Source organism: Macrotis lagotis, chromosome 8 (assembly GCF_037893015.1).
Source record: "Macrotis lagotis isolate mMagLag1 chromosome 8, bilby.v1.9.chrom.fasta, whole genome shotgun sequence".
In the NCBI taxonomy this organism is placed as follows: Eukaryota; Metazoa; Chordata; class Mammalia; order Peramelemorphia; family Peramelidae; genus Macrotis; species Macrotis lagotis.
In genome coordinates, this window is record NC_133665.1 from 4,218,358 (window position 1) to 4,362,536 (window position 144,179).

The 144,179-nt window shown below is 37.9% G+C and overlaps 2 protein-coding genes across 7 annotated transcripts; one reads left to right on the plus strand and one right to left on the minus strand.

The window, feature by feature from the left end:
• Window positions 1-2,020: 2,020 nt before the first annotated feature.
• On the plus strand, window positions 2,021-96,617 carry SEC14L5 (SEC14 like lipid binding 5). Of its 6 annotated transcripts, none has more exons than XM_074196324.1 (17): window positions 2,021-2,157; window positions 2,718-2,783; window positions 3,379-3,454; window positions 52,389-52,538; window positions 52,645-52,776; window positions 54,443-54,571; window positions 54,945-55,056; window positions 63,768-63,880; window positions 76,687-76,876; window positions 77,510-77,598; window positions 78,168-78,238; window positions 78,548-78,719; window positions 80,021-80,155; window positions 80,618-80,755; window positions 81,273-81,500; window positions 83,964-84,142; window positions 87,740-95,853. In XM_074196324.1, the coding sequence occupies exons 3-17, from the start codon at window positions 3,392-3,394 to the stop codon at window positions 87,843-87,845; spliced, it is 2,007 nt and encodes a 668-aa protein (XP_074052425.1). In that variant the 5' UTR covers window positions 2,021-2,157; window positions 2,718-2,783; window positions 3,379-3,391; the 3' UTR covers window positions 87,846-95,853. The 6 variants fall into 6 exon arrangements, 5 of the variants coding, with proteins under 5 accessions (XP_074052425.1, XP_074052426.1, XP_074052424.1 ...); XR_012470688.1 differs by lacking the exons at window positions 2,021-2,157; window positions 2,718-2,783 and adding an exon at window positions 32,269-32,503 and having other exon boundaries at window positions 87,740-89,131; window positions 89,499-95,855; XM_074196325.1 differs by lacking the exon at window positions 2,718-2,783 and having other exon boundaries at window positions 2,021-2,164.
• Window positions 96,618-130,258: 33,641 nt separating this feature from the next.
• On the minus strand, window positions 130,259-139,051 carry LOC141495220 (UPF0764 protein C16orf89 homolog). The gene is made up of 8 exons (XM_074196329.1): window positions 138,758-139,051; window positions 136,775-136,924; window positions 135,690-135,840; window positions 134,995-135,112; window positions 133,893-134,028; window positions 133,292-133,396; window positions 132,540-132,626; window positions 130,259-131,451 (listed from the first exon to the last, which is right to left on the minus strand). Exons 1-8 carry the CDS (start codon window positions 138,951-138,953, stop codon window positions 131,351-131,353), a joined length of 1,044 nt encoding a protein of 347 aa, XP_074052430.1. The 5' UTR covers window positions 138,954-139,051; the 3' UTR covers window positions 130,259-131,350.
• Between the last annotated feature and the right edge of the window lie 5,128 nt (window positions 139,052-144,179).

A 144,179-nucleotide genomic window follows, 5' to 3' on the forward strand; every position in this document is an offset into this window, starting at 1 on the left:
GTCCATGACACACAAAATATTAAGAAGCTCTAATTTAAAATACTTTGTACTAACAGCAACTTGGGGGTGATGATCAACCTTGATGCACTTGCTCATTCCATCAGTGCAACAATCAGGGACAATTTTGGGCTGTCTGCAATGGAGAATACCATCTGTATCCAGAGAAAGAACCGTGGAGTTTGAACAAAGTTCAAGGACTATTCCCTTTAATTAATTAATTATTTTTGGGGGATTTTGCAAGGCAAATGGGGTTAAGTGGCTTGCCCAAGGCCACACCGCTAGGTAATTATTAAATGTCTGAGGTCGGATTTGAACTTAGGTACTCCTGATTCCAGGGCCGGTGCTCTATCCACTGCGCCACCTAGCCTCCCCTATTTAATTTAGAAAAAAACCCCTGATATCTTATTGTCTGATCCTATTATTTCTTATACTTTATGTTTCTTCCTTAAGGATATGATTTCTCTCTTATCACACTCAATTTGGATCAATGTATACCATGGAAACAATGTAAAGACTGGCAAATTGTTTTCTGTGGGGGGTGGGGGGAGGGAAGTAAGATGGGGGAAAATTGTAAAACTCAAAAATAAATAAAATCTTTAGTTGAAAATTGAAAAAAATTTTAAAAATACTTTGTAAAAATATTTTATAATTAATAATAGGCATCAAAGTGGGTAGAATGTTTTACTTGGAGTCAGAAAGTCTTGAGTTCAATTTCTGTCTCATACACTTCCTAGCTGTGTCAAACTTGTCAAACTGGTTAAGTCATTTGATTTTTGTCTCACTTTCTTTATCTGGAAAATGGAGATATTTGAACTTTTCTCCCAGGTTGAAGTGAGGATAAAATGAGATGCTCATAAACGTTTGTAAATCTTAAAGCGCTATTTAAATGACAGATAATAATTCGAATAATACATCTATTACTCTTCCTCCTGGTACTAGTCCTACTTCAAACACATATTCCTATTTCTCTACTTTAAAAACTCCTCTTTCTACTGCTATTATTCTTCTTTCTGTTACCAATCGTCCTACTACCTGTCCTGACAACGGTAAGAAATTGCACAGCGCTAACGATCTGGAAGACGATTCAGCGCACCTGAATTGTAGGTGATGTGGACAGGTGAGGAGGGCAGGCGATAGTTGCAGGTGCGGTGCGGGGCAGGGCAGGCAGGACACAAGCCGCTTTGGAGTGCGGCTGGCTTCAATCCCTCCCCACCGGCTCTTCAGTGACCTCTGGCGGCTGCGGTGCAGGGTAGAGAGAGGAAAAACCTGGTTGAATTGAGAGATTCTGAACTAAGAGAGGTGGAGGGATGAAGGAGGTTCTTTAAGGGCGGAGGCCACTGAGCTTCCAGGTTTAGGGCGGAGAGCAGAGCAAAGAACCAAGCTCTCTAGGTAGATGGAAACGCCAGCCTTGGAGGGGGGCGTGGATTTGTTGGGGGTGGGTACCACAGAGGAGTGGGATGGGTACCACAGAGTGGGATGGGTACCACAGCTCTGGGGGCGAGACTAGATTGGGGGCGTGGCTAATAGTGAGGGTCTGTAGAGGCGGGACTCTAGTTTGGAGCTCCGTTGCTGCTGACTCGGGGGGCTGATCCCTTCACCCTCCGGTCCTCGATACCCCCTTGCTGTCTCTAAGAGTTTGTTTTAGGGCTCAAGGGTTCCTCTCCTCCAAAATGGGCGGACAGCTCTGGGCGGGGACGGGGGCGGAGGTAGGGTGGGGGTGGGGGGCGGGGGCGGGCACTGGGGGGCTGGGGCGGGGCGGGGTAGGGCGGTCCCAGCTGCAGCCGGAGCGCAGCCGGGAGCGCAGCCTGGCTCGGCGCCTCCTGCCTCTCTGGGGCCGGGCCAGGCACTGCTAGAAATAGCAGGAGCCGGGGGCCGAGCCGCGGATTTTCTCCGCGTGCAACTGGGCTCGGTGCCCGGCCGCGGGACCCGGGAGGAGGGACGGGGAGTTTGGGGGGGGGGTCGGAGGTTGGGAGGGTCAGGGGCGCAGGGGCGCGCCTCACCTGCGATCTGGGTCCCTCCTGGAGAAGTTTGCTTCGTCGAGAGCCTTGCCCTGCCCCCGGGAGCAGCCGTTGTCCAGTGTCGTGGCGAGGGAAGCCTCCAGCCCGGGCTCGGGTCTCTCGAGGGAGGACGGCGGCCCGGGTAGATCCGCGAGCACAGGTGGAGGGTGTGTGCGTGTGCGAGGGTGTGTGAGTGTGTGTGAGTGTGTGTCCGGGCACGCGCACGATCCCTCAGGGATGTGTGTGTGGGGGGCATCTTGTGTGCAGGAACACGTGAGGGTTTCAGTGAGGGGTGTAGTGAATGCATACAGGCTCCTGTGAGAGATGAATATGCATGCAGTGGAGTGTGTGTGTGTGTGTGTGTGTGTGTGTGTATTTGAGAGTTTGAGGAAGGCTGTAAATGTCTGCAGGCTTAGCGTGAAGGTGTGGGCAAATAAGGGGAGGGGTAGTTCCTGTTTGGATATGTAATGGAGAGAGGGTTATTCTTTGATTTTTTTTTTTGAGGTAGGGTGCAGACCTGTAATTTCATCTTTGTAGGAAGCTCCCAGGAAACTCTTTCTACCAGTGTAGATAGGCAACTGTCCTGCAACTTACAGTCTTAAGAGAGTGACCTGGGGCACCTAACAGTCAAGCAATCGCAGAGCCACTATGTCACAGACGCCCTTTTCTTACTGATTCTGAAGCCAGCTTTCTATTTACTATACCTCATCTGTCTTTTAGGATCATAGATTTAAAGCTGGAAATGAAGTGACTCTCCCAAAGTTACAAAAGTAATAATTGGAAGAGGTAGGATTTGAACTCCTGTTCCTTGACTCCTGAACCCTTATTCTTTTCACCATACCTTGCTGTCTTCCTATAGATGTAAAAGAATTTGAATACCTGTATTATGTGTGTACTCATCAGTCAGAGTGAATATCCCTCTTGAGGCAGTATCAAGATTGATAGGGCCAAGGAACAGTTATTTAGGGGCTCCAGACCCCCATAAATACTTCAGTATTTCAAAAAGCTTAGGAGAAGTTAAGTTAGTGTCTACCCTCTAAGATTATCTCCAGTTTATTCTGTCCTTATCATGCTTGTACATCATTGTTTTCCTGTTGTCTTCCCCATGAGACTGAGGTGCTTTGAGAAATGGATTGTTTTTCCTTTTTTTTTTTTGTATCCCCAGGATTTAGCTCCTAGCCAGACTTAGTGTGTCTGGCACATGATATATCCTTAATGAATGTTTGCTGACTTGACTTGAGTGACTAGAGTCCTGTATCTATCGATCCCATTTCACTAAACAGAAGTTGGAGTGTAAAATATCCTATTTGGGGAGTTAGAAATATACAACTTAACTGAATTAAAAAAAATAATAATACAATTTGTTTGGTTTGGATTCCAGGTTCCAGGTGAAAATGGTCCAGAAATATCAGTCGCCAGTTAGAGTCTACAAGTATCCCTTTGAACTGGTCATGGCGGTGAGTACAGGCATGGTTGTGTATGTGAATATGTGTCTAATGAAGAAAGGTGACTATCTCAGACTCTCTCTCTGGGAAGAGAAATCCTAGAAATTAGCTTTGAGCATGCAATCTATTATTTATATATTTATTAAATCCTTGTCAGCTAAACCAGGAAGCTTAGCTGCCCTGGAGACTTTTTGTTCTCCTTGAGCATCCTAATGGAACTTGAGCTAGTCTGTGGTGAGGGCAAGGTGGTCAGGTGATTTGGGCATTGGTATTCAGTTTCCAAGTCTTAGTTACCATTTGGGGATCTTGAATAAATTGAATGCTCTTTCTTCAATTTTCCTGTCTAAAGTGGTGACAACAGAGTTAAAACAAGCAAATATCTGGTAATTTTCCAAGGGGTACACTAAGAATTGTTGCTTGAATGAGAGTTATAAGCATTTACCCAGTACTTCATAGTATTACAAGAGTATTTGGTTTAGTTTTTGACTCTTTTATAGAGATACTCTTTGTGTGTGTGTTTATGTGTGTGTTTGTGTGAAGGGGAGGGGGGAAGGGAAGAGGAGACAGAGGAGAGAGAGAGAGACAGAGAGACAGAGAGACAGAGGGAGAGAGAGAGAGAGAGAGAGAGAGAGAGAGAGAGAGAGAGAGAGAGAGAGAGAGAGAGAGAGGAAAAGAGGTGGAAGGAGGCAGAGGGCATAGAGATGGAGGGAAGGAGGGAGAGGGAGAGAAAGTGGGGGAAAAGGAGAGCAAAAAGAGGTGAAAGGAAGGTGAAAGAGAGGGAAAAGAAGGGAGATGGAGAAAAGGAATGAAAGAGGAGATGGGAGGAAGGAGAGAAATCATTAGAAAGAAGAGGAAAAAGATGGGGAAGGAAGGAGAGAGTGTGGGGGGGGAAGGAAGAGAACATTTCTTTGAGTAAATATCAAGACATTCTACTTCCACCTACTTATCACCTTTCTCTTCCCCACCATGCACTAATCCAGTACCAGAATCTTGATGTATGTGTTTATGTGGTTTTGAGGAAGGGTGTTGCTCTTAAAATTTGAAAGACATGTTAACTTGCCATTCTAAGAGTTTTAGATCTAGAAGGGTCTTCTGGTCCAATCCTTTCACAGAATCATATAATCTCAGGGTTGGAAGGCACTTTAGAAGTACCAATTCATACCAGAACTAGAAATGTTCTTCATAACACATTCACCAAATAATCATAGTCTTTATTTGAAGACCTCCAAAAAAAGGAAACTCACTGTCTTGAGGCAGAACATTACTATTTTTGAACAGATATAACTGTTAGAAAGTCCTACCTTATGTCTGACTAAAATTTACCTCAATCTTAGTTTTGACCTTTAGTTTTTTCTCTATAGATTAAATATCTCATTTCCTTTCTCATATCCTTGCATGATATGGTTTCAAGGCTTCTCACCATACTAGTCATTTGTTTCAGAATACTTTCCAACTTCTGTATCCTTTCTAAAATATGGGACCCCAAAACTGAACATAATTGTCCCAATGTGGGCTTATCAAGTTAGCTAACAGTGAGATTCTTATTTCCTTTACTCTGGACACTGTAGCTCTTATAATGAAGACAAATATTGCATTGGGTTTTGGGGCCTGATATGTCACTTGGACTTATATTGGGGAAAGAAAGAAGGAAAAATCATTTATTAATTTCCTCCTATGTATCTGGTGCTGGATATTAATAATAACTAGTTTAATATTGCATATTAGAATTTGCAAAGCATTTTACAGATATTATCTCATTTGATTCTCATTATGACCCTGGGAAGTAGATATTATTATGATTTGTATTTTATAGTTGAGGAAACTAAGGCAAACAGAGATGAACTGCCTTACCCAGATTCATGGCTGGTAAGCATTGAAGGCAAGATTTGAAATTATGTTTTTCTGACTCCAGGTTCAGCCTTCTATTTACTGTACCACCTAATCACCCCTAAATTGAGCTTGTGATCTGCTTAAAAAAAAAACCTCACATCCTTTTCACATGAATGGTTCTCTAATAACCTTTATCTGTACTTGTGCAGCTAATTTTTTGAACCCAAGAACTCCTCTGGTGTATTTTCATTTTAGTCAGACAGAGAAGGTGAAAAGTGAGCTGAGTCTAAGCTCTGTCTAGTCCTACCAAGCTGGAAAGGTTTGTGTTATGGATTCAGAGGCAGACTCCATATCTGTCTTTTGAGGACTAGCTCAGCTACGTTACTATCAAAGGGTTGGCCAATTGGTGATGAATTTTTTTTGACCATAGCAATTCATTAGACTGTCTCCCAAGTCACTGATGGGTTGTTATTTGCATTGGTGCAGGAATAACTACACAAATGAAATCATAGATTCTTGAAGTATATTTCATCTTATTCAATTTGGCTTATTGTGCCAACCTTTTCAGATAATTTTGGATCCCAGTTCTTTCATTTAATTTAGTAGCTACCCCTTTTGGCTTTTAGTCATTTGAGAATTAGATAAGTATATCATCTGCCTTCATTCCAGATCATTGATAAAAGTGTTGAACAGGATTTTTTTAAACTGTCCCTTTGATTTCATTGGCATAAAAAGATCTAGGTGAGAAAACTCCCTCTCCCAAATACATAACTATAAATACTCTGTAATTTATAATCTTATAACCTTCCAAAGCCTCTGTGAGATTAAGTGATTGCCCAGGGTCACACAGTCAGAAACAGGACTTGAATCTAGGTCTTCCTGATACTAAGGTTAGTTAGCTCTCTAGTCCCTGTGCCATGCTGCTTCTCTTTTCAGGTTGATATTGATCACTATTCTTTTTTTTAATTTAATTAATTAATTAATTTTGAATTTTACATTTTTTTTCCTAATCTCGCTTCCCTCCCCCCACGTCCCTTAGAAGGCAGTATGTTGTTTCCATAGTATACATTGATCTAAGTTGAATGGGTCACTATTCTTTAGATCAAGTCATTCAATTAGTTTGAATCTACCTAATGATGGGAGTATTATACTATATTTGTTGTCTTTTCTACAAGAATAATGAAAAAGGCATAGTCGTAGATCTTTCTAACATCAAAACATACTCTGCCTTTGCCAGATTTCCCAGTCTAGAAGCCAGATAGAAATGAGGAAAGATGATTGTATCTGGAGTCAGAATACTTAGATTTGTATATTATTTAGTCTATTTATGATCTGTGTTACCTTGGGAGAGGCACAATTCAAAGATCTCAGTTTCTTCATAGAATGAAAGGTTTGAAATCAGTGAATTGAATAAGATGAAATATACTTCAAGAATCTATGATTTCATTTGTGTAGTTATTCCTGCACCAATGCAAATAACAACCCATCAGTGACTTGGGAGACAGTCTAATGAATTGCTATGGTCAAAAAAAATTCATCACCAATTGGCCAACCCTTTGAAACACCCTTTCAAAGGCTCATGAACTATGCCTTTAATAATACATTCTAGCATTATTGTCAGGAACTAAGGTTAAACTCATTTGACACATGAGGTTTTTTTTTTTTGGTTGTTATTTGTTTGTTTGTTTTGGTGGGGCAATGGAATTAAGAGACTTGCCCAAGGTCTCATAGCTATCAAGGGTCTTCGGCTGCATTTGATCTCAGGTCTTCTTGATTCCAGGGTCAGTGCTTTATCTACTGTCCCACCCAGTTTCCCTGAAACATATTTTTAAGAACACAATTTACCATTATCAAAAATGGCTACAACACCACCAGACTTATGATGTCTCTTCCATCTTCTTTCTTCCCTCATTTTTTCTTAAAAATTACTGAAAGCAGTCAACTATTCAGTCCTTGCTTATCTTTTCTACAAAGACAATAAGGAAGAAATTGTCATATGCCTTTCTGCAATCCATACTTTGTCTATATCACATCCCCTGGTTGTTTTGGTATTTTGAATTGTACTTTATCTCTACCCAATGACTCAAATTTTTTCAGGATGGCAAGGTTCTAGGATGTAAACTTCCTGTTAAATATTTGTTTCATCTTCCTGAGTCTGAAACTCATTCTTCTTGGTAAAGAAAAGAGAAGCAAGGGGCGGCTAGGTGGTGTAGTGGATAAAGCACTGGCCCTAGAGTCAGGAGTACCTGGGTTTAAATCGGGTCTCAGACACTTATTAATTACCTAGTTGTGTGGCCTTGGGCAAGCTACTTAACTCCATTTGCCTTGCAAAAAAAAAAAGCCTAAAAAAAAAAAAGAAAAGAGAAGCAAAGCAGTTGTTGTTGTAGTTGTACTACCTTCTTTTTGTCATCTATTTTCATTGTCTTATCCACTTAAATAATGCCACTATCTTTTCTTTTAGTATTTTTTATCTTTTTTTTGATTTTAGTATCCTATATGAAATATAGCTTCTTCTCTGCTTTAGTTTTTCTGTCATATTCTTAGGATCATGTTACTCTTCTGTCTGTATACATTTTTAGTTATCCAGTGCTCTCCCTCTCTTCCTCTTCCCCATTCTTTCCCTCTTTTGTTTTCATTTTCTGTTTGTATTTAAAAAAATAAAATTGAGTTGACCAATGAGTTCCCTATGTAGCCACATCAACCCTTTTATACAGTTCTCCTTTTTTTTTCCTCATTGGGATTATTTGCATTTGTGTCTTTCTCTTTCGTGCTGAAACTGTATCTTAAAGTGAGTGTGTGGGATTGGGATATCCCATGATTATTAAACTATCTAGGGATACTTCCTAGACCAAGACCAAGAAGCCTCATTTTTTTTCTTCCCTCATAGGCCTTTAAGATCTGGCCCTCCTACTGGCCCTATACTGCCAGTAACTAATACAGAAAAGGTTACCCCCTTCCATGTAGTCTTGGACTGATAGGGGTCTTTGGTAATAACTTACTACCTTCCCTGTGAAGAATAAGAACTGCAAATATCATGAACTTCAAAGTGCTACTCAATAATATTCCATAGACTGGAATTACTTCTATGATGGACAAAAATCTGAGTCTGAAAATGAATGGACCTTGTAATCGTTTGTAGTCAATGGGGAAAAACTTTTGATATAAAAATGGATAACACTGTGTACTCATAGGTGCATTATTCTATTTGATTTCTTAAGACAATATATGTATCACATTCAACTTAGATCAATGCAGATTATGGGAATGATGTAAAGACTAACAAACTACCTTCTGTGGGGCTGTGGGGAGGGAAGCAAGATTGGGGGAAATTGTAAAACTCAAAATAAATAAAACCTTTCTAAAATTAAAAAAAACAACATATGAGGCAAGTAGACTGGATATTATTGTCTTTATTTATATATGAAGATACGGAGGCTTGAAGACATTCAGTGACTAATCCACGACCTTTGAACAAATCAGTGGTAGAGCTAGCACTGGAATACATGGCTCCCACTCCAGGTACAGTGATTTTTCTACTATAACATACTTCTTTTGCATAACATCATATTAAAAATGGTTAAAGATATTAGATTTTAGTTGTGTTTCAAGGAATAATTATGAACCAGTGTCCTATTGAGAATGGTCTAGGAACCATTTTTCATTTGAAAATGTATAGAAAATATATATTTTTTTCATCAAGGGTATGTATATGTTTCTAAGATGGCTGACTAGAAATATAATTTGTGATTGTGGAATTAGGCTTTATGAGTATTATAGATACTAGAAACAGTTGGTGGTTCAATGGATAGCATTCTGTGCCTAGTCTCAGAATATGAAAATGGAGTTCAAATCTGACCTCAGATACTTATTAGTTCTTGGGCAAGTTACTTAGTTTCTGCCTCAGTTTCACCAACTGTAAAGTGAGATAACTTGCAGGTTGTTGTGAGGATCTGATAAGATAATACTTGTTAAAAAATGCTTTTACTGTAGTGATTGGTACATAATAAGCTAGATAAATGCTTTTTTCCCCCTCACCATTTTCCTCTTAAAACTTGAGCTTTAGATTTCAAAATATAAAATTAATGAGATACAGATGTCTGTATTTTGTTTTCTAAATTTAAAATTCTAATGGTTTTCAATATCATCTTCATTTCTAAATCTATCCCATTTTTTAGCTATTCCTTTTAACACTGAATAAAAAAGAAAGGGAAAAAAGCAATTTAGTCAAACTAATAGATATATACACAAATACACACACACACACACACACACACACACACACACACACACACACACATCCACACATATCAATTGAGTTTTAGTGATATTCCGTACCTGTAGTCCTCTACCTTTGCTAAGTAGGGAAGGGAGTATATTTTCTTATCTTTTCTTTAGGCCCAAGTCTAGTTGTAACTATACAGCTCAGTTACTTTCTTCTTCTTCTTTCTGTTTATATGGAGTGGTCTTATGCAAATATATATGTATATTTTATATATATATATATGTATATATATATATATATTTGATTCATATAAGTATTACATTTCCATACTTTTCTGAATTCCTCATAATTCCACTACATTAGTGTACCACAATTTGTTTAACCATTCTTCAATAAGTGCAGCTCCAGCTTTTAATGCTAGAAGAGGATTGTTCAACTTTGGGGAGGTAATGACTTCACCTTTCTAGTTCTTAGTTTCCTCATTAGTAAAGTGGAAGAGGGTTAGGGTTGACTTTTGTAATGTTATAATTCTTTAGCTTTCTGTAATACAGTAGAAAAATATATATATAGCTCTAGAATCTCTATATAATACCTAAATAAATTATTACACTTACAATTTTGCTTGTCTCTTAACTTCTTTCTCTACTTTTCCATCTGTACCATGATGATAATAAAACCTGCCCTACTTCACTCAGAGGTTGGTTATGATAAATCAAATAGGATAATGTATGTGAATTAAATTATAAATATGTGAGTTAAATGTAAACTTAATTAGCATTGGCAAGGCACTCAAAATAATTTATATAAAATATCAAAAAATGTGTGTCCTCAAAATAAAAAATGCCTCCTAGTGCAGAATATATTAGAACATAATAATTGGAATGCTAATATATCATATTGCCTATGGTAACATTGAAAACAAGTTTTATTTATGCCTTAAAAAAAAATCAAAGTCATTGTCCAGCGTAGTATTCCCTTTAGTTTCCTTCCTTTCTCTTTTAATAGAGAAAAAACAGTTAAGTAAAACCAAATGACTAAATTATGGTATCTGACAGAATGTGTACCATTATACACCTGTAGTCCCCTATAAGGAGGGAGCATGTGTCACTATCTGTTTATCAGGAATAAGAATGAACATTTCAATTAATCCAAATTGTGTTGCCTCTTAAGTGTTGCTCTCATTTGTTATTATGGTTTCTGTTGACTTAATCTTTCATAGTTGTTTGTTTTTTTGACTGAGACAGTTGGAGTTCAGTGATTTGCCCGGAGCCATATGGCTAGTAAGATTCAAGTACCTGAGGCCGAATTTGAGTTCAGGTCCTCCTGACTCCAGGGCCAGTGCTCTATCTACTGCAGTGTTAAAAAATCTTCCTATTAGGGGCGGCTAGGTGGCACAGTGGATAGAGCACTGGACTTGGAGTCAGGAGGACCTGGGTTCAAATCTGACCTCAGACACTTAATAATTACCTAGCCATGTGGCCTTGGGCAAATCACTTAACCCCAATGCCTTGAAAAAACTAAAAAAAAAAAAAATCTTCCTATTAGTAACTTAGGATCAGAAGATCATAGAAGCAAAGCTGAAAAGGACCTAGAAGTTACCTATTCCAATTGCCTTATTTTCCAGAAAAGGAAATGGAGGCTTTGGGAAGTGAAGAGACCTTTCCAAGGTTATACTGGGATAGTATTCAGAGTAGAAACTTCTTACTCCAAAGTATCAAGTTTATTTCTAAAGAGCCTTATGTTCAGTATACATAAAATGTGAGGTGTTGACTTGACAACTTACAATTTATTTCTTGGTGTTTGTGAATTGAAGCTTGAATACTTAGTAAGGAATATAAACTATAAAAAGTATCCAAATGATTGTTGCCCTAACAATGACTGTTTTTTGAGCATCTGCTGTTCTCAAGGCATTGTGCTAGTTCAAGGGATCTTACTTAATGTTAATGCTTTTCTAAAGAGGAAGGAAAATAAAATGCACTCAAGTATTCTAATATAGTATTGCTTTGTCCACTAATTCCCTTCAGGAAAATAGTCCTGAGTCATATCAGCTTAACCATCAAACTAGTCTCCTGGCTGTTTACCCAGCACCATTGTCACCAAAATAATTCTTCACCTCCCCTAACTAACATTAAATTGCATCCTGCCTATGCAGTGTGTTGTCACTTAAGGTCTTTTAGGGGTTCCTAAATTAAATACTTTTCTTCAGATAGTGTTAGATGTTCAAGAGTATCAAGCTAACTATTGATTTTTTTTTAGCATTGAGGATCCAAAGGAAGATTTTAAAATTGTATTTATCATGGGAAAAATATCCTTCATCTTTCCAAAGTTTCCCCAACCCTTGTTCATAGCACAATTCATTGATATTTTATGGAATATACATTGGAATGGATACAATTGGAACAGTGAATTGATCTAAACTCCACCCCCCAAAGTGATTCCATATACTCCAAAGAAATCAATGAAAGAGGGAAATGACCTATATGTATAAAAATATTTACAGTAAGTTGTGGCAACAACAAATGAAAACTAAAGGAGTACCATCATTTGAGATATAGCAGAACAAATTATGATATGTGAATAGAATGGGAAAATATTGAGCTATAAGAAATGGTGAAAGAGACATAGAGAAACCTGAAAGATCTATATAAATTGATGCAGGGTAAAGTGAAAAGACCAAGGAGAATAGTTTATATACTGACTCCAATACTGTAAAGTCATGTCAAGAAATATTTGTTAATGATGCAGGCACTGGCTAAAAGTCTGAGGATATAAAAAAAAAGCCAAAAACAGTTCCTGCCCTCAAGGACCTTATAATCTAATGGGAGAGACAATTTGAAAACAACTATAATCAAGTGAAATCACATAAAGAAGGTTTAGAGAAGAAGATCCAGGACAGAGCCTTGGAGGATACTCACAGTGAGTGGGTTTGACCAGGATGCATATCCAACAAGGGAGATTGAGGGGACAGCTAGGTGGTGCAGTGGATAGAGCACCGGCCCTGGAGTCAGGAGTACCTGAGTTCAAATCCACCCTCAGACACTTAATAATTACCTAGCTGTGTGGCCTTGGGCAAGCCACTTAACCCCATTGCCTTGCAAAAAAAAAGATAGGAAGGGAACCTGGCTAGAGAAGTACCTTGAAAATCTATAGAGAGGTGTAAAAGGAAAAGAAGGTGATCAATAGCATCAGAAGCTTATAAGAAGTCAAGAAAGTCATCAGCAATTTCCAAGAAAGCAGTTTAAGTTGAATGATGAAGTTGGATGCTAGACTGTAAAAATTTAAGAAGAAAGTAGGAGGAAAGAAAATGGATGGGCTTCTCAAAAGAATTTAGTCATGAAAAGGAGAGACATGGGAGGATAGCCAGTGGATCAAACAAGGTTTTTGTTTTTTCTTTTAGATTTGGGCAATGTGTAAAATTATTTTGCTTGACTAAAATTAGTTGTTATGAAGGAGGGCTCTTATTTATTTTTGTTTGGTGTGAGTGTGGGAGAATTATGGGGATCCACGGTAGTTATAATAATAATTTGATAAGGAAGAAATTAGCAGAGAAACATTTAAAAAAATAAAAGTTCAGAAGTGAACATAGCAGGTTGAGCAGTGTTGGAATTACCATGTTAATTTTAAAGTATTCTTTAAGAAACCAATAAAGTATGAACTGATGCTGAGTGAAGTAAGCAGAATCAGGAGAACATTGTTCACAGTAACAGCAACTTGTGTGATGATCAACTATGCAAGATTTAGCTTTTCCCAGCAATACAATGATCAAAGGCAATTTTAAAAGCCTTGTGATGGAAAATGCCATCCACATCCAGAGAAAGAACTATGGAATCTGAATGCAGATCAAAGCATACATATTGTTTTCACTTTTAAAAATTTGTTTAACCTATATCAGATTGCTTCCTGTTTTTTGGGGGGGGAGGGAGAGAGAAAAATTTGGAACTCAAAATTTTACAAAAATTAATATTGAAAAACTATCTTTGCATGTAACTGGAAAAAATAAAATCCTATTAATATAAATAAAAATAAACCAAATAAGTAATAGAGAGTCGGAATGCCATGCACAATACAGATTTTTCTATTCTTTTTTTAAATAAGAAAATGTTCATTATAATAAAAAAAAGAAAAAATACAATAAACACAGTGAAATATATACCCTTATTTAGTTCAGGAATACCTCCCTTTATCCCCACAAAATCTCATCACTTTTCCTTCAAAATAGAGCCTTTTATGGTTTACAAAGCCACTTACAAATATCTCATTCTATCCTCACAGTAACCCTTTGTGGTAATTGCTATTATGACACCCATTTCACAGATAAGAAACTTGAGGGCATACAGAGGTTATGTGACTTCCTCAAGAATTAAATAGCTAATGTGTGAGTTCTGATTTGAGTTTATATCTGGATAGAGTGTTGAACCTGGAGACAGGAGGACCTGATTTCAAATCTAACCTCTAACACTTAGTAGCTGTGTGAGCCTAGGCAAGTCACTTAACCCTACTTGCCTCATCTGTAAATTGAGCTGGAGAGCAAAATTGAGCAAACCACTCTTTGCCAAGAAAACCTCCAAAAACAACTTCCTGATTTCAGATCTGACTCCACTGTACCACCTAGAGCTGTCTCTCTCTCTCTCTCTCTCTATATGTGTGTGTGTGTGTGTGTGTGTGTGTGTATGTGTATTCTTATCTAATATAAGTTTTCCTATTATCTATTAAAAAAGTTGTTGAAGGGAAGCACTCTGCTCAAGATTAAAGTGGTAAAATTAAATAATTAAATCTGCATTGTGTACTTTGCTGGTGATAAGAGACTGAAAACAAAACTTTCCCTCCCCTTGCTGGGAGAAGTAGAATTTCCTTCATTCCACTCAACCTGTTTTTATTTAGGCTCCTATTTATCCTACTTAAGCATCCACTTATATTTGCTAAGTACAAGGTGTTTTGTTTTTAATATTCCCATGTGAAGAAAAAGGGTGCCTGTTAATTTTAGGGCTCTAGCGTCAGAAACGTAAAAGTAGTGAGTTCCTTTACTGACTCAGTTCTGCTCATCTAAGATTTAGGTTCTGAGTATAAATACTGTGTTGTTTAAGTCTGGGAAAATGGTACTTGTAAACTCTCAAGTGATAACCAGTAGTACTCTTGATACTAACTTCTCCAAGGAATTTTCTTTCTCCCTCAAGTATCTCCCTAATACAACTTTCTTTCAAGTATTCAGAAGAACAAACTTTCATCTTAAAAGTCTGTGTGAAACAATTGAAATGCTACTAGATCAATTGAAGGGCAGAGCATCTTTCTTGGACAAATACTGCAAGGACTTGTTTTTACAGTTGGAGTACAAGCTACCACCCAAGCTTCAGCCTTCTGTAAGGGAGACTGAATAGATTGACAGAAGCAGCTTGTAAGAAAAGCTGCTGCCCACACATCCCTTGGGGACCAGAGAGTGCTGTGATTTTCAGATGATCTCTGGTTCAGCAAACTGAAAGAGTTTGTTGAAAAAGAAAATGGGGAACAGATTTTTCTAAGGAGTAGTCTTTTCATGAGGGTAAGGGAAGTTATTCTTAAATGCAAAAACTGTGTAAGGAGATATCACTTTGCTCCTCTCAGAGGTTTACTGAAGTCAGGTCCTGTTCTACCTCCCCCCCCTTCCCTGCAGCCAGCCTCCTGTCCCACATACCCCCCTCCCCACCTTTAGTCAATTATTAAATTTTTGTTGAGAACTGAAAATAAGTTGCTGAAAATCAGCAAAGGTACAGATCAAGATTTGATTTTTTGTTTTGTTGATTATTTAAACTTTAAAAAGTGATGGAGGAAAGACTTGCATGAATTGATGCTGAGTGAGATGAGCAGAACCAGAAGAACACTGTACACCCTAAGAGCAACGTGGGAGTGATGATCAACCTTAATGGACTTGTTCACTCCATCAGTGCAATAATCAAGTACAATTTTAGGGTATCTGTGATAAGATAATACCTTCTGTATCCAGAGAAGGAACTGTGGAATTTTAAACAAAGATCAAAGATTATTACCTTCAATTTTTTTTAAAAAAAAGTTGTTTTGTGGACTACATAATTTTCCTATCTCTAATATTTTATTTCTTCCTCAAGATTATGTTTTTGCCTCTCAACACATTGAATTCTGATCAAAGCATAGCATGGATACAATGTAAAGATGATTTAGATTATCTTCTATGGGGGAAAGGAGAGAGGTAATGGAGGGTAGGGGAAAAATTATAAAATTCAAAACATTACAAAAAATGATAGAAACTGCAAAACAAATAAACTATTATAAAAATGATAGAGAAAATTTTAACAATTCAGATTAAACTCATAGGTGTGTCACATATATATTTTTTATTTTCTGGAAAGCTGATGTTAAATATTTACTAGCATATCTCTTGTTCCACAGACAGACATTTTTTTTGACCCAAGTGCATTAACTACAAAGTATAGCATGTGAATAGGTAGGGGATAGTAGACAAAAGACATAAAAAAATGAGTATTACATTTTAAAAATGGATATCTTTGGTTTCTACCCCATCTTTATTTCTCACATATCCCTAAGTAATCCCAGGATAAAGAGCATCCCTTATAACAAAGGATGAAAAAGGAAAAAAAAAAAGTAGTATATTCAGCAAAATTAATCAACACATCAATTAAGTCCACCATTATATGCAGTGATCATCACTCTAGTCCTCATTTCTACAAAGAGTGAACTCTCAGATCTCTTCTTTGGAGACAAATTTGGTTATGACTCTATGTTTACTTTCCATATTTATTGCTGTTGTGCATTGTTTTTTTTTTTTTTTTGATTTACATTGTTGTAGGGCAGATAAGTAGTTTAATGGACAGAACTCAGGACCTAGATTCAGGAAGATTCATTTTCTGAACTCACATCTGATCTCTAACACTTATTAGCTGTGAGACCCTGGGCAAGTCACTTAACTGTGTTTGCCTCAGTTCCTCATATGTCAAATGGATTGAGGGAAGAAATGACAAAATACTCAAGTATCTTTGCCAAGAAAACTCCAAAAGGATCATGAGGAATCAGACCCAATTGAAATGACTGAACAAAAGTCACTATATTTCTACTTGCTTTATTGTGTCAGTTTATTTACATCTTTGCATGCTTATTGAATTCTTCATATTCATCCTTTCTTTTAGCAAAGTAGCAAGGCATCACATTTGTGTACTCGACAACTTGGTCATCCATTCCCTGAATAATGGACATTTTCTCTATTTGCAATTCTATGCTACTTCAAAAAATATTGCTATAAAATTTTTGTTCTATATAAATCCCCCCCCCCATTTTTGATTTCCTTGGAGGGATATGTCTAGGAGTGAGATCTTTGGATAAAAAGAGTAGAGACATAGATAATGTAAATTATTTTGTACTTTTAGTAAAGAGGTAGATTTGGTGACTTGTTGGATTAGTTCTCTAATTTCACCATATTAGCTCAATGGTTCATGAAATTCAGTCACCATCAGATTAAGGGAAGCAATATTTTGCAGCCTAAGCCTGTTTTTATGTTCTGGATTTTTCTTGATTTGGATTAAAAAGTCTGTGGTCAGGTGCTGAACTCAGAAAGAGGCTCAGTGGCACAATTGAGAAAGTGGACTTGAAGGCAATCTGAGCCTGTATAGGCTTTGCCACTTATGTGACTATGTGAATATGAACTTCTGAGCCTCAGTTTTCTCATCTGAAAACTGAGGATAATTATATCCATAGTACTTTATGGGACTGTTCTAGGAGATAATGTGTGTGCAAAGCTTTGTAAACAATAGCAACCTATGTAGATGTCACTTATGACTGTATTTTAGTGCAGTCAAGATAAATTTTTGCTGTTATGAAATATTATACTGAAAAACATTAGGAAATCAAACAGCAAGGTCAATTCTCTTTGATCATGCTGGTCACATGCCATGTAAATGTCACAAGGTCCTGGTTTGGTCCCCTGCCCAACTCATCCTGGACTCTGAGACCACCAGGGAATGACAGCTGATCATTTTGGTTCTCTGGTACTACTTTTACTCTTTGTATTTGGAGAAGAGAGAAATTCCTCCCCCTACTCCATGAGAGTGGGTGAGAATTAACAGCAGAGTTTCTGTATTCAGACACATGGAGACTAGGCAGCACTTTGGTTGACACATTCTGCTAATGCCAGGGCTGCCAGACAATTCTATTGGAATGTCCTAAAGAGGAGAGGACAGAGTACATAGGCTTCTTGATAACAAGAGGATATGTGATTTAATGTGAGGAGGCTGCTATGGTGGGGATTTAGAACATGAATGAATAATAGGTGAACCATGGCTAACCTCTCTACCCTACTTTCAGTGTGGGAAGTGAAGTCAGTTAAAAATAGGGAAGCTGTTTTCTTAGCATTTTGTTCCATGATAATTAGTAAATTTTGTGAATTTAAATTTCATTTTCCCAAGCACTTTGATCTTTACTGCTTGTAATATACCACCTGTGGTTTCCATTTGTGGTTGTGGTGTATGGGAAAGATTGATAGATTTGGAGTCAGATGACCAAGGTTCAAATCCTTTCTCTTTCATTTATCTGAGTGATCTTGGGCAAGTCACTTAACATTGATAGGCTTGAGTTTCCTCATCTATAAAACAAGAAAGTGGGACTAGATAGTCTTTGAGATCAATCTTATGTTTTAGTTCTTTAAATATAGCAATCTCTGTATCATCAGCTTCAATCATGGACCAATTACAGGCAGAAAGTTTCCTGTGAATATTAGTTAACTTTGAGTTCTGATCTTACTTGGAAATAATCTTATGACATCACTGGACTGTGATAGATCTAGAGATATTTATTATTGGCTTGATTGGACTCAGAATTGCTCTGGGTTCTCTCACTTCCTGTCACCTCTTAGATTGTAGTTCAGATTTCACTTCTCTGTAACCTGACTAGTAACTACTATATTACTGACTGAGAGTGTAGGTATAGTGTAGATTTATCTGTGTAGGTATACTGAAAAGAAAACTGGATTTGGAGTCAGAGGATGTGGGTTCAAATTCCAGTACTTCAGTAGAACCAAGAGAACATTGTACACATTAACAACACTGTGAGTTGACCAACTGTGATGGCTATAGCTCCTCTTAGCAGTTTAGAGTTCTAGGACAACAGTCCTGGGAGACCTGTTATGGGCAATACCATCCACATCCAGAGGAAAACAAAATGAAACAAACAAAAAACAACCCACAGAATCTGAATGGATACTATGTTCGCTTTTCTAAAGTTTCTCTGATGATTTTCCTTTCTTTTTTTATCCTTAGTCCTAATTCCTCATTCACAGAATAACTAATATGTGAACATGTTAAACATAAATGAACATGTACAACTTTTATTAATCTGTTTGATGTTGAAAGGAGGGGGTGGGAAGAGAGGTTCGCAGAAAAATGTGCAATTTATAAATATACAAATGGATGAATGGTGAAAAATTTCATAATATGTTATGGAAAAATAAAATATCAATCAAAGGTGATGAGGACTGAAAGTTCTACTACTTCTTGTGTAATGATGGACAAGTCATCTTCCCCTCTTGTTTCTTCATCTATAAAACTGGGGTGGGGAGGAGAAGTATTAGACTAGATTGTTGCTATAATCCCAGTCCTAAATCTGTAATTCTTCATCCAAACAGCTTGTATTTGGACTTCTATCCTTTCTGCAGCAGTCTGGGTAAACTTGGTTGCCATGATAATTCTGATTTTGTCTCTTGTGTATCTGTGCAATCTGGCTTCTACCTGAGTATCAGAAGCCTCTTCAACCATTTGGGAATTAAGGTGCCTGTTAAACCAGGCCTTATTTGAGAGAGGAAAGCATGAGGGATTGAATTTAAAGTGAAGTGAATTGTCAATCCTTCTTGGAGGAATTGAGAAATTGACCTAGTATGCTCTTTACTGACAAATGTGGGGTGATTTTTTTAAAAATCAAGATCTCTTCATTATATTTGTGTGGGAAATTTTCTTTCTTTCTTCTACAAAAATAAATTTAAATCTCCTGTCTTTTGCCTCTTTTTTTGTATCCTTTGCTCTTAGCACAGTGTCTGGGATAGTAGGTCCTTAATAAAGGTTTACTGATTGATTATGAATTCATTTCAATTCATCAAGCATTTAGTAAGCATTAATATGTGACAGGCACCTTGCTAGGGACTAGAGGTATGAAAGGAGAGGGAGGGAGGGTGGGGGGAAAGAGAGAGAGAGAGAGAGAGAGAGAGAGAGAGAGAGAGAGAGAGAGAGAGAGAGAGAGAGAAACAGAGAAACAGAGAAACAGAGAAACAGAGAAACAGAGAAACAGAGAAACAGAGAAACAGAGAAACAGAGAGACAGAAACAGAAGGGAGGGACAGAGATACAGACACACAACACACACATACATATAGAAAGAGAGAGACAGGGAGAGAAAGAGACAGAAAGAGAAAGACAATGACAGAGAAAGAGACTCAGAGAGATAGAGACAGAAAGATAGAAGACAGGGAGAGAGAGAGAGAGACAAAGAGAAAAAGAGACATTCAGAGAGGAGAGAGACAGACAGGAGAGAGAGATACAGAGAGACACATACATACATACACACACTGACAGAGAGAAATGAGACAGAGAGGAGAGAGACAAAGACAGACACACACAGAGACAGAAAGAAAAAACAGACAGAGAAACAGAAAGAGAAAGAAACTCAGAGAGACAGATAGAGAGAGAAGACAGGCAGAAAGAGAGACAGAGAGAGAGAAAAGGAGACATACAGAGACAGAGACGAGAAAGAGACAGAGATAGAGGAAAGAGACTGAGAAAAACAGAAACACACACACACACACACACACACACACACTCTCTCTCTCTCTCTCTCTCTCTCTCTCTCTCTCTCTCTCTCTCTCACAGAAACAACCTTTGCTTTAAGGACCTTACATCATACCAAAGGTAAAAAACATGAATACCAAATACCAACAAAGCCATTTTGGAGAGGGACAAAAGGAGGGGGAGATCAGGAGAGTCACCTTGAAAAACCTGGAACTTTAGCTTGGGCTTCCCAGAGGCAGAAATGAGGAGAGAGTGCATTCCAGGCATAAGAATCAGCCTGAGAAAATTCCCAGAGACTAGAGTTGGCATGCTCAGCCCAGGAAGCAGCAAAGGAGATCACTTCTAACACATAATTGCATGAGGGGAAATAATATGAAATTAGTCTGGAAAGATAGATTGGAGCCAGGTCAGGGAAAGGCCTTTAATGCCAAACTGGAGTTTGTATTTTATTGTGAAAGTAATTGGGAGATGCTGAATCGTCATGAGCTGACCTCTGATCTAAAAATATCACTTTGGCAGCTGTATGGAAGATGAATTGAAAAGAGGAGAGACTGGAGAGTGGAAAACCAGTTAGGAGACTAATTGCAGTATTTCAGATGATGTGGACTGAAAGAACCACTGGTCTTAGCCTTCTTCTTTAGAACTTTCTCTTAGCTTAAGGTTTCATGTTTTACCACAGTCTGATGGAAGTTCTTAGCATTAAATTGGGAGGATGATAAGTGTGTGGGATATAAATGTTAGGTGACTGGTTGCCATTAAGCTTTGGAGTTCATTGGAAAGACTATACTTGTAATAATGACTGAATACATATGTATGTATGTTTGAATGTATGCATATGCACACATACATAGACAAATAAGTACATATATATGTATGTGTGTCTGTCTTCTATAGTTATCTGACACACATGGGAACTGAGATTTGGATCCTCTTTCTGAGGGATCTCAAGAATATTTTTTGAGTAGAGCTTCTCTTGCATCTAAGCCATCTCATAAAGCTTTCTGTAGTATGAGACACCCTAATTCTGATTCGACCTTAGACTCAAACCTGATATCAGTAACACATTTTTGAACTAGAGAGGACCAGAATCAGCATTTTTTTGGTGGTATTCCTTAACTGTTTACTCTTGGAGTGTTGTGTAGATTTGAAGTAAGTCTTGCTTTAATTCAGACAAAAATCTTCCAGAATCAAGGAGAGATCAATAGTGTGATGTTTTGAAGCCAGAAAGTGAAAGAATTTTTTTTCTTTTTGTAAATAAATCTTATTTGTACTTTGTAGACCTATAAAAAGTTAGCTTTTATCCAAGAATTACAGTTTCTTCTTGTCTATGGACTTTTGGTAAAGAGAAACAAAGAATGTGGAGTTTTTTGGGGGGGTTTATATTTGGATCTTTGAACAATATGTGAGTAGGAAGCAACACAACATTATCTTTATGTGTGTAATCTTGAACAAATCATTTAACCTTTCTGGATCTCAATTTTCCCTGACTGTAAACTGGGTTTGCTTGGAAGTGAACTAGCTATGCACTGAGGTCTTTTTTAGCCCTGCCCTTATCCTATGATGACCCAGGTAACAATAGAAAAAAAACCCTCATATATATCACTGCAGAGGAATTTATTATGAAGGTAAGTTAGGAGAAACACAGAGAATGAGAGAGAGAGAGAGAGAGAGAGAGAGAGAGAGAGAGAGAGAGAGAGAGAGAGAGCTTGAGGGAGGAGGAGCATGAGGAGGTGGTGAAGAAGGAGAAGGAGGGGAAGGGAGGGAGGGATTAATCTTTTGATGACCTGTGAAACCCCTCCCCCCATATATCACTGCAGAGGATGGTCTCTTGTGGAAGCCTGCCTGTATTGTTGCCCTCACACCAGCTTTTCCAACCCTGTTGTGACTTGTTCTGGTGTGTGTGCCAGATCCCTTTCCGGAGTGAAGGGAAAGGCTCATGTATCCCTCTCAGATTTTATAGCAGGAGGGGCTGTAACCAAATACCCAGAGCTGCCCTCTAGCCCTGCAGGCAGCTCCTGACTGAGCGGTTGCTCTCCTGTATTTAGACAGCATGAATAGGTTTGTGTCTTATTTGTTTTTAAAGCTTGGGTAAGCCAACCAGTCACTCACCACCATGTGCATTCTATGAGCCAGGCACTATGCATTCCTTCCTCATCCAGTTCTTTTCTCTGATCTTTGATTTGGACCCTGACACAATACCAGTGCCTCTGTGAAGCTTGCTGATATCTTCTTGGCCTCTCAGTTGAAAGTACACTATCCCTCCTCAAATTTTCATAGGGCATTTTGTCCTTCTTTCCACATTGCAGAATCACAGGATGATCTCTGGTTTCTTGTTGAAGGGTATGTTCTTTGGGATGATCCAGTAACTCCTTAATAATTTTTGTGACTGAATAAAGGGCCGAGAGCCTGGAAGACCTGAATGTTTGGTAGAGGCTATAAGAAAAAGGACAAACAGTTCACTTTCTCCCATCTTTTGAGTGCTTTTGCAACTCAAGTTGTTCAAACTTCTAGTGAAATGGGAAGAAGGACTTTTTCCTTCCTTCCCCTCCTCTCATTTTTCTTTCTTTCCTTTTTTTTTTTTTTTGGCAAGGCAATGGGGTTAAGTGACTTGTTCAAGGTCACATAGCTAGGTAATTACTAAGTGTCTGATGTTGGATTTGAATTCAGGTCTCATGACTCCAGGGCCAGTGTTCTATCACTGCGTCACCTGGTTCCACCCCCCACCCCCCATTTTTGACCCTTTAGTAACAATGAGAGCTTCTAACACCTGGCAGCAAGAACTTGTGCTTGTCTAGGTGAACTGGATGCCTTGTCTGTATTGTTTTTCTGAATTCAGTTCACAAAACTGTGAGCTTCTATTATATGTAGTTTGTTTTTTTAAAGGCTTTAGCAATATATTACATTCTATAAAGTTGTAGCAAAATTTCTGTTTATTTGTATCCTTGTCTGAACATTTTTGGTTTTGTGTATTTTTAAATGTTTCCTCTTTGCTCTCTTCTTCCCTTGTTTTCTTTTTTTCCTTCCTTTTCTCCTCCTCCTCCTCCTCCTTCTTGTTCTTATTCTTGTTCTCTCTCTGTCATTGTCTTTCTTTATCTCTGTCTGTTTCTCCTCTCCTCTCCCTCTCTCCCTCTCCCTCTCCTTCCTTACCTTCATAACAAATAAATGTAATCAAGGAAAGAAACTCAACACATTCACTATTTCTGAAGCGGAATGTCTCTAATTGTGAGTTGTCATTCATTGCCCAGCATGACATGTTGCTGGTGGGCACTTTATAATTGTATTTGGAATAATTGAATGGTTTAGTGAATGTGCAAAAGCAGTTGAGGAACACATACAATTAAAAAGAAATCAAACCATTTTTGAGGGGGAAAAATCATCCTACTAGTTCTTTTGAAATGAAGTAGCAAATCTATTCAACATATATAAGAAACAATCTTTATTAAAACCTTCAGTAGTTCCACATTTGGAAAGAAAAGGGAGGGAGGCAAACAGTGGTGGCATGGAGAAAATAAAAGAGAAAGCAGGAGTGAGGAACATACATGAAGTGGGAAAAGAGGCAAATAGATGGAAAGAAAGGGCTGGAGCCCTCCTTGGGTTTTAGAATGGAGTGTGTGGGTTGGAAGGGAAAGTGTTCTTGTCAGCCAACCTACTGTTCTCTTGAGCTGAGGACACCAGGCTAAGCTATTACTTTCCTTTAAATTCTGATGAGTTTTCTGGAAGTTTAGAATAGTTCTCTCTGTCTTTTTTCTTTGATTTTTTTTAATTTCAAAGTTTTATTTTTGCCATAAGAATTTCTTTTCTTATGGTATTCTTAAGATTTTATATATGCAGGAAGGAATGAAATAAATATCATTATGGAATGATCACTATGGACTCTTGGAAATACTAAATTCACTTACTGTCTGAATCACAGGCTATCTTAATTATCTTCTCTTTGTAATTTGAGAGAGGCTGGTTGCCTGATTCCACAATGCCTGAAGGTTACCTTAGAAAACAATCTCTTTTGTTAGTGCTGGCCTGAGGCTAACAGGTCAGATGAATTTAAATTGAGGGCCAGATCTGGCTTAAATTGAAGATTCCCTCTCATTTATAGAGAAAAAAAAATCTAGTGGGGTAAGAGGGTCAACAGGCTGAGAGTTGTTGAAAGATCTGGGATTCTAGGAAAGAAATAATTGTCTTAGAATACTTTGCTTTTATAAAAGTAACTCTTGGGTGGTTTAGTATATTTTTCTTCCCAACTCATGTGGGTCCCCAGATGGTCCAACAGGTTGGGATCTAGAATTGCCAAATTTACTGTCAGAAGTTCTAATCTATGATGTAGAGTCTAGTTCAGCTTGAACAAAAAAGTAACCAAATAATGGCTTTTATATCTTCATTTGTAAAATGGGTCTGGAATATATGAATTTTAAGACCCCTTATGATTCTAAATCCTATCATCACTTTAGGGTAACTCAGATGTCTTTGATCAGTAGACTCCAACCAAAATTTCATGCTCGTTTTAAGTTTCCAGTATTTATCATTTGGCACTACCACTACCCATATGTTTTTATTTTCACAGAGGCATTTATTTGATGACATATCACTCTGAATCAAGGGACTAATGGGGGCATATTACCTTGGGAGGCAAGAGAGAGGATGAGAGCATCAAGCAACTGGATGAAATTTGACTATGTATGAATGAAACTTTAGCCCAGGTCTCTTCTCAAGTCCATGATGCTTCCAGTTTAAAGTATTCATTGCCAACTATCATATCCTTGGATTTTAGATTACCCTAAATTTCTATACCATCAATAGTTGTGTTGGAAAACTGAGTCATCCATCATTAAATTATAAGAAGTGAAATACTCTAAGACAAGATGATGCAGTATAACCAGTTCTGCATATAGAGTTAGAACATTTAGGTCTGAATGAAAGCTCTGTCACTCACTTCCTCTGAGTCCTTGGGCCAGTGCTGTTTGGAAAATGTAATATTTTCTGAAAATATACTTAGGATATACTTCTAAGTTTACTTTGCATTATTAACCTATTCTTCCTCATTTTAAACCTTTTCTTTTAGGTTTTTTGCAAGGCAAAGGGGTTAAGTGGCTTGCCCAAGGCCACACAGCTAGGTAATTATTAAGTGTGTGAGAGTGGATTTGAACTCCTGACTCCAGGGCCAGTGCTCTATCCACTGCACCGCCTAGCTGCCCTTTAACATTCATTTTTTAAAAAATTTTAATGTTTTAAATTCTCTCCCCCAATCATGCAAAACATACATCACTTTCTTAAATCTAGGAACCAACAAAAGAATAAATTAAGCCCTAATTTGTAATGTCTGCCAGTTTCTTTTTAAATTTTTTAAATAATATTTTCCCAATTACATGTAAAAATAAATTTTAACATTCATTTAAGAGAACATTTCCGAGTTCCAAATTTTCTCCCTCCCTCTCTCCCTGACATCCCTCCCCCAAAATGGTAAGTAATTTGATATCATTCATATATGTGGAACCATACAAAACATACTTATTAGTCATGTTGTCAAAGAAGAAACAGACCAAAAGTAAAAACACACACACACAAAATGAAAATATTATGCATCAGTCTGCATTTAGACTCCATCAATTCTTCTTTTGGAAGAATTTTTTTTTATTATGAGTCCTTTGAAATTGTCTTGCATCATTATACTCCTGAGAATAGTTAAATCATTCATACTTGATCATGGTACAATGTTGCTGTTAATTTATACAGTGTTCTCCTGGTTCTGCTTACTTCACTTTGCATCAGTTCATGTAAGACTTTCCAGGTTTTCTGAAATCTACAAAGACCACTTAAATAAATTTCGGAGATCTCTCAAGGTATGAAGAGAAGGCTTTATTCGTTTCTCCAGAAACCTGCCACAATCAATTAGAGAAATTGAGGAAAAAGTGCAAGGTTCAAGAATCACATATCCTAACTAGATCCCCCCCAGCTGACCTACCCTCGTTAATGAGGAATGTGGTTTTACAATCTAAACAGGAAAACTACCCTAGGGAAAGGAGCATAGAATTCAAACAAAGCAAACTAATCTAGGGAAAGGAGCATAAAATTCAAACCAAAACCAGATTATCTCTTTAGTCCCAGGAATCGAATGATTCTCCAGACATTAACAGATAAAATGAAGTAAGTTGACTCTTCAACAATATCCCAGAAGTTTACTTTGTCAAGGGAGGAGGGGCACATAGCTAACCAGATTCAATCTATAATTTTTTACTGAAGAAATCTCAAAACTTTATCCCACACAATCCCTCCTCTTTTATTTTGATGAGATTTCTTCACATTTCTGAGTTGGCCCTTAAGTCTAAATAACAACTTCCTGATCACCCCCTTAACTTCCCAGGGACCCTTTTAGATAAGCCCTGTAATCACCATGATAATAGGTACATTTCCAAGGCTGCTGTACCTCCTTTCACTTTAAGTTTTATACCAAAGTCTTTAGAAAGGTCTTCCTGGCTCCAAAATTGATCAAACTAAATCCCTGATTTTGTGTCATTGGATTAACCCCAAGAATAGCTAATATACCTAGTGATGTTCCTTAAATTATTTCTCTTGCAAATGGCCATTTCCGCACTTTCCTTGCAAGTCCACTAACTCAATCAATTTCCCTTAAAAAATGCCCCAGTTTGCACATCTTTACAAAGGATCCAGGTACCATCATTAATCTCACATGAGTCTGAGGCCATCCATCTCTAAGTTGTACAATCCAGAATATATGCACCCTGCTTCTGGACATATTCAGGCATATTCTACTCCCCAGGTAAATATCCTGGCCAGTCAGTTATAAACAATAATCACTCTGAACTGACTCAGTCACATACCACTGGTGTTTCTCCTCTGGATCAGAATCCTCTGCCACAGTGCACCTCTGATCAGGGACTGAGAATCTAGGTCAGACCCAGGGGTACTGCCACCCACTAATCTCTCTTTCTCTTTCAGTGGAGAACATTTTCACCCTGCCTCCCCTCTTCCTTTCCATAAGGAGAAGGGCATAAGTAGGGGTGTCATCCTTACAGGGTCAAGGAGAAGTTACAGATAAACAATGTACACATAGGTGAGAGATGGTAGAGATGGAACTGGTTCAATGTCTCTCCTCTCTTTTCTCCTCTCCTCTCCTCTTCCTCTTCCTCTTCCTCTTCCCCTCCCCTCCCCTCCCCTCCCCTCCCCTCCCCTGGAGGCATCCAATGTCCTTCAGCATCCTCTGATTCTGTTCCAAAAAGTCCTCTCCAGCTCTGGTGACTACTTGTCTTCTGGTAAAGAAACTGCTTAACATCTTAATTCAGTTCAAAACGTATGCCTTCCATCACAAAACAATGAGATTCTGGAGCTTATTACAATTTACATTTTGCCTTACTGCCATATTGACACACATACTTCACTTTTAACACTTTTAACTTCCATTAGTATTTTACTACATGAGCAAACTCACAAGCTTGTAACATATACATTCAACAGTCATCTTTGTTCTAAGAGTACCCAACATCTGGTTTAAAATAAAACAATTTTACCCTTTGTTCCCATTACAATGACTCTAACATCCTCAACCAAAATGATTTTTTTTCCAAATATTCCCATATTTTCCCTTTCCTGGTGTACTTATCTAACTCACATTCCTTTCCTTAAACTAGAATTTGAAACTGTAATTATCCTAAGAATTTCCCATTCTTCCTTGCGGGGGCCCTGGCTCCCAACACTTCTCCTTGCCTAAATATCCCCTCTAACACAAAAAACTAATTAAACTTAATTCCTACCTTAGCATGTAGCTGATAGCAGGTGTCAGAGCCAGACACCTAACCGATCTCTGGCTATTAGCTCCAATTCACCTAAAACCTTTTTAATTTCCTTGGTAACTAACTATAAAGATCCAGGACATTAAAGGAAAATTCCTTTACAGATATAAGTATTGAATGTCAGTATCCAGGCAGGTCACGTGGGTAAGTCAAATGTCTTAGGCCAGATTTATTCTTCCAGGTGAGATATTATCCAAATGTCATCTTGGGGAAATCAAGTCAAAGGGGTCCAACCTCAGGCATACTGAGAACCCACCCCTTTGGCTGCCCATTCCTGTTACCTGACATCCTTGACCCATTGTCTTCCTTGGCTCCAAGAACATAACATTTACCCAGTAGCATTTCTTTTTGTTGACCATCCTGGTATCTGACATAAGAGAAAATCAATTAAAAGTCCTGTGATCTAAAATAGTTGTTTTACCTAGTTAGAACTTCCAGTGAATACAATTCACTAAATTCCAATTTTAATTTTAATGGAGTCCCAATTAATGAAACCCCTACCTTGATTATCCTTCCTGGGTCTTTGCCTAAAACCTGGCTGGTCCTGCAGGCCTGTCTTCCACCTCTTACTAGAGACATCCCTTTGTCTGAAATCATATCTACTCTATCTGTATATAAAGATAGCATGTCAGATTCCCCTTGGCTAGAGAAGCCTCCTTCTAGTCTGTTGTATCTTACAACAAATAAATGCCTCCTTTGTCCAGGAGATCACATAGAGAAATCTCAAATGATCTTGTGTTTAACTTTCCTATATTATATAGTACTTTTACTTCAAAGCAAACAACCACTGCTTTGGAATATACATATAGATCTAAAAATATTCCCAATTTATATATATATATATATATATGTATATATATATGTATATATATATATAGTTAGAAACTTCTATACATAAACTTGTTTACCTACTAGCCATCCTCCGCATATAAATGGTTATTTTTGTTTTGGCAAGGCAATTGGGATTAAGTGACTTGCCCAAGGTCACACAGCTAGACAATCACTAAGTATCTGAGGCCTGAGCTGAACCCAGGTCTCCTAACTCCAGGGCCAGCACTCTAACCACTGCACCACCCAGCTGCCCCTTAACATACAAATTACTTTTCAGAATTCTTTAAAACCATTAAAACATCTTTGGTAGCTTTAAATTTCCAACATGTGTTATTAATTTCATTATAACAGAACAGCAATAAGAGTAACAGAGTAACACACAAATTACTAGATTTTTTTAAAAGTAATCCTTCCATTATTACATTATTCATGAACCCACAGATCTATCCCAGAAAGGGTCATACTTTTTCATATTTTCTTTATTGCCCTTCAAAGCAATCACATTAATCCCAGGCTTTAACAATACAGTATTTAAATAACATATTCACAACAGATAGCTAAATATTGCAAATATAATCTCCTTGTGGTTACAAAAGAATCACATAACTGATAAAAACATTTTATTCATCAATGTTACTTACAATAAGGCCCACCATTGCAATTTGTTCAGAGCCCCCATCAGCTGTCTGCAGTAAGAGAGAAGTTTACATTCTTGACTTCTGTAAAATTAAACATACATTGTTAATATACATTAAACATTAAGATTCTTATTTAAACATCTCATTTCCCTTAGAACAAGAGCAAAATGAATATCCCATGTTCTTTACACTTCTGTCTCTTCACCCAGATTCTCAGAATCCCATCTCATACATGACACTTTTAAAAACCCCAATGTAATTACAACTCAACTAACTTCCCAACAGTTAAGTTTGATAAAAACTTTAGAGTACCTTATACAGAAAATCCAGCACTCACATTCCAAAAGCTGTATCCAAAATAAAAATACAATTGTTAGCATTATTCAACATTAAAACCAATTAGAGTTTTCCCCCAAAAGAAATCAGTAAACATCCCTTATAACTTAGGTATTTCTCTTCTTAGTTAACCCAGTACCACTTTTCTTAGCCCAAAAGTGTTACAATAGAGTTTTAAAATCCCAAACTCCTTGCAAAAGTTACAATAGTGTTAAAACAGTTTAATCCCAAACTAATGTAACAGTCTAGGTTATTTAATTCCTCCCATTCTGTACAAATTTTGTCAGAATATTACAACACTAGTTTCCCTCTTTTAAAACCCTAAGAGCGCTTTCCAAAACTCTAGTTCAGAAACTTCAAAAAAAAAACAAAACCAAACAATTCGAGTTATCACTCAGGTCACATGGCCAGCAGATATTCATTAAACGTGATTTCCTTTCAATAAAGGAGTCTCTTAACCCCTGGATCTTAGATATTTTTCCTAATCACATATCCCACCTGTGGAGGGATCTCTTTCCCTTTTAAAGCTTCTCTCCTGCCTATCCCCTCTCCCTCCACGGGCGGGTGGGCTCTCAGGTGGACTTGTCTAGGGTTCAAGTCTTAACAAGATGGTGGATGGGACCCCTTTCCCAACCCTGGGAGAAAGCATGGAATCTTTCCCAGACACTCTTAAGGATAAAAAATCTTTCCTCCTAAAACTTCTCAATCTTCCCCTTAAAGGTTCTTTCTTCTCTTAAAGTCTTCTAAACTCTCCCCAAACCACAGCTTTTCTCTTTAAGAAACCCCCAGTGAGGGAGGGGCTGATTTCCACGTTGGGGGGGGCGCTGCACAACTACTTTCTTCTCCTCTTACAATGATTTGTAAGTCACTTTACAAAGTTCCCCAAATCCATCTTTGATATACAAAGTCAAACCTGCTCAAACCTTCTGTCTATATGCTTCAACCCATTCCCATATTTACTTCCTTTTCATTAGCTCCTCTTGACTTTAATTCATACTATTCTGAACTAGAGTCACACAGCTTATGCAGCTATAGAAACCACAGATATGATTCCATCCCCAGCTTTTAATAGTTAGCATTTCTTGATTATAACTGCTAAAACCCTGGAAAAGGCAGTTATCCAAAAATCCCTTAGACTAATCAGAATATTCCCTGTCCCTCCCCCCCCTTTCTTCAGATAGAGTAAAGCTGAATAACTTTTATAGAGGGACAATCCTTGGGGGGGGGCAGTTGATCTTCTATTCTATCCTTACATGTCCCATAATTTTCTGTAATAACCAACATTACCAGAATCTAAACTGATAAACTCCTGAAGCTTTGTTATAATATCTTTCTGGGAAAATATTAACTATTTAGTTACCCCTATACTGGCATATCTTGGTAACCACATTATATACTTTAGGATTAACCTGACTCTCTAACAACCTTTTTTTCTTTTTCCAAATTAAAATAGCATTTCTTTCTATGATAATATTCACTCTTTCCTGTTTCCTTCTAATTTCAAAATAAGGCCCCTTTGAACATTTATTTTACTAATTCTTCCTGAAGTAATTTTCTCTCTCTCTTAGTCCTTTTCTAAAAGAGAGTGGGGGCAAAACATTCTAGCACCACAGAATCATGGAGAACTGGGAAGAGAAGGGAACATAAACCGTAGAATAACAGGGTGAGTAGTTTGGCCTCCATAATCCGTTCCTTTTTAATCAAAATAAAAATCCCTCTTTAAGTGCTCAAGAGACAACCTAGGAGTTAGGAGGGAGGTATCTTATTGTAACACAGGCAGAAAGCAGGCTCAAGGGAAGAGCCAGAGAGTCAGATAAATACTGCATAAAAATCCAAAACAAAATGAGGCTACCCAAGGAACTCTTTAGGGGAACTTGCCAACTCCTCCTTTCCCTGTTTAACAAATCACACAAGTAAATAGACATTCTAAACACATAAAGACAGACAAGACACAAACACAGATCACATAAAATGCAACAGAAGTTTCTAAACTGAATTTCAAAACACAGGCCAATGGCAAATTCTCAGGAATGCAGAGAGGGCTCTCCCTTCCAAAGGTAGACCAAATTCATTACAATACTCAATCATTTTCTTCTTACTTTTCCTTTATATTTTAGTCTTATTTGCCTGATTTGCCTGGGGTGGGAGGAAGGCTTAGGACAGGTCCTTCTCATTTTAAATAATGACAGAGACCTCTCAGTATCAAGTACCCTTAGATCCAAGTCCCTTACGCCCAAATAGGAAGGGGTCACCCCCAACCCTCAGTCACCCAAATGGACCCTCCAGGAATCTAGTTCCCTCAGATTCCAAGGTCTAAGCTTACCTTTTTTTGAATCTCTATGCATAGAGGTTTAAAGATTGTTCTTTGTCCTCAGGTTCCTGCCTCGGATTTGCTGTTCTCTTCCTATGGAGTCTCTCCACTTTCGGTCATTTGCACAGAGGGGAAACCAAGGCTTCCCAGAAAATGACAAACTGCCAGAATTTTGTGGCAGCAATGCTGTTTCACCAAATTCTGAGAAGCCGAGGTCCCCAATGAGCATGCTATCCCGAACGAGCCCCCAAACTGTGTGGGACAAAGACCACTTAAATAAATTTCGGAGATCTCTCAAGGTATGAAGAGAAGGCTTTATTCGTTTCTAGAGAAAGCTGCCACAATCAATTAGAGAAATTGAGGAAAAAGTGAAAGGTTCAAGAATCACATTTATCCTAACTAGATCCACCCCCCCCCCAGCTGACCCACCCTCATTAGTGAGGAATGTGGTCTTACAATATAAACAGGAAAACTACCCTAGGGAAAGGAGCATAGAATTCAAACAAAGCAAACTAATCTAGGGAAAGGAGCATAAAATTCAAACTAAAACCAGATTATCTCTTTAGTCCCAGGAATTGAATGATTCTCCAGACATCAACAGATAAAATGAAGTCAGTTGACTCTTCAACAAATATCCCAAAAGTTTGCTTTGTCAAGGGATGAGAGGCACATAGCTAACCAGACTCAATCTATAATATTTTACTGAAGAAATCTCAAAATTTTATCCCACACACACATATATCAGAACTTGTCCAGCCATTCTCAAATTGATGGTCATCCCCTCAATTTCCAATTCTTTGCTACCACAAAAAAGTTGCTTTAAATATTTTTGTACAAGGAGATCATTTTTCCATTTAAAATTTTTTTTCTTTGGGATATAGACCTGATAGTATGGTATTGCTAGATCAAAGGGTATGCACAATTTAATTGCCCTTTGGGTATGGTTCCAAATTTGTTTGCCAATTTCTGAGCTGTATATGCTTATGCTGAAAACTAAATAATTGACTTTAGCTGGCTTCTACATGACCCTGCCTTGGACAAATCACTTAATATTTCTGGGTCTCAGATTCCTTATCTGTAAAATGAAGGGGTTCAACTATATGGCTTCAAAAGTCATTTTCAGTTCTAATAAAATTATTTTTTCACTATGGAATTTCCTCCATCAATGCAGGTCTCAACCCATCTATTACTTATTAGAAAAATCCTAGGAAATTGCTTGAGACATACAAATCAGTCAACAAACATTTATTATGACTTGAACAAGGTGACCCAACTAATGAATAGGAGATAGGATTTGAATCCCAGTGTTTCCGATTCCAAGTACAGCACTCTAATAATTGTTATGCTTCATATATAATATTGTGTTTTTTAAAAAAATCAAAATACCATATAGACCTCTTTTGACTTTAATCATTATCCTACATTTAGTATTACTGGCTCTTCTGCTATGAATGAATGAGAGATAGCCTTAGGTAGCAGAAATCTTAGTGTCAGATGCCCTGAGTTCAAGCATCTGTTACTTATTTGAACAGTGTAACACTTGGTGAGTCAATTCATTTCACCTCAGTTTCCTCATTTGTAAAATTGCGAGTGATAATACCTTTATTACCTTTGTCCAAGGCTGCTTTGAGGAAAAGAACTTTTTGAATCTCAAATTTCTATTTAAATTTGAGGTATTTTATTGTTGTTGCCTCTGAAAAATGACTTTTCTTAGCCTAATAGCCTTGACTCAGGTGATGTATATTCTGTGTTGTTTCTTGGTTTTCTTTAAGTCCCAGATAAAATCCCCAACTTTTATGGAATCTTTTTATGTTTCCCCTCTAATGCTAGTGCCTTCCCTCTGTTGATTATTTCATTTTTTTTCTGTATTCATCTTGCTTGCATGTTATCTCTCCCATTAGACTGTGAGTTCCTTGAAAGCAGGGACTTTTTCCTTTCTTTATATTCCTAGCATCTAGCACAGTGTACAAATAGTAGGTGCTTAATAAATATTTATTGACTGGACTCCAGGTGGCTGTTTGTGTGGGAAGTTCTCAGACTTAGCAGCTGCTCATTATATTGAAAAGACTTCCTGTTAGAGAGAACTCTGCATTAAGAGCCCATCACAGCTCAGTCTCATCTCCTGCTGATAGGACAGTTCCATGTCATTTACTCTTATCTTGACATTCCAGATGGGTCTCTCTTTTTAAGAGAGTTTTGTTGTGAAAGGAAATGAGTAAGCTAGAGAATGAGCCTTTAGATAGTATGATTATCTCAGAATGGCATCCCTTACTGTCAGTTCAGGTCTTTAAATGCCCCTTTTCTTCGAATTGCATGTATTATATGAATGACTTTGCTTGGACTTTTCCACCTCCGGTCTACCAGTACAAGCTAGTCACTTAGTTCCTCTGAGACTTAGATAGTGAGGTGCTGGAGCAAAATTGAAACCCTGTTTTCTTTTGCCGTGATTGTCTAATATTGATGTGATATGTTTATGCTAGCTAGAATCATGGAATATTAGACCTGGGAGGAATTTACAGGTATCTAGTCTGGTTCTTTTATAGATGAGTAGAGTGATGAGTAAAATGACTTGACTGAGTTACACAATGAACTAGTGGCAAATCAGAATTAGAACTAGGTCTCCTGACTTCTAGTCCAATGCTTTTCCCATCCTATGAGGACATATTCCTGCTTACTACTTAATTTTTTTCAGAGTGATTAAAATGTTTTTTATTAAGATATCTTAATAAAATGGCACACCTCTCTCATGATGGGAGAAAGGAGCGGGGAAATCCCAACATACAAGCTCTTTTATGCACTTTGAAACACTTTGCTCCTGCCCCTTCATGCCAATCATAAGCTGGGGTCACAAATCTAATTGATACATTGATTCCTATATATTTCCCCACCCTATTCATTATACTAATGAGCAAGAACAGATAGATCTCTTTGAGAATGTGCAAAGGAGAAGGTCAAGACTCTAGGTTACTCTTGACCAGTTAAGGACTAGTTTCTTCTAATCTAGTTTGTCATTTTTGGAATGGGATTAGGAGAACTCTCCCAGTTTTGTTACTGGCTGGGGCTATTCCCCCCCCCTTTTTTTTTAGATTTTTCAAGGCAATGGGGTTAAGTGGCTTGCCCAAGGCCACATGGCTAGGTAACTATCAAGTGTCTGAAGTCGGATTTGAACCCAGGTACTACTGACTCCAAGGCCGGTGCTCTATTCACTGTGCCACCTAGCCGCCCATTCCCCCTTTGTAATGGATTTCAAAGGGGTCCCCCTCCACACCCTGTGAAGACCAACAATGCCCTTCATTCCTCACAACTCCCCCATTTTCTTTTTAATAACAACTTGTTATTCACACTTCACTAGCAGTGTTTTCCTCACATTAATTCATAATCCTCATCCTTGATAGCACTACTGACTTTTTCTATCAATATTTTTACCTCTTCATTATTAGAACCATACACCAGTCCTAATTTGCTGACAGAATTTTGTACTATATGAGTTATAAACTGGATCATATATAGGAGACATACACAGGTAATAGGATTATCCTACTTAACGTCAATAGTAAGATACCCAGCAACTGTTTCCACCATAAACCAGTACACCCATTCATCCAAGAGGTACTAAAGGAGCTTGTCCAGGTTTGAATTGGAATGTGTGCCAATTTTCTGATATCCCTGGTTATCTTTAGACAACAACTTGATAAGTTATGTTGAATGATTGCCTCTTTTGTTAGCATGGCTTGATCAGCCAGCAAGTGGAGGCCATAGCTGTCTAACTGGTAATTTTTCCACTACAGCTTAGAATCTAATCAGGATATAAACTAGGGTTCTATAGCTCCAAGTCCTGTGCCCAGGTAGTAGGCCCTTAAGTCTAGATAACAATTCCCTGATTAACTCTATATAGCAACTCCCTGACAACTGGGTGTAGGCAGTAGTCCTACAAATCCAACAACATTCCTCTAGTGCTCTTTGGTCTGCTTACTACTTTAACTGTACTTTTTATTTGTTCTACTACCTCATATTTTCCAGCTTGTTTCATATAGGAATGAGACATTCTTCCCAAAGAGATAATAAACCCTTTAAGGGCAGGACTATGTTTTCCCCAATCCAATTGAATCCACTAAATATTTATTATACACTTAAAATGTTCCAGACCTTGTTTCAAGTCCTGGGTGTAGAATTAATTCAAAAGAGTCTCTGATATCAGAGAGCTTACAATCTAATGGGGGAAAACAACATATAAAAACGAGGCTAGAAAGTGGGAGGTGGGGGAAACACCAGAGGGTACCCTGCACAGAAGCATCTTATTCTATGGAATTGAAACCAAGACAGAGCAGAGGGAACCCCAAACCCCAGTTTCTGCATTTTATAAAGGAAAGCACTGGAAGAAGTATGGTACTTCATCCTCCAGTTCTCCAAACTGAGGGGGAGGAAGCTGCGGGAGGTAGGGGGCAGACAAGGCTTGAGTTACCAGCTTCACTTTCTCCTCTGGAGCCATCTGGGTCCAGTGGCCAAATATGGATGAGATCAGAGGTGATGACTTAACCTGGGAAGTGCATCTGCAGAGTGGGATGAGTCAAAGTCTATTCCCCCCCCCCCCTTTTAAAGAAGGCATTGGGATGAATTAGATGCTTCAACCTCCAGTTCTCCATATAGAGGGGAGAGGAGGTTATTTTTGTCTAGTCACTCAATTGTGACCCAGTCTTTGTGATCCCATGGACCATAGCACATCAAGGCCCTTCTTCCTCTTCTATCTCTCAGTTTGCCCAAGTCTATGTTCTTTATTCCATGACATTATACATCCATTTCATCCACTGCCTTCCTCTTTTCCTTTGCCATTTCAATCTTTCCAATATCAGGGACTTTTCTAATGAGTTCCATTTTCTCATTATGTGACCAAGTATTTAAGCCTCAGTATTTGATCTTCCAGTGAATAGCCTGTATTAATTTATTTTAAGAATTGACTGATTTGGTCTCCTTGCTGTTCAAGGGATCTGACACCACAATTCAAAAGTGTTGATTCTGTGGCACTCAGTTTTCCTTTTGGTATGATTTTCACATTCATATATGGAAAAATTATAGCTTTGACTCTTGGTATTGACCTTTGTCAGTAAGATGATATCTCTACTTTTTAGTATGCTGGCCAGATTTGCCATAGCTTTCCTTCCAAGGAGCAAGTGTCTTTTAATTACATGGCTGCAGTCATGGTTTGCAGTGATCTTTGAGTCCTTTTCTTCCTTTATTTGCTAGGAAGTGATGGGACCAGTTACTAAGATCTTAGGGTTTTTTGATGTTAAACATCAAACTAGCTTTTACATTTGCCTTTTTCACTCTTATCAAAAGACTTATTAATTCCTCTTCATATTCTGAGGAGGCTAAAGGAGGTAGTAATAGTTAAGGCTTGAGTTATCAGCATGGTTATAAGATTAGGGATACTTAACCTGGAAAGAGCATCTTGTTCCATGGAGTTGAAACCAGACAGAGCAGCATATACACAGTGGAGTGAGGAGCACTTATAAATATTGATATTGATATTTGTTAAGTACAGAGAGAAGGAGAATGAGATTGGGCTTTTTTTTGGTGTCTAATGAGTGGACACTTATTCATGCTCAGTCATCAATTCAACACAGCCATAGACAGGAACCAGGAGGTTCGACCAGGATATGGTTGTTGTTTGGCCATTTCAGTCATATCTGACTCTATGTGACCCCATTTGGGGTTTTCTTGGCAAAGGTACTGGAGTAGTTTGTCATTTCTTTCTCCAACTCATTTTACAGATAAGAAAATCGAGGCAAACAGGATTAAGTGACTTGCCTAGGATCATACAACTCTAAGTACCTAAGGCTATATTTGAACTCAGGTCTTCTTGACTTCAGGTTTTGGTGCTCTCTCCACTGTACCATCTAGCATCTCTTGCCACTACCCAGGAAATGGTCACAAGTATTTTAGCAAAATTGAGAGCATAAGTTTATCTCTATTTATGTATTCTGTGTTGGGTCTTATCAGCCCAAATGTTGAGTCATTCAATGCTGAGTCTGAGACTGTCTTTCCCCATGGAGACAGAGACCAGGCTCCATAGTGTTGCCCAGTTGTATTTATTAGAAAAGAAGGCAGGCTAGGCATATATGAGGAGTGAGTGATGATAAATGGAAAATCCAAGTATTTATACTGTTATCAAAGAAATATTTACACACTATACACTACACACACACACACATGCACACACACACACACACACACACACACACACACACACACGAACACTCCTTTAAGTCAAATAATATCCATTAGACTGTAAACTCCTTGAAGACATGAACTGGTTTTTGTCCCTTTTGGTATCTCTGGCATTTACTTCAGTGCCTAACACACTATAAACACCTAATAAATGTTTATTTATTGATTGATTGAAATAAGCATGTTTAAAGAAAACAACCCAAGCATTGACTGTGTCCAAAAACACACTTCTCTTTCTGAATCTTTATTACCTCTCTTTCAGGAGGCAGGTAGCTTGATTGAGCATCTATCCTCTGGCTTCATGATAAATCATTGAATTAATCAGTGTTATTAAATTTTTTAAAACTTTTTCTTTACAGCTTTGTTGTTATGCATCTCCATTGCTAATCCATATATGTTTCTTTTCATCATTTCTTATAGCATCATAAAATTCCATTTCATTTATATTTGATAATTTGTTTAGCCATTCCCTAGCTGGTAGTCTACCTCCTTTTTTCCCAGCCTTTTCTTTTGGTAAAATGAAAAATGCTGTTCCAAATGTTTTTTGTAAATAGAAATCCTTATTTTTGAAATTTAAATTTTGTTTTTTCAATTAACATAGATCTCTTTTCTTTCCCTGCCACCTTCCCTCCTCAATGGAAAAAAAAAACAAAACTCTTGTAACATATTTAGAGTGAAGTATAACAAATTGTCACAGTAGTCATGTTCAAAAAATATTTGACTTTGCAACTTGAGTTGATCACTTAGAGAGTAGGTGCTTCATTGTCAGTCCTCTGGAATTGTGGTCAGTCATTGCTTATATTAGAGTTCTTGAGACTTTCAAAATTGTCAGTACAGTGTTGCTTTTGTTCATAAATTATTCTCTTATTTCTTCTATATATATATATAGAGAGAGAATATTATATATATACATATACATATATATGTCTTCCCATGTTTATCAGAAAGCCATCCCTTTTATTGATACTTAAAACACAATAATATTCCATTATATTCATATGCCATAATTTATTTAGTCATTCCTCAATTTTTGGACACTCATTTACTTTCTAATTCTTTGACACCACACAAAAAAGAGTGCAATAAATATTTTTGGATATATGGGTCCTTTCCCTTTTTCTTTGTTCTCTGGTGTATAAGTCTAATAAAAATATAGCTGAGTCAAAGTATATCCAGAGTTTAGTGTCATAATGTGGTATAGTTCCAAATTGCTTTCTAGAATGGCTAGTTGGTTTTTTTTATAGTTTTATCAACATTGAATGTGCTTGTTCCCCTACAGATCCTCCAACAATTGTTATTCTCCATTCTTGTCAACATTACCAGTGTGCTAGGTGTGAAGTAGAACTTCAGGGTTATTTTAATGTTCATTTTTCTAGTCAGTGACTTAGAGCATTTTTAAATAAGGTTGCTGATGGCTTGAATTTTTTCTTTTGAGTACTGCCTACTCATATGCTTTTACCATTTATTTATTGGGAAATAGCTGCCATTCTCATTGTTGTTGATGTTTTAATTTAATATATTGCACCATTAAGTCTACATATTTTCAATATTTTTTCATTATTTCCCTTAGATTCTTGATCTTTTGTTCCTCCAGATGAATTTTGTTATCATTTTTTCTAGTTCTTTAAGGTAATAATTTGATTGTTACAATGAATAAACAAATTAATTTATGTAGCAGCTGTTCAAGCAGTGGATAGAACTCTAGGTCCCGAGTCAAGAAGACTTGAATTCAAATTTTCCTCAGACATTTACTAGCCATGTGACCCTAGGCAAACACTTGACCTCTTTTTGTCTCATTTCCCTCAACTATAAAATGAATATCATAATAGCAGCTATCTTTCAGGTTTGTTGTGAGGATGAAATGCGATCATATTTCTAAAAGCAATTACCGCAGAGTTTGTCACATATTAGGCACCATATAAATACTCATTCCTTTCCTCTTTCCCATATTCCCTTTAGGCATAGACTTTTTAATGTTGTTAGTCCTTCAATCACATCTGACTCTTCATCCCATGGACTTGTATATGGAGTTTTTATTTGTAGAAACTGGTGTGGTTTGCTGTTTTTTTCCTCCAGTGGCATATATTAGCCACAAACAACGATTATTTCTCCAATTATTTGAGTTTGACTTTATTTCTGTAAGCAGCGTTTTATAGTTTATCCATGTGATTTCTTCTTTCACTGAACCCAATTCTCAATCCATTTAAAACTGAGTAGACAATTTTGTGAGTTGCTGCGTCTAAAAAAAAAATCTTTAGGTAGGAGCCAATCTCTGGTGATGAGTCTCTCCAAATTTAGCTAAGCTGGTCCTCTGACAACAGATATGATCAGTCACTGGATCTAAATTTGAAGCCTTTTCAGTTAGGTCAAACTTGTTAGGAGCATGTGATTTGTTGGCATAGAATTTGAGAATTCAGGGTATCATCTACATCATAATAAAAGCTGGAATTGTGGAAGAAAGAAAACAATAGTGAGCTTAACCTTTCTTATCCTTACAACATAGTTTACATACATTATACAATCTTTGAAACAGCTTTTTTAGGTAGGTTGAGCAGACATTATCATTCACATGGATAAATGAAGAAGCTGAGTCTCAGAGAAAGTAAGCAACTTGTCTAAGATATCACAGTAAGGACCAAGGTTTGGACTTTAACCTAGGACTTTGAATTCCTTGTCCAGCATTTTGCTTTATGGCATCATCCTTCACAGTGCCTTCCAGCAAGGATTGGATCACAGCATTTAATTCAATTCAACAAGCATTTATTAATTATTTGCTATATTAAGACATGGTGTCTGGGGCTAGAATTACAGAGACAAAAGGGTAAAAGAGTTCTCTTGCCTTTAAAGAATTTGTAATGTATCAGGGGAATCTTTTGTACCAAACAGTTGTTTGCTTCATGCTTTGTTATCTTTTAGTCTTATATTAAGCAGAAGCATCAAAACTGTTTTCTCTTTAAACCTGAAAACTAAAATAGTTTGCTTGTTTATTTAGCATTATAAGATGGTTCTATCTGTGATACAAGAATATTAAAAGCAGACTCAGCCCTTGATCTCTGATTCAGTCTTGCAAATTATCACTATGCTTTTAATTTGACCAACTTAAATAGGCTCTATTTTTCCGCCACTCCAAGCATGAAATTTGACCATTATCCTATAAGACTTTCATGAGCTGATGGTTTAGGAAAGTGACTATCAAACTGAATAGACTTCAGTCTTCGTTCTGTGCCTGCCACTTATGGCCTGATTCTTATGGGAAACATTGTAAATACTGGGTACCATAATCAATGTTCCCATCTGCTCATTCCCACTCCTGAGGTTAGGCAGTGGAGTCAGGAGGATATGAGTTCAAATCCTGTCCCAGACACATGCTAGTTTCATGACCCTGGGTAAATCCTTCTGTGTTTCAGTTTCTTCATATGTAAAATGAAGAAAGAAATACGTGCCCATCCCACAGTATTGTTGTGAGGATCAAATAAGATAGTATATGTTAAAGCACTTTGCAAACCATGAAGCATTTTGTAAATACTAGCTATTTTTATTAGAAATAAAATCATTTACTTTTGGTCTTGATGAAGGGTGATATCTTCATAAGTCAGTTGATTGCTAAAAGATAAAGTATTAGTAGTATATGTATTGGCCTGAAGCCGGGAGTTCTTAAGGCATGTAACTCTATTTTTCTTGTTTCTTAGTTTCTGATTTTTAGGAAAGGCAGCTTGGTGTGGGGGTTCAAAAGCCATCCTTGAAGTCAAGCAGACTTGGGTTCAAATCCTCCTAGTTTTAATGTGTGAAGATGACTAAATCACTTAAACTCTGAGTGCCCCAGGCATCATTCTAATCCTAAATTACATGGGAGTTGCATAGACTGAGAGTTTTCACACCAGGATTTCCTTACAATGATGAATTAACAAATCCTCCTCCTCCTTTCTTTTTTTTTCCTCCTCCTCCCTTCTAAAATAGATCCCCCCCAAAAAAACCCCAAGATGAAACCTAGTTTCTTAAAATTTAAGACAAATTTTAAAATTTGCATAAGATAGAAAGTAGACTCAGCCTAGAACAATACCATAAGCAAATTCTTAAAAATATATACACACATATGCACATACAAATGTACAAATATACATACATCCTCAAAAACATTTTAAAAGATTTTTTCTTTATTATGAACTTAATGATCATCAATAAATACAATTATTATGAAATATGAAGAACAAAGGAAGATTACAAAAGAAGCCATGTGGTATAGCAGATAGAACAGAACCTAGAGTAAGGAAGATTTGAGTTCAAATCTGGCCTTAGACATTTACTGAATGTATGACCCTGGGCAAGTCACTTAGTTCCTTTTTGCTTCAGTTTACTCATCTGTAAAATGGGAATAATAATGATATTAACCTCCTAGGATTGTGGGGAATAAAATTAGATGAGGTTTGCAAGCTTCTTATCAGTACCTGGGACATGGCGGGTACTATATAACTGTTAAACAACAACTACTACTGCTACTACTAGTAATACTATTACACTACTGCTACTATTATTATTTGGCTTTTGAAAAAGTATAGGTTAAATTTAACAAAGTGAAGACAAAATTTCCCTTTTTATATTCCCTTCTGGCCTTTCTTTCTCTCTTCCTCCTCTTCTCTCCTTCTCTCTTTCTTCCTTCCTTCCTTCCTTCCTTCCTTCCTTCCTTCCTTCCTTCCTCTTTCTTTCTTTTCTTTCTTTCTCTTTTCCTTCCTTCCTTTTTCTTTCTTCTTCTTTCCTTCCTTTCTTCCTTCTTCTCTCTCTCTGTCTTTCTGTCTCTCTCTCCTTCTTTCTTTCTTATTCCCTTCCTTCCCTCCCTCTTTCCCCCTCTTCCTTCCTTCCTTCCTTCCTCCCTCCCTCCCTCCTTTTTTCTCTCACTTTTCAGTAATTTTCCCCACCTCCAAGAGAAACTCTCCCTGATTGCAAATAAGTATAGTGAAAACAAAACATATCAACACATCAACTGTATCTGAAAATGTATGTTTCATTCTACATAGCTTGTTCAATACTTATATCCAAGAGGTAGGAGGCATGTTTCATTATCAGTCTTTTGAAGTCCTGAGTAGTCACTATCAGCAGAGTTCTGTAGCCTTTCAAAGTTATTCCTAAATACTTGTTAATTAACTAACCAAGAGAAAAGAATTAACCAAAGTTAATAGATGAAATTGGTGTCACTAAGTATTATCACAGAATCATAGATTTAGAGCCCATCTAGCCCAAGGTCACACAGTTAAGTGTTATTGAGTGTCTGAGGCTAGATTTGAACTCAGGTCCTCCTGACTCCAGGGCTGGTGCTCTATTCACTGTGCCACCTAGCTGCCCCTAATTTTATAGATGAGGAATCTTCTTATTTTATAGATGAGGAAACAAGCATTTATTAATTATCAACATGTGCCAGACCCTGTACTAAGCACTTGTAAATAGTATTTCATTTAACTCCGACAATCCTGAGAATTAGGTACTACCGTGATCTCCATTTTACAGTTGAGAAAACTGAGACAGACGGGATCACGCAGCTAGGAAGTGTCTTGAGGCCAGATTTGACCTCAGGTCTTCCTGACTCCACACCCAGGCCTGTATCTACTGCACCACAGGTAGTAATTAGCAGAATTTAGCTTTGACCCTAACTCCTCTGACTCCCTTCTTAGAACTCTTTCCACTTCAAAGCTCTTCCTTTGCTAGCTCAGTAAATATTATTCTGAAATATGAGGGTTTGTGGAGTTCTGTGGAATGCTTGCAAAAGATATCTCTCAGCTGGATTATCTGTTCTTTTCCCTCTACATTTTTTCAGGGCCTGTGTACTGGGATTTGATTTGGCCTTGTTGTAGTTCTGGGTTTATCCTCTGTAGGCCAAGTTTGAGTCCTTGCTTAAGCTATAAGCAAGAAAGCCTACTAATTAGTCTCTTGCAAATTCAATTTTTTACGTAAGCACTGTATTTCACAAACATTAGCCAATAAACAATTCAAGAATTGCTAGTGAATAGGTCTTGAGAGCCATTTTGTATTGGTCTTTTTTAAATTTTGAGTATTATTCTGTGATTTTCAGCTTGTGAGTCTATTCAAGTTATGTGTATTCCCTGGCTGTGACTTCATTTGGGATTTTCTTGGCAAAGATCCTTACAAATGGGGAAACTGAGGTTGACAGGATCACACTGCTAGTAGGTATCTGAGTTGAAATTAAACTTAGGTCTTCCTGGTTTCAGGCTCTATACTCTAGCCACTGTGCCACCTAGCTGCCCTAAGAGAGAGTTGGGAAATATCAGGAAAAGGAAAAAGGAAAGTTTTTGAGCTACATTTTGTTTTTTGAAAGAGTGTTGAGTTTGAAGTGAGAGGACCTGGATTCAAATTGCCATTTGGGAAAATCATTTCATTTCCTTATGTCTTTGTTTCCCCCAACTATAAAATGAAGGGGTTTGGCTAGATGACCTCTTAGACACTTTCTTTTATCTATGACACCATGACTGATCCTTTCTAGATGGGAGTAAGTGTTAAACTTTCTTTCTTACCTTCCTCCATTAGACTGGGAGTTCCTTGAAGGCCAGGACTACTTTTTTTTTTTTGGTAGTTGTTGTTTGTATCCTCAGTAACATATTGTAACCCTTTAATGTTTATTGATTATTGACTAGTCATTTCCTGATATGTCCTTACCCTGTGAACCCTTTATTGTAATAAAGTAAAAGAGGCAAAATAGAGAGAATGACCCTGTGGAATCACAGAAACTATGACCAGATACTCAACCCAAATATTGATGAGGTACTGTAAACACCCCATAAAGGAAAAAAGAAAAACAATCAGACTTCTTCTATGGTGTGAAAGGAGGGCCAAAAAAATTTTATACAGATTTTCCAGATCATAGGGATGTCATGCCCCTAACCCCCCATGAGGTGGAAGGTATAACTCTACTAGCCATGTGACCTTGGACAAGACAAACCTCAATTGCTTCAAAAAAAAAGAGATGAGATTACTTTATCCAAGAAGTCTACAAATAAACTGGTTGGCAATGTGTGGAAGGGACAGGAAGTTTGGGTGATGGGTTAGAGGTTAGAGATTGTTGAGTGAACAAAAAAGCTGAGAAATTCACATAAGCATGGAATGATTTGTTTGAATTGATGTAACATAAAGGAAGCAGTACAGTAAAAGAACAGTATCCCATGAACTACATTGTAGTGTAATGTAAATGAAAAACATCAGTAAAAGGCAGCTACATTCAAATTGTTCCATAATGATGAAATCTACCTCCTTTCTCATAGAGAGGTGGATCACTATGGATGTGGCATATTGAATATATTGCCACATATGATTAACTTTGTTTATTTTGCTTAATTACTTTACTTTGTTATGAGAGGGTTTTGTGGTGAAGGGCATTTAAGAAATGACTGTGATTTGGAAAACAAGGGTATGAATAAAAGAAAATTCAGATTATAAAATTGCTTTGATCATGTGACTAGAGAAATTTTTTTTTAAATGTAAGGAAGATTCTAAAAAATAAAATTATGACACTATAATCTTAAATCCTCCTAAAAAGAAAGACAACAGAAGGAGGTATCTATAAAAATTAGTGTAGCTACACAGAGAGTTCTTAAATAAGCTTAGACTTTAAAAGTATATGTACATAGGGGTGGCTAGGTGGCGCAGTGGATAGAGCACCAGCCCTAGAGTCAGGAGTACCTGACTTCAAATTCGAGCTCAGACACTTAATGATTACCTAGCTGTGTGGCCTTGGGCAAGCCACTTAACCCCATTTGCCTTGCAAAAACCTAAAAAAAAAAGTATATGTACATAGATGAGAGATATAGTGAATAGACAACTATTCTGCAAGCCAAGAATGTCTGGATTCAAGCCTTGTGGCTTACACATACTTTCTATGTGTCTGTGAGGACAAATTACCTCAATACTCAAGTAGCTTTCAAGAACTATAAAGTAACTACTTGCATGGGTAGAGGAAAGTATCATTTGGAGCTCCCTATGACAACAAAGTCACAAGTCCAGTTATTATTTCTATTCCTTTACCTAAAGACAGAATAAGCATATGAGGAGGGACAAATTTAAAAATGGGGCATGAGTTTATGACAATAGTGTCATAGAAGCTAATGCCTAAAATCAGTTGAGAATTTTAAAAATATTAGACAACTAGGACTGTTTTCAAAGCTATGTTGAATGCAAAAAGAACAACAAAGACATATACCCTTCTAGTATTCTCCTTTATGGAGAAGACTGAGGGAACTGAATAAACATCATCCTGACTTTTGTCTTACCACTGGATTTTGATGACTAGAAGAGAAAGCAAGGGTAGCAACATTATACAACTCTGTTTCCCTTAAATCCAATTCATTGATGCGTCATTGGTGTCATTGGTGGACAGTCATTTATGAATTATGATGTCATTGGTCCTCTTCAAAATAAAGGACAAACAACTTTTCTTTCTTATGAAGGTGACCCAGAAAACTGAATAAATAACTTAAAGATAAAAGCTTATATACTTTATTTATTTTCAGAAACTTATATTTTACTTTGAGTAGACAACACATAAAAGGGAACTGGAAAGCAAAAGGTCAGGAGGGAAAGTAACCTAAGTAGAGACAAGGTGGCTGGTGAGGAGGGGGAGAAAAAATCCAGAGAGTGATTTTGGTGGGGAGTCAAGTGATTTGGTGGCCATTCAAGCATGGGAATCCCCAATGGGGAATCGGAGGTTTTAAGACAAAGATTTTCCTTGGATAGTAACTCCACTGGAAAGGAGAGAGTGCATGATTTGGATTTAGTGTAGAATTAAGTGAGGAAAGATGGAGCCTCTTCTGAAATGAGGAACCCAGGATTGGCAAAGGGAGACTAAGAAAGAAACTGTTTGTTAATTTGAATGAGTTTATCTCCAGTCCTGTTTAAATTGCCCACAACACAGAGAATTTAAAGAAATGATTTGAGCTGTTATCAATAATTTCTGAACAACCATGAGAAAAAGGAGTGTCAGAAGATTGAAAATGGACAAATGCCATCTTGATTTTCAGAAAAGATATGAACAACTAGACCTACAGATGATGTGTCATGAGGATCACTTGCAAATTTCTAAAATAAAAAAATTAGATATGATTTGTGAGCATTCAGAAAAGAACATTGTGATCACTAGAAGTCAACATGAGTCACTTAAAATTGGACATATATGTTTGATCTCATATCCATTTCAAAATAGGGTTATTACCAGGTGAAAGCAATAAATTTACTATTATCTTGATTTCATCAACACTAACAAAGTCTCCAGTGGTATCTTCATGCTAAAATTTGTCCTGGATCATACTACTTCTAGCTAGTTGAACAGTTTTTAAATAATGTTGGAAGGAAAATTCTAAAGGGAAATCACAGTACGTGATCTTCTCCAGTTCAAGATATTGATTAACGTTTGGTGTTTTGCTGTTTTCATATTATCCAGATTTGCAGATGACACAAAAGTAATAGATTTGAGTAATGTGACAGTTGAATGTTTTAGGATTTAAAAATGATCTGGACAAATTGGAATGTGAAACCAAGAAGTTTAAATAGAACAGGAATAAACATAAAATCCTGGATTGAGGTCCAAGAAATTCATTTGCACAAGTACAATATGGGAGTGCCCTGATTTAGTTTCCATGTGAATAGTTACCATCTGGGGATTTCAATGACCTGTAAATTTAAGCTAATAACATTCTTTTTTGAATACTCACTCAAAAACCATGTTTAATGAACTGTTTTATTATTATTATTATCATTATTATTATTATGTTCTAGCTAATAAAACTAGCTGTATCTTTATACATCATTAGTAAAGGTTGACAAATTAGATTATATCTAAAGATGGGGAGTGAGGAAGGAATGAAATTTAGAAACCAGTTAAGGAGTCAATCATTCAATTTATTAAGAACCTACTGTGTGCTAAGCCCTATACTAAATATTAAAAGAAAATTACCAGGAGAGATTAAGAGGTAAGATGAGAGCATGTTCAAATATTTGGAGTTTTATTATGTACAAGAGGGAGTAAATACTCTGTTTTGCTCCAGAAGGGCAGAACCAGGACCAATGGGTGATTAATAGCTTAATAGTAGGATCATTGGACTATAGAATTAGAATTCAAAGGGAACTTCAGTTCCTTTTTATAAATTTTATAGATTAGTCAACTGAAGCTAAAAAAAATAAAGTCATCCAGTAAGTAGCAGAATTATAATTTGAATCCTGTTCTTCTGACTCCTGCTCCATGATGCCTCTTTCACATCTATGTAGCCCTTTTATTGTTACACTGTTTTATATATATATATATATATATATATATATATATATATATATATATATGCGCTTATACACCACGTCCCAAAAATCTTAGGACAGTTTTAGGCTTTAATGATTTCAGACCTATGAATAATACAAATTTACCAAAAAACATTATTTGAAAGGATGACTTTAAAATTTTGAAAATACTAATGTTATTCTAATAAAAATTCAGCATAACCATCATTATGCCATAAAATTGATCTATTTGATTTTTGAGCTTGACACTGCTCAGTGACCAAAAGGATTTGTATTTGTCTTCTAGTCTTAATATCATTAAACTTAGAAGGGAATGAAAGAAAAAAAATTAAAATTAAATTGCATTATTCAAAATTCATGCAATTAAATTAGCCCGAAAGAAATTTAAATAATTCAACTGCCAATAGAGTTGGTAGAATAGGTGATCCCATGGTTAGATTTGTGCTTAAGAAAATTGCTAGAAGCAGTGTGGAGGATGGATTGGAAGGGGAGAGACTTGACCTATGGAAGGCAATTAGAGGAAGTTGTAACAATCTAGGTGAACGGTGAGGGCTGTCTGACCGAAGGTAGTGGCTGTATGCCATCCTCAAGTTACTCCCAATTTAAGGAAGAAAAACCTCAGTAAATTTGAAGACTTGGAGCTCTGAAATGTATTATCTGAAGAGAAGTCCTTATCAGAATTCCCTCAGCCAACCTTTGAGAATACAGGGAAGGATGGGAGCTCTAGGGATGGCACAGCTGGTAGTTGGAAACTCATAGTTAAATGGTTTGTTCACTTCAACACCAGACTCAGTAAATATTAAAGGAGGAATCCATCTAAAGCCTCATCCAGAAAAAAGAGCAGAGAGAGAGAGACCAAGATAACAAGAGACCAAGAGACTAGAAACACCTACATTTCCTAGCCCAGGCAGCCTGAGTCCTGTGAGTGTGAGAGCTACCCTTCTTCCTGGTAACAGGGCTGGCTGCAAAGGCGTGATGTGTCCTCAGATGCCTTGGTTATTTTCAGAGTGAGTGTTAAATCCCAATCCTAGGACATCTAAGGAGGTATGATAGATACTGGGAGTGGTGTCTATCTAGTAAATCCTGTTCTAATAAAAAAGTACACAGATGCTGCTAAATTACAGCTATCTGACCCTTGTACTGAATAGGCCCTGAATGAGGCAGGAACTTTCCTCTTTTGGGGTCTAAAAAAAAATCACCTCTCTCATCAACATCCTTTAGAAGATGTATTTCGGTTTCACATTCCTCAACTGAGCACGTCCTCAGCTTTTCATGTGACCTTGTACCAAACGCAGGATCCCAACAGCAGTGAGCAGATACGTAAAACACATTTGTTCTAAGGAAGTCCTGCGTAAACAGTAAAGCCTTGGGGAGCCCTCTTTGTCCTGTGTGCCCTGGAGCCAGCTCCAGGGACTTCAGAGTTGACGCCCAGGGCAGTTTACCCTTTCTTCTGAGGTTCTATTTATTTGATTTTTTTAAAAAGAAAATTGTTATAAACTTAATAACCACTTAAATAAATAAAGATACAGAATAAGGAGATGGGAGAAATCTTAGAGATTATCTAATATTACAGATGAAACAGTTAAACTGACCAAGACAAATAAATTATTGTACAAAACAAGGAACAGGATTTTACATAAAACCCTTAGCTTTAAACAAAGTAGAAGCAGATAAGTTAATAGGTTACTGAAAGACAAAAGTTGTTTTGCTCTGTGCCCCTTTCTGAAACCTTTTTCTCCCTTTATTCTTTTTTTTTGGGGGGGGTTGCAAAGCAATGGGGTTAATTGACTTGCCCAAGGTCACACAGCTAGGTAATTATTAAATGACTGAACTGGATTTGAACTCAGGTTCTCCTGACTCCAGGGCTGGTGCTCTATCCATGCCCTACCTATCTTCCCCTTCTCCCTTTATTCTTCCTTCCTTCTTTACTTTTCATGTGCTTCTTTCCTTCTTCCCTCTTTTCTTCTTTCCCTGCCTTCTTCCATTCTTTTCCTCCCACCTTACTTTGCTTTTGCCTTTCTTCCCTCTACTTTCTGATCTGAATACTTCCTTGTTACTCATCCTACCCATGCTTGGCTTCTTCCTTTCTTTTGTTTCCACCCTTCTTCCCTTGTTTCTTCTTCTCTCTTCTTTTTTCCTTTTTTGTTCTCTCTTTTTTTTGTCCTTCCACTTCTCTTCTCTTCTTTCTTTATTTCTTTTCTCTCTCCTTTCCTCCTTTTAGTGTCAATCCAAGGGGAAATAATTCTGGTTCTACTAAACTTGCTTTGCATCATTTCAGCTATGTTTTCCCACATTTTCTTGTACATTTCATTTTTTATAGAACCATAGTATTAGCATATCATAATTTATTCATGTATCCTCTAGTTACTGGACATATAGTTTACTGTTTTTTTTTTGTATTTTGCTACTACACATATATCAGCTATGATTATTTTTGCAAAGATAAGTCCTATTTTTTCTTTTTTATGATGTTTTTATATTGGACTACTAGCAATGGAATTGTTGGTTCAAAAAGCATGAACAGTTTTTATGACTTGTGTATTGCAACTGTTTTTTCTAAACAGTTTATTGTTATGGAACCTAAGCAATTAGTTGTCAGTTCCCTGCCCTGTGTTCAATAACCAATTTCAAAGTGATTTAGGTTGAAACACATATCATGGGCCCTGTCTTTGATGAATTTACAGTCGAATTGTTCATAAAATAGAATATGCTAAGGATGATGGAGACAAAGCTAAATTAAATACTGGATTTTCAAATGCAACTGTAAACATAATGAAAAATTAATGGAAAGCACTTGCAAGTGAAAAATAGGTGTGTCTGTGTGTGTGTGTGTGTGTGTGTGTGTGTGTTTTGTATCCTTATCAGGTAGGTGAGGTGGGGTGGTTGGACATGATTATATATTTTTTTCATCAGTGTAACTTAAAATTCCATCCAAGAAGGAGAGCTAACTCAGAATCTAAGATAGAAAAATGACTAGAAATTGGGAATTTTCTGTATGATTCTCTAAGAAAAATGGAAGTGACATATAGACTGACATCAGCACCCCTAAATTTCCTGAAATAGTCACAGAACTATTTATTCTTTTTTTGCCAGAGGATGGATCTTCTTTCTTTGTTTGCTTAGTGAATTGACAATGTCATAAAATCTTAGAATTCTAGAGCTGGGAAATTCTTAGGGAATTCAGGGATCCCTCAGCTGGGAAGTTTAGAGATCAACTTGATATTTTTTATTTTACAGATGAAAAGGCTTGGGTCCAGAGAGGCTCACATTTACCCAAAGTCACACAGCTGGTGCATGGCCCCATCAGTCCATTAATGAACATAGCTATCTAGCTTACTATGTGCCAGGTACTATATACTAAGCTCTGGGAGATACAAAGAAAGGCAAAAGATTTCCCCTAATGGGGAAGACGACATGCAAACATTAAAAAAAACTGTATATAAGACAAATAGGAAATAATCAACAGAGGAAAACAGTAATATTAACAGGAATTAGGAAAAGCTTCCTGTAGCAGATGCAGTTTTACCTGGGACTTGAAGGAAGTCAGGGAAGCTGGGAGTGGAGGTGGGACAAGAGTCAATTTCTCTTTGAATTTTCCCCCCAATATGGCATGTGTCTCTCAGTGTCAAATTGGCATCCAGAATGGTATTTACTCACCATTTTTTCCTCTTCTAGGCCTATGAAAAACGTTTTCCAACATGCCCCCAGATACCTGTCTTCTTGGGCAGTGAGATCATTCATGAATCCAAGAGTCCAGATGGATCCATTCACATTATAGAACGCAGTTGCAAATTGACTGTAGATGCACCACGGTTATTGAAGAAGGTAGGCCTTCAACCTCTTTTCCTTAGTTCCAAGTGTCTCTGAGACGTGAGACTATGAAGCCATGATTATTTTCCTCTCTCTTAATTGCTCCATTATTCTTTTCTAGATTGCTGGAGTTGAATATGTTGTCTTTGTGCAGAAGAATGTTTTAAACTGGAAGGACCGAACTCTTCTTATTGAGGCCCACAATGAGACGTTTGCCAATCGAGTCATTGTTCATGAGAACTGCAGTTATACTGTACGTGGACCATGGAGCAGTCCATGTTCTCTTCCTCTCAGTCATTTTTGTGTTTCTCTTTCCTACCACTAGGGGCCATTGCTATGTGAAACTTTCCCTGGAAAGCTTGTTAATATAAAACTGAATTTAAGAGCAGTATCATAGATCTATAACATGAAGGAAGGGAACAAGGATTTAATAAGTGTCTAATTCAAGGCAGTAACTGTTCCAAGAGCTTTGCAAATTATGTTTCATTTGCCCTTGAAGGAACTCTGAGGTTCATCTAGTTTTATAGTTGAAGAAACTTAGACTCAGAGGTTGAGGATCTTACCCAAGAGTCTTACAAGGTATAAGTTGTAAGCACAGAATTCAAATGCAGATCTTTTGACTTGAAATCCAGGGCTTTTTCCTCACTGTTTCCAGAAAAGCAACTAAATTGTCTCTTGTGTTGGCTTGCTGCAAAGTCCTAAAAGATTTTCAAGATACTGTCACCAATTCTTCAGAATTCCATCACTTTCAGCCAATTATGACACCATAGTGTGAGATAAGGCAGAGTAATGGGAAGTAGTTTCTGCCAAGAAGTTTCTATTGGCAACCTTTTCCTCTTCTGGCCTTATTTTGTGATTAGCTCATCTTCATAACTTCCAAAGTGATATCCTTTCCATGACCCTATTTTACTACAAAATGGAGTAATCATGCCTATTAGATAGGAGGAAAACTTAGTTCTAGTATGTTTCAGATACTTCCATGTGGGCAGGTGTCAGTGAGGAACACAACATTTCTTTAAGTCCTACAAAGAAGTTGTTTCTCTCCTCATTGTGTTACTTGCTAGTCATTTTTAAGGGCAGCAGGTTGAAATGATGCTGATCTGGCCTGTGCTTCACTTTGCACAACTACCAATTAATAAGCAATAGTTAAGGGGCGGCTAGGTGGCACAGTGGATAAAGCACCGGCTCTGGAGTCAGGAGTACCTGGGTTCAAATCCGGTCTCAGACACTTAATAATTACCTAGCTGTGTGGCCTTGGGCAAGCCACTTAACCCTGTTTGCCTTGCAAAAACCTAAAAAAAAATAAGCAATAGCTATGTATCCACGATGTACCAGTCATCAAAGAAAAGTAAGATAGATCATCTCTGTCTTGACTCATCAACAGCATATATTTTTCCCTTACCTTGAGCTAGAGAGACCTGACATGTAAGAGATCTTCCTTTTTAAATAATCAAATGCCATTGTACAGTCTCATGAATGAATTTTTCAGTTCACTCTTTTTTGTTTGTTTTTTTATTTGTGTATGTGTATGTTTGTGTGTGTGTTTGTTGCCTGTATTCAATAGTTAATGAATACTTAATGATGAGAATTAGCCTATTCTCAGAGGCCTTTAGAAAGACCTTCAGATTATTTCTGGATGTAGTACTATGTGACACGGCCACTTTGACTCTTCAGAAGGAATTTTCTCAAAAGGTTCATTACTTAGTCCCATGCCATCCTCATTGCAAACCCAGAAGTCAGCCCCATGCACAATGTTAAACTTTAATGGGAATTTAATGTCCAATATGGTTTTGTGTAATTCATTTAAGAGGGTCCCTTTGGCCTGCTTCCTAAAGTGTGAAAAGGATACATTTGGATTTAGCCCTGAATGTTCTAGGGTCTTGTGATTTTGTAAATGAGTTGACATTTCTGGATTTTAGGTTCACCCTGAGAATGATGAGTGGACCTGCTTTGAGCAGTCAGCATCTCTTGACATCAAATCATTCTTCGGCTTTGAAAATGCTGTGGAGAAAATTGCAATGAAGCAGTATACAGCCAATATCAAGAGGGTAAGAAATGGAGCCAGATAGTTTCATGTGTAACTGGATATTCAATAGAGATAACTCAGTTATAAAGAGTTTCCATTATGGCTATAGTCTCTTGAATATGGAGGGCTATTTTTTTGGCTCCTCACCCTCATTGGAAATGTTCTTCCCTGGCCTGCACAGTCCAAAGCTCTTGTGAAATGCGGGATCTTTATTGTAGTAGAGCAGGATTGCTCACATCTGGATTTTTTTCATGCATTTGACTATCAACAACTCTCTGGCTGCTTTCATGATGTGATAGCTGGTGTCTCCTGATTACTCTGCAAAACGGAATTCTGGGATCCACTCAGCTTATGGAGGATGTCTTTCTCTTATCCTTACTTGCCTTTTATTCCAGGGGAAGGAAGTGATTGAATATTATCTGAATGAGCTGATATCTCAGGGCATCTCTCACATCCCTCGATGGAAACCTTCTCCTGTCAGAGAAGAAGATCAGAGGAGTATGGCAGGTAGGCAAGATCCAAGCACTGGATTTTTAAAACTGGTGTTTTAAAATTGTCCAGTCTGTAAGAAAAGTCACTGAGGCAGAACTCTGAGTCAATGGCATTTTAGATCCAGCTTTCTCTGATAAAATGAACCTCAGATCTTCCTCACAATCTGAGATTCCCCTGGTCTCCAAAATCTTACTTTGGGGGGTTTGGTTCCCAAAATTGCAAAAGATGCATGGCAAAATACAGAATCTCATTAGTTGATAGACCTTACTCTTGAAGGCCAAAAATTAAGATGAGCAAGGCAAGATTCATCTGTGATACCAAGTGGTTATAAGATGATCACCTGCTCATATTGGGCAAGAGAAGGTGATGGGGGATTTTTCAAAGAATCAAAGCATCCTATCCATGTGGGGTTTGAGGAAAACAGGATGGAGATTGCTTTGTCAGTATGCTTGTGGTTGCTGAAGGCTGTTTTATAATTGGTAAATCAGTACTGAATATATATAGGCTTACTATAAGAACCTCCTTTATCTAATTATCCTTTTATGATTTAAGTAAAATATCAAACTGATTAATATTGGTTAGAATAGAGGGCCAAATGAATCATTTTTTACACCTGGCAATGGATGGCTTGTTGTCTGCTTAGTCCTCCCTTCTGCTTTCTTTATTTTTGGGGGTTTTTTTTGTTTCTGTTTTTTTTGCAGAGCAATGGGGTTAAATGACTTATCCAAAGTCAAACAGCTAGGCAATTATTAAGTGCCTGAGGCTGGAGCTCCCTTCTACTTTCCCCATGTTCCAAGGCTTGCAACCTAGACATGATACCATTTCATCTGGAGGGGTGCAGAATAATGGAGTTCTATCCTAAGACTCTTTGGAGCTCCTTCTGGACTTTCTTTTTAGATGCTAAGCTCTTATAGTAGATGAAGTTTTTATGGTATCAAAAGAGTTCCTGTTAGATGGAAAGCAAGTAATCTCTGTTTTGAAATCATTTTAGCCTTTTCTCCCTTCCTCTCTCTATGTGTTACCCTTTCCCCAGAAAAAGGATTGTTTTGGCCCGTTTCCCAAGTAGGGTGGGGAACTGGCAGAAAGGCTTCTGAATTTTCAATAGTCCTGTCATGAACTCATAGATCACTGATAATAGTAATGTAGCTAACATTTCTATAATTCTTTAAGGTTTGCAAAGCCCTTTTTGTAGGTTATCTCATTTGACCCTTACAACAACCCTATGAAGGAACTGTTGTTATTATCCCCATTTTATAAATTATGGAAGTGAAGTTGAGAGAGAATCAATGACATCTCCAGATTTTTATAACTTGTAAGCACTTGAGTCAGGATTTGAACTCGAGTGTCCCTAACTCTGGGGCAACTTGGTGGCACAATGGATAGAGTGCTGGGCCTGGAGTCAAGAAGACCTTAATTCAAATCCAATCTCAGATACTTATTAGCTATGTGACCCTGAACAATGCATCCTATTTGCTTCAGCGTCCTCATCTGTAAAATAAGCTGGAGAATGAAATGGCAAATGACTTTGATATCTTGCCAAGAAGCCCCAAATAGGGGAAGAGTTAGACAGGACTGAACGACAGTATTCCTAACTCTGAAGCCAGCATTCTCTCCACAATGCCATTTAATTGCTCCAATTTATCAGTCAACAAGAATTTATAAAGCACTTGTTATGTGCAAGAAACAGTGCAGGGTACTGGCTTCAGAAAGGTCCTCACTACCTTCAAGGAACTTATGTCCCAGAGAGGATCTTATACAGCTTATGCCTCCTTTGGAATAACAATTTAATTGTTTCTCCTTTGTTGTTTTTGTTCAGTTGTTACTGACTCTCTCTGACCCCATTTGGTTTTCCTTGACAGAGATACTGGAATGATTTGCCATTTCCTTTTCCAGTTCATTTTACAGATGAGGAAATTGAGGCAAAAAGGATTAAGTGATTTACCCTGGATCACACAAGTGTTTGAGGCTGAATTTGAACTCAGGAAGGAGAATCTTCCTGCCTTCATCCATTGTGTCAAATAACTGCCCTTTTCTCCTTTAGTACTATTGAAGCTTAGAGGGTCAGTTATCTAAACTTGTGATGCTTGGGTGACAGGAAAACTAATCTCATGATGGGTCATGAGGTTAAAATTGTTCTACCCTCTCTTTTTCCTCATATCCTGTGTCTTAATTTCTTTTGCCTTTCTCATTTTGCTCCCTGAGTTTCTGTAGCTTCTCAGTCTGCCTTCTTCCATTGCCCAAGAAGCTGGCCTTCACTGTGGTCTGGTAGGAAGAGGAGTGGTGCCCCTTCCATCCCATTGTGGATCAATTGGGTACCTTTGTATTTGGGAACAGAAAGGAAGCCTTTACACTTGCATGAGAGAGCGGAAGGATTCTGGGATTTTTTTTGTTTTGTGTTTTTCCCTTGTCCCTTCCCCCCTTTTGCTTTTCCTTCTCCTGTCTCTGCCTGTCTCCAATACATCTGCTATTGGACTATGATTTTGCTGAGACAGTACAATGCTCCCAAGCTCAGCCTCTCTGCTTCCAGTTACACAGATGCCTCTTTTATATACAGTTTTGGCAGAATAGCTGCAATTCTTGGTGTTATTGTACGTTTGGGGCGGGGGGGGGGGGGCTTTGGATCATAATGTCTCAGGAGCTTATGTTCTAATGGGATAAGAGCTGAAAAGCAAGGGGAGGGAAAGAAAGTATCCTTGTGGAGGGCATGGTGGAAACATCCAGAGTCAGAAGCCCAGCCAGAAGAGAATAAAAAAAATAGAGACTCCTAGAAGGAATTTAGCAGTAGAAGAAGGGGGCTGCCATGGCAGAGAGGTACTGTTTCATTTCAAAATGAAAGTGATCCTACTGCATTTCACTCCTTACATTGTTAATGGAACTTTATAATTCACATGTCACTTTAATATATATTGTCTAATCTTTATAACAACCAGGTTTGGTAGAAAGGGTAGGCGGTATCTTCATTTTAGAGCTCAGGAGATGATAGATTTAGAGTTAAAAGGTATGAGAAGTCTCCTACTTTATCCTCATTTAACAAGTGAGAAAATGGATGCCCAGGAAATTGGAATGACTTGGTCGAGATTGCACAGATTTAGCAGGCATCAGAGGAGAACAAGCTAAAAGAGGTTAGATGACTTGACTAAGATCATGTACAGCTAGCAAGCAACATGTTAGAGTTGACCTTCAACCTTAGAGCAGGTACACTCCATCAATACTGAAATATTCAAGCAATTCACAGATGATATTTTATAATCATGTTTCATATCAACCAAAAGCTGGTAAAAATTCTGATGAAGCTTTATAGAATTTTTGAGCTGGAAAACCCTAAGAGATCTTTCTTGGCTTTTGTGACCTTGCTATCCCCTGGTTTTCCTGCTCCTTTTTGTATTGCTCTTTCTTAGTCTCCTTTGATGAATAAGCATTTATTTCCCACTAAGTATGGTTATGTCTTCTCGGTACACTTTTTTTTTTTACTTTTCTATATTTTATCTCATCAGCTCCCATGGGGTTCAATTATCATCAATACACAACTGGTTCCCAAATCTTTTAACCAGCCCTAATCTCCTCTGAATTACAGTTCCAGCTGCTTGGATTTCATGTGGTGTGTGTTCTAAATGTGTTCTGGGATGTTCAAAGTGGGACTCACTATTCTTTCTTCCCTCTCTCCAAAATGAAAAAAACTTTAAATGAGAGCTACCTTAAAATGTACTTATATTTTTTGAGGGTACCAGTCTTCTTTCATTTACGTAAATTTTCATCCTCAATTATCTCTGATTCTTCATTCTCCCTCGTCGGCCAGGTCTCACTGGTTAATGAATTTTTTGCCGTTGTCATATCTATTCCCTTCTCTCCTTTCACTTTACATTATCCTGGTTCAGGTAATTCTCCATCTCCTGCTTAGGCTATTGTAGGAGCCTCAATTAGTCTTTTTTTTTTTTTTTTTTGGTCTCTTCTCTAGTCTCTTCTCTTTCCAATCCATCTTCTTACATAGTCAAATCTCTCTAAGGCATAGAATCTTAAGTGCTTCCTTTTGCCTCAAGTTGGCATGTCTGCAGGTTGAGCTGGTAAATGCTTGACAACTAACTCCTTGAAAAAATGTCCATGTGACATACTCTTAAGTTTACTTTGGTTTGATGGCATTTTCACTTTCTTAAGTCTAAAAATAAACAGAAAAATGACTACAACCTTGATTTTATAGCATTTGCTGATTTCCAAGCTGACATTTGGTAAGAGAGGCATTGGCGGAGAAACTATACAAAGACACAAAGAAAGAAGATAGACTAGTTCAGGGAACAGTTAGTGTTCTAGTAAGTCTGGAAAGGTAGGTAGGAGAGAGGTAGATGAATGTAGTAGTGTTCAAGAACCAGCTCAAACAGGGTAAAGAGATACCTAAGCTATTCCACTGATCAACCAACTCTTCTTATCTAGTTCCAGATTGTTTTGATGATTATTGCTTTATAGTATATAGTCTGAGTCCTGGTAATGCTATGTTGTCTTCCTTTTTATTAAATGCTTACACTGAAAATTGAACAATCAGCTCTTTTTTAACTTGTTTGAGCTGGTTCTAGAACACCACTGCATCCATAGTTACAATCTGCCTTCTACCTACCTTTCCAGATTCACTTCATAATGCTCTCCTTCATACCAGTCAAACTGGACCAGAAATGTTTCCTGAATCAATAGCCTATCTTCTTTGCATAGGTTCTCCCCCATGTCTGGATTACAAATCTCTTAGTAATACCTCTCAGAATTCATAGCTTTCTTCATGTCTCAGGCCAAGTATTATCTTCCACCCAAAGATTTTCCTAACTTTTCCCTCCATCCCCACCACAGGCTTTAGTACTCTTTTCTTTCTAAAATAAATTGTCCTTCTCTGTAAATATTGGTATCCTCCAAGTGGAATTGAGAGCAGGGTCTTTTCCATTTTAACTCCTGTTTTCCTTTCTATCTCTTGTTTGGTCATAAACTTTTCCCTTATCCATTATCTGCAGGTAGTTTTCCCCTAATGCTCCTCTAATTTGCTTAAGATATCTACTTCAATTTTATCTTGGTATATGGTATAATATGCTAGTTTGTACTTACTGCTTTCTAGTTTTCTCGGAAATTTTTGTTGAATAGTGAGTTCTTTCCTCCAAAAACTTGGATCTTTTGGTTTATCAAATGCTAGATTACTATGATCATTTTCTTCTACATATTGTATACTTAATCTATTCCAATGATCAATCACTCTTTTCTTATCCAGTGCCAGATTACTTTGATGATTATCACTTATAGTATATAGTCTGAGATCTGGTACTGCCATTATCTTCCTTTACTTTTATTAAAATTTATTCCCTTGATGCTCTTGACATTTTGTTTTTCCACATGAGTTTTATTGTTATTTTTCCTTGCTTTGAAAAATAATTCTTTGGTAGTTTGATTGGTATGGGAGTGGCTTAGTAAGGCAATTTAGGTACTATTGTCATTTTTATTACATTGGTTTGGCCTACGTTTGAAAAATTAATATTCCTCTGATTGTTTGGTTCCGACTTTATTTTGTAATTGTGTTCATATAGTTCCACTATGTGTCTTGGCAGAAAGTCTCCCCAATACAAAATACTTCTGAAATTATTTAAATAAAATGTTTATTTCTATGTCTTCCTGCTGAACTATATGAGTAATGTATAAAAACATTGAAGTTTTATATGGATTTATATTGTATCTTTCAACTTTACCAAAGTTGATAATTGTTTCAACTAGTTTTTTAGTTGATTATCTTGAGTTATGTAAGTACACTGTCATGTCATCTGCAAAGAGTGATAGCCTTGTTTTCTTATTTCCCAGTCTTATTCCTTCAATTTTTTTTCTTGTCTTATTGCTTTAACTAGTATTTCTATCAAAATTCTGAGTAATTATGGTGATAATGGACATCTTTGCTTCATCTCTGATCTTATTGAGAACGCTTTTAATTTATCACTATTATAGACAATTCTTGATTTTCATTTTAGATAGACACTATCTTCGTTTTAAGAAAAGCTCATTTTATTCCTATGCCTTCTAGTGTTTTTTTTTTTAAATAAGACTAGGTATTGTATTTTGTCAAAAGCTTTTTCTGCATCTATAGATGCAGGTCATATGATTTTTATTGTTTTTGTTATTAATATGATCAATTATGTTTATAGTTGTCCTGATATAGAACCATTAAACATCCTACCTCATCATATTTTTGTAATATATTGCTACAGACTTTTATTTTGCTAGTGTTTTATTTACATTTTTGCATCAGTATTCATTAGGGAGATTTGTCTAGTTCTTTTTCTCTGTCTTTAAAGTATTGCAAGAATTCACTTGTAAATCCAACTGGTCCTGGGCTTTTTTTCCCTTTGGGAAAAAATTTTTGGTTTGTTCAATTTCTTTTTCTAAGATAGGGTTATTTAAATAGTCTATTTCCTCTTCTATTATTCTGGGCAATTTATATTTTTTGTAAATATTTACATATTCCATTTAGATTGCCAATTTTATTGGCAAATAACTGGGCAAAATAACTCCTAATAAAATTGGTTTAATTTAATTTTCATTGGTAGCTCGTCCACACTTTTCATTTTTGATAGTGATAATTTTTTTAAATCAAATTAACCAATGGATTATTTTATTTTTCCTCCCCACCAATAAAACCAGTTCCTAGTTTTATTTATAAGTTCAATTCTTTTACTTTCAATTTTAATAATTTTCTTTTTATTTTTAGAATTTCTATTTTGGTGTTTAATTAGGTTTTTTCAAGTTAATTAATTAATTTTGAATTTTACAATTTTCCCCCCAATATCACTTCCTCCCCCCAGCTCCCACAGAAGGCAGTCTGTTAGTCTTCACATTGTTTCCATAGTATACATGAACTAAGTTGAATGTGATAAAAGAGAAATCATATCCTTAAGGAAGAAAAATAAAGTATAAGAGATAGCAAAATCACATCATAAGATAATGGGTTTTTTTTTTAAATGAAAGGTTATAGTCTTTGACCTTTGCTCAAACTCCACAATTCTTTCTCTGTGTAGAGATGGTATTCTCCATTGCAGATACCCCACTAATTAGGCATTTTTAATTCTTTCCTTAGTTTTGTTTCAGTTGAATGGCCAATTCATTGATCTGCTCTTTCTCTCTTTTAATGTTATATTTAGAGATACACTTTCCTTTAAGTACTACTTTAACTGCATCCTATTTTGGTATGTTGTCTCATTGTTGTCATTTATCTTTAATGTAATTATTGTTTCTATGATTTGTTTTATGACCCACTTATTCTTTAGGTTTAGATATAGATATCATTAGTTTCTAATTAATTTTTAATTTGTTTCCAAGGACCTTTACTGAATGCAGTATTTATTGTATTATGGTTTGAAGAGGGTGTATTTGACATTTGATATTTTACTTTTTGTAAGTTTCTTTAATACATATTTAATTTTTGTGAAAGTGTCATGTAAAACTGAAAAATGGGTTTATTTTATAATTAGATATCTCTAGTTCTGAGAGAGGTAAATTGAGGCCCTTCCACTAGTGTAGTATAGTCTATTATTCATTTAACTTTTAAGAATTTGAATGGTATGCCATATTTTTAGTATTTTTGTCTATGCTTTGTTGTTTGGTTGTTTTTCAGTTGTATTCAATTTTTCATGATTATGGTTGGGGTTTTCTTGGCAAAGATATTAGAATGGTTTGTCATTTCCTTCTCCAACTCATCTTACCATTGAGGATCTGAGGCAAAAAGGCTGAGTAACTTGCCCAGGGTCACCAAACTAATGAGGGTCTCAAGCTGGATTTGAACTCAGATGTTATTGCTTCCAGTTCTGGTACTTGTATCACTGTGCCACCTAGCTGCCTATTGTCTGTGCTACATTTTAGCAACATGCAGTTTCCCTATTATTTTTTTTAATTAGGTCTGGTTTTGCTTTTTTCTTTGTCTGAGATCGTGATTGCTCCCCTGCCTTTTTTACATCAGATGAAGCATAATTGATTATCCTCCAGTCCCTTAGTTTTACTTTGTGTGTCTCTCTCTGTTTAAAGTCTGTTTCTTATAAACCATATATTGTTGGATTCTGATTTCTAATCTATTCTGCTATTCACTTCCATTTTATGAATTCACCCAATTTACATTTACAGTTATGATTACCCATCTGTGTATTTCGATCTTATTCTCTTCTGTTTATCCTGTCTCTCTCTATGTCTGTCTCTGTCTCTGTCTCTATCTCTCTCTTACCTTACCCCTCCTCAAAAGTATTTTGGTTTTGACTACTACTTCTCTTAATCTGCTCTCTCTCTTATCACTCCTCTACTTTCTTTTAGCTCCATCCTCTCCTACTTCCCTCTTGGCTAATATTGATTTCTATACTCAGTTGAATGTGTGTGTGTGTGTGTGTGTGTGTGTGTGTGTGTGTGTGTGTGTTTCTCCTCTCTTTGAATCAGTTAAGATGAAAACTATATCACCCTAAGGTTTTGTTGGTTATGCTACTTTCCAATTTTATTTGAGAAGTTATTTTAAAGTTGTTAAGTGGGGAATATTGGGAATGCTCAGGCTGAAGGCTCTCTTACTCTGCCATCTGGATTCTGTCACTCCTCTTTTTATAGAGGAGGGAAGTGACTTGACCAAGGTGAAGCAACTAGTCTGTGTCAGAGTCCCTTGATTCTTAGTTCAATATATTTTCTGCTCTATTATGCTATCCTTTTTTTGTCTGTTATTGATTTTACTCTCTTCCTTTTAGCTGCCAAGTTGGACACGGACTACATTGAGAGGTATTTGGGGCAACTAACCCCCATACAGGAGAGTTGCTTGATCAGACTTCGTCAGTGGTTACAGGAAACACATAAAGGAAAGGTGAGGGCTTAAAGAGCCTTACTTTGCTTAGTGATCTTGGCATTCAAACATTAATGAAACATTTATTATGTACAAGTCACATATTCTGAGATAAAAAAATGAAATAAAGTACAATCCCTGTCCTCAAGGATCTTACCCTCAGGATTGGAAATAAGAAAAGTGCACTGATCATAAAAAGAACTGGGCAGAATATAAGTACAAAGGAGACAATTAGACAAACTGTGTGAAAATTTTGAGGAAGAGATGATCATTTTTGGTTAAGGGGTGATCTGAGGATTCAAGGAAGAGAGGGATTTCAAATTTCAGACTTAGAAGATGGGCAAGAACAAAGTCACAGAAGTGAGAATGAGCAGGGAGGGGGTAAATAGTTTAATTTGACTGGAAATAGAGTTCACAAAGAGGAGTAGAATTTGATAAGCTTAGAAAAGAAGATCAAGTGTCCCAGCCATGAATATTAGATTTGGTTTGGTAAGACTTGATTTTTCTTTTAGTTCCTTCCTCCAGGGTGGTTGTGAGACATAAGTGACCTAATATATGTAAAACCTTTTGTACATTCTAAAGGATTATATAAAATTCCATTATTGTTGTGTTGTTATTGTTGGCATTGGTTGTGGTATTGTTATGTAATTGGGATTTCATGAAGGTTTTTGTACACACAAATGAGATTTCAAAGCATCATATGAAAAATAATATTTGGGCAGCATTTTACCTGTTTCAGAAAGATACATTTTAAGTATATGATTTGAAAAACTATATTTATAGAAAGAATTGGACTGTGGAAAAATCTAAAACACAGAAACTCAAATTTCCATTGTACCTCAAGTTTTTCTTAAGCAACAACAATAATGATGATGATGATAGCTGTTTTAGAGAATACCTACTGTGTGCCAGCACTGTTCCACAAATATTATCTGATTTGATCCTCTTGGTCTATAGTCAGAAGCAGAGGAATGGAAGTCAGGAAAAGTTAATAGTTTATAGACTATTTCTTTAGGATATGTAAAAGTCTGTCTTGGTATGTATTTATTCCTGTCTGTCTTTGAGTGTTGGATTAAAGGACAGCAGCTAAGACCACCATTCTGCAGCAACTGAGTATCCTTCCTTGACAGCTCTGGGGCCATCAAGGTGACTGAGAGGTAAATGGAGCTCTGAAGGCTCAAGCAATCTGTGACCCTTTAGTCATTTTTGACTACCTTAATGGTATGATTTTGATGAAAGGATTTAAGAGAGGAACTTCAAGGGAACCAAATCAACAAAATATATTCCAGGAATGAAAACATTCTCTTTTTTCTCATCCCCTGCCTTCCCCTCCCTAAAGGACTTTTAGAGACTCCAGGAACTCCTCTCCTTGATGATGAACCCTTAAGATCTCTGACTTTTCCATCTGTTTCCTAGTTGAGCCCTCCCATGTGAGTTGTCTCTCTCAATGAGAGTGTTAGCTCCTTGAGAGAGAGAGAGAGAGCCTTTTCCTTTTCTTTCTTTTTTTTTTAATTCTTCTTTAAAATTCAACTTTATTTTATTTTCAGGTTCATCTTCTCTCTCTCCTGTGCTATCCACCCCCAATACCCCTATATTAAAAAAGCAAGAAAAACCAAATCCTTTACAAAGTTTGTCTTTTTTTCTATTTATATCCCCAATACTTAGCATAATACTTAGAACTTAGCAAGTACATAACAAATACTTTTATTTATTCATCTATTCTTAATTCATTCAATTATTCCCTTCCCCTTCTCTTCCTCCAACCAAGGGATGGGCCTAAATTGCTCTTACCAGGGACATATATTTTTTCTGTTTTTGTCAGGAAATGAATGAGGAGAAATATTCTTTTGGAAAGCATCAAAAGAATTAGTCTACATGCTAGAAACTACTTCAGAGCTATTTAGCCCAACCCATATATTATACAAAATACTTTTTTCATCCCTCAATACTCACCAACCAGCCTCTTCTTGAAGACTTCCAATGAAAGGAACCTATTACTTACTGAGATGGCCCATCTTGCTTTTGGCTAACTCTCATTGTTAGGAAGTTTTCTTTAAGTTGATCTTAAATCTGTCTCTGCAATTTCCACTCATTGTTTCTAGTTTTTCCCTAGGGATTGTGGTAGGAGGGGGAAGGTGAGGGGGGAACTGGCCAAGTCCCATATCTCAGTCCTTTGAATACTTAAATAACTGTCCTATCCTCTCTGAGGTAAACCTGATCTTTTATTTTTATTTTTTTGAGACTAAGAACCTTGGTAAATATAATGATTTATTTTCTAATCTTCTCATCACTCTGAGGTACCTCTTTTTTAAAAAAAAGCATCAGATTGATAAGCTTTTTCTGATATAACCCAGCTTCTAACTGTAACTTTTAAGAAAGACAAACTATAAAACAAAATCCAGTCATGGATAGATGCAACATTCTACTCCCATAAACCCCCACCTCTTTACTAGGATAGGGAAGTGTGTTTCATCTAAGACTAAATTTGCATTATTTCAATTCTATTAAAAAATGAGTACTTTTTAATATAATTCAGCTGCTCTTTAGTACTGTTTTCACTTATATTATTGTAGAGTAGTCATTTTGAATTTTATTTTGGTTTGCTTACTTTGGGTCTTCCTCCTTGAGATATTTGCTAGTGTCTTTTTTTTTCAACAAAGACAGAGTCTCCCTAATGGGCCATGTGGAAATTAAGTAGTCACTCACAGGCCCAATCTTACTACTGATCAGCTTAGAAATTTTGACTAACTCTGTTTCTAACCTAGGTCAGTTCCATCCTCCTTAGGCAACCTGGTGAGGTGTGGATACCTGATTGACTTAGCCCATATCAATTCAGTACTCCATCAATCTGCTCTAAACACAGAACTCACAGGTGTTCATCACCATACTCAGTTCAATGTCTTTTTAAAAATCTGCCCAGAACTGAGCATAGCTCTCCAAATGTGGCCTGACTAGGGCCAAGACACTGGATCTGTTATGTCCTCATTCTGGACATTGGGCCTCTCTTCATGTAAACTAGGATAGCATAGTTTTTTTGGACTGCCAGATTATACTCTTGATTCATGTTGAGTGGCAGGATAGTAAGACTCTAGATTTTTTCCCCATAGGAATCTTCCTTTTCCTACCTCTTTTCCTCCCTCCCCCAAGTTGCTCTTTTGAATTCAAGAGTATAATATAGGCATGTATAACTCAAATAAATTTCATGTTGTTTTGATCCATTGTTTTAGCCTGTTGACATTTTTTTTTAGGTTTTTTTGCAAGGCAAATGGGGTTAAGTGGCTTGCCCAAGGCCACACAGCTAGGTAATTATTAAGTGTCTGAGGCTGGTTTTGAACTTAGGTACTCCTGACTCCAGGGCAGTGCTCTATCCACTGAGCCACCTAGCCGCCCCCTGTTGACATTTTTTGAGGAAAAAAAATCTGCTATTTAAAACCATCAGCATGTATTATCTGTAATGGGGTTAAACTAGAAGCCTTTCTGATAAGCTCAGAGGTAAAACAAGGATGCTCAGTATCACCAAAATTGTCAATATTGTACTAGAAAGGGGGCGATTAGTGATTAAGCTAGTCTGAGTAATATGAATTTTCAAATCAGCTACAAAGGTCTTATAAAGGAAAATGCTATCCATCTCCAGAGAAAGAATTTCAATTGTGGCTGACTCTCTGTGACCCCATTTGGAATTTTGTTGGCAAAGATACTAAAGTAGTTTGCCATTTCCTTCTCCAGTTCATTTTACAGAAGAGGACAAGACAAACAGGGTTAAGTGACTTACCTAGGGATACTGGGCAAACTAGTAAATATCTGAAGCCATATTTGAACTGAGGAAGATTACCCTGACTCCAGGCCTGGTACTCTTATCACCTGTGCCATCCTATCCTGAGTAATATGAATATTCAAATTAGCTACAAAGACCAATTTATCAAAGAAAATGCTATCTACCTCCAGAGAAAGAACTGATATATTGAAATATGTATTATATGGTTATATATATATATATATATAAAATGTTGACCCTCTCTCTCTCTCTCTCTCTCTCTCTCTCTGTATATATATATATATATATATACATATATATATATATATATATATACTAAATGTTGGCCTTCTCTAATGCATGGTTGGGAGGGAGGGAAGGTGACAACTCAGAACTCAAAATGGATGAATGAATCCTTTACATTAGAGGTCTTCTCTGAAGTTGATATTAATTTATTAATGATTACACTTTAGATCAGTCATCCAACCAACTCAAAATCCCCCTTAGTCTTATCATTTAACTTTCATCTCTCCCTCTTAGCTACAAGGACAACTTATGAAACTTTGTCAAATACTTTGCATATAATGTCTACAGTATTTCCTTGATTTGCTAATGTCTTTATCTGTCAAATAAAAGTAAACTATTCTGACTTTTAGTGATCATAGCTTCCCTTTCTCAGTGCTCACAAACTTAACTGCTTAATAGTGTGTTGTAAAATTTTTTCTAGGTATAGATGTAAAGCTCACTGGCTTAGCATTTTTAAAATAACAATCTGTTTCCTTTTCTTTAAAACTGGAATTTTTCTCTAGTTCTACAACACCTCATTTAGAGAGGATTTGGGGAAGATGGTTGGGTAGTTCAGAAAACTTTCTACTCTCCTAATTTTCTTCACAAAAAAATACAAAATGTGCAGAGGAAATGAAGAGTAGCTGAAATAAACAAGTCTGGGTAAAGCAGCGTTACTTTTAAGCCAACTTGAGAGTAGACCTCAGGAAAATGTTGCCAAGAAAGGAGGTTGGGCCTGAGTGAAATGCAAACACCTCCAAGTTAACTCTGTAGAATCAACAAACAAAAAGTCCTGGGAGTTTCTGGGATGAAGAGGAAGCCTTAACTTTAGAAAATTTCATTTCAGACTATGTAGGTCTGACAGTTGAGTGGGAAAAGACTTATAGTGTCCAAGAACAGCTATGCTGACCAGATCCCAGACTGGAACTGATGGGGAGAAGGAGCTAGTACACTGCCTGCAATAGCAGAGGGGTGGGACTTTGCTTGTTGGGGGCATTTGCAGGAAAGCAGAGTCCCTATTTTCAGTTTCTGGGAAGAGAGGACTGCAATAGTTTGCAGCCACTAGAGCGAATGCAGGTCGCAAGATCATTTCTGGCACAGGAAGGCAGGGGGTCCTAGCTCTGTCTTAGAGTGGAGAGAAGAGCCCAAAGTTTAGGCATTGGACAGATTTCAGAAAAGAGCAGAAAAAAGGATCTGAAGCTTGGGTCATTATTCTCCCCACCTTACTTGATCACATACTAGCTACTAAACAAAAATAAAAATGACTAAGCAAAGGAGAAAGAACTCAACCCTAGAGAGCTACTTTGAGGATGGAGAAGATTGGGATCATATGCAGAGGAAGATAATGGAGCCTAAAAAAAGCCACTTCTTTTTTCTTGAGAAATGTCAAATGATCCCAAACACAGAAAGAGTTCTTGGAAGTATTTAAAAAGGACTTTAAATATCAAATAAGAGGGGCAGCTAGATGGCGCAGTAGATAGAGCACTGGCCCTGGAGTCAGGAGTACCTGAGTACACTTAATAATTACCTAGCTGTGTGGCCTTGGGCAAGCCACTGAACCCCATTGCCTTGTAAAAAAAAAAAAAGATCAGATAAGAGAGAGATCAAGGAAAATGTTGAAAAAGAAGAACAATTCAAGAAAATCAAGAAAATTATGAAAAGAAAGTCAAACAACTTGAAATAGATAATCAAAAACTTAAGGAAGACAATAATTCCTTGAAAAACTATAATTGGTGAAGGGGAACTAATGACATTCAGAGATCTCTAATGTAGAGGATTCATTCATCCATTTTGAGTTCTGAGTTGTCATCTTCCCTCCCTCCCAACCATGCATTAGGAGAAGGCTAACATTTAGTGTGTGTATATATATATATATATATATATATATATATATATATATATATATATATATATACAGAGAGAGAGAGAGAGAGAGATGGTCAACATTTAGTATATATATATATAATACATATATGAAACCATATAATACATATTTCAATATATCAGTTCTTTCTCTGGAGGTAGATAGCATTTTCTTCAATAAATTGTTCTTTGTAGCTAATTTGAATATTCATATTACTCAGGATAGTATGGCACAGGTGATAACTAAGACACAAGAAATAATAAAAATAATCGAAAAAATGAAAAAATAGAAGAGAATGTGAAAAAGTTCATCAACTAACCCCAGCTGAGGGGCAGAGGCAAGATGGCGACAAGAAGGGATCAAGTCTTAGGAGCTCTCTGATAAAATTCATCAGCTAAGGACTCTAACTAAACTTTCGAGAGACAGAACCCACAAAGGGACCCAGTGAGGCAGTTCTCCTACTCAAGGTAACCTGGAAAAGAGCAGAAAGGCTCTGCTCCCCGGGATCAGAGAGGCGGCCTGCCAGAGGTGTGGCCCGCTAGAGCCAAAGAACTTCAGCCTCCTGGAGGCAGCCCCAGGGCGCTGGGAGTCTCAGCTCACAGCAGCGGGGGAGTCTCCTGAGCTGCACCCCGAGGAGCACCGGGCACAAAGTGGGGGAACAGCGGGGGACCTCTGCCAGAGTGAGCACGTGGAGCCCAGCCCTCAGGGCACACAGCCAGCGGCCTGGTCTTTTGGCAGCCTAGACCAGGAAACAGAAGCAGGTGGAGCCCCTAAGAAGGAGCCCCCAGGGCATGAGCCCATTGAGCTGAGGGAGGGGAGTGAAGAGAGAGAGACTGCAGAGCTCTGTCCTCTGCCCCTGGAACAGGACTCTGGAGCTCTGACCACATTCAGATCCTGATCGCAGTCTAGGCCCCCCATAGAACAGCAGGGCCCCCCCACCTCAGCCCCGTGGCAGAGGGGGGCGCTTATGGTCATTCACAGACCAGGAGGGAGGACAGAACCTCACACACTGAGACCCTTGTGGGAGTGTCCCAAAAGCTCAGGAAGCACCCGAAAAAAAACAGGCTTAGGCTGGGGAAATGAACAAACAAAGAAACAAGAGGAAGACCATTGAGAAATATTTTGTAAATGAGCCCCAGAAGGATCAAAATACTCAGTCTGAAGATGAGGAAGCACAAGCTCCTGCATCTAAAGACTCCAAGAAAAACAGAAATTGGGCTCAGGCTATGACAGAGCTCAAAAAAGACTTTGAAAATCAAATGAGGGAGTTGGAAGAAAAAATGGGAAAAGAAAGGAGAGAGATGCAGGAAAAACATGAAAATGAAAACAGCAGCTTAGTCAAGGAAATCCAAAAAAATGCTGAAGAAAATAGCATGCTAAAAAACAGCTTAGGTCAAATGGATAAAACAGTTCAAAAAGTTATTAAGGAGAAGAATGCTTTAAAAAGCAAAATTGGCCAGATGGAAAAAGAGATAAGAAAACTCTCTGAGGAGAACAAATCCTTCAGACAAAGAATAGAATTCAGGGAGATTGATGAATTTACCAGAAATCAGGAATCAATCCTTCAAAACCAAAAAAATGAAAAATTAGAAGAAAATGTGAAATATCTCATTGAAAAAACAACTGATATGGAAAACAGACTTAGGAAAGATAATTTGAAAATTATTGGAATACCTGAAAGTCATGATCAAGAAAAGAGCCTTGACATCATTTTCAAAGAATTCCTACAGGAAAATTGCCCTGATATTCTAGAGGCAGAGGGCAAGATGGAAATGGAGAGAATCCACTGATCCCCCCGAGAAAGAGATCCCAAAAAACCAACCCCCAGGAATGTTATAGCCAAGTTCCAGAACTCGCAAGTCAAAGAGAAAATATTACAAGCAGCCAGAAGGACACAGTTCAAACATCATGGAGCTGCAGTCAGGATCACACAGGACTTAGCAGCAGCTATATTGGAAGCTCGTAGGGCTTGGAATACAATATACTGGAAGGCAAAAGAGCTTAGAATGCGACCAAGAATAAACTACCCAGCAAGGCTGAATGTCCTCTTCCAGGGAAAAAGATGGACTTTCAATGAACCAGGGGAATTTCAAATGTTCCTTTTGGAATGGCCAGTGCTGAACAGGTTTGATCTTCAGATACAGGACTCAGGTGAAGCATGGAGATTGGAGGAGAGGGGGGAAATATGAGGGACTTAATGAGGATGAACTGCATATATTCCTGCATAGAAAAATGACACTGATAATACTCATATGAACCTTCTCAGTTAATAGAGCAGGTAGAGAGAGCTTTTATAGCTGAAGCACAGGAGAAAGCTGAATTCGAAGATAAAATATGGTGTAAAAATGGAGTCACTAGAAAAAAAGGGAAATGGAATGGGAGAAAGAAAAAGGAGGGGGGGGAATAGTCTAAGATATTTCACATAAGATTTTTTTTATTATTACAATGAGCTATTGCAATGATATGGAAGTGGGGAGGCAAGGGGGAATGAGGGAACCTTTGCTCTCATCAGAGATGGCTAGGAGAGGAAACAGCATATATACTCAATGGGGTATAGACATCTGGAGTAAGAAGGAGGGGGGAGCAGGGGGAAGGGGTGGGGATGTGAATAAAGGAGGAGAGGATGGACCATGGCGGGAGAGTGGCCAGATATAACACATTTTCTTTCTTACTTCTTGCAAGGGGCTGGGATTGGAAGGCCTGCCCAGGACCATAGGGCCAGGTGGATTCTGGGCCTAAGGGGTGGTATGGGGGCTCAGGGCTTCTTGGCCCCAGGACCAGGGATCTGTCTGCTGTGCCACTCACCTACCCTACAGCAGAGTCAGAATGAAAGGAGAGAGAAAATAGAGTACATGGTAGTGGAGAAATAAGAAAGGAGGGAGTTGCGATCAGCAATGGCAACGGTGAAAAAATATGGAAATAACTTTTGTGATGGACTTATCATAAAGAATGAGATCCACCCATAACAGAGTTGTTGGTGTTGGAACAAAGACTCAAGCACATTTTTTGTTATTATTATTTGGGGGAGGGTGCAGGGCAAGTGGGGCTGGATGGCCTGCCTGGGGCCACATAGCGGGGTGATCTTTGGGTGTCTGGGGCCGGATTTGGACCCAGGTGCTCCTGGCTCAAGGGCCAATGCTGTGTCTGCCACCCAGCCACCCCTACTGTTATTACTATTTTATTTTATTTTATTTTTGTCTTTTTTTTTTCTTTCTTTTTTTTTGGTTTTTGCAGGGCAGTGGGGATCAGGTGGCTTGCATGTCACACGGCTGGGTGATTGTTGGGTTTATGAGGCTGGATATGGACTCTGGTGCTTGTGGCTCCTGGGCTGGTGCTTCGTCCACTGCGCCACCTGGCCATACCTACAATTATTACTATTATTTTTTTTATTTTAATTTTTTTCTCTCCCCTTTACTTTTTTCGCCCAAGCAAGTCTATCTATATTCGTGGGGGAGGAGGGGTATTTTGTTTACTTGTAAACAAGAATATTTTATTAATGTAAAAAAACATTTGTATAAAATGAGAATAAAAAATAAATTTAAAAAACCCCCAACTGATCTACAGAACAGATCAAGGAGAAATAATATAGGAATAGTTGAACTACCTGAGAATTATGAATAAAAAAAGAATCTTGAAACAATATTACAAGAAATTATGAAGGAAAATTGTCTTGAGATTCTAGAAGAAGGCAAAACAAAAATAGAAAAAAAAATCTACCAGTCACTACCTGAAAGAGATCCCAGGAGGAAAACTACAAGAATATGATAGCCAAATTCTAAAACTCTCAGATTAAGGAGAAAATATTGGAAGCAACCAGAAAAAGAAAATTTTAAATAAGGATTATACAAGCCCTAGCAGCTACTATGTTAAAGGACTGTCCTGGAATACTATATTTCATAAGAAAAGAACTGGGTATATGACCAAAGATAACTTATCCAGCAAAGTTGAGTATAATCCTGACTGGACAAAAAAATGGACATGTAATGAATTGAAAGACTTTCACGTATTTGTGACAAAAATAGCAGAACTTAAGAGAAAATTCTACATATATATAGCATCCAGGAGAAATACTAAATACCCATTATAAGGGAATCAATAAGGTCAAATTAAACAATTGTTTATTGTTTATATGTGATACATGTGAAATATCAGCACTCATGACTGTCATTATTTGGGTAGTTTGACATAAAGACTTGAACTGAGCTGTATATAATGCAATGATTTAAAAAAATAATAATACTGTGTAGGGATTTTTAAAATGAATAATTATCTCATACATAGGCATAAAAGGAAAAATTGATATAAAAGGAAAAGTGATATAGAAGAAACTAATAGGGAAGAGGGGAGAGAGGACTGGAATCTTACTCTCATTGGGAAGGGGTTAAAAGGATTCAACGTAAATAACTGAAGGATATAAAAGCCTTCTTAAATTTTCTTTGAGTTTTTTTTTTGTAAGGCAGTGGGGTTAAGGGGCTTGCCCAGGGCCACTCATCTAGGTAATTATTAAGTGTCTGAGGTCAGATTTGAACTCAGGTACTCCTGACTCCAGGGCTCTATCCACCGCACCACCTAGCCACCCCTAAAAGCCTTCTTAAATTCAGAATGAGATAAGAGAACAGGGATAGGGTAGGGGCAGCAGACAGGATAAGGGAGGGACTCTTTGGGTATGGGTAAATTAAGGAAAAAAGAAGGTAACAGGTATAGACGTAAAGCAGAGGGGTGCAGAGGGATAGGAATAGGATGAGAATGATATTAAAGAAAATTAGATAGGAGGAAAATATGCAAGTAATTATTGCTTAGAATGTGAATGGGATAAATTTATCCATAGAACAGAAACTGATAGTAGATTAAAATTTGAATTCAACAATATATTGCTTTCAGAAAATGCTATAAAAATGATACACACGCAAACATAAAATAAAGGGCTAGAGCAGAATTTTTTGCATAAAAAAAGCAGGGGTAATAATCATAATCTCAGACAAAGTTAAAGCTAAAATAGATTCAATCAAAAGAAAAATAGGGAAACTAGACTATGTGTCAGAAATATAATTCATTATTGTTTTAAATCATTTGAAATATCTAGACAGTATAAAATATCTGAAAGTATACCTGCAAAACAAAAACAGGAACTATATGAACATAAACAGAAAACACTTTTTATTTATTTTTTATTTTTTAGGTTTTTGCAAGGCAAATGGGGTCGAGTGGCTTGCCCAAGGCCACACAGCTAGGTAATTATTAAGTGTCTGAGACCGGATTTGAACCCAGGTACTCCTGACTCTAGGGCCGGTGCTTTATCCACTGTGCCACCTAGCCGCCCCAGAAAACACTTTTTATACAAATAAAATCAGATCTAATTAATTGAAGTAATTTTCATATATTGTTCATGGATAAAGTCAATATAATAAAAATGACACTCTTACCTAACTAATCTATTTATGCAATGCCATCCCAATTAAATTACTTAAAAACTATTTTTCTGAATGAGAAAAAATAATAACAAAGTTTATCTGGAGGAACAGAAAGTCAGAAACTTCAAAAAAAGCCAGGGGAAAAAAGCAGTAAAGAAAAGAGATTTATCTGTATCAGACATTAAACTAAATTATAAGATGAAAACATTGTTGAAGTGTAAAATGGATAATTTTGATTATTTTAAATTCAGTTTTTTCTTGTATAAGTAAAACCTATGCTGGCAAGAATAGAAGGAATGCAGAAAACTGGGGGGGGACTTTCATAGATAACTTTTCAGATGGGATGTGATTGGGTTGGAATATTTCTGTGATGTAGGATTGGTTTAGAAAAGCATGGAGAGACTTGAACTTATGAAGGAAGGTGCTAACCACTTTCAGAAATAAGCATAGAACATGTATGTGTATGTATATATGAGTGTGTATGTATGTACATGTATGTGTATACATGAGTATATATATGTATATAATATATATGCTTATAGATATCTATGTGTGTGTTTTCATATTTGATTATAGATTTCTTTGGGGCAGGAGTGAAAGTGGGGGGAGGGAGGAAAAAATAATCAAGCAAAAAGTGCACAAAAGAGAACAAAAGGAAACCTAAAAGGAATCAAAGAAAATCTGGGCAACTTTTGAAAACAATAGGTAATATTTATCATATAGGTTTTCTTGAAATGAAAATTTATTGTTTTATACTGAATCCTCTCTTATGTTCTGCTATGTACATGGCTATTTTTTTCTTTTCCTTTTTGGTATTTAAGTTTAATTTTTTTAAAAAAATTACAAGCCCCACCCCCCCATACACCAAAAACTGCTGAGCAATCACATATGTCACTTTAGAGCATAAAGATATGGATAGTTCCAGTGGGCCTGGCTCTCTTGTCTATTCCTGCTAACCATTTTTGCTCAATGCTTCTCTTTTCCCTTTTTTAAAAAATGAGAATGATCTTTGAACTTCAAAGGAAGACTTCCTTTTCCTCATCTACAGCTGAGCCAGAGAAATCATCACCTGTACCACACATGGTCCTTAATTTTCTAGAGTTTTCTACTTCAGAGTGGTAGAAAGGCTGATTTTGATGTTCTCATCCAACATCTTAATTGAGAAAACAGTCCTCTTTACAAGTAGGTGGCTTAGGGAGTCCTAGAATCATAGATTTAGACGTCAAAATGATCATTGAATTCAACCTACTATTTTACAGATGAAGCAACTTGATGCTTAAAGAAGCTAAATGATTTGGCCAGGATCATACAGCTTATAAATGTCAGAAGCAGGATTTAAAAACAGGTCTTCTTGCCTCCAAACACAACAATTTCACCACCACTCTACCATGATTCTCCTTCAGTCTCTTGAAGGAAACAAAAGCCTGAAAGGTTGTGTTAGTTTGGACAGCTTTCTCTGTTGTGTCAGAAAAGAAAGCTCCATGGATTCTTTTCTTCTTCCTCCCTCTCACAGATTCCCAAAGATGAGCACATTCTTCGATTCTTGAGGGCTCGAGACTTTCATTTTGAAAAAGCCCGGGAGATGCTGTGCCAGTCCTTGAACTGGAGAAAGCAACACCAAGTGGACTACATCCTTCAGACATGGAGGCCCCCACCCCTCCTGGAGGAGTTCTATGCAGGTGGCTGGCACTACCAGGATAGAGGTTTGTTATTCTACATATCTTCCAACTCTTCAGTTTACCTTGACAAAAGAGCAAAGAGAGAAAAAGCATGGGACTGGAGGAAGGACCATGATCCCAGGTTCACCAATGGTAGTCTCAAAATCATTCTGTGAGTCTCAAAAAGAGCAGCAAAGTAGAAGTGAATTGGTTCCTGACTTCTTGATTTCATTGGATTTCATTGACTTCAATAGTTTTATCTCTTTTTTCTTTTGGAACCTCTTCCATTCTCCCAGTACCCCTAGCAGGCAATTGTGAAATGATAAAGATAATCTTTCCATCCTCTGAAAAGGAAAACAAAACTTAAAAAAAAGAGAGAGAAGCACAGTTGGGAATAGAATTCCTTCTTCTTTGGCTCCAGGGTCAAAACTTTTCTACCAGGATGTTATTTCCTATGAACCTAAGATTGACTGTGTCATTCATTCTCTGTGACTTTTTCCAAACTTTGAGTAGTCACTATGGGTAAAATTTGGAAATTTTATTAACCGTAGAGTCCTCTGCTTCTTGCATGTGTCCTTGCTTCTCTCCTAGGTTTTGAATGTGGAAGGGAGAAGGGAGAGAGGAAAGAAGTATTACTGACTTATTTTCCCTTCTCTTTACATGGTCTCTTTTATAAAGATGGCCGCCCTCTCTATATCCTGCGTCTTGGCCAGATGGATACAAAGGGCTTGATGAAGGCAGTGGGAGAGGAGGCACTCCTTCGGCATGTGAGTGATGGCTGTCTCATTTTTTAAAAAAATATTTTTTCAATTAATAAGCATTTATTTTTCTTTTCTCCCTCTCTTTTCTCTCCCACCCACTAGAAAAAGAAAAAAAGAAAAACAAAATCCTTGTATCAAATATGTATCAAGTCAAACAAATTTCCACTGGTCATGCTTAAAAATATATTTTTCATTCTGTACTCTTATGTCCATCACCTTCCCATCTGGAGATGGGTAACCTACTTCTTCATTGGTCCTCTGGAATTGTGGTTGGTCATTGAGCTAATTAGAGTTCTTAAGTCTTTCAGTTATTTTCCTGTTGTTTTTATGAACTGCTTTCCAAATTCTATTTATTTCACTTTGCATCATTCCATACAAGCCTTCCTAGATTTCTCTGAAACTATCCCTTTCATCATTTCTTAAGACCCTACCATTTCCTTAAGACTTTAGATGGGCTAAGTTCCTGAGGCCAAATTTATGGGTTGTGGGAAGTACAGTCATGAATGGACCATAAGAGGGTAGGACTGGTGTTTTCTGTTGGGTTAGTTCCTATCAAGACTGTCTCTGCCTTTCAGATTCTTTCAGTTAATGAAGAGGGACAGAAGAGATGTGAAGAGCACACAAATCAGCTTGGCTGCCCCATAAGGCAAGTGTTTTGGTGGATTGCTATTTTTCATTGACAACCAATCATATTTCTAGGCTTCATGAAGCCTATTTTTCTTTCTCTTATCTCTTCTATCCCATTTTCTTCCTTTTCATTTTCAAACCCAGAGTCTTTTTAGACTATTTCCTCTGTGGTTCACTTTGGTGGATCTAAGGGGAGATAATAGGGGAATCACTATGTATTGTTGAGGTATGGATGTTTGCAACTTTAGCCACTCCACTCTGCCTGCTTAGGGCTGAGATAGAGGGAAGTCCTAGTGAAATGGGTGATTCTTTGGTGTCCTTGGTTCAGTTCCTGGACGTGCCTTGTGGATCTGGAAGGGCTGAATATGCGGCACCTCTGGAGACCTGGGGTGAAGGCCTTATTGCGGATGATTGAAGTGGTTGAGGACAATTATCCAGAGACATTGGGGCGGCTGCTCATTGTACGTGCTCCACGTGTTTTCCCTGTGCTGTGGACATTGGTGAGTGGAAAACATTTGGTCCCATGTGGTCTGAGACAAATCTCTCCAGATTTTATCTTTATTAGTAAGGGGATAGCTTTGGGAATTATCTCCCATGAGCTATTTGCCAGCTTGTCCTCTTTCCTCCATGGTAGGAGGTATATGTGATGAAGATAACAATAATAATAGTATTTATAGAGTACTTTAAGATCTGCAAAATACTTTTTCTCATATCATTTTATTTGAGTCTGGTAGCAACCCTATGAGGTAGATGCTATTTTTATACCTGATTTACATATAGGAAATTAGTCTACGTGAACTCATATAACTTGCCCAGTATCACACAGTTACTAAGTATCTGAGGCAGTCAGTCGTCAACTAGCATTTAAAGACCTACTATGTGTCAGTCATTGTGGTTAGCCATGGTGATACAAAGAAACAAAAGTTAGACCCTGCTATCAAGGAACTCAGACTATTGGGGGGCACACCCTGCATACAACTATGTACAAAAAAAGTATCAACATTATTAACTGAGGGAAGACATTAACATGAAGGGAGAATGGGAAGGACTTCTTGTAGAAGATGAGATTCAAACTCAGATATTCCTGATTCCAAATGTAGTCCTCTATCTCCTCTACCATTTGTCACCTCAGTAGAACAAATGAGAAAGCAACCTCTGAGATGGGTCAAAAGTGCTCCTGGACACCATGCTCTGGTTTGAGTGCTGGGTATCAGTGAGTCTTTTCTTGTCCAGCTCCTTATCCTGACCTGTTTTATGTCTACATAACACTGGAGATTCTGGAGGGTGAATCAGTAATCACCTGGGACTTTGACTTTGGGGTACAAATGTGGCAGGTTGAAGTATTCTGACAAAGATCAGAGGGTTGGAAAACAAAACCATGTTGCAATCTAACATTTTTAAGTGCTGGTGTATTGAGGAGTAGATGTTGGGAGGCTGTTCTATCCTCAATTGTATTCATACTCAGGGTAAGAGGAGGACTCTTCCAACTGTTAGATCTAATATTAGCTCTGGATTTAACAGGAATAATACTTTAGGGAAGGCAACATGAAATAATGGGAAAAGTGCTGGACTTGGGGGCAGACATTTTGAATCCTGGCTCCTTCCACTTATTACCTGTGTGACCATGGGTATATCATCACCTTGATCCTCACTTATACAAGGGGAAAGGGTTGAACTAGATGGCATTTAAGGCATCTAAAATCCCATTCAACTCAATCTATAAACCTCTCCTCCATGAAAGCAGTGGAAAACCCAAGAAGGGTGAAACACCTCTACTCTCTTCTCCTACCTTACTTTTCAGGTGAGTCCCTTTATCAATGAGAATACCAGGCAGAAATTCCTCATCTACAGTGGCAGCAACTACCAGGGCCCTGGAGGACTTGTAGATTATCTGAATAAAGATGTGATTCCTGACTTCCTAGGAGGAGAATGTTTGGTGAGAATGGTTTTTAGCATTGCTAGACTGTGGTCCTTATGAGAGGGGTAGTGTTTGTAAAGACTATTTCTTCATTGCAAGATTCAAACTAGAGTTATATGGTTGGGGGGATGAGTGATTGGGGTAGGATTCCCTCTGGTCTTTAGAAAGTGATGCTGCACACCTGTTCAATCTATTCCAGGATGTTTTCATCTCCCCAGACAGAATAAGATGGCTGAATTCTATTACTTGAAGAATTTAGGGGCCCAAGGTGCTTTGGTCGCTTGAACCTATTGAACTACCCTTAAGGTTGCTTTCAATGAGCATCCTAAGGGTATAAAAACAGGTCCTTGAGAGTGATCTGGAAGAAGTGCTAAGACCTTCGTGTGTTGGGTAACAGTGAAGGCAGGAGAGTTCTAGGGGAGAATTCTAAGAAGTGCTTTCTGGGTAAGATGAAGGTTGAACTTGATCTCTGGCTTCCAGTGCAATGTCCCTGAAGGAGGCATCATTCCAAAGGCTCTCTATCATATTGAAGAGGATCAAGAGAATGCAGATAGGGTCCAACTGTGGACTGAAACTGTCTATCAGTCTGCAAGTGTACTACAAGGGGCCCCCCATGAGGTACTCTTATTTTTTTCTTCAATCTTTTGTTTTCCTGATCAAAAAGACTCAGCAAATTATACTTGGGTGCTGGAACTAGCTCAAATCAGCTTAAGAGAGCCATTTGTTACCTTTTATGTCAGCATTTATATCTTGGAACTCTATAAACTGCAAATCAGGGCTTGATTTATTGATTTGCTGATTTTCTCCACTTAAGAAAGTGATGGAAAAAATATTAGTTTATTTTTAATTTAAATAATTTAAAATTAATTATATTTAAAATTAATTAATGATAAAAATTAAAAATCAGAAAAATAATAAATAAAAAGTATGTCCTGTGTGCATTTTCCCCCAGAGAGTTGGTTTTAAAACATTTATCAGTACAATACTTGAAGAGTCAGAAGGGTTGGGCTATTATATCTCAAACCACTTCTTTCTTTTTTTTTTTAAGGCAACTGTTCTGGGGAGTTGGGTAGGGGGAGGAGAGGATGAGTCTTTTCTTGTCCAGTTCCTTATACCTGATCTGTTTTATGTCTAGATAGCAGTGGAGATTCTGGAGGGTGAGTCAGTAATCACCTGGGACTTTGACATCCTCAGGGGAGATATAGTATTCAATCTCTTTCACTCCAAGCAAGCACCTGAACCAAAACCCAGGGATCCCAGGGCTGGGAGCAGTGTTCAGCTCATTGACCGAAGCTGGGTACTGGGAGTGGATTACAGCCGGGTGGAGGCTCCTTTGATCTGCCGGGAAGGCGAGAGCATTCAGGTGAGGCAGTATTCTACTGTATCAGCTAAATGACTTGGGAACTGCTATGGCTCTTGGGAATTCTGGAAATAGGTGCATTGGGATTCACATCCTCCCAGTTCCTAAAATACTTTCCAAGTTATGGCTCCTTTGTTCAGGAAATTAAAGTGACTTAGGTGTGGATATCAAGCTATCCTTAGGAGCTAGGGTGCAGTGATTGGAGTTAGAATTCTTTTAACTTTGACTTCAAGTAGATGAAAAGGCCTACTTTTTTGATTTGTTGAGCTCTCAACAAATGTTGTTAAATGATATTAAGTGAAGAAAATTATTGATTGCTACCTGAACCTCTCACCTTGGTCCTTCCTCTCAGGCTCTGCCCCATATTGTGTTTCCCAGTGCACCATTTCATTTGGTTAAACAACAAACAACTTTGAGTATTTATGTGTCTACATGTTGTATGTGGTTTATAAAAGAAGAATTATGCATGACTGTAAACTCAGAGGCTTTTGGGAGTTGTCAATATACTCCTGCAACCAATAAATCCATCAGTAGGCATTAATGAAGTATTAATGAAGTGCTGTGCTAGATCCTGGAGATGATACAAAGACAAAAATGAGATAGGACCTGTCTTCAAAGAGCTTCTGTTTTACTTGGAGGATGTACCATCTTCACAGGTCATTGTTGCTATTGTTGTTGTTGGATCTTTGTTCTTGAAGAGGACCAATGACATCATGAGGATGATACTGTGACTTTGGAGTGAACTGGGTTTAAGTAAGGCAGAGCTGTTTAAAGTTCTGTTCACAATCTAGTTATGAAGGCAAAACCATTGCAAATAAAGCAAGTAAGAAGACTAGAATTCAAATTCCTGGCTCTGCCACTTAATAAAGTATGACCTTAAGTATCTTCACTTCTCTAAGTCTTACTTTTTCCATCTTTAAAGTAGAGGATCTAGACCAGATCATCAAGTCTCATTCAGCTTTACATCTGTTATCCTGATTAAAAGAGCAGTTAAATGCAAAATTGTGTGGTAGTGACTGCAAACAGGGTTAAGTGACTTGCCTAGGGTCACATAGTTAATAAATACCTGAGATTGGATTTGAATTCAGATCCTTCTGGATTCAGGGCCAGCATTCTATTCCCTGTGCCACCTAATTGTTCAGAAGAAGGATCCAACACAGGCAAACAATAGAATTGTCAGAAGTCCAGGAAAAGGCAGAATCATAGAAGCCAAGAAAGGAAAGATTTTTGGGAGTGGACAATGAGTAATATCAAATGCAAATGAACGGATGGGAATGAAGAGATGAGAATGAAGATTGACCAAATGCTACCGAAGGAGGTGGATGGAAAGGAATATAGGAGAGGAAAGAAGTACATACTGAGTTGGTTAAAGATACTGTGTTCAGAATGACATGGAATTTTCTCTATAAGTATAGTTAATAGTTCTGTAATATTCTTCTGGCCCAGAAATGACTTTGCCATTTTCTTTGATTTGTGGTATTCTAGTATTGATGCCTCAGGTCTAAGTTGGAGCATAAGTTGCCAAATATGAATCAGAAGCCTTATTTCCTTTAAACCCTTTAAACTGATTTTTTTAAAGGTAATCTTTTGAATCCAGAACATGTAAGTTATACCAAGGTCTTTCATATTTTAGTTCATGGTTATCTAACACCTTATAATTTACAAAGCATTTTCCTAAAAACAACCCTATGAGGTAGTGTATGTACTATCATCATATTATATATGGGGAAACTGAGGCTCAGACAAATGAGGAATTTCCCCCATAGTCAAATAGCTATAAAGTATTAGAGTTAGGATTCATGCCCAGAGCTCCAAGTTCAAGTGACCTTTTAATTATTCCTTGTTCTGCTTTTGGGAGACCTCAACTACCCCAAGGCATCACTCCATTCACAAGCATCTATTAAACACCTTTCATTTACTAGGTTTTATGGTAGGTTTTGGAGATGGTACAGAGACAAAAGTGAGGTATCTAGACTCTTATCTTCACAGATAAGAAAACCTAAGATTGATACAAAATGAGTACGAAGTTATTTTTATGATGGGGATGCACTAAAATCTGGAGGAATTAGCATAGACTTGAAGGACTTGAAAGCCTGGAATGATGTTATGTTTTTCCAAGAGGTGGAGGTGATGAAGAGATGTTTAAAGAGACAGAGGGGATTCCACCCATGTGGGACTGGCTATGTGAAGAACTAGACTCTGGAGAAGGGGTATGGAGAATTCCAAGTAAAAACAGCAAGTTTGACTATAGTGTGGAGTAGGAAGCATCAGGGACAGGACATGGACCCTGGTCTTCAGTGTGTTTTATACTTCTTTCTTGCCCTAGTGGAAGGAGAGAGCCCTAATAAATTCATGATTACCTGTGTTTGGGCGATATCAATTTGACAACTATACAGAAGGGTTGATGGAAAAGAACCTAGCTGGGACATAAGGTAGAGTTCACTGTGGCAGCTCTCTCTATTTTAGGGCTCCCATGTTACTCGTTGGCCAGGTTTCTACCTGCTTCAGTGGAAGATGGCCACTTCTTTGGCCTGTGCATCCAGCAGCCTCCCTCAAGTGGATGATGCCTCAACATCTGTGAAAAGCCCTGGTCACAAGTGTAAACTCTTATACTACTATGAGGTCCTTGCATCTGTAGACTTCAGGTAGGAACCATGGGATTGGGCTATCTGGGAAGGGAAAGCATTTAGCTGAGAAAGACAAAGGGGATTAGAATCATCACCATAATAAATCACATTCATAAATGGCTTATGGTTTATAAAGTGCTCTACACCCATTATTTTTATTTGATTCTCACAACAATCCTATGTGATAGTATCATTGTTATCATTCCCATTTTATAGAGGGGGGAAATTGAGATTTGGAGATAGTGAATTTCTCAAGGTTAGTAATTGCCACATAACTACTAAGTGTTTGAGCCAATCCTCAAACCAAGGTCTTTCTGCCTCCAAGTGCATCAATCTATTCACTATACCCTAAGATCTCATAAGTTACTGCCTTAAAAAAAAATTTTAAATTCTTACCTGAAGTCAGGACCTTATTATTCTTTTAAAAAAATTTGATAAAGGGTTTAGAAAAAATGCTTAGCTTTAACTAATAAGGAAACAACTGTACATGTATAGCCTAAACTAGGGTTAGGGGAGGGAAGGGTGAAAGGAAGAAAGCTTTACAAAAATAAGTATTGAAAATTATCTTTATATATAATTGGGAAAAGAAAGAAAGAAAGAAAAATGGAAAGGAAGGAAGGAAGACAACCATAAAAAAGGAGAAAAATTACTTAGCAGTGACTGGCAAATAGACATAGTGGTCATGATCTGAGATTTATCATCAGAGATGATAGATTAGGAAGAAAAGGGTGTATCAGGGAGTTGAGGAGAGGTTTCCCACTTAACCTAAGAGCATTGTGAACTTTTGTATATATGGAGGAACATGTCTGCCTGAAGTCATTAAAAAAAAGACAGACCTGTACCACTCAGCAGGACAAGACAGTTTTTCAGAATTCAACAATTATTTCTTCAAAAGATTTCTTCAATGTCTACTTTAGTCAAGGCATTGTTCTTTGGGAATATTGAGGTTACCAAAAAAGCAACATATTTCCTGTCCTCAATTATAATTTATTAAGGAGAGAAAGGACATGTAAACAGAAAAGCATACTTTTTTTAACAGATGGAGAGTGATGGTGAAAAAAGAGAGAGATCCAGACAGAGTTGTAGAAAACTTTCAATATAGAGAAAACACTTTGAATTAGAGTGAAATAAGGAAGAAAGACTTCACAAAGGAGGTGACCATTGCACTGAGGTTAGAAGGAAGATAAGGATCTCAGTAGGCAGAGACAAGGAGGGAGTGTGTTACATGGAAGCTTGAAGACTATGACTTTCATGTATATATAAAAACAGGATAAGTCAGGACAAAACTGAGAACTATCTAGCTTTCATTTTGCCTGCAATGCTAGGGTACATGAAGGAAAGTGATATGAAATAAAGATGGAGAGGTAGATTTTTTCCCGTAGCATTGGGGAGTCAGCTTAGACCTTCATCAGGATGATTATTTTTGCAGCTATGTGAAGAATTCATGGTTTGAGAAACATACTAAAGGTAGGAAAATCAACTGAGAAGCTGTTGCTATAATCCAGGCAAAAGGTGATAAGGCATTAGGCCAAGGTGATTAAGCAGAGAGAGTGGGATGGATATGAAAGATATGGTGGAAATAGAACTGACTGGATTTGGTACTTGATTTGATTTGGAGGATGAAGAAGAGGAGGCAGGTAGGATTCTGAGATTATGAGCCAGAATTCAATTCACTTCAAGAAACATTTATTAAATAACCTAATATTGCCAAGAAAGGAACTATGTGTGGAAGATTAGTTGACACAAAACAAAACTTTCCCTATCCTCAAGTAGTTTACATTCTGCTTGAGAAATGGTAATGCCATAATAAAGAATTGATAAATTGGGAGGAAATACAGGTTAAAAGGTAAGATGGAAATTGAGTTTAGGATAGAGGAGCATAAATTTAGAACTGTAAAGAATTTCAGAAGAAATGTCAAATGAAGGCAAGAAGTATTGATTAAGTTGTTATTATGTGCCAGTCATTGTGCTTGAAGTCTATTCTGTTCATTTCATAGATGAAGAGATTGAGTTCCAGAGAAGTCAAGTGACTTGTCCAAAGTCATTAAGATAAATAAAAGAGTCAAGATTTGAAGTCAGCTTCTCTCAATTCAAGTTACAAAGTCTTTTCAGGAATTGGAAGTACTAGATAGGCCATATCAGTGGAGATATCCATCAGATAGGTGAGATGTGAGATTAGAGCAAAGGGAGAATGGGGATTTCCTTGACCCCTTCTTGTTAGGTTCTGGGCTCAATTTTTCTATCCTCTTCCCTACCTCTCCCCTATAGGTACAGGTAATGTTTTATATTGCTATACTTGAAAGGATTCAGACTTCACTGCCTTCTTTTTTGTTTGTTTTTTTATTGGCAAGTGTTTTTTATTGTCTTTCTTCCACCTCTATTCCCAATCTATAAAGAAAAAAAAGATAATTAAAACCCCTATAATAGATACACATGTCAAAGCAAAAAAAAATTCCTACATTGTCAATGTCCAAAAACATATCTCATTCTGCCTTAAAACAAGCCCCAACAAACAATACTTCCCCCTAAACAATCAACATATCAATACTTATAAGAAAACAATTTTTTAATATTTTTAAATGTCTTCCATGAAGACTTCTGGGAAAAGGATGCAATGAGGAATATCCATAATATCTTTTTTTTAGGTTTTTGCTAGGCAATGGGGTTAAGTGGCTTGCCCAAGGCCACACAGCTAGGTGTGTCTGAGGTTAGATTTGAACTCAGATACTCCTGACTCCAGGGCTGGTGCTCTATCCACTGCACCACCTAGCAACTCCATGATACCTTTTAAAGAAAGATTTTATTTATTTTGAGTTTTACATTTTTTTCCCCTATTCTTGCATCCCTCCCCCCACCCCCCACAGAAAGCAGTCTTTTAGTCTTTACATTGTTTCCATGGTATACACATATCTTTTAAAGACCCATCTTTAAGTTTTGCTGGTTCATTCTAGAGAACACCTCCAGAGGGAGCTTCTGAGACAGGCACTTCCTCTGGTTTGTTACCTGTTTCCATTAACTTTAGTGTGGAATACTCTGGGACTAGAAAGGATGGGAACATTCAGGAGACCTCTGTGGAGAAATCTTCATTTTCAGGGTCACATCACAGGATATTATTATTTTCATTTGTGTTTCCCCTTTTTTACTTGAGGGGGGGTCTAGTATGGTTCTTAGCCATGTTAAAGGTATTGTGGAGCCTCATTTCTAACAATAAAATTTTCCCCTCAACTGGCAAGCCTTCATTCTTTCAGCAAGCATTTACTTGCTTGACTTAGCACTGTGCTACGTACTGAGGACACAAGGACAAAAATTAAACAATCCCTGCCTTGAGGGAGTCAACATGGTGAAGAAAAGTATGAATTCAGAAAAGTAAAAACAAAATATTTGTCAAGTAATTACTGACAACTGAAGGGATTAGGAAAGGCTTCCTGTAGGAGGCACCATGTAAACTGAACTTTGAAGGAAGCTAGGAATTCTTTTAGGTGAAGGTGAAAAGGAAGGACATTGTAGGCATGGGGTAATAACTGGTTCAAAGGCACAGAGATAGGAGATGTCTTGGGCACTGGGGCCACATGACCATGAAGATGTAATGAGTAGCTCTGGGCTCTTCCTTCCCAGGGGATCCATGTCCAGTCTGGAATCCTGTACCAGTGGTTTCTCACAGCTCAGTGCCACTACAACTTCTTCCAACCAGTCCCAGAGTGGCTCCCTCATCTCCAGATAGCCGGGTCTGAGCCATGTTGGGGATCCTGCTGTACTCCTGCGCCTGGAAGTGTCCAGAGCCAGAAATGCTGCCTAAACTAAGGGCCAACACCATAAGGACTGGTGGCTTGAGTTCAGAGGCTGCCACAGTTGGTGGCTCTCTGGAGTCTACCATGATAATCAGTTCATAGTTTGGTTTTATAGTAGATGCATCTGAGTTTGTAGCAGATGCCTCATTAACAAGACTTAACAATTCTAACTAAGCCATTTTGAATGAACCCATTCCAGTTTCCACTACTATCCAATTCCCCACCCACCCTAAATCTGGACCTGTGATTTAATCAATGTAGGAATATCCTAATATGGAGACTTCCTCTACTAATGCACATCACTTGGGGGCATTGTGAACTAGAGGTATCAGATAACTTGTCTATGAACACATACCTGGTCTGTTTCAGAGGCAGAACTTCAACCAGGTCTTCCTGACTAAAAGACTGGCATTTTCTCTCCATTATCCCATGCTGCTTTTCATTTCCATGTGAATAGTATTATATCTTGAAGTTAATATCCATTTCCCCAGGTCTAGTCTTCCAAAGGCAAGTTTGGGAGGATAGATCTAAACAAGACTAGATCTGATTTTATTTATCCTTTGTATTAAGGATGATACTTAGGAGGCCAGGGTAGTTTTGTTACAAACCTAGAAGTTCTTATCTTCCCTAGAATAAAACCAAGTGATCCTGGACTCTTAAACCAAAATATGGTACCAGCTCTGTCCTAGAGCAGATCTGATCCCAAAGCTGGTTCTAGAGCTGATCTAGTCTTCTGAGGAACCCTAAGAGATAATTTCTGAAACAGAGAAATCATCTCTTTCCTCCACAAGGTACCAGAAGAATGGTCCCACCAAATTCACTCCCTTAAATCCATTTTCTACCTTGGGATCATAGGGTGGGTAGAGATAAGGATAAGGTTGGAGAGAATTTAGTATTCATTTAGCCATTAGGATTTATTCACAGGAAGATAGGGGTTTCCTCTATAGCCATAGCCTTAACTGAGCCTTTTCCAAGTGGTGAGATATATAATCATCAGAATTATATAGACTGCAAATATATCCACCTCAATGTAGGAACTGCATTTCGGGGCATGGAGCACGAAGACTTCCAGACTAATTCAAAACCTGCTGAAGAGAGGGAACTGTCTGTCCTTCCTAGAGCATCCTTTCTCCCACCTGTCCTGCACAGAGCCGAGCTGCCCAGTGATCCCTGGGCCTCTGACGATGAGTACCTGTTGGCTCTTCTCTTTCCTTCTCAGGTATATGAGCAATAATGAGTTGTAACAAAGGGCTAAAGAAAAACAGATATCTTTTCCTGAAATACTTAAAGTACATTTTTGTACTTCAGAGCCTACCTCTCTTGGAGAGCTACTCTGTGTTTGTGTGTGTGTGTGTGTGTGTGTGTGTGTGTGTGTGTGTGTGTGATTGGAGGGGAAAGGTTCTTAAAATTTTTTAATCCCAAGATTTATTTATCATTGAGAATGGACTGCATGTTGTAAAATATATTTGAAGGTATTTATTTCTATTTTGACTAAAAACTATTAAGTTATGAACATACTTATCTTTTGGAATAAACTTACTTTTAAAAAGATTCACCCAATACTGAAAATCTAATGTAACACTCAGGAGCTTTAGGACTCTGCTTCCAGCTTCATTCTCCTCGAGGAGCAAAAGGACTACTTAGTACTTGTTCCTTCTGTCAAGACACACAACCTTGCTTCTTCATTTTGAGACCAGAGATAGTCTAATTCATCTCTGCAAGCCCTGCATGAGGTTTGTGTCCTATACAGAGCATAAAAGGGCATTTTATTCTCTTGCAATATCAGACACAGTCTTAATGTATGAAAGTTGATTGATACAATTAGACAAAGATTCCTTGAATCTTTGAATGGCTGTGTAATGTATGAATAAAATTCTTTTTAAAATGGGATTGTAAATTCTTTGTAATAAGATATGAAGAGGGTAAGGAGGGATGTAGAATGTATTTTTAGAATTAGGGTCCAAATACTCTCTCCAAGTCTACTTCATTGTGTTGTTTTGGCTCTATACTCCAGAGAAGTATGTTTGTCATAGAGAATTCAGGCTACCTCTATTTTGTTCCTCTTCTTGGTGATAGCCAGTGGGAACTCTAAGGGTAGGAGGGCCTGGATGCACAGCCAGCACTTTCTATCCATACCAGGGGCTCTCCAAGGCCAATACCCACAATCTGATCACAACTGGTGGGCACATCCTTTACTTTTGAGAAACCACAATATCAAACTCAGGGGCTGTTTAGATAAAATAATCCCAGGGTTTTGCTTTCCCAGATTGCCCTTGCCCTGAGGGGGACTAGGAACAGTCCTTGGATTGAAGTTTTGGGGCTTTTTGGCCATCTTGCTTATTGGCCAAGTGGTGTCATGGCTAAAGATACTAAAGGAACCTGTTCCTAAGAGCACTTTGTATTTCTAACACTTTGCACTTCTAAGGCTTTTTATCCAAAGATTAGATGGCATTTCTCCGGGGTACTCACCACTTTGTTCCTGGAGCAGAGAGGTGTGCTGGGACAGAGCACTGGAGCATTGGGTCCTGAGAAAACCAGGAAGTCTGCCAGGAACTAAAAAAATGTCTTCCTTGGGATTTTTAATTATGAGAAATACTCTAATTCTTAGTCAAGCATCTCACCCTCCCCCTTCCTCCTGTAGATGTCTTTAATTTCCTCTCCCTTTTCCTATTTAGTAGGAAAACCAACTAAGACTTTTCTTCTTCCAGTTAAGAGAACATTTCTTCCTCTAGACCATCACAAATTGAAAATTGGGCAAGTGGGACAAGACTTACCTTTACTAATTTTTCTTTTCTGGATTTCCCTCCTTCACTTTTTTTGAGACCTGGCTTCTTTCTAGAACCAGGAATAATTGCTTCTATAGTTTTATCAGCCTAGAGGTATAGTGGTAAGAGGGTAAATTCACATGCATAAATCTAAAGCAGACCAAAATCTATTTGTTTTAGAGAGATCCCGAAGGTGATAGATCTGTGAGTTCTGGTTGACATGTAGACTGGTATCTAACTGCATTTTTTTGAAAAAGCTTTATTGTCCCAGAACAATAAAGTTATAGTTATGGGTCAGAGAGTTACTCTTTGGCTGTCTACAAAAGGATTCATTTCCACTGGCTTTGGTGGCACAGGTAACTCCCAGGGATTTTAGCCTAATTATCCTTTTGCTTTACAGGAATCAGGGGCTCACTTCCAATTTACTACAGAACTAGGGTTGGAAAATTCTGTTTGAAGTCTGATAGCAGCAACCCTGCTCTGCTAGTTCTAATACTTTGCTAAAATACAGTATGTACTTGATTTAATTGAAACTATTTTCACAATTTCTTTTTCACCCTTTGGATGGTTGACTAGCTTAGACAATGGAAAGAACAGTGTGACCTCAGGGATATCACTTATTCTCCTAACCTCAGGTTGCTCTTTAGAAAATGAGGGGGTTAGTTTAGATGATATCAGGATTTTTCCCCATTAGCTCTAAATTCTATGAGATAAAAAGATTTTGTGATTAAAAGAATTTTTCCTCTTGAAAAGTGAACCTTTCTCAGGAAAATTTTAGGCAGAGCTTTTTGGGAGTAGTGAGTGCCAAAAACAAAGCTCATTGACCCAAGGGCTTTTGATGCAGGCTGTCTAACAAGCTCTGATTTGTTAGACTCTTAAATATGTTGATCTCTGTTACCTTTATCCTGGAAACTTCATGTTACTAGATAAATCACAGGGGCTCTCTGTATGTGAAGGCAGAACTAGCTCCCTTGTGTTTTCTTGAAACTGGGGAAGAACCCTTTGGGGCTCTCTCTTCTTTCTGTAACTGGTTTGAACACAAGCCTTTTGGGGCCTTCATTCTTTTTTATTTTTTTGCAAGGCAAATGGGGTTAAGTGGCTTGCCCAAGGCCACACAGCTAGGTAATTATTAAGTGTCTGAGACCGGATTTGAACCTCCTGACTCCAGGGCCAGTGCTTTATCCACTACATACCTAGCCGCCCCAGGGACCTTCATTCTTTATCAGTTTCTGTGGATACTGAGTGGAGTGGTGTCTCAATATTGTCACCTTGCTTTTGTGGAAGTTTTAGCTAGGACTGCAGAAGTTGGAGAATAAAAAGTTTATTTCTTAATGTACTGTGTAGGGGTCAGAGTTTTTTACCTATCCTAGGCTTGGGGGATACAAAGACAAAGATACCAGTCCTTTCCTTCAAAAAGGGCATGGGGGGAGGGATAGGAAGATAACGTTATTTTTAAAAAGTAAATACAAAATAAAAATGAGTAATTTTTTTTTTTTTGGCAGGGTGGACATGAGCAATTGAGGGGATCAGGACAGGTTCTAGTAGCACTCTAACTTAACCTTGAAGGAAGTGAGGGATTCAGCAAAGCAGAAAGGAGGAAGAGGGACTGAATTCCAGATATTAGAAAAATGACCATTGCAAATTCATGGAAACAAAATCCAAGATTTCACAGTTTTATGTATGATGTACATGAGATGATTTGTAAGTGTTTATGTGACTAGTAATAGCTGCATTGCAAACAGAATTATCAAGTTACCTTATGCTATAGTTACAAATTTGGACATGACAAAACTTCACAGATATATTTTGGGCTTGTTTTAAATCTGGTTGTCAGGATAAAGGACAACTCTCATACCCTCAGAATTGAGATTCCACAGGAACAAAACCATTGTGACTAGTTTTTTCTCATATGTAGACTCTGCTTAATAATTATAGTTGATTATTTTTTTCCTGGAAAGGTATTTGAGTTCTCTAGGACTGTTTTTCTCCCATTTTCTGTACCTTTATCCCATCACTCTGAATCTGAGCTCAGCAAATGAGTGACTCTCAAATGTACAATTGTCCTGGGATATTCTCCTAGGGGGCAGAGAGAAATTATAATGTCATTGTTTTAAAAAAAAAAATCAGGTAGGCCTCTGGTGGGTCGATGATTGTCATATTGTGTTCAGATATAAGTTCCCAGAACTTGAGGGTGTATCAGAATAGGTTGATATGACATGCCCAGGGCTAAATTCTAGTTCTTGGACAATATCTTTTAGCCTACCAGAATGTTATAGCTGTGAGCATAATGATCACCAAAGATGGTTATTAGTTTTACGAGGAATGTTGCCCTGGCTGCTCTGCATGTGGGTTTCTTCTAAGCTCTTGGAATGTTGACCTGTACTGAAGTTTAGAGAATAAAAGAATATTTTCTGAGTGTAAAGACCTAGCATCATTTTTGCATGTTTAACCAATCCCCTTTTTCCTAATGCTCATGCAAAATGTTTTGGGGTAGCCCAGTGGATCAGGTAGATTGATTAATATGAAACAAAATGTTTTATATAAAAATGTTTACCTGATATCTGGAGACACTACATCAATACGATTAATGTTTACATTCCATAAGAATTGATTAAAATTTTGAACACTGTTTTGGCTCTTTTTCTTCCTTAACAAATGCATTTTATTTTTGGCTGTATCTGAAATTTCACTGATAAAAGGGAATTTCTGGTGAGGAAACTCACCAGAATATCTATACATATCACCCTAGATATCACCTTAGAGAACCCTGAGGGTTGACATATTTTCTTTGACTTCACAAAATCACTGTATATAAGAGGCAGCTCTTGAATACAAGTCTTCCTGACTCTGAGGCTAGCTTTAATAAGGGCATTACCAATAAGAAATGATGCTGTGAAATACTTCCTCGACAACTCTTCCTTCAAAGGGCACTATGCTGGTACAATCTGTTTTTGCAAAGTAAAACCTGCTAATGACTTGTCTTATTGGTCTTCTTTCTCACTTCCAATGTTACTCTATGGCCTCAAGAAATGGGTTAAGTGTGGATTTTAAGGGTCTCTTTGGATAATAAAGTTTTGTACCTGAGGATGAGATGAATAGATAATATCATGGAAACAAACATGAACTCAGATGGACTTTGAGAGCTAGTGGAAGATTACAAGGGGCCAGTGTTGTGATCTGTGGAGTCATGCAAAGAGTTGGACATGACTGAACAATTGAACAACAACCACCACCACAACAACCCGATTACCTGAAAAGGGACTTTGTTGCATTGTATTTCATGCAGGTGTTTGTGCAAAGGGGAAATAACCTCTTCTGAGATTTAGCTACTTACTCTCTGCTTTGAGTTGTGACCACTTTCTTCCCTCTTCTCCCATTCCCCCAGGCAGACACAACAACTGTAAGTATCCTTCTTTGCCTAAGGTAGGGGCAGAGAATGTCTAGCCCTGTCATAGCTCAAAATTCAAGAAATCTAGGAACTTTTTAGGTGTGAATTAATTAAATGCCTGACCAGATATAACAGGTGAATGATATTACAAATATCCAAATGACCCTAGGCAGGAAAAAAGATTCCCCACCCTTGGCCTAAGGGCTATAGTGACCCAAAGTTTCAGCCTCTAGAACTAAAGACACCTAACTTAGTTTCTCTCAAGTGGGGAGAATATGACTGGGAAGGAAACATAAAGGAATTTTGTTGATTAGTTGTTTTCAGTCATGTCTGACTCTTCATGACCTAATTTGGGGGTTTTCTTGGCAAATATACTGGAGGGGTAATTGAGTTAAATAACTTAACCAGGGTCACACAGCTATTAAATGAGACTGGATTTGAAAATAGGTCTTCCTGACTCCAAGACTGTCACTCTATCCCCTGTACCACCTAGGTGTTCATACATAGTGTTGATCTTTACAGTCACTTGGGACCTTGAGGGAAAATTGGATTTTTTTGGATGAACTTTAGGCAGCCTTAGGGTTGGAAACATAGGAGCGGATGGGATTATGGATATGACTAAAGGTAAGAAAGGGCACACTTTCCAAAGTCAGGAACATCAAAATCTCCTAGGTAACCAGACTCACACTATCCAAGGTCCTGATTACCACTATTACCACATGAAATAGTATCAGCCAGCTCTCCTTGTCATGTCCCTCGGTCATCAAAACTCATATCATGTTTTCAAACTTCTTAAAAGAGTCAGGGGAAAAGTGCCCATATTATTTTTTTCTGAAGGTAGGATCAACTTACTCATAAGTTCCAGTTTGTAAGTTAGTGAGGTACATACAGACAAATAATGAAATTAAGAATTGGTCCAATCATTCTGGAAAACAGTTTGTAACTATATCTCAAAATTTACTTGACTGTGTGTAACCATTGGCACAGACAACTAGGCCTGTGCTCAAAGAGATCAAATAAAGGGGAAAAGGTTTTATATATAAAAATATTTTTAACAACTTTTTTGTGGTGGCAAAGAAATAGAAACTAAGGGAATGACTGTCAATTAGGAAATGGTTGAACAAATTATGATATGAATGTAATGGAATACTATTGGGCTGTAAGGAATGATGAAAGGGATTATTTCAGAGAAACCTGGGAAGACTTGTATAGATTTATGCAGAATGAAGAGAGCAGACCAGAATAACAGTTTATTTTGCAATATCAATATTATTTAAATGAATAATTTTGAAAGACTTAAGCACTGTAAGCAATGCAAAGCTCAATCATTATTCCATAGGAGTAATGATGAAGAATTCTACTCAACTCCTGGTAGAAAAGTAATGGACTAATAAACAAAATGAACATGGCCAATATGGGTATTGGTTTTGCCTGACTCTGATTATTTGTTACAAGGATTGTATTTTTATTTTGACTTTTTTCTCATGGGGTAGGGTTGGGTGGAGAGAGAGATCTGGAGGTAGAAAAAAACAAATGCTTAATAATATAAAATAATAAAATTTGATTGTTAAAAAAATATTATGAGTCTTTTCTCTAAGTGTCTATTGGTGTCCTGGTCACATTGACTCTACACTTTCATTAATGTTGACATGTCCAGCTCTCAGTAGCCAAAACACTGTTCACTAGCTTCACAAATACATGGATTCTTTGTGTTTAGTATCTCCTCTTTAAATGGTTTGCAATACCCCTGACCCTTACACAATGGGAGAATAAAGGTTCTTTCCACTACCCATGGCAATTGCTTCTTCTGAGGGAACAGGTAGCAGAGCAACTGTTGGAGGGGTTTTCAGTTCCAGCTCAGGTTGCTAGTAGTATTATCCTTCCATTTTAAGAAAACATCAGCATTGGCAAAGCAATAATAAGTCACAGCTTAAAGCTCTCTGGAGCCATAGTTTTTCCCCTCTGGATGAGGACACAGACATTTTTGGGTGGGAGGCAGACAAGATCTGACTCTAAAGATACCCTTATCAGTTCCTGTTGTTTTCAGGAATGATTTATCTACTCCAGTTCACTTTATTTCCCTAACCATTGTAAAGTCCTTCATGCAAATGAAGTATATTACTCAGTTCCCTATGTCTCTAGGGTGCCTTGTCACAAATTCTGAACTGGGCATTCTACAGCCTCTTGGAATTGCTCACTTGCTGCTTGCTGCTCACTCACTACATTATCTAGACAATATCCATATTCATGTGAAAAAAAAGCACCATTTTGTGTGAATTGGTAATTTTTGAAATTATGAAATGGGGGCAGACATGTTTGGTTTTTTTGGATACTCATTGGGAAAGACCATGACTGACAGAGTAGTAATCGTCCCTTAATTAAATACAGAGGGTTTGAGTGGGGCAAAAAAGTCTATAGAGGCAGAGACAAGCTGAAAAAGTGGTACAAAGGCAAACTGTATTTTGGACAGAGGAATGGGATGTTGAAGGAAGGCAGAGTAAGGAAGAGGATGGGAGCACTAGGCAGCCAGATGTGATGGAAATGGAAGAATGCTGCATAAGATGGGGGTGGGGAGGAGTTTGAGGTCTTATTTTTGTAGCTTTTTGTGGGGTAGGGGAAACGGAAAACCTCATCTGTGCTACTTTGGGGTCAGTTCATTACCTTATTCAGTTTTCTCAAAGTTATCAAAATAAAAAAAATTCAAAATTACATCTCTAAGTTATTAGGACCTTTTTGGTGTTTTGGAGCTGTGCAGATCTGGATTTTGTCTGGAATTTACATATCATAGAGTACAAAAAGCCCTGAAGCAGTACCTAGATGACTCCTGCTGATTCATCACTTATTACCAGAATGTGAATTTTGTAATATAGTTTGTAAATTATTCTCTTTTGATCTTTGGGACAGTTTGTACATGGCTTCAGATTCCCCTTAGCAAACTCATTTCTTGCTATTTCTCTTTTATACTGGTTACTTATAAACTTAGTATGCTAACAAGAAGGTAGTGGGTGATGGTGGTCAATGTACCCAGAATAAGATGCAATTTTAACTCATGAAGCTACAAAGCAGTTAGCAAGAGAAAGCAAGGTTGCCTTCTCTACAGTCACATGCCTGCTTGAAGTGTAGCACCAGTTCTCTCAAGTTCCAGTATTGGGATGCTACAGATTGCTGTGATGCCTTGGTTGTATAAGGCATCCAGACATTGCTCCATCTGAGCCATTTCCAGAATCTGGGAAATAGAGAAATTTTTGATGTATCTTAGACTGAATGGGGGTGGGGTGGTGGCAGGCAGTGACCAGCTCCATCAGAGTCCTTACCACAGTATAGGGCTATACCAGATATCTCCCCCACCAGAAAGGAGAAACTTTAATTTTTACAGGTCTATTCTGTATTTTTTTTGTTTGCTTTTTGCAAGGCAATGGAGTTAAATGACTTACCCAAGATCACACAGCTAGGTAATTATTAAGTATCTGAGGTCAGATTTGAACTCAGGTTGACTCCAGGGTTGATGCTCTATCCACTGTGCCACCAAGCTGCCCATATAAATCTAGTTTGATAGCCACCTTTAAGGTTCTGTACAGTTTTAAATATATGATCCTGTGATTTGTGGCATGCCCTTATTGGAAACTAAAGGAGTGCCCATAAATTAGACAATGGTTTAACAAACTGTGGTATGTGAATGCAATGGCATTCTAATGTGCTATAATAAATGATGAAAAGGATCATTTCAGAGAAACCTGAGAAGTTTTATGTAGACTGATGAAGAATAAAAAGAGCAGAGAATAATTTATATTAAAACATCAATATTGTATCAATGAAAAATTTTGAAAGACTAAGAATTCTGATCAATGAAAAACTCAATCATAATTCCTTAGGACTGTTGGTGAAGAATTCTGTCCACCTTCTGGACAGAATGAGATCCCCTTTTTTAAAAAAAACATGGCCAACATGGCTATTGTTTTTGCATGTCTATGCTTTCTTCATAGAAGAGTTGTGTTTTCATTTTGACTTTAGCTGGAGGGAGAATCGATGAGGACATGCTGTAAATCATAGGGTCATAGAGGTAGAACTGAATGGAACCTCAGAGTCTATCAAGTTAACCTCTTATTTGAAAGACAAGGAAACCGAGGGATGGAGCCATTGAGTGATTTGTCTAGGTGAAATAACCAGTAAGTATCTGAGGCTAGTGTTGCATGAATTTTCTTTGGGTTCATTGACTAGTCACTGCCAACAAGCCAGCATAAAAGAGAGAGAGAGAGAGAGAGAGAGAGAGAGAGAGAGAGAGAGAGGAAAATTTCAGTTTATTTATTTACTTGGAGAGGGATACTTACTCTAATAGCAGCTGATAGACATGTATGTCTCTAATAATTTGACTGGTTAATATTTATGTCATTGTACATTCTACTGTTCACATAATGTGAAACAAAGAGTGTTTGTAACAGAGCATCTTGGTCACATAGAGGGAAAATATACCTGTTACAACAGAAAAGGATGCTTATCAATTATTGCAAATTGTTATCATTGAAGTCTTTTTATTTTTCGTAAAAAATAAATAACAAAAAACTGCAAGCTGAAAGGAGATCCTGAAGAAAGCAAACTGATCTTACAGTAAATGCTAAAGCAATTCATAGCAAGATGATGAATATAGAATAAAATGTCATTAGTTGTTTCAACTCTGAACATCACTTAGTTCTTAAAAATTAATTTTTAACACAGGTTTTTGAACTCTTGTCTTCTTTATCCCTGGGTACAGCTCTATAGATTATACCATTAATTGTATGGTCAGAACTGTTGGAATCTTCAGAAGAGCTTGAGTCAGCTTTGGCCCCCTCTTTGCTCTTGTTCACATCTGGGGGACTGAGCTGCTGGGGATGGAATCTTCAACTTTGAGAGGACTTATACAGAATTGATCCCACCTTTGGATGTGAACAGAATTGTGTATGAATTGAATTAAATTATGATTATATCCCCCCTACCCCCCCCCCCCACAATTGTTTTAAGGAGGATTATGCTACTGGATGTTTGGGAAAATATTTTTGTTTCTGTTAAAAAGAACTGAAATGCTAATAACTGGGGGCTCAAGTCAGTGGCAGAGAATAGGGATCATCCTAAATGAAGACCATCTTGTCTCTCCATACAGAAATGCATCTTATGAGCAGGGCAGGGTGAGATATAGTGACTTACATGCAGTAATCAACTCAAAAAGTCTGAAAGACATACTTCTTTTGGAGTGGCTCTTTTATGCTTTTTGGTGGCCAAGCAGGCACGTTAATAACTCAAGACCTAGTTCCCTGGGCCAAACAAGACTTGGGAACCCTTTTCTTGCTTAATGAGCCTGTTCTACATGATGAGGGTCACTGGTAGATATTTGTCCTACCTCAGAGAGACAGACCACCGAGAGAAATGGAATCATGAGCTCTTGGGAGTCTTTACTTGTATACTTACAGAAGTCTCTGTCCTGGTTATTGTGGGTAGAATCAAATGGAAATCCTTGCAATCCCTTGTAGTTATATAAATGTTAGCTATTATTGATGGTTATTATTAGTTAATAACAAACAATTTAGGATTATAGGAAAGAATCTCCCTAATGTTGGAGATTAAGGAAGCTATTTCCTCCCTAGTAATGGAAATAAAGGTGGCTAGTATGCTTCCTTATGCAAAATATTCCTGTGTAGTTGATAAGAAAAGCAGATGGCACCTGGAGATTTCAGTGGACTACAACAAGAAGAACAAAATTATCACACTAATCTTTGAAGCCATTCCTGGTCTCTCATCAATGTGGTAGACCAGATGGTTCCTCCTGGGTGTGTGGTATAGAGTTAATGACCTGGCTGATGCCTTTTTCTCTTCCTATGCTGACTAATGAGTGTGTGATATTGTGCTAGAGATACAAAAAAAAAAAACCAACTCCTTGCCTCATGGAGTTCACATTTTAATGGGGTATACAACATCTAACTAATTAGGTATGCAGGTCACAGGGCTGTCCCTCAGGAAAATCTACCCCAGGTTCAGCCAGAAGCAAGGTTACTCATACATGATACATAATTAATAGATGGAAACAATCTTAGTTAGGAAGGCATTAGCAGCTGGGAGATTAAGGAAAGGACTCCTGTAAGAGGTTGAATTTGAGCTGAATCTTGAAAAAAGTCACAAAAGCAAAGGGTCAGAAGTGAGAAGATAAAAGTATTCCAGGAATGGGGACTTAGTAAAGGCTTAATCATTTTCTTTGATGAAAAATTCACTTTCCTCATTCTTTTTCAGTTTTATCTCCTTGGCTTTGATTCCACAGATCAACAGATAATCAACAGATCAACAGATCAACAGATCACTTTCTGGTGAACTACTTTTCAGTTTCCTTTTATATGCTGTCTTCCCCCATCAGATTTTAAACTCCTTGAGGATAGGGACTGTCTCTTTTTCTTATTTATATTCTCTGGGCTTAATATACCATACAAGATACTTAATAAATCTTTATTGAATTGAATTGAGTGTCCTGATGTCACTCAATTATCAAGTCGTCTATAAGTGGAAATAGTTTCAAGTCAGGTCCAGAAATAGGCTACAGTCCTGGAAGGCATAAAATAGACTGTCTTGAACTTTTTGACCCCTTATGGCCCATGACACCCATATTTCTGGAGTTCTTTTTCCATGAAGACCAAGTTTAAGTGGAACCTTTATTAGGCACCTAAAGGAAGACAGATCAAATTACTGTTAGGTTTCTAACAATTAGATTTCAGGGTCCTCAATGTGATCATTCAATATACCTCTTTTGAAAAGTTATTGGATTGCTATTATAGAATTCATATACTTAAGGTTTACTCTCAGTTCCAATTCCACTGCCAAGTTGGATTCCTAGATCTCAGCTATTAGTCTCCTTTAGGATTCTAGCAGTAATATGTGTCTTAATATCATTGAGGGATTGTGTCTAATATTATTGCTATTAAGCTCCCATCCATAGTATTTTCCCTTTCTCCATATCATTGACAGTTATGATCTCCCCAATATCATCTAATCAGTATTTACTGCCCCAATATCCTTCTGAAAAGTGATCTCTTCTAAAACATTGATATCCAGTTGACATCAATTAGCTTTTGCAAAAGGATAATTCTTGAAACTTTAAGAGGTTGTAGCCTGTGCAGTGACCACACACTGGTAAAAACTGAATGACTAAACCAGGTTAAAGCTAACTGACAGGACTCAAACCATCAGTGATTTAGGAGGATGTCTACTTCAAGTACATAAAGGTTTCTCCCTGCAGAATGGGCAGACAAGAACACTTTGTTCCAAAGGCCATGAAAGAAGTCAAAGCACTGTTAGGGAGCCCTAAGAGCTTGATCAAACATGGAAGTCTTCAAGGTCACCCACTGCATTCTGGGTCATCACCAGTCATCCTGATTTTTGTCTTGCCACTGGATTTCAATGACTCTGGAAGACAGAGGTTCAAATATAATATTCTATAACTTTTTATTGTCTTCACAACTAGCCCTAACCTTTTCAACTTTATTATATATGACTCTTCTTCCTATACTCTATGGTTCAACCAAAATGGAATGCTTTTTATGCCTCATTCATCTACTTACTTTGAGGTTATCAAGCTAAATCCCTCTATATCAAAGCTTGCAAGAGAGGAAATAAGAAGTGATGATAATATGAATTAGGGTGGCTAGTGGCTATGTGAATTGAGAATGGAGTGTGATGTGGGAAATATTGTTGAAATACAATTAATTAAACTTTATTTGAAATAGCTGGCAAAGGTCAGGGAAAAGTCAAATCCAGAAATCCAAAATTACAAGTCTGGATGGCTGGAGAATTATTGTGACCTTGAAGAATGTGTAATTGAGGAAGCTAGATATCATTTTAGACACATAGGTTTGAAATCAACAGAGATGGCCAAGAGGTATCTGGGAATGTAGGACTAGAGTTCAGGAGACAGGGCTGGATATATAGCTTTGGAAGTCATAAATATAAAGTTGATAATTGAACCTAGGGAAGTCAAGGGCAGGTCTCCCTGGACCTTCAGGAGTGGAGTCATAGGATTTAGTTCTGAAAGGATTCATTCCTTTTGCATAGCCCTTTGCCCACTACTTAAGACCAGTTCCAAACCAGTTGCCCTAGAGTGTAGAGTTGGCATTCATGAATTTGTCTAGAATAGTAGAGATCTTTGCTTCTCCTTTTGACCAGGAAGGAGTGAGAGGGGGTGGCCACGGAGGGTAGTTTGTGTGAGACACTTAACTAAGGAACTGCTGGAAACCACTTGGCTGAGATGGGGATTTAGTCATGTCCTTTCTGAGGCTGCTGCTGATCTGCTGTGACCACCTCTGTCTCTCCAAAATTCAAATTAACCAGAAACCAAGTTTGCCATAGGGAAAGTGATCCTTTCTGCCCAGAAGAAAGTCACCTCCTATTTGAAGAAGAGATAGAGAATTTAATTTGGATTCATTGGTGGGATTTTTGATAATAAAAAGTAGGGTGAATTTTTTTTCTTTTTCACAGGTTGGCTAGCAACTGAAATTACTTTCACACATTTCTGCTAAGGAAACCTTGGGGAACAGAAGTTGATCTGGAATTGGAACTTTTTAATTTTGAAACTTAGGCAGGGTAGATGCCTTTTGATCATTTGATCATTTGGTAACCATAGTCTTGCTTTTTTTAGTTTTTCAAAAATACAAGAAATTTTAAGAAATAGCAAGGAAATAAAAATTGAAAACAATAGCTGCTTAAAGAATACTCTAGGCCAACTGAACAGACTAGGGTAGACAGTCTCTATGACTTGGTTTTTTTTTTCCATAATTGTACTAACAGGTCTAAAAAATGGAATTAAAAAAGAAAGAAAACTATTCATGTGAAGAACTCAGAATGGGGGTTCCAAGAGTAAAGGAAAGATTCTCTCAGTTAACAGATTATGCACGCTACTTGATTAGTCAAGATTTTTACCAAGAAAGGTCAGACTATGGTAGGAGTTTCTTGACCATGCATAATAATTTTTTATCTTGGAAATGAGGGACATCAACAATATTAGAAATTATATAATTCAATTTTCTTTGCTAATCAGGGAATACATAACAAGAATTTTTTTTTTCTATTTTAGCCTTTGGAAAAAAAATGGAGTCGAGCTCTCCTACTATGGTTATTTCCTCTTTCAGCTTTCTAGAGATCCTATTCCTCAAATATACAAAAGTCAACCAAAAATAACCCTTTTGTGACCTATTAATTTTCCCAGCAGTGTTCTGAGGGCATTTGGGGGGGGGGGGATTTTTAGAATGGAGAAAGGGATGTTCTATAACTCATAGCAAAGAAAATGAAGGGCTGAGGTTGCCTTTGCTTTCAACCCCTTTGTTCCACTTGCCTTCAGACCATTGAGAGACTGAATTGTAAAGTGAGGAGGGGATTGGTACCTCCTGCCTGGTGAAGAGAACTAGAATAATATTAGTGAAATGTCAGAGAAATTTGCCTAATAAGTAGGAACGAGATCCAGAGACATTCCTCTGAATAGGGAGAACCAAAGCACACCTATGGTGCAAAATCTGATTCACAGGTCTTCCATGTTTCTTACAGCACAGCTAAAAGGTATACTGGATCAAAGGACCCATGACTCTGACCTGAATTACCTGACCTTAAGAACTGAGGAGATGCTAAAAAGGTTGTCATTGATCATCCCCAGAGCCAAAGCTTTTCTCAAAATTGTTGACTTCAAGTACTTAAAAGGCAAAGTTTCTTCAGTAACATGGGTTTAAAAACATTTTGTCATTCTAGAGGTTGTTTCCTAGACAAACTGGTCTAGCTTCCATGTTTGAATGATCTTGACAAACCTATGAAGTTGAGTAAATAGCCATCCAGCCTTTTATTCTCCAGGAGCATAAATTTTGCTTTCGAGGCAGGAGTAGAAAGCTACTCCCATCACAATTGCTTCAGATACTATAATCACCCTCTGGCAGCTCCAGGTCTCTACCTCAAGAAATGGACCCTATTGGAAGACTAGCATTGAATAACATCTTATTCAATTTTAGACATTTTAATTGTGACCAGGATAAGGAACCCTCACTTTCTTTTTTTTTTTTGCAAGGCAGTGGGGTTAAGTGACTTGCTCAAGGTCACACAGCTAGGTAATTATCTGAGCTCACATTTGAACTCAGGTCCTCCAGACTCCAAGGCTGGTGCTCTATACACTGTGCTACCTAGCTGCCCCTGAACTCCCACTTTCTAACCAAACCAGGAGTGCTTTTTTTTTGTTTTTGTTTTTTTAATTAAGCATCCCCCAGTAATGATATTCTCTGGGATTTAATGTGCCCATTAAGAATCTCTTCCTATTGGGGCTGCTAGGTGGTGCAGTGGATAGAGCACCAGCCCTGGAGTCAGGAGTACCTGGATTCAAATCCAGCCTCAGACACTTAATAATTACCAAGCTTTGAGGCCTTGGGCAACACTTCACCCCATTGCCTTGCAAAAAAAAAAAAGAATCTCTTCCTATTGATGAGAATTATATTTCCTGATTGATTTCAGCCCCCTATTTTGAAGGTCTAATGTTATCCATAAGTTCCAAGGTAACTTCAGGGTGATGCAAAAGGATGCTTTGGAAAGAGCAGAGGTTCTAGGAGTAGAGTCCTTGAGTTCACATTACGGCTCTATTACTAAATACTTGTGGGATTTTGGAGAAGTCAACTAATCTCCCTAGGCCTCAGTTTCCACATCTATAAAATTATGGAAATTGGACTAAGTGGTTTCTGAGATCATTGCTAGTTTCAGAGTGGTGATCTTTTTTTCTTTTTTAAATTTTTGCAAGGCAATGGGGTTAAGTGGCTTGCCCAAGGCCACACAGCTAGGTAATTACTAAGTGTCTGAGGTCGGATTTGAACTCAGGTACTCCTGACTCCAGGGCCGGTGATATATCCACTGCTCCACCTAGCCCCCCCAGAGTAGTGACCTTTGATCCTTGTAGGATTTATGATCTTATAGGAAATCTGGGTATGGGGAAGATGTGTTACAACTTCGGAGAGTAAAAATCTAAATCAATATATGTTGACTATGTGGCTAGTGAAGCCCCTCTCAACTCTCTAATTCGATAATTCTATGAGAAACCATTGTCAATCAGGCTAGAAACATTTATTAAGTACTAATACGCCAGATACTAGCCATTGCGGGGTACAAACAAAGGGGAAAAAATGTGGTTTCATAACTTAAGGTGTTAACTTTCTAATGGAGAAGGCAACAGGCAGCTATTATTAATCATCATATTAGCTTACATTTATGTAGTGCCTACTATATGCTAGTCATTGTTCAAAGTACTTTAAAATATTACCTTATTTGATGCACACAAAACCCAAACAGAAGGTGCTATTTACAGAGGGAAAAATTAAGGCAAATAGAGACCTTAAGTAACTTACTCAGGGTCACAGAGCTAGGATTTGGACTCAGGTCTTCCTGACTCTAGGAACAGCAAACTATCCCCTGTTTCATTTTGCTGCTCCAAATTATTTTGTGCATACAAGATCTTTAAATAAAACATAATTTGGGGCAGCTAGGTGGTGCAAGAGGATGGAGCACCAACCCTGGAGTCAGGAGGACTGGAGTTCAAATCCTGTCTCAGACATTTAATAATTACCCAGCTGTGTGACTTTGGGCAAGTCACTTAACCCCATCACCTTGCAAAACCAATAAAACATAATCTTAGGGGAAAAGAATTGGGGGAAAGAAAGAAGATAGACCCAGGAAAGGTTTTGACTTATCAAAGGTCACATGAAAGTACCTTCTCTTACTGTGACACTGATCAATCCTGCCTTTTCACTCTGACAGAATTCCAGGAGACTCCAAAGCCAGAGTTTTGGAAGCTTCTTCTTTCATGTAGTCACACAAAGCCTTCCATGATCTACTCCATGTTCAACAACTCGAGTCCTTTACCCTCAAATTAAATGATTCATGTATGAATTTGGTATTAGGAACCAAGTGAGTTTTGTTCTTTTTCTTTCTTCCTTGGATAGAGATGTATTACTATTCACTCTTCTCATACAAACTCTTCTCACGAGCCCATGACAATCAGGGTCTGTGACAGCATGGCCAGGTCCATCTTATATCTCTCCTGAACTTCATTCATTAATTTTCCATATAACAACCTGAAACTGCTTGCTCCTTAGGGAGAAGAATGGACAACCCTACAAAGTCACTGACTTCTTTATTGGAATTATGACTGCACCTGGAAAAAATAGTGAAGAACTGGCAAAAACAGCTCTCCTACTTCCTAACAGCCAAAATGTTAAGTGCCCATTAGGTCAATTCTGAGGGTTAGAAAACTGAGTAGCAGCACCACACACAAGGACAATAGGGATAATTAATGGGGATAAAAATCAGAGAACGACAAATATAATTTCCTCTTTAGTATATAATTTGTTGTCCGTATTTTTCCTAATCTGTAAAATACCTTGTTCATTTTTCTAAGAACAAGCAGATTCTGACTTAAAGCACAATCTTATTTATTATGATTTGTATCTTCCCATGTGAGCAAGAATATCTCTACTACTGTTTGGTGTAATTGCCTTCCTATTCCTCTGAATCTCTGTCAGATGTTTCTGATCCAAAATTAGTGGAGGGGACAGTTGTCAATTACTGAGAGTTTCAGTGAAATGGTTTAAATTACTTTTAAAGTAATTTAGTTTTTAAAAGTAATTCAAGAACTCACTTGGCATAGGCAGAACTAGTTGTTTGCATTTGATAAGAATGGAAATTAATATGTAAGTGGATGGCATAAGGGTCTTTGAACTAATTATCTCTTAGACTAAAAAGTCTCTTTTTAGATAACACTACATTTACAGGGTCCTATGAAAAATCTGGGAGACTTCTTGCAGAAGGAATTGAAGCAGTAAAATCTATCATGAAGCTGCAACTTTTGCGTGGAAGAACTATCATTCATTGCTAGTAGTAGTGCTCCTTTCAATGCTCTCTGGTTGTCTATTCCCTAGAAAAAATGCACAGGTGGCCTGTTCCTACAGTCAAAATATTGCATGGATATCTTTTGTGATAACATGATGAAATTAAGCTTGAAAATAGAGGGAAAAAAATGGATTTTCATTCCACCATAGAAAACTCTTCATGACAAATAATATGACCTGCTTTTCCACCCTCTAGATAAGTACAAATTATCTTCCTTACCCTTAAATAGACACACACACACACACACACACACACACACACACACACACATTCTTTTTCACAACCCTGCCCCCCTAAACTACTGAAAGAATGAGAGAACCTTTGACTGACATACATCAAAAGTTCTTGGGGTCAAGGTAAACCAAATGATAGAGGTTCTCTAGCTTGGAAACCCAAATTTCATCAAGACTTTCCCAAATCTCATCTAAGAATTTTATCCACTACTTACTGAAAACCCTTAATGGGGGAGATCATCCTAAACTCAAAGTTTAACTAGATGGTATCTTCTGTTGCTACAGCAAAAACATGGTCTTCCCTACCAGCCAAGAGTCCGTGGCTCGATAGATTCTGCATGGCTTGGGTTGGGACTGAGCCCTGGGGATACAGAAGGCATAAAAATGGAAATAGAGACAGGTTTATGGAAAGGACTGCCAACGGCACTTAGCATGTTGAGAAGATGATTAATTCCATCTTTTTTTCGCCCCTCAGTCATGTTCTGTGGATTTTCTGGATACTCAGATTTCTATAAAATCCACTGGATTAAAATTATTCTCAACTGGCAAAATTCTATAAAAGGATGCTATTGGAAGATTTGTAAGTAAAGTTGACTATCTTGTTGGAAAGCAAGTTGAGGAGTAAGAGAAGATAAAATGCAACCTGATATATTCCCTTAGATGAGGTTATAACATCAGGTCCTTGAATTCCTTAGAAATATCAAATACCATTTCCTTAAACATTTGATAGGATGAGATTGAGGAAATGTATGTGTTTTCTTTTGGGGAGGCAGAGCTATTAAGAGTAAGGGAAGCTGGTGGTTAGTAAGGGCTACACAGATTTGCATTTAAACACACAAACAGAAGGTAAGGAGATAAGAGCTAAACTATGCAAAACTCACAGAATGTGATCAAGTTACCACAAGGGTCAATATTAAACTACACAATAACTTTTTGGGAAGTCAGATATGTGAATTATCCACTAATTATGTCCTTCAGATATAAATTAGACAGTCTGTGGGACCTAGTTGTCAGTTATACTACCATACTGGTCTCTTTGGCTATCACATTTTTTGAAACCAAGCAGAGAGAATGGTTTCCAGTAATAAAATGAGACAGTAAAGAAGGAATTAGATGCTCCAGTGAATTTGATGAAAACAGTAAAGCTGTTTCTGTCACACACATCTTGTCATCAGAGGTAGTCTTGGTTCTATTATGGGAAGTGAAATACATAGTTCCTGGATACACAGAAAAGAGGCTTAGGAGGCACCTATATAAGGTAGTCCCAGTTAATTTTTCACAAGAACATCAGTGACAAATTATAACCAACCTTCACTGCTAAATCACAAAAACTGTTGCTCTAATATTACAGGGCAAATCACCTATTTATGTGTTCTTATGGAAAATTCCTCTTTAATGCCATTTCTGTCAACTATCTTTTTGTAGAATGAATTAAAAGCATTAGATGGGTGCAGGCCTATACTTACTACTGAAAGCAAGAAATAGGAGGTTCAGTATTAGGTTTCTAGTATCTAGAACTCTTAGGACAAAAGAGCAATGAATTTAAGAAGAGCAAATTCTGGGTGAGCAGCTTTTCAGACATAGATTTTATTTGGAGGAGGAGGATGATGATGATGAAGTCGACGACAATGATGATGATGATGATTACTCATTATAAATTCTTATGTATTGCCAATAATGTATTAAGATCTTCACAAACATCAACTCAGAGACTTGCCTCAGTGTTTGATGTTCATAATCTCTATCCAAGGGACAAATAAGACATAATATTATGAGAAGAAAAGCACTTTCAGGGAAGCAAGGAACTCAGTTCAAGGCTTTACAATGGAGTTTCTAAGTTGAAATTGTTCAGATAGAAGTTGTGAAAGGAGTTGACAATAAAGGAAGAATTTTAAGGAAGAGGGAAAACTGTAGGAGAAGCAAAATAATTCTAGAACAAAAGGAAGACATAATAATCCTCTCATTTATATAGCAATATAAAGGAATAGTAAAACATAAAAACAAGCACATTTTAGAAGTGAAAAAATGCAAGAAATTTCACACAAGTCCCAATCAATGGAGATGATAACAGAGAAAGAGAAAAGTAATTTGTATACATTTATGATATTCTTCTCTATTTTTTCCTCTCATTAGTTGTCACTGGAATTCAGTCATTAATGGGTGACAATCAGCTTGAAGGTAAAATTGTTGAAAACTATAATATATATTTCAAATATAGGAAGATAAACAGTCAAATACTGTCCTCTCCACACACACACACACACACACACACACACACAAACACACACAGACACATAATGTTTCACTAAGAAAACCACTATATAACCTGTCAGATATATATTTTGCCTTTGCTCTTGTGAAAATAGACATTTAGATTACATTCTTTCAGGAAAAGTAGAGGGGAGACCATCTTCATCAGTGTCAAGCAGTCCAGAAGACTTAAGGATGAAAGACTTCGGGATGAAAAGATGAGAACAGCAATGATATTATAGACCTAATCTAAATACTTACTGCAATTTCTTATTTCTCTAACAATTTGATGCAGTGGTTTTTTTTTTCTTTTCTTAGCAAATGATCTTCAGATTTTAGATTCAGGTAGAGAACAAGGTAGAACCCTGTTTGGTTGTCTTAGCATTTTTCTAAGAAAGATTGTTTTAATTATCAGAGCAGTTAAAAAAAGCGAATCAAATCTTGACTTTTCAAGACCTCAGTCCTTGTTGGCCAACTAGTTCATCCTTATATCAAAGAAATTCTACTTTAATGTACCTGTCTGGTGGTCATTTAGCAGGTGTTCAAAAACTTCCAAGAAGGGGTGATCTACCACCTCATAAGGAAATCCTAGCAAGTTTTTCTTGAATATCAAGCTTACATTTGCCTCTTTGGAACTTTCATTCACTGCTCCTGGTTCAAATAGATATGACAGATATCATATTTTTCATCCCAATTCTTATTTTCTCTAGCCTAGACATGTTCAATTCCTTAAACCTATCCTCCTGTGGCATGGATTTTGATCCTTTACCATCCTGGTTGGGCTTCTCTTGGATACTCTCCAGCTACCCATGTCCTTCTTAAATTTTGTTACACAGAACTGAATAGCTTACTCCAATGATATTTGAAAAGGACAAATTCCAGTGGAATTTTCAACTCCATATTCCATTAAGTTCTGCCTCTTGTAATACTGTCTAAGATTGCATTAGCTTTTGGGGCTGACACATTCTGCTTCTGACTCATATTGAGCTTGCAGTCCACTAAAATTCCCAGATTTTCTCCAGAACAACTGCTATCTCACAATACTCTCCTTAAATTATATTAATCAGCATAAGCTCTAGCACAGATCCCTGGAGTATTAGAGACCTTCTGCTAGGGAAATTCAGGCTTTCAGGGTGGGGAATGGATTCACATACTTTAAAGTTTAATATACAGCATTAACATTTTCTAAGTCTAGATAATAAATAAAATAATAATCAAACCCTAAATTGTATTAATTGCATATTTCTGGGCTTTAAATTCTCACAGTGAAAATTTAACAACCAGCTCTTGTAAGCTTGATAGAATTGGCTGCCATATACCCTTGCATCGTATTATTTGCAAATAATCTTTGAGTGTCATCCAACAAGCTCTGAATCAATCTGATCATATTATTGACTAATCATATCACTCCATTCTCTGCAATATAGTATAAAATATTTAATTAAGAGTTTTGCCAAACTCCAGGTAAGCTAGACTCAGAATATTCTTATCTACTAAATTAATAATTCTTTAAAAAATAAATGAGAGGGCAGCTAGGTGGTGTAGTGGATAAAGCACCGGTCCTGGAGTCAGGAGTACTTGGGTTCAAATCTGGTCTCAGACACTTAATAATTACCTAGCCGTGTGGCCTTGGGCAAACCACTTAACCCCATTTGCCTTGCAAAAACCTAAAAAAAAATAAATAAATGAGAATTGTTTGGTATGACTTATTCTTCTTTATTGTAATTTTGTTTTTATTGAACATGACTAACATTAACAATCCACGAACTTTTCCATATAGAAAGAATGGAAAAATAAGATTGTCTAAAACCAAAAATCTCTAAGAAACTAGTTTGTGTATGTCCTTTTTTTAAAGATTTTATTTATTTTGAGTTTTACAGTTTTTCCCCTAATCTTACTTCTCTCCCCTCACTCCCCACAGAAAGCAATTTGCCAGTCTTTACATTGTTTCCATGGTATACAATGATCCAAATTGAATGCAATGAGAGAGAAAACATTTCCTTAAGGAAGAAACATTAAGTATAAGAGATAGATCAGACAATAAGACATCAGTTTTTTTTTCTAAAATAAAGGTAATAGCCCTTGGTCTTTGTTCAAATTCCACAATTCTTTCTCTGGATACAGATGGTATTCTCCATCACAGATAGCCCCAAATTGTCCCTGATTGTTGCACTGATGGAATGAGCAAGTCCATCAGGTTTGATCATCAACCCCATGTTGCTGTTAGGGTGTACAATGTCTTTCTGGTTCTGCTCATCTCACTCAGCATCAGTTCATGTAAATCCCTCCAGGCGTCCCTGAATTCCCATCCCTCCTGGTTTCTAATAGAACAATAGTTTTCCATGACATACATATACCACAGTTTGTTAAGCCATTCCCCATTTGAAGATCATTTACTTCATTTCCAATCCTTTGCAACCACAAACAGGACTGCTATGAATATTTTTATACAAATGATGTTTTTACCCTTTTTCATCATCTCTTCAGGGTATAGATCGAGTAGTGGTATTGCTGGATCAAAGGGTATGCACATTTTTGTTGCCCTTTGGGTGTAGTTTCAGACTGCTCTCCAGAAAGGTTGGATGAGTTCACAGCTCCACCAACAATGTATTAGTGTACCAGATTCCCCACAACCCTTCCAACAATGATCATTATCTTTTCTGGTCATATTGGCCAGTCTGAGAGGTGTGAGGTGGTACCTCAGAAATGCTTTAATTTGCATTTCTCTAATAAGTAATGATTTAGAGCAATTTTTCATATGACTATGGATTGCTTTGATCTCCTCATTTGTAAATTGCCTTTGTAACCTTTGACCATTTGTGGCATTACTTATTTTTGATGAAGACAAACTACTTTTATTGTAATCATGTTTTTAGAGGTGATCATATTCTGGATCCATTCTAGAATATCCCCAGGAATCAAAGCCCAATTCACTGGGCTAGAGTTTGCAAGTTCTGTTTTTTCTTTCTTTTTTTTTAAATTTAGAAAATAATTGTTCTTTTCCAGTTATGTAGTACACCTCCTATTTTCCATGATCTCTCAAATGTTACTTACATGATAGTGTTATCACATGATTTCAAAAATTTCATTCTCCAGCATCTCTCATGTCTCCTGGGTTAATTTCTCCAGCAGCAGAGCCTATTTATGTTTTCTTTGAACCCTTGGAATGTTTTTCTAAAACCTAAGGTGTCAGACTATGCCTATCTACTCTATTACAAATGCTTGGATAGAGTGTTGAATTTCCCCTAATATTCCCACTGTTTCCACCCCAGCAACCATTTCCTTTCCATTAGTGAAAATAAGATCCAGAATAGATTTTCTCCTTGTTGACTTTTCTATCTTTTGAAGGTTGAAACGATCAATCAGGCAAGTCAAGAAGTTATTAACTTATGCTGTCTAAATGATTGAAGTCTCTCATCTCTCTGATCTATTTCCCAAATTCCTTACCTATTTCCTCTATATGTCCAGCTAGATTGTAGTATATTCAAATAATAAAAATTCCTTCTGTTCTTTCCATTCTTTGACTTCCAGCCAAATTTTCTCCTCATGCTTTCTCTCTCTGGTTTCTGGATTTATTCACATGAACATGTATTTCTGCTTTTTTGTTTGTTTGTTTAGATTTTGCAAGGCAATGGGGTTAAGCGGCTTGCCCAAGGCCACATGGCTAGGTAATTATTAAGTGTCTGAGGTCGGATTTGAACCCAGGTACTCCTGACTCCAAGGCCAGTGCTCTATCCACTGTACCACCTAGCTGCCCCACTTCTGTTTCTTTTAAAAGGTAAACCCATTCATATTTTCCCCACCACGTCTCATGACTATCTTTGAGGTCACATTTACTTTCCTGCATTAGGACCCTTAATTTCTTATTTTTTATATGCATAATTTCATTCAGTATTGTGGAACCAGAAGAAAGCATGTAAAATTGAATTGGAGGAGCAAGATAATCTCCATTATTTCTATTTCTGTATGAGTCTGGATTCCTGCCTTTTCTTACTTTATATAAATAGAAGAAAGCCTTGGTTGAATCGTATCCTAGGGAAGTTGTTTAAATGAAAAAAAGACATATGTGTGACTGAGTGACAGAGATAAACATGAAAAATTCTTTTAAAGGAAATAAGTCATTATTACCACATGAAGCTAAATATCCTTGCATTGAATAAATGACTGATGACATCAATGTGGAACTATAATAACCTTCAGAAGCAATGAAAACTATCTGATATTCCATCTAACAGAGTTCTTACTCCTCAGGTAGATGTTCTTCCTTGAATACAGAAGCAGTTGTTTCCTTGGGAAACCTTCTTTATTACTTTGTGGAAAATTCACCAACCATCATTTAGCTCCTTTAATCCCTTGCAAGAACCAACCAGTGACTAAAATGGATGATTCTGTGCCTGATAATCCCTTTTATAATATGTTCCCTTGGGTCCTGAGTTTGCATATATTTGCCAAGTAGAGGTAGCAGATTAGAAAAACCTTATGATATTCTAAATCAAGGCTAATAAAGGTAGAGGAAGGAGCAGAGTAATAATATTAATTGTATCCTGCAAAATGATTTCACAAATGGTCCCCAGAAACAATCAAAGTCAGTTAGATTTAATCACTATTAAGCTCCTTTTATGTGCAAAGAATTGTAGTAAGTGCTAATTTGAATAAGTATTGCTTTTCTCTCAGAGCTTACACTAAAACTATCTCTTCTTGTCTTCTCCTTATATAATAACCCTGGAAAGGTAAATTACATTCATTCCATGTCAGGATATTCTGAAATTGGGAATTCTTAGGCTATACAAATAGTCATCTATTACAAACTAGAAGACATCACTTATGGTGTGAGGAATAGGAAAATGTGGTTAATATAAGGAATAGGATACTACAATGATCATAGTTTAAAATATTATAGTTTCACAGCACTCACTTACCGAGGTAACCCCTCAGTAAATTTCTTTCTCACAATCCTTTTGTTGTCAAAATTAATGGTATCTGATTTTAAATTATTAATGATTATTCACAATGCCCACAAATTACCTCAATGAATTACCAAGCCTGAACTATTAAAGAATTCTTCATATTCATCTTTGTTGATGATCCCTTCTAGAGAGTCTAAGTATTTTTAAAAATCTTTCACAGTTCAGATCCTCTGCTTCCAGAATATATTGTAGCTATCTTTAGGGATAATCAATTTTATAGAGTCATTTGTCTAGGTTAATAAATTAAATCTGCATTCAATTAGTAGTGTCTTTTTCCCTATTGCTTTGGATGCAGGCAGAAATTTGGAAAAAGCCTGTGCTTTCAGTATCTACACAACACAGATTCCATAATAATATATGAAAGAATGTTTAGATGTCAGTTGTTCTGTTATTTTCAGTGTGGAAAATTTATACTTCTCTGATAATAATATTCCAGAAATAACATTTTTATTCAAGAATGCATCTTCTAGTACTAAATTCAAATCCCAATCCAATGAAAATATATCTGAATTCCTTTGACTGAACTTCTCAAAGCTGTTATGTCACCATGGATCATGCAGGAGCCTTAGTATATGCCCATATGTTATTCCTGCCACTGGTAATTCACAGTCAATAGCTATTAGGTGTTTGAGAATCAAACTTTAGAGTCCCATGGCTAAATAATACTTTTAAAGTCCATTTTCCTCCAAGATGGACTATGCTTAAGCCATCACAAATAATAAAAGTTATTCTATAATAATATTCTATAATATATAGTAATCTATAGAATCTAAGAGATTTCATCAGCTTCCTTAGTTATTACTCATTTCTAATTTAAAATCCTACTACCCTCCATATATACTGCAAGATGAAAAAACAGTTGTTTCTTCTTATGTAAATGAGAATCAGGCCTAAAACATTATCCACTTCTTTCAGGTTGAATAAATTTATGAATTTTTAATCCTTATACTTCAGGTATTGTATTCTATTATTTTAATCTTCTTTACAGATCTTCACATCCCTCTTAAAGGTGTGATTGTCAGAACAATTAACAATAGGAGAGATAAACATTTCAAACTTATAATTTCTAGTTAGATTGAGAATTTAAACTTTGATCAGAAATACAGTTGATAAAAACTTATTAACTCTAACATTTTCCCCCTTTTGATCAAAGTGACACTTTAGTGTCAACTATACATCAATTAAAAGAGGGTGTAGGGAAAATGAAAGGTATATTAGAGTGAGAACTAGCATATCTTTGAGTCCTAGGGTTGCTAGGAGATGGGCAAGTAGCCTAACGTCTAAGGGGAGCATGCTATTAGACTATAAATCAATAAATAAAGGGGAAAATAACCATAAAAAAAGAAGTACAAAAGGGAAACGATAAACAGCAACATGAAATTCAGGCCCATTCTTTTCTTCTGGAGACATCTGAGATAGTTATGCACTTCTGGATACTATCATGGACTAGGCTCACCCAAGTAAAATTCAGGTTACTTATAGAAATCTTCTTCTCTGGTAAAAGAACATCTTACCACAAAAGTTTAATCAGATCAAAACTTTTATTTCCATTATTAGAGAATGAAATTTGGAATATCTTTGATCATGAAAAATTATAATTTTGATATGCCAATTGTCTTGCTGATATATGAAAATTCAGTTACAAATAGAAATTACAAACCCAGTTTTATACAAACCAGCTTTAAAAACCCCATTTTTATACTTGGCATTATTCATTTATTCCCCCCACTTGGGGGATGCTATTTCACTAACAAAATAACTTAAAAAGATTCTAATAAAAAGGGAATTCATTAAAAATTGCCAAATTGACTAGAATTTATAACATAAACATTTGGTAATCATTTTAGAATAATGTGAATCCAAAAAATGGCTTACATATAAATCATTTAAAAACTTTTACCAGTGCTAAAAATGAATCAAAAATTCTTTAGTTGAAAATTTCTCTTCCCTTCCCCCCACTGAGAAAGCAAGTAACTTGGTGTAAGTTAAAAATGGGTGGACATGAAACAAATTAATACAATAGTCATGTTGTAAAAATAAACATAATCCTCCCCACTAAGAAAAAGAAACCTCACAAAAAATAAAATGAGGGGGAAAAAAGTGTGCTTCAGTCTGTATTCAGACATCTTCATCTCTTTCTTTGGGATGCAAAGCATCCTTTAGCACAAGTCCATCAGAGAAATTGCTTCAATTCTTTTTTCCACAGTTGCTACTGAAAGCTTTATTTCCCTCCATCCTATTCCCCCAACCCTCATTTACTCTATTTTCCTCTCTTTTTTGCCCTGTCCCTCCTCAAAAGGGTATTATATCTGACTAATCTTTTGCCTGTCCCCTACACCCCACCCTTACCTCCCCTAGCTGCTTTCTCCCATCCCTTTCCTCTCCTATTTTTCTCTGGGGTAAGATAGAATCTACACCAATTCCAATGAGAGTAAAGACTCACTCACTTCCCCCTACCTTTCCCCCACCCTCTACTCCTTGTCTCTTTTATGTGAAATAACTTACCACATTCTACCTCCCCTTTCCCCTATCTCCCAGTCCATTTCTTTCTTGCCCATTAACTTTTTAATATATTTTTCCTTCAAATTCAATTCACTCCTTTGTCTTTTCTATATATGCTCCTTCTAACTGCCCTAATAAATGAAGATGTTCATATGAATTATCAGTGACATCTTCCTATGCAGGAATACAAGCATTTCAATGTCATTAAGTCCCTAATAATTTTCCCTTCCTGTCCACTCTCCTTATGCTTCACCTGAATCCTGTACTTGAAGATCAAACTTTCTGTTGAGCTCTGGTCATTTCATCAGGAAAGTTTGAAAGTCCCCTATTTCATCGAATATCCATGTTCAGTTTTGCTGGATAGTTGATTCTTGATTCCAAACCCTATGAGCCATTAATATAGAAGTTGCTAAATCTTATGTTATCCTGACTGTAGGTCTACAATATTTGAATTGTTTCTTTCTAGCTGTTTGTAATATTTTCGCCTTGGCTTGGGAGTGAAATTTGGCTATAATATTCCTGGCACTTTTGAATTTGGGATCTCTTTCAGGAGGTGATCAGTAAATTCTTTCAATTTCTATTTTACTGGTACTCTGCATCTAGTATATCAGAGCAATTGTCTTGGAGAATTTCTTGAATGAAGCCCAGGCTCTTTTCCTAGTCATGACTTTCAGTAAAACCAATAATTTTTTAAATTATTCCTCCTAGATCTGTTTTCCAGGTCAGTTGTTTTTCCAGTAAGATATTTCACATTTTCTTCTAGTTTTCCATTCTGTGGGTTTTGTTGTTTCTTGATTTCTCACAAACCTCATCTGCTTCCCTTAGCTCCATTCTGCATTTGAGGGTATTATTTTCTTCAGAGAGCTTTTGTATCTCCTTTTCCATCTGACCAGTTCTTTTTGAGGCATACTTCTCATTAGCCTTTTGGACTGTTTTTTCCACTTGACCCAAACTGGTTTTTGTTTTTTGTTTTTTTAGGTTTTTACAAGGCAAACAGCTAGGTAATTATTAAGTGTTTGAGACTAGATTTGAACCCAGGTGCTCCTGACTCCAGGGGCCGGTGCTTTATCCACTGTACCACCTAGCTGCCCTCCAAACTGGTTTTTAAGATGTCATTTTCTTCAGTAATTTTTTCTAATTCCTTCACCAAGCTGCTAACTTCTTTTTTTTAGGGTTTTTTGCTAGGCAAATGGGGTTAAGTGGCTTGCCCAAGGCCACACAGCTAGGCAATTATTAAGTGTCTGAGGCTGGATTTGAACTCAGGTACTCCTGACTCCAGGTCTGGTTCTTTATCCACTGTGCCACCTAGCTACCCCACCACTGCACCACCTAGCTACCCCTCTTACTTGGTTTTTATGATTTTTCACAACACTCTCATTTTTCTACCCATTTTTTCCTTTTCCCCCCTTTCTTGATTTTCAAAATCTTTTTTGGGCTCTTCTATAGTCTAAAATCAATTCATATTCTTCTTGGAGGCTTTGAATATAGAAGCTTTGACTTTGTAATCTTCTTGTAATTTTCTATGATCAGATTTTTTTTTGTCTTCTGTTGTTTCCTCATTTCCCCAGGCTATGACTTGATTTTAACTCTTTGTTAAGGTGGGGGCTCTGCTTCCAGGGTGGAGGATGCACTGTCCCAAGCTTTTTCAGGGTTTTTGTACCTGTTTTCAAGGATACCTCCTCAGGGACCTCAATTCCTCCAAGTTCTTATGAGATACTCTGACTGCTCTCCTGGCCTGTACTTTGTTCCATGGATGACCACAAGCTCTCCTTTCTGCCTTGGAACTGTGAGGAGAGTCCCTGCTTTGCCATGGCAATAAAGTTCCTTTTTTTCTGAGACTGGGTCCCCAGACTGCAACCTGAATCTGAATATTGGCAAAGCAGAAGTCCTAACTCAGAGATAGCAGAGAGACTTCTGCAATATCCTCTGACCGACTCACCATCTGTTAACTCAGTGCTCTGGAAGCAAGCTGCCTACTGGTTCCTTACTGGGTGGCTCCCAAGACCTGCTCCTGGATCCTGGGGGACTGGGGCTGTGCAGATGCCTTTGCTAACCTGGGCTCCACTCTCAATCTAGTATAGTGGTTTTCCTGCTGAGTTTCCCAATTGGCCTTGGTAATCCTTGGGCTGAAAAATCTGAAAACCACTACTGCTTCCTTCCATTGATTGGGTGCCCCAAAGGACCCAGGAACCCCACAGGCTGTTCCTGGATAGCTGGAGCTGGTTTGCTCCAAGTGGCCTGGGCTGCTCTGTGGGCCCTTTCTAACCCTGGTGTAAAAGACCTTTCCTGGGAATCTTCCAGGTTGTCTTGGGCTGGAAGTTTTTTTCACTCAGTTGTTTTTGGTTAGAGTCATTATTTTAAAGGTATTTGGAATGATCTGGGGGAGAGCTAGTGGGAATTCTTGTTTTTATTCTGCCATCTTGGCTCTGCCCCCCCAATCTTAATTTTCTAAAATTTTATTCACCTTAACTTACTTCTTGTTTATTTTGTGTTTAGTTATCTAGTTCCGAGAGAGGGAGGTTGAGGTCCCCTATTGTTATAGTTTTGTTGTCTATCTCTCCTTGCATTTAATTTAGCTTCTCTAAAAATTTAGATGCTATTCTACTAGGTGCATATATGTTTAATAATGATAAGGCACTTTATCCCTTTTAATGAGATCTATTTTTACTTTTCAGTCATTTCTTTAGATAGGCTCTTTGAAGTAACAAGACCTCTATTCTCATTTCTGTAGCAGTTATGACAGTACCCCCTATAATGAGGGGAGCAGACTGGCCAAACTGAGGGATAAAGTTCTGCAGTTATGAAGTCTTAGGCTGACAAACGTATAAGAATAATTCCAGTAATAATGTGAATATTGGGCACTGCTCTGACAACAGTACATAATCCTGACCACAGAGGAGGGTGGGTCTGATACAGAGATATTCCACACATGAAAAAATTCCTAGGGATGATGGTAAGAGAAAATGGATTTTTTTTAAAATTCAGGTATCTTCCCCCATTGCATAAAGGCACCATTCATTGGTCCCTAGAGATATCATTATAAAGAAACCAATACTGACAGAGAATCATTCCCATGGAATAATTTAGGCAGGACTTTGCTATTGGAAAGAGGTCCATACACTTTTTCTATCCAGATGTATTCATGATAGTGAGCCCAAATTATAACTTGGTTCCCTGTCTTGTCAGACTAGTTTTTGGCAGGCCCAGCAATAAAGGTAGTACTGATAAAGAAGAATTTACTGCCACAGGGGATGGGGCCAACCTCATCTGGTTGAGGGATGGCCCTCATAATATTTGGAAGTAGAGGAACTTCCTTGAATTGTATTAGTTCCTAAAATCCAACCGGAGGCCAAAATTACAGAGTGAGTTTTATTTTCCTCCAGTAGAGGCAATTTATCTCCCTGGATGAAATGAGATAGCTGGGTCAAGGTTTCCTCTAGCAATTCCAGAAGTGATTTGCAAAATTAAGACAGCAGTAGGGGGTGCTCTTGAGACCCAAGTGCTCTCAGATAAAACTGCACCCAGAGTCTAAAGATATGCTAGTTTAAAACCTTTTCCAGGAAAAATGGGGTACTGAGGAAAACTTCATTCTCATTATTAGCCTCATTCTCATTCATTTTTATAGCTGTTAAATTTATTACACTTAACAGGCACTTCCCATCTTTATGATATTAGACTTCATTCAATAAGATAGCAGATAAAAGAGGAAGTTGTCTTTAATGAAAAGGACATAGATTCTTCAGTTCAAATCTCAATTCTGATGCTATTTGCCATAATCTGTCATTTGACCCCCAAAGTCCTAGTTTCTTCCTCTTAAAATGAAGGGATTGAACTAGGCAATTTCCAACATCCCATTTCCCTCATGATCAATGATCTTATGATATGTTTGAGGTATGGTAGATGATCAGTTTTTAATTCTGACAATAAAGTCTTCAAATAAGTCAATTGTTTCAACTTTTGTACAAATGTGCCAGAACCCTTGCCCAACCAAAACAGCTGTCTACTACCTTTAAAAATCAGATGATAAGATTATTATTACCAAACCAAAAACTAATAAAAAGTGGGCAATTAAAGAGAGAGACTCTAACTATTGGACTCATAAGATTTGGTGAATTTCTACTCATCAAACTGATAGGATTAACTGGAATAATACAAGTATTTAAATTGGACTTTGTGTAGTAGATAATAGGTAAAATTCTGTGCCCTTCCAAAGTAAATTGTTAAATCTGGTACCCTCTAGCAGGGCTGATCTTGTAAAGAGTAGATTATTTAAAAAAAAAAAGTTACTTTCTCACCCAGAAGAAACTTCCTCCCTATTAGAAATAATTACCATCTGTGTCTCAGGAGAGAGAATTGCAGACTCGGGTACAGGCTTAGATCTGCCTGTGAAAACACTCTCTCTGTTATAAATGGCTCAAACCCCCACATTGTTATAAAAGGCTTATGAATACTTAGTCCAGAATGATTAAAATGTGTTTTTATTAGGACATCTTAATAAATGGCACACCTCTTTCAAGGTGGGAAGGGGTGAGGAAATCTCAAAATGCTAGGTCTTTTATGCACTTTGGCAAGGCCTTGTTCCTGCCCCTTCATGCCATAGGCTGGGGTCACAATCTAATTGATATATTGGTCCCCATACATTTCCCCTGCCCTGCTCATTATACTAATGAGCAAGACCTATCTCCTTGAGCATGCTCAAAGGGGAAGGTCAAGACCCTAGTTTAACTTAGAAATAGGTGGGGCAATATCAGTAGTTTTTGATCAGATGGAGGCTAAATCTCTTGCCTTAACTCAGTACCTGCCTTCAGTTCTCCCTTCACGTTCCTGGGGAACCCAAATACCCGTATTCCTCACATCTCTTATCTACGGGCCCCAGCATGAGAAGACCTTGGACAGAGCCTCCTTGATTTCCCTCTTCCCTTTCTTCTGAACTCCAACTCTGTGAACTTCACAAGGGGAAAATTTCCTAGCCCAGGAATACCTGGCTGAGATCCAGATTTCTCCTTAAATACACTTCTCTCCCCTTCCCTTGGCAGTCAATTACTGATCCATCTATTCACTTGGCTTATTTTCTAAGCTTCAGTCAAGGTTCTTTGATTCCTTTTGATGGTTCCTTATGTGAGATTCTCTCATTGCTGAGCCTCGTGGGATTTTTCATGACAAAACCAAGAAAATAAAAATGCTACACAAAGTACTATACAAAGTAAGCTCTTTTCAGTAGAGCAATGACAACTTTTTTTTAAATAAATGGCATGCCGGCCTCCACAATTATCCTAAATTTACAGTCTTTTAGGAGAATTAAAATGAAAGCCTATTCTGGTTATTTCACAGAATAGGAAAAAAAAACCACACAACAAAACCCAAAACAATGTGTTTCCCCTTGGGAGGAAGGAGCATCCACTGTCCATCAGGTCCTGAGGCACTTGGAAAGGGGAGTTAACATCGGGGCTCGCAGGAAACATTCAGGAACGCCGGAGGAAATGAGTCTGCGAAGCTGAGTAAGTAGAAGGAGGACGGCTCAGACTCAGCGGCCAAGGCCCGGGGCCCCCGGGTGAGAGGCGGCGGGGCGGGGAGGCCGGCTGGGGAGGGGGCGGGGAGGCCAAGGGCTCCCGCGCTCGGCCGGGGTGACGTCACTTCCGCCCTCCGCTTCGCGCAGGGTGTTTTAGGCGGCGTGTCCCGCCGCGAGAGGATGACTCGGCGCTGTCCTCGTGCGCGCTGGGCCCCGCGCAACGCGCGCTGCGGGAGGGCAGGGCTGTCTGGGGCATTGTTTCCCTTCTGTCTCCCGCTCGCAAATCCCGACGGCACACCGACACCTCGCGAGATCTGAGAGGAGAAAGCGGGCAGAGGTTGGCGACCTTTGACCCGACTGGAGGTAATGTCACGTGGGCGATCCCGTGACCGATGACCGAAGTCCAACATGGCGGCCCCCTTGGGTCGTTCTCTCCACGTTTTCCTGGTTCTGCTGGGCTGGCTCCTGGCGGCGGCCCCGAGTTTTGGGCTGACTGGGGTGTGTGTGTGTGTGTGTGTGTCGTCACTAGTGGGGGAAGGGCGGTCCCTGGGTCTCTTGGAGATAAATGAGCCAGTGGGCCTTGGCCTTCTTTTGAGTTCTCCTCCCCTGCATTGTCGCTTCCTTTCTGATTTGGGTCTTTGTCCCAAGGGGGATTTCTGCCCCTTCTTCCCAACTTGATGGCATTTGTCCGTCATTTTCGAAGAAGACCATGTTATCAGGAGAGGTGACGCCATGAGAAGCCTCGAATTGGATTTGAGTGTGGGGGGGTGCCGTGCTAAGACACCAGCCTCACTTTCTTTATAAGCAGTACTTTTATAAGCTTATAGAACAGTGCTCTGAAAGCACTGGCCTTGGAGTCAGGAGGATGGGAGTTCAAATGCAGCCACGGACACTTGCCACTTACTAACTGTGATCTTGGGCAAGTCATTTCACCCTGATTGCCTCTCATCTAGGACCATCTCCAGTCTTCCTGATTCATTTCTGGCCATTGGATCCAGATGTTTTGGAGGAGAAAGTGAGGCTGATGACTTAGCATAGCACCCCACCTCACTCAAATCCAGTTCATGTGCTTTTCATGGCATCACCTCCTTTGATGTCATGGTCTTCTTTGAGAATGAAGGTCAAACATCATCATCTGTACCTTCTATGCATGTCTGCTCCAGGCCCCTGTTGTGATCTCATCCTGTCCCTACAGGAATTCCCTGGGTGATGACTTACTGTTTCCATACCCCAGGTCTTGGACTTACCTGCCTCAGGCCTGCTGGCAATGCAGAAATGGGACCTATCTTCATGAGAGCTGACCACCGCCTGCCAGGACCCACCCGGGAACTTTGGGCTAATATTAACCTACCCCCATAGTTGAATATATATGGATACCTTCATCCAAAGACTCATTTAACAAGTTTGAGAATGTGATATCAGCTTGGGGACAGCTTATGCTGTTCCATGCAGATGGACAGACCCATCAGTGGGGTTACTCAGGATCTTGGGAGTAGTTGGAATCTTGACACCTAGCAGTTTTTCTCAGTGCTTGGAAGAGTTTTGCCCTTCATTCACAGCCAAAAACATAGCTCCTTTGTATAACTATTTTCTTTTCCTTGGGGCTGTCATAAGTATCATTCTGAAGCATCTAGTTCTCTTCCAAAGGGTCAGCCTTTCCCAGAGAATAGGATCTTTGAATTGTCATCCATCTCCATTCTACCTCCCACATTTTCAAGGAATGGTTCCTTCATTTTCTTACTCTTTCCAACTCTGGACCTCATGTCCACATTCTTATAGCATTATCCAATTCATATTCATATAGCATTATCTAATAGGAAAGTTGAGATTGATGAATGAGATTAACCTGAATGGTGGTAGTTTAGCCACATTTGTTGTCAAGGAATTAATTCAGTTTGATGGGATTGATGAAGAGGAAATACTGACTTTTACAAAGCCACCATCTTGTGAAATGTTATGTTTTTCAATCATCTCTGAAAAATTTGTTATTTTTGCCTTTCTGGGCCACCCCTATATTGATAACAACTATCTCACTATTCTGTATCTGATCAGAAACTTCCCTGTAGCATATGTAGCAATTACTATATGTTATGACAAAATTGTCATACCCCTGATCTGAACAAGAACCATTTGACTCACTGAAACACACAATGTTGAGATAATGATGTTGCCCAAGCAATGAGTAAACTATCCTTGATTTTTTCTAATGTGATTCCCTAACTCAACTTGTGCAGAAGGCACCCTTCCCAAAGTTCTCACAACTCATCACTTCCTTTGCTTTTTCCTTTAAAAGATCTATTTATCTTTTCACAAGTTGCTAGTTCTTAGAACTCTTCCTGCTTGGACAAGGTACATCTTTGCTCAGGTGTAAATAGACTTAACTGTATCCCATAACCCTGGGTCTCTGAGTATGTATTCTTCACTCTGCTCAACCTGAAATTAACTCTATTAGGGTCATTGGTAAGCAGAAAGAGGTCTTGGCTTCTCATTGACTCTAGTACAATTCAGTTTATACCCTCTAGGCTCCCCTGAATGATATTTCCTGTACAAGGGTCCCTTGCTTTAAGGATTGTCTTGGAACTGGGATGGACTTATTTTGAGAATGCCATGGCTGGACCTGGATAGTCAACCTAAGAGTAGCACTGCTTCAGGAGTCTGAGCTATGGAGGTCTGATGAGGCTTTCTTTTCCCTTGCTTCAAAGAATTTGCCAAAAATTGTTATGGTAGAAGAGATATGTCCCAAAAGAAGGTGGGACCAGCTCTGACTCATGTGACCCTGTTTCATGGGACTCCTCTCCAGCAAGGATAAGAGGATGTGGCGCTGTGCCTGCCGTATCTCTACAGTTGTGTGTCTGCAGGAGCCACACTGCCATCCACCAGACTACAATGATCATGGGACCTGTGTGCAGGCAATCTGTCACTGTACTGGGGACTTCCTGGGGAGGAGATAGCTGCAGCATCCTGGATTGTGGCCCCTCCAACTGTAGCCTTCATGGGCTCTGCACTGAGAGTGAGTGGCATGGGGAGGGAAGGCAGTTCTCTGGGAGGCACCTGTCTCTCCTACCCTGAAATTCAGAAAGCCAGACTGTGAGGAACAGTCACATCTCTGCCTATAGGTACCCACTGTCACACCCACTCACTATCTTCTTCTTATTGAGCCCTCCTATGAACTGGTTTTATCTGTCATAGCCTGCCAGCTCCCATGACTGATGTTTGTCTTGTTTCTCTAGCTGGGCGCCTCTGTGATGCTGGATGGATAGGCAGTAACTGCAGTCAACAACAACCACACCAACTCGACCCATCCCTTTATTCCTGATACCTGCAGTGGTGGTCCTCAGATAGCTTTGTGGATTTCTGGGGAAACGTTGCCCATGTCACACTTAATCTAACCCTTGGGATAGGGAGAAAGTCTAGCTGCCCTTTAAGGTAGATTGAGAGGGAGAGGGTCTACTCCTCCTCCTGTTCTAGGTTGTTTTAGGCTAGAATGCCCCTGAGCCTTCTGCAGTAAGCAGGCCTGGGCACGGGCAGGTTGGTAATTTCCTCATTGCCCTATCATGTGCCAATGGCAGCTTTGGGATTAGTTGTGTTCAGAAGTGCCATTGTCAGAATGGAGCTGCTTGTGACCCTATTCATGGGACTTGTACCTGCCTTCCTGGCTTCCAAGGATTTACCCATGCTGGTATCCATGTGAAAGGAATCTGTCATACCAACCCAAGTTAAACCTTATCCAAGTGGGATTAGTTCTAAGAACAAGCAGCTTGTGAAAAGATATATAGAACATTAAAAAGGAGAAGCAAAGGGGATGAGTTATGGGGTCTTTGGGAAGGATGCCTTCTACACAGATGTGGGTTAAGACATTATATCAGAAAAAGTCAAGGATAGTTTGCCCATTATTTGGGCAATATTGTTATCCCAACGTTGTGAACCTTAGTGGCCAAATGGTTCTGGTCCATGTTGGGGGCATGACTACTTTGACATAATGTACAGGATATTGTGAGTCACATGACTTGGGGAATCTGTAAATAAGGACTGACTGCATCGCTAGCGATAATTCTGGTGTGTCTAGACATTGACTTGAGAGTCAGGTCAAATAGAGACATAACATGAGGTCATGATACAAACTCTACTGGTTTATTCTTGGATACTCGGACTTTTATAACAAAAACTTATCTTAGAAATGACAGGTTAAAAGAGACCCAACTACACAATTTCCTGGGTAAATTTATAACATTTATCCTTAGAAATCTGCAGACTTCCTTATCAGAAAAACCTCCTAAAAGTACCTCTGGATGCTCCAGGATGTTTCAGGTCAGAGTTCACTGGAGTGCCAACAAATCCTATTTAATGATCAAGAATATATACATATCTCTGGTGGCAAAGGTCACCAAAAATATGTGTAAATCACTCTCAGGAGCTGACCCTCTACAGGACTGCAGCCTCAAACCTCCTGAATCAAGAAGGATTATCTTGGACCTAGAGAAGAGAATAGAGAAACTCCAAGAGATACAGTGGTGACAGCACCACATGGCCTCTTACTTAAACCTTCTAAGAGGCTGCTAAAGTTTGCTGGAAGAAATGCAGATGGACTGTGCTGACATTTAGCTTCATTCATTCATTTCTGCTAACCTTCACAACCTCACCCTCATCTCTATATAGCAATGATAGAACTTTGTAATATTTCTCTTAGCCCTGTTCTTTACTGACTTGGAGAATAGAAAGCAGTTTGAAATACTGAAGTCAAGAAAGGGTAGGTTACTAAGCTATGGTCTTTACTCTCTTCAGTGTGTCCCTTAGGTTGGTATGGCCCAAGTTGCCAGCATGTTTGCACATGTGAGATTTCATGTCCTTGTGACCCCAAGACTGGCAACTGTAACCTCACCTCCACTGTGCGGGGCATCCTTTCACAAGGTACAGATTTCTTTAGAGATTGGAGGAGGAAGGGAATGATGGAGGCAAGATTATTGTCCCTGTGCCTCTTTGTATATATTTTACAGTTGACCAGTATCTCGAAGCTTCCAGGCTACCTAAAAAGAATTAAAACTTCCCTACTTCACAAAGTAGGTTGACTTATTTACTTTTAAAGACTGGGTTTCAATATCTTGTCAAGCTAGAGGTATAGGGGCTACTTGAAGACCTGGGCCCACTCCCATTAGCACAGGAGTTTTGACTCAAGGATTTACTATAGTAATGCCAAACTTAGTGTGGACAGCAGATTGGCTTGGAACTCTGAAGTTCAAGAACTCTGTCAGTCTCAGCCTTCCTTGTGGTTGTAAATAGAAGTCTGTACCACCACACCCAGAGAGTGGATTGGCTTATAGAGGCAACTAGTGTGTAATGGGCAGAACTGTCTTTTCTGTCAGCAAGATCTAGTTTCAAGATTGGCCTTTGACCCATACAGGCTCTATACCTCTGGTCAGGACACTTGATCTCTTGACATCCTAGGCAAATAGTAATGGAGTAGATGCTGTCTACATTGGTGGAGGGAATTTTCTTACAGTAAGTTCGCTATGTAGATGAAATCGCAGATCTGCTTAAAAAGACATAGCTCTATTCAGCCTCCACTAATATTGAGAAACTGAAATCTCAGAAGGCTTGTGCTTAATGTAGCCACAGAAAGAAGCGTTCATACTAGAGAACTCTTCTCCTAGTTGCAAAAGACATGACATGACTTTGTCTCACTCATGGAGAACTCATGTGATTTATCCAGGATCAGGAGGGGTAGCTATGTGGTGCAGTGGATAGAGCACTGGCCTTGAAGTCAGAAGACCTGAGTTTGAATCTAGCCTCAGACACTTGACTGTTACTGTGTGACCTTGGGCAAGTCACTTAACCCTGATTGCCTCGCATCCAGGACCATCTCCAGTCATCCTGATTCATATCTGGTCATTGGACCCAGAAGACTCTGGAGGAGAAAGTGAGGCTGATTGTTTAGCACAGCAGGCCCCTCTGTCAAAGCCAATTCATGTGCTTGTCATGGCGTTATCTCCCTGATGTCATGGTCTTCTTCAAAAATGAAGGACAGACATTATTATACAGGATCAGTGATGACATATTTTCATGGGAGAAATAAACATGAACAACAATCTAGATGCTATCAGACAGATAGAATCAGTTGCTCAAGGGTTACTGGACTCCTTTTTGACTCTCTGATCCTTGATCCCTCTTCCTTTCCTGTAGCAGATATATTCTCACAATAACCACATTCACAAAATCTTTTTAGTTCATCAGATTATTTTATGAGTTCCAGGGAGATTGAGTACTATCCTTGAGACCATGATGGTATGCTCTAACACCACATCTCATTTCTTTGTCATACAAGAAGTAGCTAGCTAGCCATTTTTATCTTGTGACATAGCCTTGGGAGGGAGAAGGGGAAAATAAGGATGGGAAAAGAATGGTTATAATTTAGAAATGGATAACTAGAGTGGTTGTAGAATCTTCTGTCAAAAACAGTAGACATTCAACAACTGCCCTTTCTGGAATGACTTAAATGAGATATATTAGTTGACCTTCTAGCTCTAAGTCTCTGGAACCTAGTTCTTAGATATTGCTCTGCATGCCAAATACCATGGATAGCACATGAGAATATTCAGCAGCTTCTCTAATGGTGCCCTTAACAGATTATGTACTTTGAGATTTGAGAGCTTCATCCACAGAAATCTAGATATACTATTATTGAATTTAAAGCTAGAAGATGCTGCCTTTATTAACATGGTTAATATTTCACTGTTCCAGGTGTCACTAGAGAATTTGCATTGTGTAATTAGACTCTGGAACTTTCCCAAGGTGTTGGCCTCTGTCTAAAATGTAAGAAAGAACTCTGACTAGTCACTATGGCCAGAAAGGAAATGATCAATGCTGGAAGGGATGTGGGAAATCTGGGACACTAATACATTGTTGGTGGAGCTGTGAACTCATCCAACCTTTCTGGAGAGCAATTTGGAATTACGCCCAAAGGGCAACAAAAATGTGCATACCCTTTGATCCAGCAATACCACTACTGGGTCTACACCCTGAAGAGATCATGAAAAAAAGGGTAAAAATATCATGTGCACAAAAATACTCATAGAGGCCTGTTTGTGGTGGCAAAGAATTGGAAATTAAGTGCATGTCCATCAATTGGGCAATGACTGAACAAATTGTGGTATATGTATGTCATGGAATACTGTTGTTCTATTAGAAACCAGAAGGGATGGGAATTCAGGGAAGCCTGGAAGGACTTGCATGAACTGATGCTGAGCAAGATGAGCAGAATCAGAAAGACATTGTATGCCGGGGTTTTATTTACAACGCCGGCTTCTTTATGCTAGTCCGTCCTCTTACTCACCAGTCCAACGCATGATGAGTCTTCGGGGTACCTCCGGCCCCCACTCTTTGATGGGGGAAGAACCAGACAGAGCGCCTGAGGTGGATAATGAGTCTTTATTCTTCTGTGATCACATCCCGCTCTCTCCCAACCTCTCAGCAGACACTTTTATCCCTTCTGTCCTCCCTCCCATGAACTCTTACCCAATGAGGGGCCGAGTTCTGTAACATTCCCTTATAAGGTGATTATGTTTCCCCCGCTAAGCGACCGCCAAGCCTCTTCCCCCCGCCCCCAACAATTGTACACCCTAACAACAACAAGGGGGTGATGATCAACCTTGATGGACTTGCTCATTCCATCAGTGCAACAATCAGACACAATTTTGGTGTATCTGTGATGGAGAATACCATCTATATCAAGAGAAAGAATTATGGAGTTTGAACAAAGACCAAAGACTATTACCTTTAATTAAAAAAAACCATTATCTTATTATGTATATTTTCTCTCTTATACTTTATTATTTTTTCTTAAGGATACGATTTCTCAGGGGTGGTGGCTAGGTGGCATAGTGGATAAAGCACCGGCCCTGGAGTCAGGAGTACCTGAGTTCAAATCGGGTCTCAGACACTTAATAATTACCTAGCTGTGTAGCCTTGGGCAAGCCACTTAACCCCACTTGCCTTGCAAAAAAAAAAAACCCTAAAAAAAAAGGATATGATTTCTCTCTCATCACATTCAACTTAGATCAGTGTATACCAATATAAAGACTAACAGACTCTCTTCTGTGAGGAGTGAGGGGAGGGAAGTGAGATTAGGGGAAAAATTGTAAAATTCAAAATAAATAAATTTTTTAAAGAAAGCAAGCCCTCTGAGGTGCTAATTGAAGTCTAGAGTTAGACAAGAGCTTTTTATGAAACTGAATTTCCATAAAGATGGCTACACAGAATGTTATAGTAATGACCCAGTAAGAAAGTTGAAGTGACAAGGCCCATGTTTGGGAGTCATGTGAATAATCAATTCAAATTAGAAATGAGTTCAATCAGTAATCAACAAGCATTTATTAGGCTCCTCCTACTATATTCCAGACACTTTATTAGGCTCTTGAAAAGAAAGACTAAAATTGAAACATATTCTACTCTAATGGTATTTATATTCTATTGATGCATTAATTAGGGAATCAAGGGGACTGTGGGAAGGAAATATTTCCTCCAGGAGGCATGTGCTGTGAAAGTATATTGTTTCAAATTCAGAAGCTCTTTGTAAATGCCATGAGATAAGCACTATTTATTCATCAGTTTTATCCCAGTATCTTGCACAGTTGTCTGCACATAGGAGATGGCTAATGTTGGTTAAATTGGAGAGAATTTAGTTATTTGTGAGGGATGTAGTTTGCTTGACATAGAAATACTGTTACTTTTATCTTTCTGCTAGCTATGCTAATCTCAATTACAATGTTTTTTTTTCTGGCTTGCCCACCAATTTTTCCATTGCCTTCTTTTAAATCTATGTTATCTCAGGACCTAAGGGGATGCATTACTATTTCATTTTCAGCAGGTATATAATTATCTCTTTTGAATTGCTCCTTAATTATTGCGAGGCATTAATGAAACTTGGTGATGGTTGGTGAATGTTCTGCAGAGTGATAAAGGAAGCCACCCAGGGCTGCAACTGCTGTAGCTGTAGTGTGGGAAGAGCACCCATCTGGAGAGAAAAAATTTTATTAGACTGTCAGTCAGATATGCCTTTCATTGCTGCTAAGAGTTGACACAGTTTCACCCTGATGTCATCAGTTATGTTTTGAACTTTAGCCATGGACATTTAATTCATGTTAATCCCTTAAATTTATTTAGTAGAGTCTTAAAGCATCTCAGATGATTTCACTCACATTGTTTTAATCATTCTAACAACACTCCTAGAAAGCCATGAGTGTCTCCCCATTTTGCAGAAGTGAAAAGATCTGACTCAGATATCCACAGAATATATAGGTTGTCTTGTTTCACAATTCCTGATCTTTGTTCTTTCTTTTGTTGATACCAACCTAAATGAGTTTGTATTTTTTAAAGATCTGTGGTCTTGAAATATTTTGGATCCAGTTTGGATTTTGGGATGCTTCTTAAACATCAGGAGTTAAATGACCAAAAGAGAAAAGGGGAGAATGAAAGTGTTTGGATAATCACATCCTAGGTAACTAGGGAAATATATATTTCCTCCTTAGGAGAATCCCCCCCCCCCCCAAAAGTGTGTCTCTCTTGCTCTCTGCTTGTACCTTAAACTTAGAAATGAATTCTTAAAAATAAACTAAATTCCTCCTAAAAATAAGAAAAGTAAGAAACTGCAGCAAGTATTTCTATTCTGTATCCCTAAATTAACATCTCTTTTTAGTCTTTTGGATCACCTGACAGATAAAATTGACTTCGTGGCCAGAAATGTTTTTTCCTCTAAAGAATAAAATCATAATATGCATTTTCAAAAGAGCAAATGCAATTTATGGTTAATAAGTTGTCATGCATTTTTTTAAATAAAATATAGGACATGTCTACATAGGATAATAAGTAGGTATGGAGAGGTGACTTAGTCCCAGGTTTTTCTAACTTTTCTTCTAGGCAGTGATTTTTTTTTATAGATTTTTGCAAGGCAATGGGATTAAGTGGCTTGCCCAAAGCCACACAGCTAGGCAATTATTAAGTGTCTGAGGTCTGATTTGAACTCAGGTACTCCTGACTCCAGGTCTGGCGCTCTATCCACTATGCCACCTAGCTGCCCCAAGGCAGTGACTTTTGATGGTTTACCTTCAAATTCTTTCTCTCTCCTCTTAACTCTTCTCAGTAATTGTTGTTGGTATTTACCAACTCTGGGTAAATGTTTTTGGTTGTTATCTGGTGACAGAAAAAATAGAGAATAACATCAGATGAAATACTTTAATATAAATTTTTCCAAATGTCTCCCGCCTCCTCCATCCTCGTTTCCATCAACCCTATTTTCTTGTGGAAGACTTCTTTGAAAGTAAAGATGATGAGTTTGTTGTTTCTCTCTCTCACTCTATTCGAAGTGCTATATAAATGTGAGTTGTCATTGTGTTTATTCCATCAGTTCTAGAGTTCCTGATATTTTCCCCATAAGATTATTCTTTCTTCATAATCTTCCTTTTTGCCAATTTCTCTTAGATGCTTCCTTCAAGCCCCCTTATCCTGTTTAAGACCCTGAAGGCAAATGATCTTAACTTAGAAACCCTATTGTAAGACCTTGAACTCAGTTCCTTGCTTTCCTGCAACTGCTCTGCACACTCTTCTCTTTTTATCTGGTGTCTTCACTGCCCCTTGTATGGAGACTATGAACACTAAGTGTAGTGACAGTTCATTCCTGACATTCAGTAAGAGTTCTCTCCATGGAATATTATCCAATACTTGGGAAAATAGTTTATCTTTGTAAAAGCTCCAGTGACTAGCTGATTCATTTTGTTCTGATGGAATATGGCAGATTGCATTTTTATCTCCTCTAACTTCTCAAATTCCCTGTTACCAAGACAGTCAACTTTACTTACAAGGCATCCCAAAGCATCCCTCCTTAGGTCGCTGCCAGGCAAGAATAGCCTGTAGCCAGCTAGGCTTGTAGAAATCTGAGTAGCCAGAAAGTCCACAGAACATGACTGAGGAAAAGAAGATGAAAATGATTATCTTCTCAACATCCTGGGTGTCTGTGACAGTCTTCCCCACTTCTACAGACCCTTCTCCACTCCCATTGTTATACTTGCTGTATCTTCAGGGAGCAGTGTAAACCTGAGCAGGGTTGATATATTGAACCACTGGAATTCTTGACTGATAGGGAAGAGAAACATTGCATCTTTGCTATAGCAACAGGGGACACAACTTAGTTCAACTTTCAGGTTAGCTTCACTTGACCCATTGAGAATTTCGATGAATGTTGGCTGAAGTCATAGGTTTTTTTGGAAGATGAATATTCCTGATGAGATTTGGGCTTCCAAACTAAAGAACCTCTACCATTCCAGCTCTGATGTCCCTCAGTCTACATTTTAAGGGTGGAGGTAATTGTGGATAAAGATAAATGAATAAAAGCTGTTATCATGAATTTTGTGTATATTATACAGGAGGATTATATGCACTTATCTGGAAAGCAGTTCATACTATTTTCCATGAAGATATCTTGTTCAAGAACTGGGAATCCAAGTTTTTCAGTTTTCAAGTTCATTGCCATCATGTTAGCACATAAAATATCCATGTAGTTTTTGGAATGGAGGAACAAGTCATCTAAACATCCTTTCTAGGGACCAGAAAACCAGAGATCATTGAATTTAGTTTTGGTGCCAGAAAGGAGAAGCAATTTCTTTTTTAAGTTTTTGCAAGACAATGGGGTTAAGTGGTTTGCCCAAGGCCACACAGCTAGGTAATTATTAAGTGTCTGAGGTCGGATTTGAACTCAGGTACTCCTGACTCCAGGGCCGGTGCTCTATCCACTGCGCCACCTAGCTGCCCCCAGGAGTAGCAATTTTTAAGAGAAAATGTGTGATTTTTGAAATGGACCTCAGAAATTGTCAGTCTATGTAAAATAAGGGCTTTTGCCAGGAGTCTTTCTGCATGAAGTCTTACAACAAGTATAATTGGGTCTCTGACTAGTTCTTTCTAGGACTCAACCCTATTTGTTGTCTTCTGGAACAGCAACAACAATAGGCTCTGAGAAATCAGTAGTCCAAAGACTCTGATGCCTTCTACTGATCTACCCATTCCCATTCTCAACAAATACAAATAATTAGTCCTTCCTTTTCCAAATGAGTTCATGAATTCTTAAAAGTTATTTGAAATATTGAACTGAACTCTCAGAGACAACTGTCTCCACTTCTAATTTTGTATCAGAATCATCTGACAAAGATATACCTCAATAGAGAAGGTAAGCAGACATTTTTTGTACCTCTAGTCACAAAAATAGTGCAGAGAATCTTTCTGATATGTAGAGATACAAATAATTCGGGATTAGATTACAATTTCAAACTGAAATCTGTAGGTTAGTAGAGAGTGAGAACAATTAAATCTTGAAATCAAGGGGAAAAACTCTCATGGGCAACAGGTATGCCAAAGGAAAACAACCTGTTCTGCAGATCTTTGGTTTTGACTACAATAAAACAGTTGTCTTGTATATGGTGGCAGTTAGATGGCCTCCTGGTCAACACTCTAAATTTCTTGCTAGCTGCCCTTCTGGAGCAATTTTCTATCCCACAAAATAGTCACTTACCAATTTGGCAAACAGAAAGTAGAGGAGCTTATGTGACAGAGCATAGTCCATGCTTCCAGGCTTGGTCATGAGTTCCCTGCAGAGATCAGTGACAGTGCAGGGCTGCAAGCCCTCCTTCCTGAGGAGCAAGCAGTCATAAGCTGTTATATGGAGAAGACAATGAAGTTTAGGCCAACTGTAGGCCTGGCCAAGCTGATACAGATCATTTTTACCTTTAGAATATCTGCTTTTGAGCTTGAAAAGCATATGCAATCTACCTTTGGAGAAAGATTGTTGGAATCTGCTTGAGGATCAAAGCATATGTTAAAAAACAACAACTTTATTTTTCTTATTTTTCTCTTTGGGTTAGGGGGTCTATTTTCTTTTGCAACATGGCTAATGTTTCACATTACTGCACATATAAAATCTATATCAAATTGTCTTCTCATGAAGGGTAGAAGAAAGGAGAGAATTTGTAATTCAAAAATTTTTTTAAATGAATGTTAAAATTATTACATGTAGCTTGAGAAATATGTAAATTATCACTTGGAAAAAATTAAATGAATAAAACATTTGTTCACTGAATGGTTTAAAAAAAGGGAGAAAATATACTGAAATGGGAGCAGCTGCTATGTGAAGTGTTTTTATAGGAGGGGTGGCTCTAGAGAAGGAGGGATTTTTTTGCTAGAGAAGAAAGAAACGGGAATAAAACTCACTTGGTTCCTAGTAAGAACGTCATGCATGAACCACTTAATTCTTCTGAAAAAGGATCTGAGGTGTCAAACTTAGAGTAGATCATGGAGGCATTTGTGTGACTCCATGAGTGGGGGAGCTTCCAAAATGCTGGTTGTAGAGTTTCTTTGAATTCTGACAAAGTGATGAGATAACAATGACCAGTAATACAGTAAGAGAAAGCAATTTTACATAAATTCTGATACTAGATTTCCATCTTACTGATACCCTAGATATAGATTATCTAAGTCCAGATTTCTTGTGCCTCATGAATATATAGCTAGGGTCTTAAGACCTTCACCAGCCATTTGGGAACTAGGGTTAAAATCACTCAAGAAATATATTTTCATCAACAAGAACAGACTCATACTGTCAGTCAAATAAATATTTGTGAAATGCTTTCTCCTCTAAGGCACTGTGATAAGCATCAGAAATATAAAGAATGAGGGGCAGCCAGGTGGTACAATGGATAGAGCACCGCCCTGGAGTCAGGAGTACCTGAGTTCAAATCCGACCTCAGACACTTAATAATTACCTAGCTGTGTGGCCTTGGGCAAGCCACTTTAACCCCATTGCCTTGCAAAAAAGAAAGGAAGGAAGGAAGGAAGGAAGGAAGGAAGGAAGGAAGGAAGGAAGGAAGGAAGTTCCTGGAGGAATTCACAATAAATGGCAAAGAAGAGCATTACAGACTGAAGATACTTAATTTTCTTTAAATAACAAATCCAACAATTGGTTCTGGTTTGGTTAGAAAGTGAGGGGGTCTTAGGAGACCTCAGCACAATTAGGGGTTCCTACAGGATGACATTTAGTGACATATCATTTAAGATTGTTTCTTCTGTGGGGCATTGGTCTAGATAGAGCCCTGGAGATACCAGAGGGGGGCTTTTAGTATCAGAAGGGACTATGAAAGTTGAGAATTCCTACTACTATTTACTCTGTTGGGTATTGTGTTCCTATATCCTTTCTAAGGAAACTGGATGACAATTTATCTATTTAATCCCATAGGTTTGCTCTGATCATTCAAGCATAGGAGATTAGTTTCCCTAACAAATAATTGCACAATATTTACCTCTTAAGTACTTGGAGTCACTGAGATTGAGGTAGACTCTGGCTCTGGTGATGAGTGGTAATAACTTCTTCACTATATTCTCTACCCTCAGACTCAGGGGCTTCAGGGCAGGCTCCTGATTCCATTTCTCCAAAACACCTTTTAGTTGCACTTTGAAGGAAAAGATAGGCAGAGAATCAGGTGTTGTCCCACTGGTGTCCTTTGGTTCTCTTTATTTAAAAAAATGTGTCTGAATCTCATTCCTGTTTATTATTTAGGCAGAGGCTACCTGAAATCTCACTATCCATGTTCTAGTCCCACTGATAGTAGTTACCACTTTTTATGGGTAGAACTGGGATTAGAAGGAACTTGGGTGGGCTGGCTAGGTGGCGTAGTGGATAAAGCACCAGCCTTGGAGTCAGGAGTACCTGGGTTCAAATCTGGTCTCAGACACTTAATAATTACCTAGCTGTGTGACTGTGGGCAAGCCACTTAACCCCATTTGCCTTGCAAAAATCTAAAAAAAAAGGAACTTGGGGACTGGAAACAAGGAACCTCAGCCCCACCTTCTCTCTTTTTTGAGGTGTTTTAAGTATGAAGTCATGGAAGGAAAATATGTACTGACTTTTGTAGTTTGGGTACAATTGGATCTCTAAAAAGTTGAAGAATAAAATGGCTGTAGAAGACTTCAATTAAATTCTGTTTGAGGCTACATTAAACAAAAACAAAGGGTGTAGTATAATAGCTGTGATCCTAAATGAGTAGTGAAAATGGTAACACTTATTTTCTAGGATTATAATTATTCTTTTTTTTAATAGGTTTTTTGCAAGGCAAATGGGGTTAAGTGGCTTGCCCAAGGCCACACAGCTAGGTAATTATTAAGTGTCTGAGACCAGATTTGAACCCAGGTACTCCTGACTTCAGGGTTGGTCCTTTATCCACTGCACCACCTAGCCGCCCCCTGATTATAATTATTCTTAGTCAAGATCAAGAAATATTTATCTTTCCACCTTTTCCAGTACAAATTAGAGATGAGCACTTTCCCTGTCATCATAGAGCCCCAATACTGGGGTTATTTTCTTGGTAATCTGGGTTTGGTATAGGAGGTAAGAAGAGCCTACATGGGAAAAAAATCATCACATAGTTAGTCTAAATCCAGACCCCATGGACATCAATAGACCCACATCAGATCCTAGCAGCATCATTTGCCAGGAGTTTCTGGCACCAAAAATTGCAGGTTCAGGAGGGCCTGAGGTGGCAGTCAGCATGGAATAGGATTAAGGTCTCTCATTACCTCCAGTGAGAGGATTACTTTTGTAGGTAGAAACCTAATGGAAACAATCCCAAACCAAGATCTTGAGGTCCAGGTTGTTTGCTACCTTAAGGATAGTTATTACTAGTTTAAGGGATATGACTGGCCCCACATCAGAGCAGGGTTTTCCTCTTTGTTTGACTTGGCCTTTCTCTAGTACACTGTCATCAGAATACTCTCCTCTCCCAAGACTTAAACAAACACTTCGTCCATTTTCCCAGAATCTCTAAATGTCTCAGATTACAAGGCAATTAAGAGCTGGAGGTTAGAGTAGAGGAACAGTTTACCCACTGGTGACCCAGGGCACTAATGGAAAATTTTTATTTAACTCTCTATTAATGAACATTTTTTTCCTGTCTTATTAGTTCAATGAGGAAAAAAAAGTGAGCCAAAGAGACTATTTTGATTTAGGAAACTGGGCTATCATATTCTTTAGTACTTTCAATGCTTTCAAAATTTTCTTTAGCATTTAACATAATTCTTTTTATTTTTAAAATCTGAAGTTGCAAGGCAAGGATTTTTTTCCAGGCAGACAGAGAACAAATGAAAAAAAAAATGTACCCTTCCTCAATTACGAAAACAAAGTTCAACTTCAACTAATCTTCTATGCCTGAGGTTAGAAAATCAGGTGAAAAGTTTGAAAATAATCTTGGTTGCTAATCATCCTGTGGAAAAAAGAAAAGTCATACTACCTTCTAGGACCCTGAATCCTGTTACTCCATCCAGGTTTAGTTCCCTGTATCTCTTCTCCATGAATGAGGTAGCTTTCTCCAGGGCAGGAAGGATCATCTGCCCCATGGCAGCCTTGCTCTCTGAGAAATCCTGTTGTTGAAGAGATAGAGATGGCAACAGCAATGGTAACAGCAGCAGCAGTCCCATTAGGTACATGTCTTAGTCTTGTACAGTCAAAAATTCACAGCAGCTCCTGTATTTATTGCCTCATGTACCTCTCCTCCCTTCTTCCCCTTCTTCTTTCTCATTAGGCAAACAGTAATAAACAAGCAGATAAGTAAATGCCCTGGAAGGGCTACTTCTGTATTCTGAGACAGCTGATTGGGTATCAGTTTTGAATAGTGAGTAAAGGTCTTTGTAAAAAGGTATGTTTTCCATAGGACCCCTGAGCAGTGTGACTGTCTTAAGTGGTGATTGGGGTTAATGGCTTAGGAATCTTTTTTTTTTTGTTGTTGTACTTAAAGATTTTATTTATTTTGAGTTTTACAATTTTCCTCTAATCTTACTTCCCTACCCCCACCCACCACAGAAGGCAATTTGCCAATCTTTACATTGTTTCCATGGTATACATTGATCCAAATTAAATGTGATGAGAGAGAAATCATATCCTTAAGGAAGAAACATAAAGTATAAGAGATAGCAAGATCAGACAATATGATATCAGTTTTTTTCCAAATTAAAGGTAATAGTCCTTGGTCTTTGTTCAAACTCCACAGTTCTTTCTCTGGATACAGATGGTATTCTCCATCACAGACAACCAAATTGTCCCTGATTGTTGCACTGATGGAAGGTTGAACATCAAGGTTGAACATCAACCCCATGTTGCTATTAGGGTATACAATGTCTTTCTGATTCTGCTCATCTCACTCAGCATCAGTTCATGCAAATCCCTCCAGGCTTCCCTGAATACCCATCCTTCCTGTTTTCTAACAATTTGCTAAGCCATTCCCCAATTGAAGGACATTTACTTGATTTCCAATTCTTTGCCACCACAAACAGTGCTGCTATGAATATTTTTGTACAAGTGATGTTTTTACCCTTTTTCATCATCTTTTCATTACAGTCCCAGTAATGGTATTGCTGGATCAAAGGGTATGCACATTTTTGTTGCCCTTTGGGCATGGTTCCAAATTTCTCTCCAGAAAGGCTTGGATGAGTTCACAGCTCCACCAACAATGTAATAGTGTCCCAGATTTCTCACAACCTTTCCAACAATGATCATTATCCTTTCTGGTCATTTTGGCCAGTCTGAGAGCTGTGAGGTGATACCTCAGAGAAGCTTTAATTTGCATTTCTCTAATAAGTAATGATTTAGAGCAATTTTTCATATGGCTATGGATTGCTTTGATCTCCTCATCTGTAAATTGCCTTTGTAAATTGGGGAACGGCTTTTTTTTTTATTTGACTCAGTTCTCTGTATATTTTAGAAATGGGTTTAGGATTATCTTTTTGTGAAAACCTGTTTGGAATACAGACTGATAATCATTCAGAAATAACATTGAAATTGCTATAGCCTTGGTTCAACTTTAAGATATTTTCAAGGTAATCCTCTCTGTACTTGAGTAACTGTGAGATGAGCCTAAAATAGGGTGAGCATAAAAGCACTTGGTATTCTTGTGAAAAGAAACTTTCTTTGGTTATGCCCAAATGACCAGTTTATTAATAAGGAAAGATACTTCCATATTAATTTGTATGAGGGGGCCTATCTTTCTCAAATGGAAAACAAGGGAATCAAATTCCTTGATTACTAACTCCTTGATTTCTTCAAACTCTAAAATTCTAGTTCTGAATGCACTGTATGAAAATCAGTGGTGATTTCAGATTATCTTTTTTGTTTATTCATTTCTTCTTTTCTACATAGAGAATGTCTAACATATCAACGTCTTATTATGGTTTCCACTTCCTCTTGGTCAGGGTTTCTAGTGAATCATAATATTCTTTAACAAAATGCACCATTTGCAAATTTAATGTTTGTCTGAAAATATCTGAGACATTCATTTTTTTACTATCTTTTGAATAGAGCCTGAAGAGAAATTAAAGAATTCATTGAATTCTAAGCTGCTGCATATTTTACAGAAGGCTAAACAAAACAAAATAAAAAACAATCTATAGATTTTAATGCCGTCTCACTTTGAAACATATTCAGGCTGACTGAATCTCTATAAGAGTGTCCTACTACCTGTCATGTCAGCAGCAGGCATTCTGTAGTCTTTAAAAAAAGAAATTTAAAAAGAAGTCATTAGTATCTGACCATATTGGGGTGTCAGCACAATAAACATCTTGGGATGCTTTGTTTCCATGGATGAAGCTATCAGAATATTTAAAAATACACTTGAGAGGAGAAAATTTAATGCATTTTTCAAAACCATCTGTCACAACAAAGATGACAGGTGCTACGAAGTCTTCTGTCTTTTAATAACTGGCTTAATAGATTTTTAAAATTTGCCTAGAAACTTAAGAGACAGTGACTACTCATGAATGTAAAAGAATTGTCCTTTATTCAAGCTTAAGGAGATATGCATTGACTTTGTAAACTCTAATTTTAGTCCAGCTCTGTGATGGCATTTTTGTAGGGTACTTGGTTTTGGAAACTCTCTTCATCTCATGGTAATTCATCTAGAATTTGTAGTCCTAGAAAGTTGGCTGAGGCAAAAAGTTGATTAAAGAAATAATTTCAGAGGAAACTGGAAACATTTGTGGGACCTAAATAAAGAGTGAAGTGAGAAAGAGCAAGGGAACAATTTATATTTAACATTTTAGAAATGGACAATCAAAAGCTAACTTTGGTCAATGCAGTGATCAGCTATGATTCCAGAAGAACAATAATGAAGAATGTTGCTCTTTTCCTGATGAGCAGAACCTTGCTGCACTCACTATACAAAATAAGACACATTTTTGCACATGGCCAATGTGACAATTTGTCTTGTTTGATTGTAACTGTTACCAGGTTTTGGAGGCAGTGGTGTATTTTTTCGAGAGGAGGAAAAAGCAGAGTTAGGAAAGAGAGAAAATAGCTTGTTAATTTGGAACCAAAAAAGTTGCCTGTGATACGAAGATGGTGAGTTGCACATGTTCGTAGACATAGGATGTGTCAGAACAAGGACTAAAATCCAAGTTTTCTTGATCTTGTGACCTGCCTTCTGTCCACTTCACTGGGCTGCCTCTACACTTTGTAGATGAGAGTTATACAGTTAGGCCTGTGTAAACTGCTGAATACAAAGCAGTCACTCTGCCTTTACTTAACCTGCACTTCATAATAGCTTAGCCATGTAGAAGTATAAATCCCACATACTATGCAGCTTTTGCTTTCTGATTTAGCATGTTGTTGTCTTATATTTGAAGCAAAGATGCAATTAATACAATGAAAAACACTTTGAAAGGATGGGAAAAGATGAAAATAATAGAGAGGAATAGAAAATGGAATCAGCAGTTTCTCTGAGAAAAATAGAACAGGGCTACACTTTCAATTTGTTCTTGGAATTCTCCACTCACATATGACATCTTTATAGAAGAAAAGATAAATGAAAAATAACGAAAAATTTACTAAGAGTCAAGCTCTAGGTATATAAATAGGAAGATAGAGTCATCTTCATTTGTCAAGGAATTCACATTCTAACTGGGGAGAGACAATACATAAAAGGAAGTTCATCTATAAGGCAGATGGAAAGAAATAAAAAGTCTAACAGGAGCAGATGGCAAAGTTCAGGCAACCTTAGGAGGGGCAGGGTGGAGGGATGGAGAGGACAGATGGTAAGACCTGATGGTCTTATGTCTTACTAGAAGAAATAGAATTGGTCATTCTCATTTCATCCAAGTGAGGTGAGGTGAGTAGTAAAGCAGGCTAGATGGGGTGTCAACAGTAGGAAGCAAGGAAGACGGAAAAGGCTAAAAAGTAGGAAAAGAAGACAGCTTCCCCGTGGTGGGTCCAATGGGAAGGACCTCATAATACCTCAAAGCACAGTTTCCTTAAAATGTAACATTGTCTGGAAGTCTAAGTCAGTAGAAAACAGTATACATCCTTTTTTTTTTCTTTTATTAAATATTTTATTTGAGTTTTACAATTTTTCCCCAATCTTACTCCCCCCCCAACGGAAAGCAATCTGTCAATCTTTACTTTGTTTACATATTGTACATTGATCCAAATTGAGTGTAATGAAGGAGAAATCATATCCTTAAGGAAGAAACAAAAAGTATAAGAAATAACAAGATCAGACAAGAAGATATCAGGTTTTTTTCCTAAATTAAAGGGAATGGGGGTGGCTAGGTGGCTCAGTGGATAAAGCACCAGCCCTGGAGTCAGGAGTACCTGGGTTCAAATCCAGTCTCAGACATTTAATAATTACCTAGCTGTGTGGCCTTGGGCAAGCCCCATTTGCCTTGAAAAAACCTAATAAATAAACAAACAAATAAATTAATTAAAGGGAATAGTGCTTGAACTTTGTTCAAACTCCACAGCTCTTTATCTGGATACAGATGGCATGCTTCATTGCAGACAGCCCAAAATTGTCCCTGGTTGTTGCACTGATGGAACAAGCAAATCCATCAAGGTTGATCATCACCCCCATGTTGTTGTTAGGGTGTACAGTGGAAAACAGGATACATTCTCTGCCAAACAAGATATAACATTAGAACTATAATCTCTCTCTTTTAAATCTATTTATTTATATGCAAAGATAGTTTTCAACATTTATCTTTCTATAAGCTTTTAAGTTCCACATTTTTCTCCCTTCTGTCCCCTTGGTAGTGAGTAATCTGACATAGGCTGTACATATACAATAGTGTTAACATATTACCATATTAGTCATGTTGTAGAAGAAGAATTAGAACTAAAGGGGGGAAAATGAGAACAAAAAAAAACCATAAAAGAAGTTTTAAAAAATGAACAAAGTATGCTTTGCTCTGTATTCAGAATCCATGTGGATGGCATTTTCCATAACATTGAACTGCTAAGAGAAGAGGAACAGTAATCTCTTAACTGCACATACCTGCAGATTTTTTAAACTGCAGGTTTGATTCATACTGATCCAGTAGTTTTTCACTAATTAGCATCCCAAAGGAAATCTGGGCAGAGCTGCTGTGCTTTTGTTTCCTGCCAGAGGATAAGGTCTTTGGATATTTTGTTCAGTCTTTTTAGTCCTTTTGACCTTTCGTGACTCCATTTGGGATTTTCTTGGCAAAGATACTAGAGCAATTTACCATTCCCTTTTCCAGCTCATTTTACAGATGAGGAAACTAAAGCAAACAGAATTAAGTAATTTATCCCAGGGTCACACAGCTAGCAAGGGTCTGAGACTGTATTTGAACTAAGAAAGATGAGTTTTCCTTACTACAAGGCCAGCACTCTATATACTGGGCCACCTAGTTGCCCATTCTCTGCATATG

What these genes read in the sequence shown, in the direction of transcription:
- SEC14L5 (XM_074196320.1), top strand. Translation starts at nt 32,300, where the DNA reads ATGGAGTCTCTCCACTTTCGGTCATTTGCACAGAGGGGAAACCAAGGC. An exon ending in CTGGCACTACCAGGATAGAG is followed by an intron (nt 76,877 to 77,509) that starts GTTTGTTATTCT and finishes TCTTTTATAAAG; the next exon opens with ATGGCCGCCCTCTCTATATC. An exon ending in TCCTAGGAGGAGAATGTTTG is followed by an intron (nt 80,156 to 80,617) that starts GTGAGAATGGTT and finishes TCTGGCTTCCAG; the next exon opens with TGCAATGTCCCTGAAGGAGG.
- LOC141495220 (XM_074196329.1), bottom strand. Translation starts at nt 138,953, where the DNA reads ATGTACCTAATGGGACTGCTGCTGCTGTTACCATTGCTGTTGCCATCT. An exon ending in AGGATTCAGGGTCCTAGAAG is followed by an intron (nt 136,925 to 138,757) that starts GTAGTATGACTT and finishes TTTCCTTCAAAG; the next exon opens with TGCAACTAAAAGGTGTTTTG. An exon ending in ACGTTCTTACTAGGAACCAA is followed by an intron (nt 135,113 to 135,689) that starts GTGAGTTTTATT and finishes CTTGCTCCTCAG; the next exon opens with GAAGGAGGGCTTGCAGCCCT.